General features: G+C 36.9%; 1 protein-coding gene across 3 annotated transcripts; it reads right to left on the reverse strand.

Annotated features, from left to right (window-relative positions):
• Positions 1-742: 742 nt before the first annotated feature.
• PAFAH1B1 (platelet activating factor acetylhydrolase 1b regulatory subunit 1) lies at positions 743-71,616 on the reverse strand. 3 transcript variants are annotated; one of them, XM_079130913.1, is made up of 12 exons: positions 71,233-71,616; positions 51,661-51,694; positions 41,240-41,459; positions 23,163-23,247; positions 22,843-22,917; positions 21,140-21,346; positions 15,482-15,650; positions 13,164-13,266; positions 11,554-11,782; positions 9,230-9,331; positions 5,561-5,717; positions 743-4,559 (listed from the first exon to the last, which is right to left on the reverse strand). In XM_079130913.1, the coding sequence occupies exons 3-12, from the start codon at positions 41,269-41,271 to the stop codon at positions 4,486-4,488; spliced, it is 1,233 nt and encodes a 410-aa protein (XP_078987039.1). In that variant the 5' UTR covers positions 41,272-41,459; positions 51,661-51,694; positions 71,233-71,616; the 3' UTR covers positions 743-4,485. The 3 variants fall into 3 exon arrangements, with proteins under 3 accessions (XP_078987039.1, XP_078987038.1, XP_078987040.1); XM_079130912.1 differs by lacking the exon at positions 51,661-51,694; XM_079130914.1 differs by lacking the exons at positions 51,661-51,694; positions 71,233-71,616 and adding an exon at positions 70,401-71,078.
• Positions 71,617-108,005: the final 36,389 nt, after the last annotated feature.

Raw genomic sequence — 108,005 nt, forward strand, 5'->3', positions numbered from 1 at the left:
CAGGACACTAAGGCAAATTATGTTGTTGCTTAGGACCCAGATTCCAGCAGGGGAGGCTACTTCCAATAGGAGGCAGGGAAACAGCTGGGTTACTGTAAGAAGAGCCACCACCTCATTTAACATCTGTTTTTGTATATGAAATAATGCTGCAGACTTCGTGGCCATCCTTGGAGACACTATGGGCAGCAGCCCAACAGCCTGGGGATAAGACAGGACACAGCCACGTCTCGTAAAGCACATAGAAAATAATGGGACTCCCAAGACTCATTTTGGTACATTTTAAGCAAACATGCACTGTTAAGTATCTTCATGAATCCAAGGGAAGAGAGGGCCACTGTAGAGGGGGCTGTAGAGCATCTCACTGGTTTCAGTTCTCTAGCCACAGCTGTAGTCAGAGAATGTAAAGCTGGAGGGGAAGATGGGGCTATAGCTACCCAACAGTCAGCTCTATGTGAACTCACCAGACAAGACCCTCTACTGTGGAGCTGCTTCCTCCAAATAAAGGGAAGGACAACAGCAAAGCCATGGCTGGATGGCCATAAAGAAAAGCCTTCTGTCAACCTCTTGCTACCCCTGTGACCAACTTAGATCTTGTTCTTTGTATGACTGGCCCCACTTCCTACATAAGAAGACCAAAAAAGAAAAAAAAAAAAGAAAAAAAATCAGATCTAGTTTTATAGGCATTTAATAGTTTACCAATTGGTACAATAAGATTTTTTAATATGCAGAAAACATGAATAAATTTTGTTTTACACAGTCTGAGAGCAACAAATCTTACTGTAAAACACAAGAGCAATATTATATACATTCCTTTACTGATTTTTTTTTTTTAATTGTGTCAATATCTTCAGTTAACTCTTACAATCTGGGGAACTGTTTTCTCCAATTACCACCTCTACAACGTTCATAATGAAATCAATGCTTGCCTTCATGTCAGTGTCAGGATCAGATTTTAACTCGAAGATTTTGTGTTTATTTCTAACATCTTCAGAGTGAACTTTAGGGATGCCTGAAGGATGGGCAGGACAAGAAAGCAGCTACTTACATGATATAGTGGAAAGATAAAAAGGCTAGTTCAGTCCAGTCGTGACTTGTAAATCCAGCTTGCCCTCCCCCCACCCCACTGGAGGAAAAAAAAAAAAGAAACCTTTTTCCACCAATTTTATACATGTCGCTTCTCTACCAGGAGATTCTTTGCATCATCTAGATTAATCAACACATTGGATTTATATACAGCTGGACAGAAAAAGTAACCATTTTAAGTGCCTTTTCCTTCAACTTTTTCAACTTCAGTTACTTAAGGATTATCAAGCCACCATCAACAAACAAAATGTCTTTTATTTTTAAATAGTTTTTCTTTAAATTAAAAAAAAAAACTATTTGATGAGTGATATTATCTGGAAGTTCACACAGAAACAGAAAGAGGCAAACAGGAAAGCAGGAAACAGGGCACTGACAGTAAGGAGACTGGGCTTGGTGAATCTAGAGCCAAAGCTTCCAAAGGATTACAGCGCGCTCCACAGCCCAGGACAACTTGCTAACACTAGTGATTTCGGATAGTGCTCTAGGTACACCATTGGTCACACCACACAGACAAACAGGACGGTCTTAGTCTCCTAAAGTGCAAGATGCCATGTCAAAAAGCAACTATTCTTCAAGTGATGTCTAAACCAGTTTCCATGGCTTGCATTTCAAGAGTGCAGCCAGAATTTCTTGGGCACATTATATTAGGGTGGCACTGGAATGTCTGTTTTCACACATACACACACGCGCACACACACACAGTCAATAATCATCTGAGGATGCAATTCTACCAGCTTTTTATTTCTTAAATAAGTGGCCAATCTGAGAAAGTGACAAAGCAGCAGTGAACCTCTAAACCAATTAATAGTCCTCTACTTACAATCCAAACCAGTAACCTCATCATTGTCCTTATCCCAGGCAAGGCACAGGGTTAGACAGCAGACAGAGAAAACAGAACACAGAGTAAGAAAGGGCATCAATAGGGCAGTGTCAAACAACAGTGCAGGAAACCTCTGCAAATCTGATTCCAGACTGTGGATGGATTGCTCTCCCCCACCCCCTTCATTATTTAACAGGGCTTGTTACATTTGGATCCAGTTGTGGACCATCCCTGAGATTCAATGTTCGCTGCTTCTTAAATGGACGATGTCTGGTAACTCAACTAAGCAGCAGGCTGTGGCAATCTCCCAAGTAAGGATAACTTTGTTTACAGAGTAATTGTTTCTCCTCCTTTGTCAATGACAGTCACTGTAGGCTGCAGGGGAAGAAACCCAGCGAACAGCAGCTTTGTTTCCTCTACATCGGTACCATTTTTTTCTTTTATTAATATCTGTGAGTGATTTCTATATGTTGTGGCTTACCCTTAAACAATTCATGTTGCTACATGCTAAAAATGAATTAAAATACAGGACATTTATACATGTACAAACAAATGTTAAGATGCACCATTTCTATGTATTTATATTTCTTGAAATAAGACAGGAAATAGCAGCAAATGAGAACAAAGATATTTTCCATAACTTCTGTAGAAAAATCTAGTCAGAACAGCCAGGGGAAAGAAAAGACATCTCAATATAAGCAGGGTTGTGAGGCAATATTGTCCTGAAAGTTAACCTACCACATTTAAGGAATTAGCTTAAGATGTAATTTTTGTCCTCAAAAAATAGTTATTAGTTCTCAAAACACTTTCCCTTCCAGAGACATTTCTCAGGAATTATTAAAAACAAGAAGTAAACAAACAAAAGACACAAGCTAGACATTGAGCTGCTTCTGGTTAATACATATGGCCTATTCTGTGTGTGTACCTACAGGACATTAACTCTCACCCTTTGTCTTTTTCAGGAACCAAATTTCCATTAACTATTAAAAGGGACATCTGAAAAAAATCATATATTACACGAATGCATAAAATGTAATTTAGAAAAAAAAACTTGGTTAAAACTGTCATTATTTCATTGCTTCTGCTAACTTTTCAAATGACTCTCTTTATAAAAAAAGAAAACTGTTATTTAGCTAAGCAATAGAATTCTTTATTAATGACTGACAATGGAGTGGTGTCCGAAAGTCATGGATAAAAATTCTCTTAAACCTACTTTGTAATTACTTTGGATCAAAATATACAATATATCAGGGATGTGTAAAATGCTTAATGGCCACATTAGAGGGGGAAATAAAGGAAGTGATTTTTCTTTTGCTGGGAAAAATCCCCATAGTCAGAAATAGTTTTCAGAAGCACTGGGATCAAAAAGAGTTTGTTCTAAAGCATGGTTGTGGTATTCCACAACAAGATTTATTCTGGTTCAAACTTTTAGCACTTCTAAAACGCGGAGGTTGTATGTGTGCCATATACATATACAGACTTACCCACTTATAGATAGGCCCATATACTTACAAAATATTTATATATAAACAAAAGGTCAAAAAACAGTACAATTTTATGCACACTCCATTAAACCCTGTCATTTTTTTTTAACTTGCAAATGAAACAATTCAAATTTTGTTAACTCATGTTGAAAAACAAACTGTTATTTCTCTCACTTCTTTAATATGGGCAAACATAACCTTTTCAATATTTCTGTCGTTATGTAATGCACATTGCACATCCCTAAAAACATCAAAAACAAAGTGATTTGTACCATGACACTCAATGGGAAGATTAAATTCTACTTGGAATCACATCACTTTACAGTCTAATAGTATGAAGAATACAACTAGAAGTATGTCTAGCATGGAAAACAGAAGCTTAGAATATGAGTGTTTTTTAACCTGTTTACAAAGAAGACCCAAATGAAAGATGATTTGCTATTAGCTGCTGAGATTTTTCTTATTCAAGATTTACAATCATTTTCTTACATAAATATACCACTAGCCTTTGCTTGATAGGTTGCCAAAACAAACATATCCTATTGATTTGGCAAATGGGTCATGACAAAAATTCCAATGTGTACTCCCATTAATTACATAGATGGTTCAGAAGATTTTGTTATCTAACATCCTTAAAGATTTATTAAGCACACTTAAGTGATGTTACATAGATACACATTTCAGAAAAAGCCCTAAAAACCACCACTTTTCCCCAAATGAGGCCATCAAGTCAGGCACTGACAGATAGCAGAAAGAAAAACAGGAATTTATAATCCAACATAAAACGACACTGTCAACTATTCAGTTTAGTGCCCTAGTTCAATTTATTAAACTTCTGCCCTCGTAGGCCTGGTGTGACCAATGCCAGCCCAGGTTTTTAAACCCTATGGTACTTCTAGACAACGTATGTAAATTTACAGTATACAATTTGGATTCACCATGCATGAATACTTTGTGTGTAACATTTAATAAGCTCAATCTACATCCAGAATAATTTACATGAAAGGACAATATTTATTTAAACAGAGCTCAATGGGGTAACCATGGTATCATCAGAGTGCATCCAGAGGAAAAAAGGGAGGAGGGGCCCAATGAGAATCAACGGCACTCCCACACCTTTACTGTTTGATCTACACTGCCAGTAACCACATAGGGTGCCGTCTTGTGGAAATCTGAAAGAAAAAAAAAAACAAAAAACAAAAAACAAAACCCTGCTTTCAAACCAGATCATGCCACAAATAAACAAATTCAAGCACCAAGAATATCAGTGTTTCTCTGTACATACACATCTACACTCCTAGAAGATACCAAGTGTATCAACTGAGTAAGGGAGTCTGAACTCAATGATTAAATTCTTTATTTTTTAAAATGTATTTTTAATTGTTGATGTACCTTAATTTTATAAATATGTTGTGCTGAGAATCGAACCCCATGTCACGCACATGCTATGCAAGTACTCTACCACTGAGCTACAACCCCAAGCCCTCAATGATTAAATTCTGTATTAACACTTCAGTGAAAACACATTATCCCAATCCAAAATGGGGTTTGAATTTTATTTACAAGGACAGTCCCAGCATATCCATTTATTGAACATGATGTTCCAAGCTTAGTACTAATGCTTTATGTTCATGTTTAATCCCTGAAATATTAATGTGAGTCTTTGGCTCTATTTTACTAAGGTACTGTGTTCATTATTAGGTCCACCACATCGCAGTGTATTATAATTTACTGACTGTATTCACTATTTTAAATTCCAGATTTGAGTTCAGATGATAGTAAGGATGTTTAATAAATTCAAATACAACTCCCTGAGTTCTTCATACACAAGAGTATGTACCTGCCACAGGGAAAAGTTGAATAAGCTTTCTTTTGAGTAGTTTACAACAAGTAGCAGAGAAAAATTACCAATAAGGAATGTGGTTAATTATTCTTTTCACAATTCTAGGTTCAAAAATCAATCCAGTATGATGGAGAAGGTAATTTATTACTAGGCTAATGATGAAGAGCAATTTAAAGCAACTGATAGGACTCCACAGTTTTAATCTGCCTATTCTATTCTGCCCTGAAAGCTCTGTGGTCATTTCTTACCTGGAAAAGTCCACAAAATTACATAAAACTTTGTTACACCTGGCACTCCAAAATTTAATAAAAACTTCATAACCGTACATACCCAAAGAGGTAACAAAGTGTTCATGCGCATTGAGGGTCTTCATGCATCTTTTGTTCTTGTAATCCCATACACGTAGGGTCTTGTCATCAGCACAACTCAAAATAAATTTCCCCCCAGAATGGAACAGAACTCCACGTACCCAGTTATCATGACCCACCTTAAAGACAAAAAGGTATTTGACTAGTAAAAGGATAAATTGTTTTAAGTAGCATCTATGACTAATACATTTATTACAGTGAAACTATGTATACTACTATTCACTAAAAATGAGACTGACAATTAAATGTTCTCCCCATGAAAACGCTATCTCCAACAGGGCAAGTCAATAAAAATCTTTGCACTGGAAATACTAGAGCAAATTATGACAAATCTTTTTTAAAAATGGTTATGAAGGTATCATGAGTGAACCAACATGAACAGCATTAAACTGCATTAAGAATGTAGAGGCTGCAGAAGGAGGATCATAAATTGAACATCAGCCTCAGCAACTTAGCAAGCCCCTGTCTCAAAAAAATTAAAAGCAAAACTGGGGATGTGGTATGTGGTTCAGAGGTTAAATGCCCCTGGTACCCCTCCCTTTCCCCCCAAAAAAGAATGTAGAGGATGAGTACAGCTCAGTGGTAGATCAAGTGCTTATTAACATGCACAGGGCCCTAAGTTTCAATTCTCAGCATGAAAAAAGCCAAGATAAATGTATTAAATATTCTACTTGTTGTTGTGCTAGGGATTAAACCCAGGGCCTCATGCATGCAAGGTAAGTACTGTGTCACTGAGTTATTCACCCCCCCACTGGAAACCCTATCTCTAAAAACAAACAAAAATATCAATACTTTTTAAGTTAAAAAAAAAAAAACAAAACAAAAAAACAATATTATATACACCAAAATGTGAACACTACAAAAGACCAAGAAGAAAAAAAAGTTTAGGAATTCTAGATTAAAGGAAAAGGAAATTAACAGGACAGGACCAGAAAGTGCAATGTGTGATCCTTGACTGGATCTCAGGGATTAAAAGAAGTTATAAGGGACCGAAGAAAATTTGACTATGCAGTGTTGCCAATGTTAAATTTCTTATGTGTGTGACTAATTTTATTGTTTTATATACCCCTTTTCTTAGAAAATACAAGCTAAAGTATCATAATATCTGTAGGAACTGTCAAACAGTTCAGTAAAAGGAACACATATACACAAATTACTAACTGGTGACTTTAGGTGAAGGATATATACGGCATTTATTACATATCTATCCATCTTGTTTATCTCTTGTCCCAACAGTTCTCTTCTTGTAATTTACCCTAAGAAATGATTAAGGGTATGCATGACATTTAGTTAACAAACATGTTTATCAAAAGACTATAAGACATGGGGGCTGGGGCTGCAGCTCAGTGGTAGAGCATATGCCACGCAAGGCACTGGGTTTGATCCTCCAGCACCACATAAAGATAAAGATATTGTGTCCATTTACAAAAAAAAAAAAAAGACTGTGAGCCAATCCCAGTGGCTCAGGAGGTCGAGGCAGGAGGATCACCACCAGTTCAAAGCCAGCCTCAGCAACTCAGCAAGACTCCGTCTCTAAATAAAATATTAAAAAATGGCTGGGGATGTGGCTCAGTGGTTAAGCGCCCCAGGGTTCAATCCCTGGTACCCTCTGCCAAAAAAAAAAAAGACTAAGTCAGGTGGCAGGAATACATGCCTATAATCCCAGCAACTTGAGAGACCAACGCAGGAGGATTGTTAAATTCAAGGCCAGCCTTGGGAATCTGGCAAAAACTCTGTCTCAAAGTAAAAAGGGCTGCAGATACAGCTCAGTGGTAATGAATCCCTGGTACTACCATTAAAAAAAAAAAAAAAAAAAAAAAAAAAAAAAAAAGGTGTGGGGGGGAGAGGGTGTAAAACTTTATAAATCAGTGTGACATAAGCAATGTCACATACTTTCTAAGTTTGCTACAAAGCAATATATATAGTATACCATTTTTATGTAAATACTACTTATCTATGTATTAATTTAAGAAAAAGATTATAGTACCTACCATATTAGACAATGCACATATAGAACTTCACTGTGGAAAGTTACATGGGACAGCTCTAAGTCTAGAAAAATACGCTTGGAAGGCATTATCAAGTATGGTAGAAGTGATCTGATGGTGATTTTTATTTACTTGCTTTAGCTTTTCTATTTCTAAAATTTTCCACAATGGCAATGACTACAGTGCTTTTATAAAAAGAATTAAAAACAACTTTTTTTTATTAAGGTAATGGTTATTAAGGTAATAGTTTTTTTGTCTTGGTTTACTCTTCCTTACTTGCCCTTATTTAAAATACTCTTATTACCCCAACCTATAAAAAAGTTATTAGTCACTAGAGGGAAAGGCCTCTACAAGGCCAGGCATGGCAGTTCACACTGGTAGTTCCACAGACTGAGAAGGCCAAGGCAGGAGGATCACAAGTTCAAAGATAGCCTCAGCAAATTAGTGAGACCTTATCTCAAAGTGAAAAATAAAAAGGGCTGGGGATGTAGCTTAGTGATAAAGCACCCCTGGGTCCAATCCCCAGTACTGAAAGAAAAAAAACCTGTACAAAAAGTCAAATCACATTTCTTGTGGCCACAGCAAAATAAAACAGGAAAAAAGTATTAGGACCTGAAAATGAGACAGAAGCTTCCTGGGGAAATTTATGCTGACCTGTGCTATTACAGATGGTACAGCACTCTTAGTAATTTTAAATGTAGGTATACTTTTCTAACAGCAACATGGTATAACTGAACAAAGCTCAGAATACTGAGTTTAATTTTGTGTGTGTATGTGTATGGAGGTATTGGGGACTGAACCCAGGGGTGATCTATCACTGAGTTACATTTCCAGTCCCTTTTAAAAATATTTATTTTGAGACAGGGTCTCACTACTTTGCTAAGGCTTGCCTTGAACTTTGCCATCTTTCTGTCTCAGCCTCCCGAGCTACTGGGATTATATGCATGCACTACCACACCAAGCTCACCAATTTTTTAAATCAACTCTTGAAAATACCATGTGTCTGTCATTCTACACAAGACAGTCACTTTGAAGGTATGGTTAGCAACTAAAGAATCTCTAAACAAACATGATGCCAAATTATAAAAACTGCTAATGAATTAAAAATATCCACAGAATCTTTCAGAATTCCCTTATGCAAACCAAAATGTCGACAATCACTTACTAGCATTTATATATCTCTTTGGAAATCTCAGTGTTCCTAAAATGAAGTATTTCCAAATCATAAAGCTAAAACAACTGATTTCAGAATGTTAAACCAAATAAATTACATCATATCAATAAAGAGAAAGTGTTAAAAGAATTCATATACATAAGAGTGAAACAGACATGAACAACATCAGGATTGATTAAGTCTTCAGGAAAATTTCTCTCCTCCATAGGAGATAATACACAATTTTTAAAGATACAGTGAACGAGGATGACCCCCCACATCAGCACTGACTGCCTTTGTAGATTTTTTAATATAACATGACATTCTATAAAAATAACTTTCATACCCATTATAACAGAATCTTTATAAAGAAATTATTTTTTAAAGCCCAGAAAATTTTGGGCTTATTTTAGATTATTTACTAAGATATCAAAAAGCATCTAATACACAGTGATGAGACCAAAGAAGCAATGAGATTATACAAACTTACAAGGGTCATAAGGCACATGCCAGTACTGACGTCCCACATCTTAATAGTTTTGTCTCTGGATCCAGACAGCAAGAATGGTCCAGGCTTGCCACTTTTTTTAGTCTATAGAAAATAAGTAAAAATTAATTTCTCATGAATGAAGCTAAATAAGAACTTTAAATGGCATCCAGAATGATTTTTATTTCCAATTGTGTAAAACAGCAATGTTCTTTTATCTTTTCTTTTTTATATTTTGCAGTACTGGGGATTAAACTCTGGGTTTCATACATGCTAGGAAAGTGTTCTATCACTGAGCTACATCCCCCTGCCACTTTCCTTTTGAGACAGGATGGTGCTAAGTTGCCCAGGGTGTCCCTGAACTTGCAATCCTCCTACCTCAACTTCCCAAGTTGCTGGCATTACAGGTGTGCAATATCACACCCAGCAGCAATTTGTTTTTATCTATTGAAATATACAAGTCTATAGACACTATAGCTAGGCTACATAGAAAGGACCCAGATAACACTAACAGATGATAAATTTACTGCTTAAGACTTCTGTTTGTAGTCAGGCTGGGCACGGTGGCCCACACCTGTAATCTCAGTGGCTCTGGAGGCTGAAGCAGGAGGATCACAAGTTCAAAGCCAGCCTCAGCAACTCAGCAAGACCCTGTTTCTAAATAAACACAAAAAGGGTTAGGGATGTGGCCCAGTGGTTAAGCACCCCCGGGTTCAAGCCCCGGTACCAAAAAAAATAATAATAAAAAATAAAAAAGACCTCTATAATCAGGCCAAAGGGTATGTGCAGGGCCTTAGAGGCTCAATCCCCAATACTGCTATGATTTTTAAACTATTTTATTCATTTTTTAAATGTTAAGCACAGCCACAATAAAATTCATGACATGTTTGATAAGTAATAACCACCAGAGGGCAGAATAAAGAATTTAAAATGCAATGGGCCAGCCAAAATAGAGATCACAGAATCTTCATTTAGAAAAATTCTTGGGATGTGAGGGGAGATTTCCTCCTTTATTAGGATATAGTTTTAAAAACTCATGAGAGGATTGCCACTATAAAAGAAATGTGAGCCAGTCATGGGGGTACACACCTGTAATCCCAGCTACTTGGGAGCCTGAAGGAGGAATGGCAAATATGAGGTCTGCCTTGGCAACTTAGTAAGACCCCTAGCTCAAGACAATAGAAAAATAAAATGGGGGCTGGAGAGATAGCTCAGTCAGTAGAGTGCTTGCCTTGTAAGCACAAGGCCCTGGGTTCGATCCCCAGCACCCAAAAAAAAAAAAGGGGGGGAGAGGGATGGGAATGTAGCACAACGAAGAGTACCCCTGGGTTCAACCATCAGTAAAAAAGAAAGGAAGGGAACAGATTTTAACCCATACAACCTAGTCACAGAAATAACATTCTGCAACTTTCCCCCCCTCCCCAGTGCTGGGCATTGAACCCAGGGCCTTGTGCTTGTGAGGCAAGCACTCTATCAACTGAGCTATATCCCCAGCCCTATAACTTATTTTTAAGGTATTAATCATAAAGACTGAAATAATTTAGAATAAAAATGAAGAAATATAACAAATTTCAGACTCAGTGAGAACTTTCAATGATCAAGAATATCACAGTCCTCCATATGAAGTCTTCATCTAAAATAAATACATAGGGCTGGGGAGGTAGCTTGGTGGTAGAGTACTTGCTTATTAGCACATGCAGGGTCTGGGTTTGATCCTCAGAACTGAAAAATATTTTTCTTTTTTTAAATTTTAAATAAAAAGTGTCATTAAAAATAAAAATACTTAAATACTGAACTGCTTTTCATTGTAAATTTGTAAATAATTATGTACTTTTAAAGAAGGTTATTCTTCTAAAAGATAACTCTATAATAACAAGCTTTCACTTACACAGGTTTTCTCTTACATTTCATATAAATTTAAATGATCACTTTTACTCTAGGAGAATCTATCCCCAGAACCCATCAAATCAAAGGTCAGTTGACAGCAATAATAATCACTGGCTAAAAATATAAACACAATTATATGTTAGAAAGAGTAGAGTTTCAAGATTCAGAATCTAAAGTGCAGATTCTTTTTTTTCTCTGTCCACATTTTTTAATTGGTGCATTATAGTGTACATACTGATGGGATTTGTTGTCACATGTCTGTACATGCACACAATAATATAATTTGGCTAATATCTCTCCTCAGCACTTCCCCTTTCCTTCCCTAAAGTGCAGATTCCTAAATGCATTAACAGACATGAAACTGAGAATCAGAAAAAGTTGTCTAAGGTTCTAAGATATCAGCAATAAAATCATGGAATGGTATGTTCATCACACAGTACCTCAGATCCCGTTGCTTCAGAGATGGAAGAATATGAGCTTTCTGGAGCCCAGGAAATGCATTCTACCACATGTTCATGTTCTCGGAGCTCAGCCTTGCATTCCTTTGTTGCTACGACCCATACACGCACGGTCTGGTCATTGGAACAGCTGGCTATCAGAGTGCCATCCTGATTTGGCCGCACCATACGTACCCATTCTCTGTGTCCTGTGAATGTCTTCACACAGTAGCTGTCAATATAAGTAGTAATTTACATTGTGAATGACAACCATCAGGATACTTTACAGAAGTGATACAAAAATAACTAAACATTGGAATGAAGAGAAAAGAACCAAGTTACAGAAATCACAAGCAAGTTAACTAAATAAATCTAAAATACTGGTTAATAAAAGATGGGCACAGGACAGAAAGTCAAATGCCAGTTAAAATAAGCTAACAGGAATATTGGTAAGGAACCAGCCCAATCAACAGGATTTAAAAGGTAAAGATATACAGAATAAAACCTTTCAAAAATAAAACAGGGCTGGGGAGATAGCTCAGTCGGTAGAGTGCTTGCCTTGCATGCACAAGGCCCTGGGTTCGATCCCCGGCACCGCAAAAAAATAAATAAAAATAAAATAAAATAAAACAAACAATAAACCCAGAAAAAAATAATTCTAGCCATGCTGTGAAATAGGTATGCTTTACTAATCTGGGCAAAACCAGTCAGTTAAGGTTTTGTTACAACAATCAAATGTAATTTTTTTTTTCTTTTTTTTTTTTTGCGGTGCTGGGGATAAAACCCAGGGCCTTCTGCGTGCACGGCAAGCACTCTACTGACTGAGCTATCTCCCCAGCCCAAGCAAGTGTAATTTTAAGCACAAATTTAGCCTAACAGGGATACTAACACAAATGTTATTTGCATTTTAGTTTAAACTCAGACAGATCAACTAAAAGAAGCCCACAGAGAAAATGAGCCATCACAAAAAATGGCTCTCAAGGACACTGAGTCTCGGATATATAATGTCTCTGTTTCTTTTAGGGAAGCATTTGGAGATCAGACTATACTGTTTGTTGTGCAGTGCTGGCGAACGAACCCAGAGTTCCCTGCATGACAGTCAAGTACTTTACTATTGAGCTACATCTCCAGCCTCTCACTTAAGTTTTAAAATACATTGATAGCTGGGCATGGTGGCACATGCCTATAATCTCAGTTACTCTGGTGGCTGAGAGAGGAGGATTGTACGTTTGAGGCCAACTTTAGCAATTTGGTAAGGCCATATCTCAAAAACACAAAAAATCGGGGCTAGGGAGATAGCTCAGTCAGTAGAGTGCTTGCCTTGTAAGCACAAGGCCCTGGGTTCAATCTCCAGCACCCAAAAAAAAAAAAAAAATTAAGTGTGCATGAGTCCCTGAGTTTAAAAAAAAAAAAAAACTAAAAGGGGGCTGGGTATGCAGCTCAGAGGTGGAGTGCCACTGGGTTTGATCCAGTACCATCAAAAATGAAAAAAAGTATGTGAATACATGGTCATTCTGGATTAAAGTCAAAATTACTGAGCACTCAGGAAAAGATAAATTTTTTTAAACCTCTTAAGCTGATTGATTGATGCCTTTTCAACTAAACCTACTTACCCAGTTTGCACTTCCCACATTTTTATAGTTTTATCCCTTGAGGCAGACACTATATGATCTCCATTGGGCATGATGGCTACTGAAGAGACATTGTGATCGTGGCCTAAAACATATAACACAGTAACATATTAAATAGTATAGCACCAAGAGCAACTAAACCTCAGTTTACCACTGGCTCATACTATGGTATTTTTATATCACAACAAGATCTCCCCAGAACCAAGGAGCAACCAAACTCAGGGCTTTGGGAGTACTAGGCAAGCACTCTGTCACTGAGCTAAATCCCCAACCCCTACATCACAGCAAGTTCTAAATATAATGAACATTACATAAATTTCATAAAATACATGGATTTACACGAAAAAGGAATCAGTAATTAAACTGTAACCTGTATAACTGTTTTAAAACACAGACATCAGTGTTTGAATACATTCACACACTTCAGAGAGTCTGAATATTTACATCATAATAAGCACTAGGAAAACAATGAAATTTCCTATAGTTGATACTCTACAAGAAAGAAATTAAGATTTAAAATGCCAACCAGGGCTGGGGATATAGCTCAGTTGGTAGAGTGCTAGCCTCACAAGCATAAGGCCCTGGGTTCAATCCCCAGCACCGCAAAAAATAAGAATAAAAATAAAATAAAATGCCAAACCAAATGGATTTTTAAAAATAGGGATCTGATTCTCTATTTAAACTAGTTGTTGAGAATTATCTTTATGTTGTTGATATTCATGAGGCAAAAAAAAATTACTTCATATATGTTGTTCACATTCTTAATCAGCTATGCTTTGTGGAAAAAGCCCCAGAGAATCCACATAAATATCTTATCACTTCGACAAATAAACAATGGTTAGTGCTGGGCATGGTGGCACATGCCTATAATCCCAGCAGCTCAGGAGGCTGAGGCAGGAGGATTAGGAGTCAAAGCCAGCCTCAGCAAAAGCAAGGCACTAAGCAACTTAGTGAGACGCTATCTCTAAATAAAATACAAAATAGGGCTGGGGATGTGACTCAGTGGCCAAGTGCCCCTGAGTTCAATTCCCAGTACCCCCAAAAAACAAAAACAAAAACAAAAAACAAAATACAAAAAAAAAAACACCAAAAAAAAAAACACAATGGTTAGAAAGAACACTCTTTTTTTTTTTTTTTTTTTTTGGGTGCTGGGGATCGAACCCAGGGCCTTGTGCTTACAAGGCAAGCACTCTACCGACTGAGCTATCTCCCCAGCCCCAAGAACATTCTTTTTAAAGTGAAAGTAACAAGATACAGGCAACATGAAGAAAGATAAATAGTAGACTTTACAAAATATCTTTCATGTAATCACGACTTACTCATGCACTAAGATCACTAGTTGGGGGGTGGGTGGGTACTGCTGATTAAACCCAGGGGCACTCTATCACAGAGCCACAACCCTGGGTATTTTTATTTTTTATTTTGAGACAGTGTCTAAGTTGCCCAGGCTGGCCTCAAACATGTGATCCTCCTGCCTCCCAAGTGGCTGGGATTGCAAATGTGGACCACCAAGTCAAGCTACATAATTTTTTTTTTTAATTATTCACATAATATGTGTTTCTCACATGAAATCTAAACATTTATTGTTTCACCATGTTTAAAGAAAAAAGAAAAATCCTTATATAGGGAGCACCTCCTATGTACCAAGATGATGAGTTTTTTACCTCATTCTATTCTCGCAACCTTTATTTGACTTAAAATATCACTACCTCTATTTTCCAGATGAAAGAAGTTAGAATTTCTGAACCCAAATACCTGACTTCAAAGCCCATGCTATTTCCACAAAACCACGCTGCATCAGGAAACAGTTTCCAAAACTGTTTGCATCTTACAATTTTCTCCTTGGCCCCTAGATGTCTGAGTTCTGCTAGTCTAACAATAAGAGTATATGTAGAACATTTAATAAAAATGAGCAAAAGAACCTGAGTTCCAGTTTTCATTATTCCCACTCATTTATACTGTCTCTAGACTGCTGTTTTCCAATTGAACAGTGAGAGGAAAATGAAAGAAAGGAGTGGGAGCACTCAATAACTTCATTTTCTAGGTTTCTCAAAGACAAGTTTTTCTTATACAAAAAAACTATTGAAAACAAATTAAATATTCTATGTAAACTACTAAGAGATACTTAAAACCTCAGAGCAAACAACTTTCAACCACTGTGGTATATCCATGCATGAGGTACATCATGTTTCTCCAGCCACATGGACAATTAAGAGCTGAATGTCAGCTCTGCAAACACCTGCAAACTCTGAAATGTCATGTTAGCAATTATTATTAAGGTATTATCCTCTGTCCCTTACCGTGCATGGTTCTAATGCATTCAAAGCCCTGAAAATCCCATAGTTTAATGGTCATATCTGCAGAACAGGAAGCCAGAAGCTTGCCACTGTGGTCAAAGGAAATGTCCTGTACAGAGTCTGTATGTCCCTTAAGAGTTCGTTCAAAATCTCCAGTCTCATAATCCCACACCTGTCAAGTGAAAAGAAAATAGGTTAACACCAACTCATCGCTCCTTTCTAGTTCACACTGGCATTCAGCAGGCCTGTATAGCACCTTACTAATTAACTGAATAAGTAACAAAGAACAAACAATATCACATCTTCTAGTTAAAATTGGTCTTGTTTCCTATAGAGAAAACTGATATTATAGTGATCAAAACAGACCTTTAATATCACACTTATTATCTACCATAGGCCTAATTATGCTACTGTCAGGGTATAAAAAGCCATGAGACACAGACCCTTCCTGGTGTGACAGCAAGCAATGCATCACACTTTTTGGGCAATGTTAGGGATTAAACCAAAGGTCTTGTATATGCTAGGCAAGTGATCTACTACTAAGCTACACCCTCAGTCCAACATTTCAATTGTGTGTGTATGTGTGTGACTGGAGGTTATTCCAGAGTTTTATGCAGGCTAGGCAAGTGCTCTACCATTCAGCTACATCCCTGGTTCATAAATAGAGAAATGTAAGTGTAAATTAATAAACAAAACAAAAAACTTTAAGGGGCTATGACAGGCATTTATATGTAGAATATTAGGTAATAATACTCAATTCTACTAGACTAGCCAAGCTCAGACAACTAAGGGGTCAAGGATTTTGTAAGATGCAAATCATTCATGAATAGCAAACTGTAACAAAAGCATATATAAATTTGATTTTTTAAAAGTGAATAGTCACTTTTTTTTTGGCTCCATACTAGGGACTGAACCCAGGGATGTGCATGTTAGGCAAGTGCTCTAACTGAGCTATCATGAGACTTTTAATTGTTTAATTTTGAAACAGGGTCTTGTTACATTGTCCAGGATGATCTTAAACCTCCTGAGCCTCCGGAGTAGCTCAGAATTCAAGCATGCACCATCATGCTGGACTTACAAGTATATTTTCAAATTTCAATTATTCGTTGCCAGTTTACAGAAATACAATTACATTTTGTATATTAACTTGATATCCTGTGATTCTGTTAAATTCAATCACAGTTCTAGTAGATTTTTGTGGTAGAGTTTTTGGGATTTTTCTATGTAGAAGATCATATTGTCTGCAAATAAAGACAGTTTGATTTCCTCCTTTCCAACTCGTAAGTAAAGCTAGCACTAAAAGCTCTTAGAAGAAAACAGGCATAATGTTTGTGACATTGAATTAGGCAATGGTTTCTTAGATATGACACCAAAAGCATAGCAAATAAAGAAAAATCAGATGCACAATTTTATGTTAGTATAGAAGATACATCATTTCTCCTTAAAGGGCACAAGGTCAGGTGTATATACCAAATGCCAAGCTTGGGGCTGTGGGACGATAACAGAAGCCTCAATTTCAGTTGGGAGGGAAAGGGACAGACTAAGTAGACGGGCTGAAGTCTGAGGGCCAGAGAATATCCCCACCCCATTGCCATCATGGGCTTTCAGGGAAACAGGACCATGGGTTCAAGGAGGCAGTGAATGTTCTGCTTGTCTGGCTCCTTTCCCCAACCCATGAGACTGACACCTCAGAAAACCACAGAAAGTGAAATCCTGGATAAAGGAACAGAGCTGGGGGACTCAGTACTAGAGCATGTGCCTAGCCAGGCACAGGCCCTGGGCTCAATTCCCAGCACCATAAAAATATTTTAAAAAAACACCACTGTTTTTACAGAATTCCTATTGATGGCTAAACATTTTCATTATTACGGAAAACTTTCTTTTTTTTTTTTTTTTTTGCAGTGCTGGGGATTGAACCCAGGGCCTTGTGCATGTGAGGCGAGCATTCTACCAACTGAGCCAGATCCCAGCCCGGTGAACATCTTTAAATACTGAAAAAAAAAAATCTGTGCTCAGGTGAAAAAGAGTTAATAGGTTAAAAAGTAAAACTTTTTAAGCCCTTTATATATTCTGTTAAGTTGCTCTTCCATAAGATTGTTTGAAATGTAATGAGAATGCCTGCTTCATCAAATTCTTATCATTACTGGACATTCTTGTTTAAAAGATATCTTGATATATATATATATATATATGTATGTATATGTATATAGTATATATACATACATGCATGTAAATATACACACACATATACATTAATTCTAATTTAAATTTTTTCTATTAGTAAGGTCAAAACTATTGTTATGCTTGATTAGTGATTGTTTCTTCTTTCATGAATTATCTGCTCCTGTTCAATATCCATTATTCTACTGAGATGTTAATACTTTTCATATTTGTGTGGATTCTTTATATAGACAGTCCCTGACTTAGGATTTTTCAATTTTATGACAGTGTGAAAGCACTCATATTACAATTCTGCTTTTCACATTCATGACACCATCCAATTAATTACACTTTATAAAATAGGCTTTGGGTAAGATGATTTTGCCCAACTATAGGCTAATGTGTTTGCCCAACTGCAGGCTACATGTTTCATGTAGGTTAGATTCTAGCGTAGGTGTGTTAAATGTATTTTTGACCTACAATATTTTCAATTTACAATGGTTTATCAAGATGTAACCCCACTGTAAAGTCAAGAAGCACCTGTATATTAAAGTGAATGATCTCTTGTCTGCTCATTAAAGTTGAACATATTTTTGCAGTTTTGTTTGCTGGTTATTTTTTTAACACTAAGAATTAGTCCTGGGGAGGGAGGGATAAACAGAGGGTAGTTAATGAGTACTGGTACAACTGGTTAGAAGGAATAACTTACTTTCCCCAAGTGAATGTAAAATTACTATGTGTTAATAAAATAAAAGTAATTTCTTAAGGAAAGCATTACTTTTAAGTGAAAACCAGACATAACATTTCAAAAATCTAAATGATGTAATTAAAAATACAGTAAGGAAGCTGGGGTATGGTTCAGTGGTAAGAGCATGTGCTTAGCAGTGCATGAAGCCCTGGGTTCAATCTTCAGCTCCCTCTACCCCACCTCCCCCCAAAAGACTGTCAGAAACTGTTCTGAATATATAATTCTCTCTTTTTTCCTCAATTATTATGGTTGAATGTAACTAAATGGCTTTAAAAGGAAAAAAAAAAAAAAAAAAAAAAGTTGTATTTCCCAAATGCACCCAAGAAATAATATAACACCAATTTTAATGTTGGTTATTAATAACTTTAAGAGTGGCTATAATTTATTTTGCCCTTAACATCTATCTGAGCATCCATCTGCCAGTCCTCATAGTGTTACATACACTATTTCATGCTAGACAATCTTATGACATAGATATTATTAACTCAATTCCCTAACAAATGAGAATACTAAATATATTCAACTGTGCTCAAAATAACAAATAATATCTTTATATTATGGTGGTTGATTTGTCTGTCTTTGGAACTTGGGACTGAATTCAGGACACTTTTAACACTGAGCTTCAACCCCAGACCCATTTATTTTTATTTTTTAATTTGAGACAGAGTCATGCTAAGTTGCTGAGGTTCCCATTAAGTTGCCCATTTTGGCCTCAAATTTGTAATCCTCCTGCCTCAGCCCCAAAAGTCACTGGGATTACAGGCAGGCACCACTGCACCTAGCAATGTTATGCTTACGAATTTGAGTTTCTCAGAAAGTTGTTCTCTTAGCCACCATTTAAAAATAACAGTTTTGGGACTGGGGATGTGGCTCAGTCTAGCACATTTGAGGCCCGTGGATTAATTCTCAGCACCACAAAATAAAATAAATAAATAAACCCAGCTTTACCACAACCTTTTTTTTTTTTGGTACCAGTGATTGAATCTAGAGACACTTAACCACGGAGCCACATCCCAGGCTCTTTTTCTTATTTACAGACAGGGTCTCACTGAGTTGCTTAGGCCCTTGCTAAACTGCTGAAGACTGACTCTAAATAAAAAATAAAAAGGGCAAGAGATGTAGCTAAGTGGTTAAGTACCCCTGGTATCTATCTATTTATCAATCAATCAATCAATCAATCAATCAATAGGAGAAGATACTTCAATCGATCAATAGGAGAAGATACTTTATTTTTGTTTTGCTTTGTTTTTTGGTACTGGGGATTGAAACCAGAGGCCCTTTACCACAGAGTTACATTTCTAGTCTTTTTATTTTTTGAGAAAGGGTCTCACTAAGTTGCTGATACTGGCATCAAACTTTCAATACACTTGACTCAGCCTCCTGAGTCACTGGGATTACAGGCATGCACTATCATGCCCAGGCTAAAATTAATAACTAAACAGATGCCTACCTAGGTTTGAGAAAAAAAAAAAAAAAAAATTTTATATATACACAATGGAATATTACTCAGCCATAAAGAATGACAAAATTATGGCATTTGCAGGCAAATGGATGAAATTGGAGAATATCATGCTAAGTGAGATAAGCCAATCTCAAAAAGGGACGAATGATATCGCTAATAAGTGGAGGATGACACATAATGGGGGGGAGGGAAGGGTTAGTGTTAGGGTTAGAGTTAGGGTTAGGGAGGGGGGCAAGTATGGAGGAAGAAAGTACTGTATAGAGGGTAAAGAGGGGTGGGAGGGGTGGGGGGAAGGGGAAAAATAACAGAATGAATCAAACAACATTACTGTATGTGGATTTATGATTACACAAATGGTATGCCTTTGCGCCATGTACAAACAGAGAGGCAACATGTATCCCATTTGTTTACAATTAAAAAAAAATAAATAAATAAATAAATAATTTTTTTTTTTTTTTTCAGCAATTTAGTGAGACTCTGACTCTAAATAAAAAATTTTAAAAAGGGCTAGGGCGTAGCGTGTGGCTCAGTGGTTAAGTGCTCTTGGTTTCAATACCCTGTACACCCCCCCCCAAAAAAAAAAAAAAAAAAAAGATTCCTTGACAATTACCCTGCCACCCATCCTCATGGCTCATCAGGTCTCAAGACAGAAGTCAACAATTTAGAAACCACATATGGAAAATGTAAAACAATATTTAATTTCAAGAACTAGTTAAATATAGTCACATTTATGCTGGACTGCTACTATGTGATATATACAACTGACTCATTTTTTCCTTAAAATTGGAACTTAATATGAAACAAGCCTTACAACAGAGAAACTTACCTAAACCTATCTATATTTTAACTATCTTACTTTTCCATGTTATTTACCAAACTATCCCTTTATTGTGTGTAGACTAAAGGCAACTATATAAAAATAGCTTTTGTTCTAAAATTCCTTTACAGAAGAGATTTGCCCCCTGAATTTCTAGTTTTGTAACCAATATTTTCATATATCATTTCTGCTTAAAACTAAGGGGCATACTTTTCATTCACCAAGGACAAAAACTATTCAATAAGCACAAGATGACCTACTGCCCAACATTAAATTTAACACATTGTATTTTCTCAAATTCACCAGTGAATTACTGGCAGAATGCCTCTCAGGAGTTACAATGAAATTTTATTCTAATTCAGTCTTCAAAGTTCACTAACACAGTTACAAAGAACTTTCCCTTTCTCTTGACCTAGGGCCTCATTTTCAGGGTTTTATCCCCCACTAACTTGAACTCTTTTCTAACAAGTTTACCTTAATTGTAGCATCCTCTGAAGCAGAGACCATAACACTGAACACAGGATGGAAAATGACACGAGTAACTGGACTCCTATGACCGCTCAGTGCATATTTTTCTGGTGGACGAGGAATCCATTCTTTTGGGTCTCGTTTCTGACCAAGAGGACCACCTGACGTAAATTCTTCTTTTGCTTCATTTAGCTTTGATTCTAATTCCATAACCTTGAAAAGGAACATGAAGTTAAGTAGATAGATTGTGATTAAAATGACATATCTGACATCTATTTTTTCTTTCTTTATCTAATGGTAGTGGGGACTGAGCTTGGTCGTGCTCTACCACTGACCTAAACCCCCAACTCCTTTTTATTTTCAGACAGAATTTTACTAAATTGCCCAGGTTCTCAAATTTGTGATCCTCCTGCCTTGGCCTCCCAATTACTGAGATTACAGGCATGCACCCCCATCCCCAGTTTTGGCTTGATATTTTTAAAAATTGCCTTTGTTTTGGACCTATATATATGTGAAATACATGAAAAAAATGTCAGCAATTTGCAAAGCATTTGACAGATTTACATGAAAATTATCTTCATAGCTGGGGATGTAGCTCAGTTGGTAGAGAGCTTGCCTTGAATGCACAGGCCCTGGGTTCAATCCCCAGCAACACACACACACACACAAAAAAAAAAAAAAAAAAAAAAAAGGAAAAAGAAGAAAAGAAATATCTTTATATATCACCAAAATCTTAGTAGTATAATAAAACTAAAAACTGGGGAAAATTCAATGTAATTGTTTTAACTATTTAACTCAAAGAAAAACTTCAATTTACATTTGACAACAATCTTCTTACTACTAATCACCCTAGCACAGTGAGCCTGTCTTGCTTGTTTTACAACTGCTAGTCTGAGTAAATTTTTCCAAACAAGTTTATGTTATATACCTTTTGTTTTTTCTGTGTGTGTTTGTGTGTGTGTGTGTTATGGAGATTAAACCCAGGGACAATCTATCACTAAACTATAACCCTAGTTCCCCAGTTTATTTTTTGAGACAAGCCTTGTTTAATTGCCAAGGCTGGCCTTGAACTCCTAATCCTCCTGCCTTAGTCTCCCAAGTAGCTGAAATTACAGGTATGTGCCACTGCATCCAACTCTGTATATTAATAATAGAGAGCTAATGTTATAATGTATACTAGATTAGTAACATAAGCTAATATTCAACAACCACTATGAAGTAGGTTTTTTTCCTAAAAGCTTTATATAGATGAACTCATATTAGAACAGGGCTATGCATTTATTCTAACTTTACCTATGAAGATTTATAATCATTTTAGGGCTTGAACATCATTTGTCGCTCTCACCTCACAGATAAAAATAAAAGTAAAGCTCAAGAGATGAAAATGTTGCCTAAGAGCATGCGATAGTGCTCTTTCCCTGTCACCACGCTGATACCACAAGTTCTCTTCTAAGGGTACAAATGAATTCTTGCAGCATTAGTTTCTCAAAGACAAGACTATACCAATTCAATATAGTCAATATCCCAGGTTGCTGAGTTAGCATGTATCAGCGAAGATCTAAGTTTTCTTAAAGCACAGGACATATATTTTCATCTGCCTTTTCAAGATTAGACAGATAATTAATGCAGAACAATTTGCTAATATTTTCAGAAAATTAATATATAACATACTAAGTACAGCTAACTTTAAAGAAAAAAGACTTAGTTACCTTCTTTTGTAATCTAATAACAGATGTCCATTTTTTTTCCAAAAGACCAGCATACTTCTTATCTAATTCTTCATTCTAGAGAAAAATAAATGGAAATCTTCAAACAATGTCTTAACTATAACAGTTCAAATAACAGAATAACCATCTCTAAGCCTAAATATTACTAAAAATCTGATTATACAAAAGTGTAAAAATCAAGTTTAATGCCAAAAAAGACCCACAATAACAAATGACAAGATTTGTAATAGCTGAGTTGACTTAACTGATACTACAGTAAAATCCACTTTATACTATGAATGATTGTAAAAAGTCAAACATACCATATCTAATTCAGCTTCTTTTTTAAAAACCGAATATGCCTCTTCATAGCCATTTGAACGAAGATAATCTGCTATAGCTCGATTTCTGAAAGAAAACAAATTCAAATGACTTCTAAATTTATCATTCATATTTAAGAAATATATTTTGTTTAAAATTCATAAACCTGAAGGCACTCCTTTAAGAGTGCTCCCTTCCCAAGAGTACATTTCTCATACATACACACACATACACCCTACAAAGCCTCAAGAACATTTAGCTCCTATTATACAGTGTATCTATAATATATCTTATTCTTAAGCTTTGATAATTTTCTAATTTGTTGCTTACCCTACGCTGTGGGCACTCTACAGATAAAGTATGGCTTACCTAGTTAGGTATTAATCTATGACAGTAAGCATTAATTTTACTAATGTTTACATACTACCCTTCTCTTACTATTTGGTATACATGTTCAATCAAGGGAAGGCAACTGAATTTGGTTTTGCAGAGAAATGGTTTTTTTGTACTGGGAAGCCAGAAGTACTTTACCACTGAGCAATTCATTTTTTATTTTGAGACAGGGTCTTGCTAAGTTGTTGAGGCTAGCCTTGAACTTGAGATCCTCCTGCCTCAGCCTTCAGAGTTGCTGGGATTACAGGTAAGCACCATCATGCCTGGTCAGAGAAATGTACTGATATAACTGTATTTTTCTCTTGGAAATAACTTTAAACCATTAGAATAGTTTAAAAAGGACAAGCTATAAGCATTGTAATAAGATTAGTACACTGTCATAGAGTGAGACATTCATTTTAAATTAGAACTTGAAAGGTAGAAAAGATCAATTTGCAGTTAACTTCATTATTTTCTTACTCCCTCCTCCTTTTTCTTGCTCCATAGGGAACCGACCCAGTCAGGGGCCCTCTACCATTAACTATATCTCTAGCTCTTTCTAAATTTCAAGACAAGAATCTCCCTAAGTTGCTAAGATGGCCTTGAACTAGTGATCCTCCTGCCTCAGTCTCCCAACTTGCTAGGATTACAAGTGTGCACCACTTCTCCTTTTATTCTTCTCCGAAAGAATATAGGCAACTCACCCTCCCTCCTCAGGCAACCTACTTCAAGACGTCTCAATTATTTTGAGCCTTAAATTCCAGCACGATAGAAAAGGTTTTGGGGGGATTTCCTTTAAAATATTTTAATTAATTTAAATGAAGGGTAATATATACCCAAGGTTAACCCAATTTTAAATACATATACAATAAAGTATCCTTTCAACCACTGATCCCCATATTCTATCCCTGATGCAAACACTTCTAGGGTCTTATGTGTTCTTTCAGAGATATTTTACCTAAAAACAAATACCTACAGTTTTCTAGAAAACCACTACTTGTTTTGAAAACACACTAAAAAAAAAAAAAAAAAAAAAAAAAAAAAAAAAAAAAAACCACCACACTAGATTGCAGATAGCACATAAATCCATTTCATCTTATCTATTTTTCCATATCAGATTTAAATACCTCTCGTATTCATATTCTATTATATTCCATTACATAGATAGATGCTTTCCTTACTACACACAATGCTAAGAATACTTTTGTATAAACATTAATGCCACTACCTAATGCTTTAGGAAATAAAAACTCTCTAGCAGTATGACAGAACTGGTGGGATTAAGTTTTAATTGAATGGTATGTTACAAAAAACAAACAATGAAAAGAGTAGAGAAAGATAATAGGGCATTACAGCAAATACCTTATGTTCCAGATAATTATGGGCATGCCAAAGATTAAAGTATAATAAATAATAATTACAGGTTTATTAGCACACTGCATTCCCAGACACAAAAGTGAAGGGACATAAATTCTTATTATGAGTCTGAGGCTATGTGCTGCTCATACCACTCCCTGTACCTTCTGGTCTATTCTACCAATGGATGCATTGGGAAGTATCTTCTTTGTATAGAGTGAAATCTACTTCCCACCAAGTAGTAGTTTTATTTGGGCCTTCCAAATCAATACAAAATAAGAAGGCAATGTCTCTCTCATAATCCCCTTTTATTAAATATGTGACAGCTGTGTTGTCATAGTATTACAAATTTCAATAAAAATAAATTTCAATAGGATATCCCAAAATAATAAGGAAAATGAAAAATTTTAAAATACCTATTTCTTAGCTTTATTTTCCTCTTTCAATCTAAAAAATAAATATCAAGTAAATAAAGAGGAAATGTCTAGGGCAAACAAATTACATATAGTACTTGAAAGTATTTAATGTTCCTAACTCATTCTACTTCTTTTGGTGGGTGGGGTACTGAGGATTGAACTCAGGTGCACCTGAGCACTGAGCCACATCCCCAACTCTATTTTGTATTTTATTTAGAGACAGGGTCTCACTGAGTTGCTTAGCACCTCGCTGTTGCTCAGGCTGGCTTTGACTCACGATGCTCCTGTCTCAGCCTCCTGAGCTTCTGGGATTACAGGCCTGTCATCCCACACAGCTTCATTCCACTTCTATCTCAGGGTCAAGTCCAAGCACCAGACACTTTTCTTATGCTAAAGCTCATATAACAGGTAACATGTTATGCATAACATACACAAAAATTATAACCACTATGACCTTAATGGACATTTTCTGGTAAGGGAAATATAAATAAATAAACAGTGATAATTTTCACATAAGGCTATCAAAATGAAGCTAAGAGTGATGGCGCACACCTATAATCCCAGTGACTTGGGAAGTTGAGCAAGGATTTTGAGTTCAAAGCCACCCTCAGCAACAGCGAGGTGCTAAGCAACTCAGTGAGACCCAGCCTCCAAATAAAATATAAAATAGGGTTGGGGATGTGCCTCAGTGGTTGAGTGCCCCTCAGTTCAATCCCCGGTACCAAAAGATAAAAAAAATAAATCTACAAGAAAAATAAATAAATAAATAAATAAATACATACATACATACATACATACATACATACATACATACATAAATAAATAAATAAATAAATGAAAAATAAAAGAGCCAGGGATATAGCTCAGTGATTTAGCACCCAAGCTCAAACCCCGGCACCTCAAAATAAATTATTAAATAAAACAAAAATAAAAAGTCCTGCACACAAATCTTTAAACAAATCTGACTCATAAATTCACTTTTTTTTTTCCCCTTGCTATACTGGTGACTGAACCCAGGAGTCCTTTACCACTGAGCTACATCCTCAGCCCCTTTTCATTTTTTATCTTGAGACAAAGTCTCACTAAATTGCTTAGGGCTTCACTAAATTACTAAGGCTGGCTTTGAACTTCCAATCCTCCTACCTCAGCCTCCCAGGTCCCTGGGAATACAGTTATGTGACACACTTTTAACCACTAGGCTTAATTTTTTTGTAACTAAATATGAGAGATGAAAGAAATAGTTGTCTGCAAGTTTCTGGTGGGTGATGGTTATGAAATAGAGAGTCCCCTTTAAGATTAAAAGCAACATCCTGTAACTGTCCTTCTGCATCCCAAATTTCTTTTTCTTGAGAATCAAAACTGAAAAAAACAAACAAACAAACAAAAAAACAAAAACAAAAAAACAAAAAAACTACTCCAAGTCAGGTAGAACCAAGTAAATTGAAACTGATATATTCTCTGGCTAGCATAACCCTAACTCAATCTGCATATGAATATCATCTGGGTTTTTTTTCTTGTTGTTGTTTTGTTTTTGTACTTGGGATTGAACCCAGAGGCCCTTTAGCACTGAATCACATACTCAGCCCTTTTAATTTTTCTTTTGAGACAAAGTCTCACTAAAGTTGCTGAGGTTGGCCTTTGTGATTCTCCTGTCTCAGTCTCTCCAGCCACTGGGATTACAAGTGTGCATCAACACACTCAGCTCACCTGGGTTTTGTTTATAATTTGTAACCACTTCTGTAGGACCATCAAAAAAAACAATCTAGCTGCTTCTCCCCAGTCTGATCAAACTGCATAATATTCATTTTTCCTTTTAATATCTTTTTTTCTTTTTTTTCTTAAAAGAGCAGCAGACCAAATGCCAGGTGGGATCCAGGCAGGTACCCTGACTTGGTTACAGGCAAGGTACTGCTAACTTACCAAGTGCAGTTTCAGAACTTAAAGCAGCCTCAATATTCCATTCCACAATAAAATTTCAAATGAGTATGTACAATATTGTCATTGAAGGCAGAACAGTATGGTTTGAGGAAAGTCTCAGTGCTTCTTTCACAGATTCTCTATCCAGTAAAAGTCACATGGTTAAAAGGTTATATAATACAATGACAAACTTTTACTTAGATACTTGTTCACTGAACTAAAAAGACCACTGAGATTAGAATTTAGAGGGAAATAAAGAGATCACATTCCCACATGCCGTTAATAATGTAATACTGAACCACTAACCAATAAAACAATCAGGGTGCATGCCTGTAATCCCAGAGACATAATAGGCTGAGGCAGGAAAACTGCAAATTTAAAGCAAGTCTCAGTAACTTTGCAAGATCGTTTTAAAATAAGAAAGAAAAAGGGCTGGAGATGTAGTAGCTCAGTGGTAGAGCGTTCCTGGGTTCAATTTCCAGTTTAAAAAAAAAAAAAGATACATGCAAAGATATATACAGTGACTCAATTACAAGTGAAAATTTAAGCCCAAAATCATTAGGAATGGTTAACTGTACAACACACTGTCCAAATATAAAATCCATACAGTCCCACATAAACTCAAGTCAATTCTCTTGTCAGATACAATTTAGTCACGGTTACACTTCTTGCTACATGTTAGATAAGTGACAGGGATGGGAAAAACAAATCCAGAACAATTTTAGCACCCATCACCTCTCTTGTCCCACCTCTTAATATCTAAAACAACTATCTGATCCAATAAATGAGGGATCCCCAACTCTAGGAAGGAATGAATACTACTATCACTTAGAGTAAGAAATAATTAAGACTAAAGCCTTAAAGGGTATTCCTAGAGTTTGCTACTAATTTCAGTTATTGAGCTTGAGTTGATTTTTTTTTTCTTTTTTCCCAATTGATTTTTATCAGTTTTATCAGATGGAACACCTGTCTCCTTTGAGACAAGTAAAATGAATTATAACAAGTAGATATCAAGGCAAAAGTTTATAATAATTTATCAGAAACTTTAAAGACATGAATTGACTCAATCTATTAAATCTCAGGAGATGAAGAAAATAAACTAATCACTTGGATTCAAGAAAAATTCATGTGGAAGAGCAGCAGATCATTCTCAGTAGGCCAAAACACCAATAACCCTATGCAGAATTAGCAAAAAATGGTTAAAATAAAAAAAGAAATTACATATATATAATATTATATATATTATATAAATGTATATGTTTATATAAATATATATATTATATTAAAAATTACATATATTTTTGTACTAGAGATTGAATCCAGGTATGCTCTGCTACTAATCTACATTTCTAGCCTTTTTCATTTCTTTTATTTTGAGACAGGGTCTTACTAAATTACTGAAGCTGGCTTGAATTTGAGATCTTTCTACCTCAGCCTCGTAAATCACTGGGATTACAGTGCCCAGCATGAAAGTAATTTTTTTTTTAAATGATTGAACCCAGGGGTATTTAACCCTGAGTCACATCCCCAGCCCTTTTTGTTTTATTTTGAGACAGGATCTCATTTAATTACCTAGGGCCTTGCTTAATTGCCGAGGCTGGCTTTGAACTTGCAATCCTCCTGCCTCAGCCTTCCAAGCAATGGGATTACAGGCATGCATCACTGTGCCTGAACACGAAATATTTTTTAAACCTATTTATCAGATGCTTCAGACAGATTAGATGGAATAGCAACTAAACAAAGGAATACTGTTGTATAGTAAATCAAGCCCTAAAAAATAAAAGTAAAGATCCTTTAAAAGATTCCTGAAGATCTCAGGTTATAGTCATAATAAACAACATCCAAATTCCTGGCTAAATATAGGTTCCACTTGTCAAGAGAGTGTAAGTTTTTACTCTGTACTGAACAGGATAGTCAACAATCTCCACTACAGTTAATACAAAAATGTATTTCTATTTTTAGAATTAGTATGTATCAATCCATAATATATGGCTGCCGTTCTAGGGCTACCTGACAATCATTTACTTGTTCATGGTTCCCTTTCCTCATTCTGAAACACTTAACTTCATCTCAGTCTCAGTTGACCTCCAGAATCACACAGAAAATAGCATCAACTCCAGATATAATGTTCTGAGCTTCCTTATTGTGTATCGGTTGTACTGGCTTCTTCTTCTACAATGTTTTTTTTTTTTCTTCCTTGTAATACAACCCTCTAGAATTGCATCAAATCTCAGTAAAATCAAATATGATCTGCAGAATGAAAAGGCTTTGCATAATTCTACAGAAAGTCAACAATTACAACCATAATCCCATGGTAATTACCTTAAAGATGCTGATGTTTCATTCTTTTTTTGGGGGGTGGGGGTACTGGTGATTGAATCCACTCTCAGCCCTTTTTAAAAATTTATTTTAAGACAAGGTCTCACACTAAGTTGCTGTGGTTGGAGAACTAGTGATCCTCCTGCCTCAGTTTTCCAAGAAGCTGAGGTTATAGGCATGTGCCACCATACCTAGCTGTTTCATTACTTTATCAATAAATGTTGAAATATACTTTTTGAAACAATCAACAATTTCATGATTTTCATTTGAATTCACAAATGAAATATGTGTTTTGTTTACTGGCTTATCTTTTTGTTAAGTCTAGACAGTATTCCTCTAATATAGGATGTTATTACTTGCTTTCTGTTATGATCAGCATATGATGCTTCTACTAAAATTTTCCAAGAATAAGACTAAATATAATACAAACTAAGAATACTTTAAGTCTTTCTTTGAAGGTTCAAAGACCCTTTGTAATCTTTTATCTCAAGGTAATAATAATTATTGTGTAGGAAGTGAGAATATAGGCAATGACTATAGGTTCCATCACTACCAAACTTTTAATCCCAGCAACTTGGGAGGCTAAGGCAGGAGGGTCACAAGTTCAAGTCCAGCCTGGGCAACTTAGCAAGACTGTCTCAAAATAAAAAACAAAAAGTACTAGGTGGTAAAGGGGTCCCTGGATTCAATTCCCAGTACAAAATATAAGGTTTATGTTCAAATGTATATTTTTTATACTCAATGAAAATACATAGTTGTTTTTAATAAACACGTGAAATTGAAAGGTTAAGAATTAAAATTGCAATCTTATTTCAACCCTAGTATTCAATTCATTCACATATTTTGCTTTCATTGATCAGTATTAATAACATTCTAATTCACCTAGGTACACTGTGCAAACAGTAACTAGATTTAAACAGCTCAACTAGTCTTAGAATATTCTTCAATTTAGCTAAGCCAGAAGGAAGCACCCAAATCTTAAACTAAGCCCTATTTGTCAGGCATCTATCTCAGCTCTATGAACACGTGCTACTGTAGTGTATTCTCATGTACAATCTTTAGTATGTAGGAAGGTGCAGATTTTCACTTTCTTTTGCAAAGGCTGGAAAGAAACACTATAATCAATGCTAAATATATACAACACTCAAATATATGCACAGTAGAAATCCATGTATTTCAACCATTGACATTAGTTTTTAAAAAGGAAAAAAAGCTTTAAAAATATATTATATTCATAAAACAACATGAAGGAACCTTAAATGTATATTCCCTAAGTGAAAGAAGCCATATGAAAAAGCTACAAACATCCTGTGTGATTCTAAATTTCTAGAAAAGACAAAAACTATAGAGACTAGTAAAAATATCACAAGCTGTTCAGAATTTGTGGAGAGGAAAAAGGGATAAATAGGTGGAATTCAGGGGATCTTCAAGGCAGCAGAAGTATTTTGAATAAAACTATAATGGTGGATATATAACATTATGCACTTGTCAAAACCCATAGCAGGGTTGAGGATATAGCTCAGTTGGAAGAGTGCTTCCTAGAATGCATAAGGGCTTGGGCTCGATCCTGAGTACTGGAGTGGGATAAAAATGACAACAAAAGACAGAGTATCCAACACAAAGAGTAAACTCTAATGTAAACTATGGATTTTTGTTAATAATAATGATTTAATATTAGCATGTCAATTATAAAAAATATACTACATTAATGCAAAATGGTAATAGTAAGTAAATTTGGGGGAAGAGGAAGGGTTAGGATATGGGGAGGAGTAATAGGATTCTCCTCCAAATTATTTTATCCCATTCTCCAAATTTAATTTTTTTGGTAAAATGATTTTAAAGTTCATCTAGAATACAAATTTTACAGAAGAAGCTTTTTAAAACAAAAAGGCAAACATCTGATATTGAAATTTATTATACAGCTATAATAATTTTTAAAATTTTGCTCTGGTTCCTGAAAGCACAAATCTAAATCCTAATGCAAGGCTTTATAATGAAGTGCTTTCAGATCAATACAGAAAGGACCACTCAGTAAATGTTTGGACACATGCTTCAGGGGAAAAGCAGTGGGATCCCTTCCTCATATAGTCTGCAAACATCAATTCCAGATGGCTTAGACATTATAAAAATAAATAAAACAATGTCTCAGAAAAATAAAAATTAATATTTATGTAACTATGATTACTGAGGGTCTTCCAAAGTCTGATTCTAATAATCAAGGAAAAGACATAGCTTTCACTACATGACACCTATTTGCAGCACAAAAGTCCTCCTAGAAAACAAGAAAAGTGTAAGCACTTCAAAGGTAAGAGAGATATACATAGCAATGCCAGAAACAAACAACTGACAAAGAAAACAAACAGCAATGTGTCCATACAAAAACTGGGGCTCATAATAATTTTAAAATATTTTTGATTAATTGTGGAATTACTTTTATACATTTTCTGCTTTTATTATGGAAAAAACATAAAAGCATCAAGAAAATAGTTAATATAACATTATATATAATAAAATCAGTTCAGATTATTAAACATTTGCTTCATACAAGGCTTCAAGCCAAGCATTTCACATATACTATACTTAATCCTCATTATTCTATAAAATATAATCTGTTAATCCATTTGCTTAAAAAGTGAGATGGGAAAATCTGCAGAGAAAATTTATACCACAAAAGTACTGCCTGCAGGTGGGATATGAAAATATATTTTTTCTTTTTCAAGAAAAGTGTTCCAATTTTTCTTATTTTGAAAAATATTCTATTTTTTCCTGATTAAGATTACATTTCAAATAGTTCTAGCTATTCTGCTTGTACGTTTAAGTTTTATAAAGAGGTGACATCTAAAACCAGAAATCAAAAAACTGAGTGCTATGCCAGTCTTTATCATTTGATTTTTAGTTCCAGTTTCTAGGATTATGTGCTTGTGTATCTTTGTAAGATATTCCAATAGGGAGAGTTATTTGGTCACAAATAATTTTACTTTAACAGTACTATCCTCCAAGATGATTACAATTTTACTTTCCTATCTTATAAACACTATACTTTCCTTCCTAGAAGTATATACTTTTCTACACTAGTATAAAAGACCTGAAATCAAAATAGCTTTTTTATAGTAACTTATTTCAAAGTATTGGCTTCATTACTATTTAAATTCCTAGGTGCACTGAATCATGTCTTGTACTCTAGATCTCAATATTTGTTTTTATTTAATTTTATCTGATTTACAGTCATCTTTCTAGCTATTTGTAATTTTGATTGTTACTCAATGTATAATTTCATATCATCTAAACAACTGAAAGTGTCCTATATATTTTAAATACTTAAGACAAAGTCCGGTGTTTCAAACTTCTCTTCAGTTGTAACTCTTGTAACTACTTTGTAGTACTGTCATTTAGTACATAATTATCCACCTTGTCCACAAGGATATGTTAACAAAAACTTCTCTGAAAATCAGCATACTGTGTGTCCAGCATTTGTTCAAATTAGTAACCTGTCCAAAAAGTTGCCTTGCCAAGGACTAGGGAGCCAAGAAGAGAGATTTTTTCTTCTCATATGTTTTTATACAGTTTGTCATTCCCATCAGCCTATGATAAAATACATTTAAGAAAAAATAAAAAATTTAAAGAAAATAGAATCTGTTCTACTTTATACTTTACAAATTCAGAATGGGTAAGTAGTAACTTAAAAATGAATGTCAAACTAGCAGATAGCCTCTTTTCCTCTTATGAAGCTCATTCTTTCAACTCAACCATAAAATTCATCAGACATAAGAGGTCCAACTCATTTAAAGCCACTAGATATTCTTCTAAAATTTTCTTTACTCAACTTATTAGGTTTTAATTCTCTTGTCAATGTTCATTCTGGCCTTCTAATAAATCTTGACAGAGAGAAATGAAAGGAAGTAATCGCCTAGCAGCTGCAATTTGAGGTATCCAACAGTAAAAACACTACTACTAAACTGGCATCAGACCCTTCTGATAACAATATACATCTAAATAACTAACCACCTTAAAAAGCAATCTGACCATAGAAACTTAAGAACATTCAAACTTCTGTGCTTCTATTTCTACCTTCCCCTTAGCCAATGATGCCCTTTCTCTCCATAGTCCCTCCTGCTTAAATCCTACCAGTTCCTCAAATACCAGAAGTAATGCACAGCCCTTCAAAACCTTCTGCATCCTACTCACTAAAATGAATCTTGCTTTTCTGGTTCTATGACTTTATATTTATAGTACCACACATCTCTCTTACAACAGATTTGAAACTGCTTGAGGAAAGATTTAATGTACAAAATGACAGCTCCCACATTTTAATGTTCATGAAATCTCTATGAGTCTAGAAACCACATAGCGATTTAATGCAGCTGAGTTTCTTCATCCCACCAAAGGTGATATTAAATCAATGTGTACCAATAGTACCTCAGAATAAAAGGGGGGGGGGGGACCCAAACCATAAATAAATGGAAAGATCAAGAATGTCATACACAGAAAACCTGTCTATAGGTCAAGCAAGATTTAAGAAAAAAAAAAACCAAGAAATTTAGCTTCACATATACTGTCCAGAACTAGCTAAACAGATATCAGATTATCCTAAAAAAAGGCTTGAAGATCATTTCAGGAAGGTCTATTTACCCAGGGAAGTACTTGGGAAGCCGAAAAGCAACATGACCCCAGGGAAAAAGATAGCATAAATGTGACAGAAAGGTGTTCTAAAGAGAGCACACAAAATTTCAAGCTATTTCAAGCTGATTCTTCTGAGACCAAACTGTCCTTCACAGATGATTATTAAGAAGGAATTATGCAACAACACTGGGTCCATGTAAACTTTATTAAGAAGGCGGGGGAAGATGAAAAAAGAGAGGAAAGCATGCTTTAGACAGGTAGAAAGCCCTCAGAAGCAAAAAAAATTACAGATGAATATATTTTCAAAGAGATCAAAGGTAACATTGAATTAATGATAAAAGAAATTCAAAAGGATATAATATAGCCCAATATAATAAAAGGAAATGTCCCCTAAAACAACCAATTCTTCAGCAGGAAAAGTTACTCCATACCCAAGAAACTGATTCAGAATGAGTTACACCCAAAATTTGGCTTGGTAAAGACGAACATAAGAAAAAGAATACTATGGATACCTAGGCAGAAGAGAACAAACACTGGGCTAAACTAAAACATCTCTAGTGCAACTTGTAATACCAAAGAATAATATTACCGATGGTTTCTTAGATTAAAAGAAAGTCCGTTAAAATGTGATTTACACAATATTATTTACACAATACATTTGCCATATAAAATACTGAAACAATACTATCACAAATCTCTTTCATTCTACCTTCATCCAGTCTCATTCTTCTGCTCAGAAGCAACCAATGTTAACATTTTAGTTTATGACCTTTTCTTAAAAAATATATTTTTAATTGTAGATGGACATAATACCTTTATTCATTTTTATGTGGTGCTGAGGATCGAACCCAGTGCCTCATGCATACCAGGCAGGTGCTCTATCACTAAGCCACAACCCCAGCCCAATTTATGTCCTTTTAGGTATTTATCTATATGTGTACAGAGATGTATCTACACAGATATAAGCAGAAAATAAGTAAGTGCGTACGTATGTGCGTTTGTGTTTGGGAGGGGCTTTGAATGTAAATGTTTCATACCATCTCTTTTTCATACCATCTTATTTAGCAACCTAATTATTTCACTGAACTATAGATCTTAGAGCTCGTTTTCTGTACATATATGTAAATATACCACGTTCATTTTAACTGCTTTACAATATTCCCACAGGATCTATGTAGTATATTTAACATACCCTTCTGAAGGATGAATATTTTAGACTGGTAACAGTTTCTCACTATTACAAACAGCTTCAACAAACATCTTTTCACATAGCTATCCCTAGAGAAATATTTGCACACTTGCTGAAAAAGTTCTTTACAAAAGTTGGATCAAAAAATGAAATGTGCATACTGGGCTGGGGTTGTGGTTCAGTGACAGAGCACTTGCCAAGCACGTGTGAGGCCCTGTGTTCGATCCTTGGCACCACATGTAAATAAGTAGATAGATAGATAGTTATCCATTGACAACTAAAAATTTTTTTTAAATGTGCATGTTAAAAGATACAGCCAAATTAATCTTTAAATAAAGGGATGTGGCTCAGTGGTTATGCACCCCTAGATTCAATCCCGGGGGGGGGGGGGGGAAGCCTGGGTATGTAAGGGATGTGGCTCAGTGGTTATGCACCCCTAGATTCAATCCCGGGGGGGGGGTGGGGGGGGGCTGGGTATGTAGCTCAGTATTAAGAGCCCCTGGGTAGGAAAAAAAGGACAAAACAAGAAAGGAAAGGACAAGACAGAACTATTTAAACTTTTATTACATTATGGTCAGCAAATAAAGTCTATGTGATTTCTGCTTTTTGAAACTGGAAATTTTCTTTGTAGTTTAACGAGTGGAATTTTTGTAAATACATGAAGATATCTGAAGAGATATGATACAGGAGTAATGCTGACTATATCTTGAATGTATGATTATATAGTTTTGAATAAGATAAGGGGATTGATGCTTATATTTTGATGTGTACTACTTTCTGTAATATCATTCTGTTTAATAAATAATGAACTAAAAACCAGAAAATTCTGCTTGTTACTAGTTATGAAACGATTAATTTTAATTTCTCCTCAATTTATCTATAAAGGTATTTGTCATATCCACAAAAATATTTTTGTATTATTCATACCTGTAAGGCCCCAAAGCAATAAGAGCATAGAGGGTAGGCAGCACTCACTGCTGAGTTGAATCACATTTAATAGTACTGCTCCAATGATCTCTTTCCTTCTTGGGGCCAGTTGTTCCTTCTCAGGCCAACAACTCAGGGAGGCCGAGACAGGAGGATCACAAGTTCAAGGCCAGCCTCAAAACTTAGTGAGACCCTGGCTCAAAATAAAAAGGACTGGGGATGTGGGCTCAGTGGTAGAGCACCCTGGGTTAAATCCCCAGTACCCCCCCCCCAAAATTCATTCTCATTTTGTAGACTGAAAGATAGCACAAAGGATTTTACACACCCATTACTATCCAACCTATTAAAAATGCTATAAACGTTACAAAAACCAATCAAGGTGTCGAAATATAACTTACTTTCAAGACATACATGTTAAACATTTGCTTCCTCTTACACAGTAACTATACTTTCACATTTTCAGAAATGGGAGGAAAAAAGATTCTTCTTGTATTTTCACTAAAAACTAGACAATCTATTTCCCAGATTTATAATGCAATCTTATAACTCAAATTTTTGTTGCTTGAGAAACACTGTTAAATAGTTTCTTATCTAAAATTCCCTACAAATTTAGTCACCTGAAATTGGGCTCTCCCCTATTATACTGTTACCAAATTAAAAGCTCTCTTTTTGGCCATGTTTAAATAATCCTGATTATGAAGATAAAAGCGTGACTTCCAGTGAGTATACACAAAGCATATGAAAGAAAAAAGGTCTGAACTGATTAAAAAACAAGAATGAGTCAGGCATGGTAGTGCACGCCTGTGATCCCAGTGGCTCGGTAGGCTGAGGCAAGAGGATCATCAGTTCGGAGCCAGCCTCAGTAACGGCAAGGCACTAACAACTCAGTGAGACCCTGTCTCTAAATAAAGTACACAACAGATCTGCAGATGTGGCTCAGTGATCGAGTGCCCATAAGTTCAATTCCTCATACTGAAGGGGGAAAAAAAAGGATGATTAAAAACCAGGACAGGGGCAGGCTGGGGTTGTGTCTCAGTGGTAGAGCACTAGCACATGTGAGGCACTGGGTTCGATCCTCAGCACCACATAAAAAATAAATAAAACAAAGATATTGTGTATACGAACTAGGGATACAGTTCATGGTAGAGAACATGCCTAGCATCCTTGAGGCCCTAGTTTCAATCCTCAGCACCCTAAAGAACAAAAAAAAGAGCAAAGCAAAGCAAAGCAAAGCAAACAAACAAACCAAAGAACCAAAACATGTATTTGCAATAATACAAAAGAACATACACACAGAGTTGTTCATTACGATATTATTTGTAACTATTAAAATACTGGAAACTGTCTAACTGTCCCAAACAAGGGAGATTGGTTGAAAAAACTATGGACTACATACAATGGGAGGAAACTGTGGTATATACACAGATGTTTAAAAAAAAAAAAATGTAGTCTGGGGATATAGCTCAGTTGGTAGAGTGCTTGCCTCAAAAGCACAAGGCCCTGTGTTCAATCCCCGGCACTGCAAAAAAAAAAAAAAAATAGGGCAGTTAAAAAAATTTTTTTTTAAATGAAGATCTCTATGAACTGATCTGGAGTACTTCTATGAGATACTGGTAAGTAAAAAGTGAGCAAACAAATAAAAAAATGTGGTGCAAAAGAGCACACATAGGAGCTCAGGTAAAAAGCTCAGTAGTAGAGTGCTTACCTATCATACCAAGACCTTGGGTTCCATCCTTACACCACATGCCCCAAAAAAGACAACACAGTATAAACCTCTTATTTAACAAAGAAGAGAGAAATAAGAAAATATAAGTTTCATATTTTTATTTTGAAAAATGAGGTTAATTGTTACAAGGGGTAGAAGTAATACTTTTAAGTATATACTTTTGCATATGTCCAACATATTCAAAAAACTGAATTAACAAGGATGGAATGCAGCCCAAAACACTCTAAACCATAAAACTAGAATAGAGGAATCCAACTATATTTAATAATATAGCCACAAAATGAGGGGGGGGGGGGTAAATGAATCAAAGTAACTTACCAACAGTATTTGATTATATACTCCCAAGTCTTAGGCAGGGTGGATGGGGAAAGAATTGCATATAAATTCTGAACCCTTTCCAGGTACTTTTTTTTTTTTAATACTTTGTATTATGAGAGGAACAATTCTGAAACTCACTAAAAGTATTACAGGATTGAGCAACCGAACTGATGTGTTGTGCTATCTGGAAATCAGGGTTCTCATTATAAAAGCAAGAAGATATGTCTGCGGTATGGGAGAAGACAAAAGAACTTTCTGGGCAAAGGCTTGTGTATAGCAGAGAGAGAGAGAGAGAGAGAGAGAGAGAGAGAGAGAGAGAGAGAGAGAGAGAAGAGAGAGAGAGAGTGAGAGAGGAGAATTAGAAATGATCACTATAGCCTGAGTTCTAAAATAAGTATGTATATATGTATGTACATATCAGTGATAGGACACTGCCCATAACTGGAGATATTTTTCACTGTAGTACTTGGTGGACAGAGGCCAGAAATGTTACTAAACAACCAACAGTGTACAAGACAATCCCTACAAAGAATTAATGGGCCCAAACACTGAATGACACAAGATGGAAAAAATCTTAGTTCATATCTGTATTAGGGTATCTGTATTTATTTATACATACATATATTTCCTGGCTCTGTCTACTTAAAGTACCCAGAAGCAAAGACACAACGTGGGCCCATATCTTGGTCTTTAGTACCATTCCCCACTAAGAGGAACTAAGAAATATCGAAGAAATGGCTGACTCTACAGTTAAGGCAAGAGAGGTACTTAAAAAACCTGGAACAAGCCAAGCATGGTAGTGCACACCTATAATCCCATCAACTAGGAAAGTTGAAAGACAGGAAGATTATAAGTTTGAGGGCAGCCTCAGCATCTTAGCAAGACCCTATCTCCAAATAAAAAGGGATGGGGATGTAGCTGAGAAGAAAGGATGGAAGTAGAGAAGGAAGGAAGGAAAATATAAGAACTCATAAATTCATACCAACAATAAAAAAAAACAACTAAATAAAAGGGAAAAAAGAAGGCCCCTTGCTTATAGTAAAATAAGTGCTAAATGGTAAATGTGGAATGAGTGGTGGTATTAGAAAATCATTACTTTGCAACCACTGTACTAAAGACTGGCTCAAGCAAAAATCATCAATGGATGTTAAATCTAGGGGGAAATATTGATGGAAACCCAGAAGTTCATAAGATATTGAAGTATCTTCTCACTTATGCAAAATACAAATCTAACCATGAGAAAACAAGAAACAAATCCAAAATGAGGAACATTCTGTTAATAAAGATTACTCTAAAAATATCAATGTCAGGGGCTAGGGTTATGGCTCAGTGGCAGAGCACTTGCCTCTGAACAGGTATGAGGCACTGGGTTAGATTCTCATCACCACATAAAAATAAACAAATAAAGGTTTAAAAAAATGCTTTTAAAAAAATCAATGTCATAAAAGACAAAGGCTGAGGAAATGTTTCAGATTAAATGAGACAAAAAAGACACAATAACAAAACATAATAATTGATCCTGGATTGGATGATGAACTAGAGAGGAAAAGAAATGCAATGAATGATATAATGGCCAGGCCTGATGGTGCACACTTGTAATCCCAGCCACTAGGAAGGGCTGAGGCAGGAGAATTAAAAGCAAAAATAAACAGAGTGGCGTGGGTATGTTATAGGATCAACTGACAAAACTGGAATAAGAAAAATAGATTACTAAAACTATTTGTCAACATTAAATTTACTGAAAATGCTAGGTGTACTATGGTTTTATAGAAGAACACCTTAATTTTAGGGACTGAACAATGAAGTGTCTGGGGGTCTTCACATATGTAACTTACTCTCCAATAGTTAAGGAAAAAAAACCACTGTGTGGCACACTACACACACCCTCATGAAGTGCACATGATGCAGTAAATGGTACAAAATGTTAACAGTACGAAATAGAGTAAACATAATAAACAGTCTTTGTAATAATTTTGTAGCTTTTTTATAAATTTGAAAATATTTCCAAATAAGGCTGGGGTTGTAGCTCAGTGGTAGAACATTTACCTAGCATGTGCGAGACACTGGGTTCAATCCTTGGTACCCCATAAAACTTTTTTAAAATCTAAATTTCCTCCTCCATATTCTTCACCTTGAAAGACAGAATGCTATATAAAATACTAAAAAATATGGAATGTCATAAAATAGCAGTTGTCAAACTATTTCATACCTCTCATTAATGCATTTGCATTTACTATCATTTGCTACCTCACAAAATCCAAATCCTAATAACCTTTGAATGATAAAAGACAAAAACACATCAAAGCAAAGGAAAGGCATTGTCAATAACAGGAAGACATGCTGCTAGGCTTGGTGGCATACATGTACGATCCCAGCAATTCCAGCAATTCAGGAGGATGAGACAGAAGGATTCCAAGTTCAAGGCCAGCTGGTCTCAGCAATTTGATGAGACATTGTCTCAAAATAAAAAATTAAAAAAAGACTAGGGGCATAATATATAAGACCCTGGACTAGGTGGGGGTAGGGTTATTTTTCTAAGACATGGATTCAAGGGGGAAAAAAATGAGCTATGAAACATTTATCTTCCTACTGAACATAATGTAATTAAATGACAAACTTATCCCTAGATTCAGTCCCTGGTACCAATTTTTTTAAAAAAGCAAGTTTAAGATAAGACTCATCAACTAACTTGCTTGTTTATTTTGCTTTAAACTTACACATGACAAAAATCACATGAGTAAATAATGCTGTGTTAAAGACCCAGTTTTTTAAGAGCAAACCAAACTGACAAACCAATAGGTACACACAGGTAAAAATAGTTTTAATCTTAAAATAAACCTCCCACACCCGTACTTTAATTTACTCTGTCTATTATGAAAGAGAACTTTTTTTTCTTAACATCACAAAACAGAAACTTACAGTTCATCTCGTTGTCTCTGGGACAGCACCATTTTGGCTGTTAATGTCAAGCTTATTTGATATAGTGGTATGTCCCTCCTTCAGAAAGCCTCCTTCAAAAGGCTGTGCAATCCCTGGGTTTATAACTATGCCACTAAGTGGCTTCCACACAGGAGAAAATGATTCTTTTATAAGTGAATCCGGTAGCCAGGAGTTATTCAACAAGTAAGGTTCATTCCACCTAAGGAGAAAAAGAGAAAGAAAAAATAACATTTTTTCACTTAAAATGTAAACTATTTCTAAATTATTAATTATAATACACATTTTCAAAGATGAGGTTGACTGTGTTTTTTTATTTTATTGGTTCTTTTTTGTTATACATAACAATGGAATTCATTTTGACTATTATAAAAGCACAGGATATATTCTAATTCAGTCCCTAGTACTTTCCTCTCCCTCCACTCCTCTCTCCCAGTTCCCTTCCTCTACTGATCTTTCTGCTATTCATATTTTTTAATTAGTGTCTTATAGATGGTTAATGAATATTAGATATTTCAGCATAAAGTAAAAATATATGCCAAAATATATAGTATTTTATATATTTTAAATTACCTTCAATAGTTGAGACAAAACTGCATTATTTATGTTAGAATGTAACCTACAATTGCCTATTCCAAACCTTGTTATCTGCCAAATACACTTAATTTCAAATATTAACATAAACAGTGGTAGAGAACTTGCCTAGAATGTGTGAGGACCAAGGTTTCATCCTCAGCACCACATACACACAAAAAAACCAAAGACCCAAAACAAAAAAATTTTTCAAACAAAACAGTAACAACAAAAAACCTACTCTAAAGGACTTAAAGACTATAATTTTCCCTTAAAGACAAAACCAGTAATTTATAATTTACAAAATTGGTAATATAAAAAGCAAAAGAGATGATTTCATAAACTGAACAGAAGTCATATAATGCCAGCAAGTCAAATAATGACCCAGAAGTCAAATAAATGAAGTGACCTTTAGGACTGACTATTAAATATCAATAACAGCTTTAGAATGGCTGGTATTTATAATGGAAATAAACTGCTTAGCAATCTCCTGCTCTCCTAACCAATGCAACTTACATCAAGAAACAAATTTAATTCATTTTGGTTTGTTTTGTGTCCCTCAGAAGCATGTTTTTTTTTTTAAAAAAAATGAATTAACTACCCTAGATTCTGCAAACTCACACAGTACTTCCCTCTAATCTAGCTTTTGGATAATATTACTTAACATTTCAGAGTCCTTATTGAATACATTTGTAATGCCATAAAATCAGTTTCCATACTGTAAAAAGTAGTAATCAACTAAATGAGAGTAAATGAAAGTAAATTTGTGGGAAAAAAAAAAAAAAAATCAAGGTTTTATAAATAATCATTGTTCAAGCCAGGGGTGATGCCATATGCTTCTAGTTTTGACTACTGAGGAGTGAGGCAGGTTTACCAGAGCCCAGGAATTCTAGACCAGTTTGGACAACATAGTAGCAAGTTCCTATCTTAATAAAAAGCTGGACCCACTAGTGCAAACCTGTAATCCCAAACACTCTGGAAGTTGAGGCAGGACCCCCCTCCGCCCCGCCCCTGCCAAGTTCAAGGCCCGATGCAACTTAGTGACACCTGTCTCAAAATAAAAAAATAAAATAAAAAGAGCTGGGGACTTATAGCTCAGCAGTAAAGTGTTCCTGGGTTCAATCCCCAGTTGCCAAAAAAAAAAAAAAAAGGCTGGCACAGTGGTATACAACTGTCAATCTCAGCTGACAAGTCTGAAGTCAGTATAGGTGGGCAACTTAGACACCCTCTCAAAATTAAACATAAAAAGGGGTGGGGTGTAGCTAAGTGGTAGAGTACTAGCCCAGCATATGCAAGGCCCTAGTTTCAATCCCCACTACTAGAGGTGGGTGGGGGATAGTATCTCCAAAAACAATAGACTGTCTTGGTATACAAAACAGAGAGTATTTCGACTGGATTTAGGAAATGTATCTGAGATCGTTTTATCTAAGGAGGCTTCTGGTATATATAAAATTCAGTCAAAAGGGGCACTTTAAACCAATAGGAGCTAGGTGTGGTGGAGCAAGCCTGTAATCCCAGTGACACTGGGAGGTTGAGGCAGGAGAATCTCAATTTCCAGGCCAGCCTCAGCAGCTAAGCAAGGTCCTGAGCAACTTAGTGAGACCCTATCTCTCAAAATAAAAAATAAAAAGGGTTGGGGATGTGGCTCAGTAGTAAAGTGCCTCTGGGTTCAATCTACAGCACCAAAAAAAAAAAAAAAAAAAAAACAACAACAACAACAACAAAAAAAAACATCCTCCAAGTGAAATAAAAGTGTAACAAATAGCTGATGGGACTACCCATCAAGAGACAGAGAAATAAGAATCATTCCTGGGTACAATTCTCATTCCATGCCCATGCCACGCACTGCGCTCCAGTTACTGGGAATATAGTGGTAATTTCCAACATTATATAAAAGAAGAAAGAAAGAAAAGAGAGAAAAAGCAAACTACAGTTTCAAATATGAGCCATGAGTCAAAGAGTGAGATGCTCCCAAGTGGCAGGTGCTGATTTAAAGAGATTTTTCTCCATTAAGCAATTCTAGTAAATATAAGCAGGAATTTATTTTATGATCTTCAGTGATTCTTTCAACAGGAAGCTTAGCTTGCTAAAAATGACAACTGACACAGCCATCACCAAAACTTCATCTAAATATAAAGAAATATGATTCATGTCAGTAATAGCGGAATTAGAACCAAACACAATGGATAATCTAAAAACACAACAGACAACTCTGGTATTTAACACCTACCAATTAAACCTCACTTTTCTAAGCACTAATTGTCATGAAGACAAAAGCATCTAGGGAAAAAAGACATGGTAGGGTAAGGATTATCTGATGGTATTAATGATCTAAACTATCTGTAGTTTTCTATTACCTGAGACAATAGTAATTCACTGATAAGAGAATTAATCATATGAAATTAATAGCAAAAAAGAAGGCATGACAAAAATCCCTGCTTGGATCAGGAAAATATTACTATATTATTACATTATAGAGTCCAACTTAATTATGGAGTTCTAGTCAAAGAAAGAAACACAAAAAACAACTGCATTGAAACAGCAGGATTATTGAAGACTAATAAAACCAAAAAATGTATACTGAACAACAAATTAATGTATTAATTCAACAAACATACAGAACACTTGCCAAGAACTGTATTAAACACCAAGTTTAATGGGAAAAAGACTTGGGTCTTTACAGTTAAAAAATAGGAAATTAAAACAGGGTGAACAGTAAGAAATTAACAAGTGATAAACTAATGAGTGTTGACTCAGGATGAAGCTAAGCAGGCAAGTAGGAGGTAGAACAAAAACAATTTATCCAAAGGTCAATGAGACCTTGGATAAATTTTTTTTTAAAAATCTCTTTAGGAAGGGACCATGCCCATAATTCCAGCTGAAGTTTCCACTAGGAAGATGTTACAAACAATTCAGTTGTGAAGAGAACTGATCTAAAATGAAATGGTTTAATACTTTTTACTTAGATGTGATAAGCAAAGTCATAGCAACAGATGAGACGACCCGGGGAGAATTTGCAGAGCAAGATGAGCAGAGGGACAAGCATAGAATCAGGGACAACACCACCAACACCTTGCACGCCAAGACCTGGGTCCAATCCCTAACGTAAAAAAACGAAAAAAGAAAAACAAAAATAAAAAACTTTTGGTCTTGAGTTGGGGTTTTAGCTCAGTGGTAGAGCGCTTGCCTAGCATGTGTGGGGCACTGGGTTTGATTCTCAGCACCACAAAAAAAAATAAATAAAATAAAGGTATTTTTTAAAATGGCAAGGAAATGATTTTAAATGGCAAAAACTATATTTAAATGGGGAAAGAGATGGGATATAGATTGTACCATAAACAAATTTTAGAAGTTGAGGAAATACTGAAAATTAGTTTGTTTTTTCTCAGTCAAATCAGATGGTTGACTGCTAATGGTAGAAAAAAAAGACACAGGACAAATGAAAAATGTGAATTTTAATATCAATATTTTCACTTGGGCTGGGGTTGTGGCTCAGTGGTAGAGTGTTTGCCTAGCAAGTGTGAGGCACTGGGTTCATTCTCAGCACCACATATAAATAAAAGAATAAACTAAAGGTCTATCAATATCTAAAAAATTTTAAAAAAATATTTTCACTAACCAACATTGTTAACAGAGACAAGTAGACATGATGTATACAGTTAAACTACATAACTATATTTATATAGTGAAAGAAAAACAGTACAGCACCTATGAAATATTTTTGCCACAAAAATCAAATCAATCTGATTAAGCATCTGGCTTCAACTAATAATCTGCAGGAAGTGTAGAGGACATATGAAAAAGACACCATGGGGATACAATCAGCAAAAGCCCTATAAAACAAATGACCCAGTTCAAATTTCAAAGAAAGAAAAAGGAATGGAAAGGCAAACCTATGTATTAAAAGAGACAAGTGACACATTTAACAATTGTGATATATAGACCATATTTACACTAAATCCAAACAAATTACAAAATAAACGAACCAATAAACATTTGGGGAAATCAGAATACTGATGGAATATCTCATGATATTAAAAAGAATTGTGAAAGTTCATTACATTATTCTCTAATTTTGCCTATGGGTGTGACATTTTTCATAATAAAGTTTTGTTTTGTTTTGCTTTTTTATAAATAAGTAGAAGGACTCAAAGGAACAAGTACCTAGGAAGAAAAAAAAAAAAAAAGGATAGAGGTAAAGGCCTTACACATAAAGATGGTTAACCCTACAAATAATCAATTGTTTAGAATACAGTTCCAAAACAATAAAAAATTTTAATCTGTAACTATATAATACAGATATACTCCTCTTGATATTTCTATCTATGCCATCTTATCTTCACAGAGATTTTATACACAATCCACTAAAGAAAAACAAAGTTAATCTTCTTTTTAAACTGGTAAAAAAAAAAGAATGAGCTGAGTGTGGTGGTGCATGCCAGTAATCCCAAATACTCTGCCTGCCTAGCATAGGAAAAACCATCGGTTTAATTTCGAACACCACACACACGCGCACACACAAAAGTTCACAGAAAAAGCCATCAAAGTCTTTCAACAGCCTCACCATTTCCCCACTTTTCTACTAGTTACACTAACTACCACATCTCTTTTGGCAAGATTTAAGTCACTCATCCAAAATTTCCATTTTTCAATTAGCCTTGGGTCAAAGATTATGATACCACTTTTTCTATCAATAATCATTCCTACCACTATTGTAACTAATATTAAAGGCAAATGTTGCAAACAGATGATCCACAGTTTTTGATTATGATTCTAAAGAAACAAGGTAGGAATAGTTTTGGGGCTTTGAAGTCAAACTGCTATAGATTTAAACACAACAATGTAAGTCATATCTAGATGTCCTTTTTTTCTTGTAAGACCAGTCTATAGCTTTGCCATCTGATTTCACTAGATGATTAGAATACTAGAAGATTAGATTATGAGATGGTTTCTATTATACTCCATATGATGGTTAATTTTGTATCACTTTGGTTAGGTCACAGTACACAAATATTCGATCAAACACTAGTGTAGATTTTTTTATAGACAGGATTAATATTTAAGTCAGTTAACTCTTGAGTAAACCCAATTACTTTCATAATGTACTCGGAGGTCTTAAGGGGAAAGGGAACCTTCCCAGGAAGAGGACATTCTAACAAGACCATCTTTTGATGTGAGCTACAATATCAAATATTCTCTGGATCTCCAGTCTCCAGCCTAACCTGCAGATTTTAGATTTGCCAGTCTCCATAATCAAGTAAGCCAATTCCTTAAAATCAACTAGTTTAATAAAACTCCCTATACACACACACACAAAAAAAATACATGCACACTCTATCGGTTCTGGACCTTTTATTTATATAGTTTTAGCCTGTCACTACAGCCTTGCAAAGAATACTCTCATACTACTAAAACTCTACTCTCTGGGTATTCTTCAAATTAATACCTTTAAGGGATATCAAAATGTAAAAAACTGCTTCCCACCCTGCAACAAATAATAGAGCTATGTTCATCTGTGGACAGATGCTCAAAACACTACTTTTTCATAGTATCAAAAAGGAGAAAAAATGTCCCCCTCTTCTTTGACTTCAGCAGTATGAAACCATTTTAAACACCTGAAGTTTCCAAAGAAACTGAATTCTGATTCTAAATTTTGTTGTGTACAGTTTTTTCTGATGTTTTTAAATCTCAAGCCAGTTGTTCTATATGTTGCAAATGTACATGGCCATAAACAAATAATGGAAGCAAAGGTGGATAAAAAGGCAAACAACTATTATTTTGTTATTTAAGTATGATTTTATAGACTGTAGATCACTTTCTTCTTTTAAATTTACTTTGGTGTTAGATGAAAACAAGAGGAAAAGATCTATAATTTCCATGGTTTATGTACATGACAGGCACCCTGACAAAATCAAATGATTCTGGAATATAAAGTATTCCTCCTAAAAAAGCTGGGTTTCCTCCTGGGCTCTGTGATGCACACCTATAATCCCAGCGGCTCAGGAGGCTGAGACAGGAGGATCAACAGTTCAAAGCCAGCCTCAGCAATTTAGCAAGGCCCTAAGCAATTCAGTGAAACCCTGTCTCTAAATAAAATACAAAGAAGGGTTGGGGATGTGGCTCAGTGGTTAAACACCCCGGGGTTAAAAGAAAAAAAAAAAGTTGGATTTCCTATAAACTATGTCTATTTTATGCACAATTTTCTGACTCACTGGGATTCGATGATGCCAAATAAATACTTCATAATAAAAACTAAATTATACTATTTACACTCAGATATAACTTCTAACTTGGATTCTATTAAACTATTAATTGAGTGATATCAAAAGAGAGCTTATTTATCAAACTGATATTGATGATCTCTGCCAGTTTACATCAAACTAGGCAATGATTCTTTAGACTGGAAAACACCTCTGGGAAACAACAGTAAAGGCCACATATGTAGTTTTTTCAAATTAGATTTTGGCTTAACCCTGTCTTTTAACTAGGAATGTTAATCAGAATCACCTAAGGAACTTTCTGAAAATAATTATGAATAGACTTCATTCTCAGAGTTTCTAAAGAGGCATATGAATTTTTAATATTTCTTCAGATGATTTTGATGCCTATCCTACTAGAGAACCATAAAGTCAGCATTATCACCTATAGCTAATACTAAAGAGTCAAAATCAAAATTATAGAGGAGGGAAATCAAGAAATCATCAATGTCAGAAAATGTTATCTGGGGACACAGTTCAGTGGTATTTCTATAGTTCACCTGCCTAGTAACTGCAAGACTCTGGCTATGATTCCCAGCACCACAAAAAAGAAGTTATCCAGGTAAAAATCAAATTAGAAAGTCAGGGTACTGACATTTCTATAGTAATTTTAACAAATGTCACTAAAATTCAAAGAAATGTATACAAAACCCATCAGATATACCATGAACAGATATTAAGAAAAAGGGGTTACCCCAGCTTCTGGAAATAACAAGCCATTTTTCATTAAAATTGACCTTCTTAAGATTTCAAAAAAATCCTTCAAAAAAGAAACTATAACTAGTTAGTTATATAACCATCTAGTCTTCCTGGTACATCCTAATGAAGACACATTCTTTTGCATCTATTTTAACTTTGCTGCTTTTTATCGTGGGTTCTCTCCCATTTGTATTTACAGCAGGGGTCAACAAAGTTCCCAAATATCTAGATAGTATCTTAGGTTTTGCAGGCTATTCAGTTTCTATTAGCAACTACTCAATTCTGCCTCTGCAGAAAGAAAACTATTATTTAACATGTATAAAGGCACAGGTTTGGCTCTGTTCCCATACAACTTTATGGACTGAAATTCAAATTTCAAGTATTTTTTAAATTATTAATTTACCAAAAGAATTTTACAAAATATTATTTCCCTTTTTACACCTCTTCAACCATTAAAAATTGCAAAAAAATCATTCTTAGCTTGCGAACCATAGAAACAGGTGGTTGGGCTGGGGATGTAGCACAGAGGTAGAGCACTTTCTAACACGGGAAAAGGCCTGGGTTAAATATCCAGAATTGAAATAACAGGTGGCAAGCAGGATTTGGCTTGCCAGTCACAGTTTGCAAACCCATAACCAATACAGCTACTTTAATAATAACTGTATCTATTTCACAGGATTATCAAGCAGATTAAATAAATACAAGAAAAATGCTTAGAATGAGGTCTACTACATAGTAAGTGGTACAGGATTATATATACATATGCATATCACTCGTCGTAGTTCTCTATCTCCTTTATTTATTTATGGTACCAGGGATTGAACCCAGGGGTACTTAGCTCTTCTTATTTTTTATTTTGTTACTTAGGGCCTCACTAAATTGCTGAGGCTGGCTTTGAACTTGTGATCCTCCTGCCTCAATCTCTTGAGCTGCTGGGGATTACAGGTATGCACCAACACACCCAGATTCCCTTCCATTTTATTTTTTCCCCCTTCCATTTTAATATCCATTTATTTTGTTAGCTTTTAACACTGAAATGTTTTGCCTAATAATCTATTAACAAGGAAAAATCTTTCATTCTTGAGGTAGAAAAAGTACCCAATTATGATTCCTCAGCTTTTCCTTTTTACTTCCTTCAAATCCAAACAAAACACATGTACCTGCAATTTATCTGAGCAGTAGTCCTATTAACTTGAATCTCAAAACCTAAGAGACTGGTTCTGGGAATCATACCCGGGGCCTCACACATGCCAGGCAAGTGCCCTACCACTGAGCCATATCCCTAACCTCAAGATTCCACTTTTATGTTTACACACTGGGCTTCTGCATAAGTGTTTTGGAGATACAGTTCCACTGTGAAGATACATTTTAAAAATCACTAGTTCTGCACTGTGCTTCCTCCCACATTTTTTTTGTAACTATATACATGCCATACTAAGGATTAGGGACATACACCACAATGGATTCAATTTTGCACCTGTAGTGCAAGATAACATTCAACAAATGTCTATAGGGAATCGAACTTCAAAAGCAAGATTCTTCAAATTAAAGAACTTATTTCCATAGTTATGCACAATTATAAAATAGATTATGGCTACATACGATTTTATAGTTAATTATTTTATACACATCATCTTAAAAACAGAAACCAAGCTGAACTTCAAAGAGCATTTTTCCAGCAGGCATTGTAACATAGGCCTATAGTCCCCACCTACTTAGGAGGCTGAATAAAGAAGGAGGGATCACGTAAGCTCAGTATTGGCCTGGGCAACACGATAAGACCTCATCTTAAAAAAAAAAAAGAGGCCAATTATCCAATATTCAAAGCATTAAATACTATTAGGGTTAAATCCTAGAAAACTGCCAATAATGACAATTACATACATTAAACATAATACTTATCAATGCTTTTTAAACAGTATGAGCTAAGTTCTCAGCCACTAGCATAAAGCAGAACCTAAAGGTTTTATTTACCATTTCAACATAGTTTTGACAGAAAAAAATTAAGCAAATAGAGTAACTCCCTCTTCCGTGATTTCATAGTAGTTTGTACATACACATATTTAACACTTCTCATACTGCACTGTAATTATCTGCTGAGATGTTGTCTCTACAAGAACTCTCCTCCAAAGCCACAACTTGGACATATTTTTGGTTGTATCTCTAAAATAAATTTGTGGTGATTAGCACACAGTAGGTACCTAGTATTTCTAAATGACTACAGCAGGCATCACAGTAAAATTGAGATCAAAATGTACTATTCTCAGAAAGTAAAGCTACTGTATCACTTTACTCTCATCCTTTTTTAAAAAAATCAAAAAAAGTCAAATTCTGAAATCTGGGCAATAAATCAAAGTCCAGCTACTTGGAGCTGGTTTTAATGTAATTTTTTTTCTTTTTTTAAAGAGTAACACTAATTAATATATGTCAGAGAAAATATACCGATTTTTAAATCTTACAGACAAATCAATAAGCTATCTCATCTTTACACTAAAACTTCAGAAATTTAAGACCTTTTTATACTCCAGTTTCCATTTACAAAGGCAACGTTTTTAGGGCTGGTGATGTAGCTCAGTGGCAGGTACAATACTCACCAAGCATGCATAAAGCCCTGGGTTCCATCCCCAGGGAGTGGGGAACAGCAAGTGGGGGGTGGGATACCTATGGCAAATGCTACATTTTCAAGTGACAATAGAATGGTACTGTAATAGTTTTGTTTTCATCAAAACTAAGTAACAACAACAAAAAAACACCAGAGGCTTGGGTGTGGCTCAGTGGTACAGTGCTTGCCTAGCACATGTGAGGCACTGTGTTTGATCCTCAGTACCACATAAAAATAAATGAATAAAACAAAGGCCAGACAGTGGCACATACCTGTAATCCCAGCAGCTCAGGAGGTTGTGTCCATCTACAATTAAAAAATAAAATTTAAAAAACCCACTGGTTTAAAACATAAGGAAAAAAGCTTACTAATACTTCCAAGCATCAAACAAACAATAGTAGACACAGCTGTTTCTGTGTGCCTTGTTTTATGTTTTTTTGTGGTACTGGGGATTAAACCCAGGGGAGCCCTTTTCATTTATTTATTCTGAGATAGAGTTTTGCTAAACTGCCAAGACTGGACTCAAACTTGCAATCCTCTTGGCCTGGCCTCCTGAGTACCTGAGATTATGGGTAGGAAAGGCTCTGGGATTTTCTGGGGTTTTTGTTTTGGGGTTTTGTTACTATAAAGTAATGGTGAATACTAAAGTGGTAGCCTAAAGGAATTGTAACTGCAGAAATCACTGCAATTCGTAACAAGGGATGAATGTTCTGAAATTGGTGTTTCACAGTGAATGTTCTGAAGTTAAGGTACAGGATATATTAAAGTAGAGGCTGATTCAGGAGGCTGAGGCAAGAGGATCACAAGTTTGAGGCCAGCGTCAGCAATTTAGCAAGGTCCTAAGCAACTTAGCAAGGTCCTAAACAACTTAGCAAGACCCTATCTCAAAATAAAATATAAAACAGACCAGAAGCTGGGCACAGTGGCCCACATCTGTAATCCAAGTGCCTTGGGCGGCTGAGGCAGGAAGATTTCGAGTTCAAAGCCACCCTCAACAAAAGCAAGCCACTAAGCAACACAGTGAGACCCTGTCTCTAAATAAAATACAAAACAGGGCTGGGGACATGGCTCAGTAGTTAAATGAGAGTTGATGGGTTTGATCCCCAGGACAAAAGAAAAAGAAAGAAAGAAATAGAGGAAGCTAGTGATAGTTGACAGAGGCCTAGACTAGTAATGATCTGAATAGATTCATCATCAAACTGCAATTATATAAACATTTTTTTTTCTTTTAACATTTCCACTATTTGCTCTTGGTGGTCTTCTTTCTTTCCCAGGGCCTGTACTCTTGCCCCTGAGCTACATCCCCAGTCCTTTTTATTTTTATTTGGAGATAGGATCTCCAAATAAACATAGTAAGCTATGTTGCCCAAGTTCTTTAATTTGCAACCTCCTGCCTCTGTCTCCCAAACACTTGGGATTATAGACATGTACATCATACCAACTTGCTCTTGGTCTTTTTAAGTATAGGGATTGAACTCAGAGCCCTTAACCACTGAGCCACATCCCCAGTCCCCCACCACCCCTTTTTTGGAGACAGGATCTCCCTAAGTTGCTGAAGCTGACTCTGAACTTGCAATCCTCCTGCCTCAGCCTCCTGAGCTGCTGGGATTACAGTTATGTGCCACCACGTCTGGCCTGCTCTTAGTCTTGAGATGGCTTTCTCTAGGTTATAATCTGGTTCCTAAAAGTAGATCTGTTTACATTCAAGCGTAAGTGCCAAGAAATTATGACAACCCAAATAGAAAACAGGCACTGTGGTCCCTCAACTGATTTCTAGTTTATTATTATCCACACCAGTTTGTCACCACTGAAGGAAGTAATTTAGGAATATACTATCAGTGTCAATTTTTTCAGTTTTTTTACTAAGGATATATGAAGTACTCAGCATTCAAACTAAACAAAAGATATGTGTCCCATGTAGTCTAGTACATAGTCAACAAACCTGGTTTATCTATAGAAAGTGACATGGGACCTAAAAGCAATGTTAAAGAGATCCTAGAGATAATATATGTACAATGTAAAGATACTGGCTAAATGTGTTCATTCACTGATTATCATTATCTGTCTTACTATCTCTGTGCTATGAAGTTGTAAGATAAGTGAAAATTAATAAAATGCAATGAACCAAAGGAACACACAATCTAGTTAGAGTGAGTTAGGAAAGGAGGTGATAAAGAAAATACAAGCTGAGGACTGACCAAGTCAGCACTATAAACGGAAAAAAAAAAAAAGATGGAAAAGATCTGCACTTTTTTCAAGCAGCTTTTGGAAGAGGAAAAAATAATGTTGAATATAACATAACAACAAAAAATTTAATGCAAAATTTTAAGCAGTTGTGAAAGAGAATATTGCTTAAAAGCTGAGGTTAAAGACAGCAAACAAATACAAAGTACAGTCATAAGAAACAAGCCTTTTTTTTTAAATTTGAATTCAAGGGATTCAGCAAAGAAAAGAAGATAAAGAATTGTAGTTCTAGTAGGTGAAAGAAAAAAAATCTTACTTCTTTGTATATAAAGGTGAATCCTAAGCACACCTGAAGAGAGAAGGGGCAAAGCCTAGCTACCACAGGTATAAAAATTGTACCTCCTTACATTTAATCTGTGCTGAAAACCAGTATGAGTTCAGATCCATGGAACAGTCTTCTGCCAAAGGAATTCATTTCCATCCGCATAAAATAAAGTTGCATCCTGATCCTCTTTTACTTTAAATCTTTTCCTTAATGACTACCACTTTTGGGTACTTCAGAGAATGTTTTGCCCTCCTTCAAATCAGAGGAGAAAGATAAGGATGTAGCTCAATGGTGGGGTGCTTGCCTAGCATGTGTGAGGCCCTGGATTCAAACCCAGTAAAGGGGGGGTGGGAATTCCACTAGGTTTTCACAAAAGAATTTAAATCCTACATATGAAGAGCCTGGAGAAAATATATGGAACATCCATACTTCATGTACATGCCAAAGTTAATCTCAATACATATCAAAACATGAGCTGGGCACAATAGCACATGGCTATAGTCCCACCTACTCAGGAGGCTGAAGCAAAGGAACCCTGGAGCACAAGAGCTGGAGGACAGCCTGGGCAACCAGGCTCAAAAGAAAAAAATAAACATACCAGGTAAGGGAAGCTGTTAAATACTAGTCATCTTATTTACTGTACATATGCTGAAAAAGAAATAATAAAAATAATAATTATAACATAATCCTCTTTATGAGCAACCCTAAGGAAAATTCTAGCATCAAGTGGCTAGTTATCTTTGTTGTTGTTTTCATCTTAAGGACACTGAAAAAAACCTTTTCCCCGCTTCCTGTTAGCTCCTGGAAAGCTCAGAATCAAATCAGTGATCTGCTTATAGAAAGAAAACCGTGAAATATCTTTTTGGTCTAGATCCTGATTCCATTTTTTCCTTATCCTTTGTTTTTTTAATGTCCCTTTTCTCTTCACTTTTAATCTGTAATAGTTTGCAATTTTACATATTCTTATAAAGTAAGGCATTATAAATCAAACAGAGAAACCAAGTAGGGTGACTGCTTTGGTGGCACATATAAATAGAAACTAAGAAGGTAAAATGGTGACTCAGGTAAAAGGGTGGAAAAGCCCTAGTTTGCAAAGTAAGTTCAATTAAAAAAAAAATTAATGGGGCTGAGGTACAAGTCAGTGACATAAGTGCTAGCTTAATATATGCAAGGCCCTGGGTTCACTATCCAGTATTCAAAAATTACTGGGTTGTCAGACAAAAACATGTTTACAATCTAAATCCTGGACAACCTATTTGTGGCCTCTGAGGTACTTAATGCATACAGTGCTGACAGGCTGGACAGTTGAGATAATACAAGTTTTAAATTTCTTTGCTAAAAGCCTTTCTAGAACAAGGGTAGACCTAACAGATAAAAGAACAGGTAAATATCTTGCATGTGCACAGAAATTCATGATTTACAAACTGTTTTCATATTATTATAAACCTCCAACTATGCTGTGGGGCAGCACCAATAGTCACGTGCAAAACAGATGACAAACTACTGTCTCTAGAACAATGCAAGTGATACAATTTAAGTGAAACAGGCAAGACTGTAATTTTTCCATACATGACTCATTTTGTTTACATACTAAAATATTTTTCGCTTTCAAAGAAACAGGTTCTCTTCTACTTTTCTTAAATACTACAGTTGTCCAGCTGTATATTTTTCATTTTTGATAGACATTATCAATAGAATATTATTTCTCACTGTAAACAGTATAAGAACTATAAGAAAAAGCATCAGGGAATGATAGGAGTTTGTTTCACTGGAAAGGTTATGCTCATCTAAAGGAGGGCAGCTGTGATTCAGTTTGGGACTATAATTACCATGGGAAAACATGGGCCCCACTGTTTCCATACTTTTCAGAATCCAAAAGTAGACCATGCAAAATAGCTAATTTTTAAATGTTGGTTCAAAAAAATTTTTTTTTTTTTTTTTTTTTTTTTATACTAGGGATTGTGCTTGCAAGGTAAGCACTCTATCAACTGAGCTATATGCCCAGCCCAAAAAAATTTTAACTATACAAGTCTAAGAGAAATACATTTACAAACTGAGTCTGGCCTACAGGTTGCCAATATGCAGTCTATAGCTAGTTACTAAAAAATAAAGGTTGTTTGAATGGTTAAGGAAACTGAGGACAAAGGAACTAAGTTTAGGAATTCAATCTATAAAAGTGGTGACACCAGTATTGTTCATTCTCTTTCCTCAATTCAAAACATAAAAATTATTAAAAAATCACATTTTATTTAATTAACCTCAGGATAAATTCTGCAATGCAAAAACAAATTCTATCATCTCATCTAAGAGTACCTTTCCTATGTTCATTACAGCATTGTAACGGTGAAAAGTTTTAATCTAAATGCCTATTTCTACAGTCTAAATATAAAGAAACTAGGGTATAACATATAATGAATAATACAACACAATAAACTAGATTCCATAAATAGCACAAATATATCTAAAAAATTTTTGTTGTGGCCAGGCATGATTGTGCAATTCTACCAACTCTGGAGGCCGAGGCGGAATAGAAAGTTTGAGGCCAGTCTCAGCAACTCAGCAAGGCCCTCAGCAACTTTGTGAGACCCTCTCTCAAAATAAAAAATAAAAAAAGGTCTGGGGAAATAGCTCAGAGGTACAGTGCCCCTAGTTTAATCCCCAGTACAAAAAATAAAATAAAATAAATTTTTTGTTGTGAAAAAAAACAAGTATGATAACAAATTCTAACAATCTACAAAGCATTACTACACATGGTTTATGGATATGTACATGTATAATAAAAACATGGAACAATCGGGAACGGTGTGCACATCTGTAATCCCTGTGGCTGAGGAGGCTGAGACAAAAGGATCACGAGTTCAAAGTCAGTCTTAGCAACTGGGGGGTGCTAAACAACTCAGTGAAACCCTGTCTCTAAATAAAATACAGAATAGGGCTGGGGGTGTGACTCAGTGGTCGAATGCCCCCGAGTTCAATACCCAGTACAAAAAAATAAAAAGGAATAATGGAATATATACGAACTTTAGGAGGAAAATTGTCACTGTAAAGAAGAAAGAGAACAGGATTGGAAAGAGGTATAAAAAGGACATCAATATTAACTCTAATAATGCTTCATTTCGTAAAAAAAAAAAGTTCTGAAGTATATGACAAATGTTAACATCCATCAATTCTAGTAGTGATATGCTAATATTTTGTTATATTATTGCAGGTACTTTTCCTGTACATTTGATATATTCCATCGTAAAAACAAATAAATTAACTTCAAATACATAAAATAATAAAAAGCACTTTTCTGATTGAGGACAGGTCCCACTATAGGCTCTGTGACAGGTAACAAATTGGATATGGAAATCATATGAAAGCAGAAAGCATTGATGGGTCCAGGCAGACCTGGCAGCACCTCTGTAATCCAGGTACTCTGGAGGATATAGCTCAGTAGTACAAATTTCATGGGTTCAATCCCCACCACAGAGAGAGAGAGAGAGAGAGAGAGAGAGAGAGAGAGAGAGAGAGAGCGTGCGCGCGAGAGCGAGCAGGTAGGCAGGATGTTGGCAAGTCAGTCGGTCTGGGGATGTGGCTCAATGGTTCAGACCCCAGGTTCAATCCTCAGCAAAGAGTGGGGGATAAGCACACATGAAATTAAGTCCTAGATTTTTGAGGCCCTGCTGTGTAGAATTTTGGAATTTAATACTCAAGATTCAAATATCCTGGGGGCTAGGAGTGTAGTACCTGAGTAGTAGAGCATTTTCCTCACGTGTGAGGACCTGGGTTCCATTCCCAGCATCAGCAACAACAAAAATCTTGGCCACTCACCAACTGGGTGACCCTGGGTATATCTTCAAACTTCCTAAAAAGTTTATCCACCCATTCATGAAAAGAAGCTAATAGTAACCTGCCTTAAATAATTGTAATGAGTCTTAGAAAAATAGTCAATGTTAAGGGGTTATCTACCCTGTATTCTCAGACATCCTTACAGGAACAGAAAAATGATACAAAGACAATAAAATTTTTTATATTTTATACACATAAGCAAGGTAAAAGAGACACTGCTTTCCTAGTGTCCAGGAACAGAGAATAAATCAGTTTCACTATCACAAGGTAAACTGCCTTATTAGTAGTATTATCTTCATTTCTTTCTCTCTCCCTCCCCAACCCCCAAATACTGGGGATTGAATATCTAGGGGTGCTACATCCCCAGACACATTTTTATTTATATTGAGACAGGGGTTCACAAGTTGCTGAGACTAACCTAGAACTCATAATTCTCCTGCCTCCACCTTTTAAGTAGCTGGGATTTCAGGTGTTTCTGTGCTTGGCTCAACATCTCATTCTAATCATCTTTATTCACATCATAATAATAACAAACAACATTTACTAAGTACCTATTATGTACTGGATGCTGTTCCTAGTCTCTTTAATGCATTAACTCATTTAATACATCAGATAAAACATTTTACATAGCTAAAACAGAGAAAAATAGGTACCATAACATGAATTCAAAGAAAAGAAAGTTTCTTCCAGGCAGAAAAAATTAGAAATAGCTGCCTGGAAAAGAAGTCTGTGGTGTGCAGATTTGAAGGATATACAAGGGAAAGGGAATACAAAGTGAAAGATGAATTACAGAAGATGCAGCAGGCAATAAGAAAAAGCTGAAAAGGTAAGCCAAGACATAAAAGTCTTAGCCTGTTTAGGATTAAACTAACATCTATTAAATATACCATGTTTTGCCACTGTGCCCTTAGCATTTTCATATACATATGTCATTAAAGACAGTAAAAAGTTGGTGATGAGTTTTCAGCCAAAAAAAAAGTGACTTGAGAACTGTAGTTCAGCAAAATTTTCGGGCTGCTTTATGTAATGTCCTACACAATTCCTCTTCTTACTCTCTTCTACAGCTAATACATCCAATTTCTCAATTCTACTTAAGTCACTCAAGCTACAAATCTGAATTATGTAAATTTCCCTCTATCCATTTCACAACTCATTCACAATTCAACCTCCTAAATCATTCTCAGTCAACATCAACAATCTTCACTTTCACTGCTTTATTTCAAGTATTCATCATTCCTTGGGGGGGGGGGGATTTTCAAATCACCTAGAATATATACAGAATATAATGTACAAATTTTACTTTTTTGGTTCATATACCTATCCAGTCTCATATCCTATAATTCCCTCTACTTACCAGCATATACGAAAGAGTTTTTCTGCCTGTATTGTTGTTCCTGCTACCTGAAATGACCTTCTCCTATGGCCACACCAATTGCATTCTTCAAGATTCAGTTTATATGTCATTTCTCCAATGTCTTTAGTGGGGAGATATGATGGGCCCTGCAATAGCTTAAATGACAGATTTTTTAAAAATATTTTTAATTGTCAATGGATCTTTTATTTTATTTATTTACATGCAGTGCTGAGAATCGAACCCAAGGCCTCACACATGGCAGGCAAGTGCTCTACCACTGAGCCACAACTCCGGCCCCCTAAGTGACAGATACTATATACAACATACCACAACAACTCAGGACACAAATTTAAAATACTAAAAGTCCACTGATTTCCTATCCACTTCATCATTTTACTAAGAATTTAAAGAGGGCTGGGATTTAGCTCAGTTGGTAGAGTGCTTGCCTTGCAAGCACAAGGCCCTGGGGGGTTCAATCCCCAGTACTACCAAAAAAAAAAAAAAAAAAGAAGAATTTAAAGAAAATTTGGGGCTGGGGTTGGGGCTCAAGAGTAGAGCACTTGCCTGGCACATGTGAGGTAATGGGTTTGATCCTCAGCACCACACAGAAATAAACAAACAAAATAAAGGTACTGGGTTCATGTACAAACTCACATTATTAAAAAAAAAAAAAAAAAAAAGAATTTAAAGAAAATTCAAATTCAAAAAAGCTCAAATTTGTCCAATTTCAATCAAGATTTTTCTCCTTTACATAAAATTGAATGACATGAGAAAATATTTTTTTTTAAGTTGGGAGCTAAGATTTATCCAAAAGTGAATACGTGATGAGGTTATTGAAATTTGGGTGCGGGGGCAGTAACCAGGAATTGAACTTAGGGGCACTCGACCACTGGGCCACATCCCCAGCCCTATTTTGTATTTTATTTAGAGACAGGGTCTCACTGAGTTGGTTAGCACCTCTCTGTTGCTGAGACTGGCTTTGAATTGGCAATCCTCCTGCCTCAGCCTCCCAAGTCGCTGGGATTATAGGCATACACCACCATGCTCAGCGAGGATATTGAAATTTAATGAAAAAATTTGGATATTATAGAAAATTTTCTTTTCTTTTTTTAAGCACAGAGAATCAAACCCAGGGCCTTTAGCATGCTAGGCAACCACTCTGCCACTGAGCTAAAACACCCAATCCTTTAATTTGCCTTTAATAGTTCAGCAGTTACTTCAAAATTTACAGTATTATCCTGGTGCTATTACCTTTGTAATCACACTTCTCAAAGTAAAGATGTAGCATAAACACAATACATTAGAACCATTATTCAAGCTTTTGGGCTCTTCTGACTTGAGCTAAGTTTTCATCATAATGCTATGTCCTTAAAGAGAAATTACTTCCACCTATTGAGAAAAGTAGCAAGGACCTATAAATTAGAGATTAAAAACTATCTCAGACCTTAGTTCTCATTTTTATGGAACTATCATAATACACCCCCAAAGAATCAATATCACTAGCAAAGATTACATTTAAGATCCAAAGTTCTTTAAATATTTCTTTAAAAATATTATAAATAATACCATATGTGGGAGTGAACCTTGCAACTCCTTTCATCCTCTATCCTTACTTCCTCAATATTTGTTGAATTACTTTTCTTGTGTCCATCTTTACCACACTACTACACCTCACATCATATCTTACATGGATTAATTTCTGCAGGACTCACTAATCCCAATTTTGGTCTATTAACATCTATCCACTACACAGACCCTATGATCATCTATCTAAAATACAACCTGATCATATCACATCTCTAGTTAAAACAACCCTTTACCGTCGTCCTACTTTTTATTTAACAAATATTTATATAACTCTTACTATACACTTCGAAATGTTTTACAACTCCTCACAACAAGCTAGGAGAATTTATATATAATATAATACAGTTATGTAAGCAGAAGTGAATCCAAGTTCCTAAGCCCCAAAGTCTGGGCTCTTAGTCACCCTATCACGCTTCCTCCTTATTTCCTAAAAGTCCACACTTTATAAGGTCTCCAATTAGCATCTGGTCAAGTTTAATTTCTTTTTCTTTGTTTATGTTTTTTAGTTGTAGATGAACACAATACCTTTATTTTCTTAACGTGGCACTGAGGATCAAACCAGTGCCTCACACATGGTAGGCAAGCATTCTACCACTGAGCCACAACCCTTAAGTTTCATTTTTCTTTCTTTCTTTTTTTTTTTTTTTTTTTTTTTGCGGTGCTGGGGATTGAACCCAGGGCCTTGTGCTTTCGAGGCCTTAAGTTTCATTTCTAATCAAGCCTCACCTAGCTCATACTCAAGTAACATTGAACCCCTTGTAATGTATGCCCTCCCCACTGTAATCTTTATGATTCTGTACCTTCGATGACCTCCACCTGCAGCACCTTTGAGTACTACAGCACAGTTCCCTTAACAGAGTACACTAAATACATTTTGATGAAATAATGCATTTTAATTGTTTTGTAAGGTTAGTGTTATCATGTTATCAGATATCCCCCAAAAGTTCCTATTAATGCAAGAATGTAAAGCAAATGGATTATAAAAACTATAATCTGATTAGTCCATCATACTTTGAATGGTGGTAACAACTACAGGCAGGTGGACCATGGCTGAAGAAGGAAGTGGGTCACTGCAGGCACATCTTGGAAGAATGCATCTTCCTTGCAGCCCCTTTCCCCTTCTCTTTCTCTGCTTCCTTGCTGCCATGAGGGGAGCAACTTTCTTCTGCTGGGCCCTTACCCCAGAATGCGCTGCCTCACTGTGAGCCCAGAGCAATGGAATTCACCATTTATGGCCTGAGACCTCTGAAACTGTGAACCCCAAATAAAAGTTTCCTCCTCTGACTTGTTCTTGTTAGATGTTATGGTTATAGCAATGAAAAAGCTAACTAAAAGTCACTAAGCAATAATAAAAATCGTAATTAATTATTTATTAAACATATAAAATACCAAATGTTTTAGACCTCATGTCTACAATAATGATTATTACATTAAAATGCACACAAACAGTTGGGCACGGTAGCGCACACCAGTAATCCCAGCGGCTCAGGAGGCTGAGGCAGGAGGATCAAGAGTTCAAAGCCAATCTCAGCAACTCAGTGAGACCCTGTCTCTAAATAAAAACACAAAAAAGGGCTGAGGATGTAGTTCAGTGGTTAAACACTTCTGGGTTCAATCCCTAGTACCACAAAAAAAAAAAAAAGTACACACACACACACACACACACACACACACACAGCAATAACAAAAAATCTCCACCTTTGCTCTACTTCCCTCCCACCCCAGTACTGGGGATTGAACCTAGGGGAGCTCCACCACTGCTCCCAGCCCTTTCTACTTTTTATTTTGAGATAGGGTCTCATTAAATTACTGAGGCTGACCTCTAATTTGAGATCCTCTTGTCTCAGCTGTTGGAGCAATTGGGATTACAGGTATGGGCCACCACGCACAGCCTCTCTCACTAATTCTTCTCTCTTAATAATACCCACATCCACTAATACCCAACTATCCACCAAAAAAAAACGAAAACAAAAAAAACTCATTACTTTCCTTATTTCTCACCTCCCTCATTGCCCACATCCAATTATATATATATATATGAGCCCTTCAAAAGTTTATTCCTTCAATCTGTACTCCACCATAAATAATATTAGTCTACTAAGTTCCACCACTGCATTTTCCACAATGCTGACAGTTACCTTTCTAAAAGGCAAATCTAATGATATCACTTATTACAACTTAAAATTCTACACTGATACTCTCAGGGCCAAAGCAGTGGTTCGCAAAAACAAGCAACTACATAATCTATTAAAAATGCAGATATCCCTGGTGCAACATCATGGAACTCTAAGATGGAGCTGGAAATCTACATTTTCATAAGATAATTCCAATGCAGAGACTATGTACTACCTTGTTCTTTAGGACAGATAAGAGTAGGTACTCACTCCTCCCCTTTACCCATCATTTCAGTCATTCTGAACTGTGAAATGTCTCTCATGCTCACCAATTTATTCTTTGACTATGTACAGATTACGATCACCATACTAATTAATATTCTCCCCACTAATCCCAAACAAAGTAATTGACTCTCTTCAAAAATGTTCAACCAACATCTTTGTGAAGACTTACTTGAAAACTCTAAGCACTCACACCACCAAGTACATATTTTGATTATATCACCTTTACATGTTATGTTTATAAACCTTAAGATCTTTGAGGGCAGAAACTAACATGTTTGTATCCCTAGTCCTTAGTATATCATATAGCAAAATAAATGTTTGCTAAAGAGAAAAATGATGAAAATTTAGAAGAGAAACAAAAATGTAATGGTATTGGATAATGTTTTAAAATGTAGAAACCAAATGAGGTTCTCCATACAATGGAGAGCAAAACAAAAATAACTACAAGGACTGGGGTTGTGGCTCAGTGGTATAGAGCACTTGCCTAGCATGTGAGGCACTGGGTTTGATGCTCAGCACCACATAAAAATGAATAAATAAAATAAAGGTATTGTGTCTATCTACAACTAAAAAACAAATTTTATTAAAAAAAAAAAACCTGCAAGAACTGTAATAACTTCAATTCTCAAAAACTGTCTTGCCTTCAAATTACAAATTCTCCTTAACGTAAAATAAATATCTCTTTCAAGACATGAATCTAATAGATGTTTTTTGTTTTCTTTTTTTTTTAACCAGTTGTTTTTATAAGACTCTAGCCAGGAGCAGAAGAGCACACCTGTAACACTAGCAACCAAGGTTGAGTAGGAGGATCCCAAGTTCAAGGCCAGCCTCAGCAATTTAGGGAGACCTTGTCTCAAAATAGAAAATAAAAGCTAGCTAGGGGTGTGCATGCCTATAATGCCAACTCTTGGGAAGTTGAAGCACAGGATTGCAAGCTCCAGGCCAGCCTGGGCAACTCAGCAAGACCCTGTCTCCCCGCTCAAAAAAATGCTCAGTGGTACAACTTCCCTGAGTTCAATCCCCATACCAGGCCAGGGTGGATGGGTTGTTTTAATAAGTAGAGAAGGAGAGAGAGAGAAAAAAAAAAAATCTGCCTTATTGTCATGTATAACCAATTAGAACAAATAAAAAATAAAAATTATAAAAAAATGTTTAAATTTGCCTTACTAAGTAATATATATAAATAAATACTCCCCCATCCAGAAGGTGGTACCCAACTGGCTTACTAAAGGATAAACTAGGGAAAGGAAAAGGAACACCTTTACAGTAGAGAAAACTTGGCAACTACCACATTAACTAAGTGATGAAGGTTAACATCATCAGTGATGTTTGTAGGTATCATATAACCTCTGATGTGAAGTGATGAGAAGTACAGTTCACCTCTATGCTATTTTCTTCCCGAAAACCCACAGACTCAATCTAAATCATAAAAAACATGAGACAGGGGGCTGGGGAGATAGCTCAGTCGGTAGAGTGCTTTCATTGCAAGCACAAGTCCCTGGGTTCGATCCCCAGCACGGCAGAAAACAAACAAACAAAACAACAACAACAAAAAAAAAAACATGAGACAAACCCAGTTTGGAGAATACTCTACAGGGCATCTGACCAGTACTACTCACAACTGCCAAGTTCACAAAAAACAAGATTGACTGTCACAGACCAGAAAGAGACTAGGGATACATGACAACCAAATGCAATGTGGTACCTTAAACTGGATCCAGAACACAAAGACTTTTAGCTAACAATAATATACCAAGGTTTTTTCCTGTTTTCAAGTACTAGGTAATTAGCCCAGGGCCTTGCACAAGCCATACTAGCTTGGCAAGTGCTCTACCACTCAGCTACCTCCCCAATCCTTTTATTTTAAGACAGGGTCTTGCTAGGTTGCCCAAGTTGACCTGGAACTTGTGATCCCCCTGCCTCAGGTTCCTGAGTAACTGGGATGAAAGGTGAGCGCCACAGTGCATACCTCCAAGGTTAGTTTCTTAATTTCTACAATTGTACCACAGAAACTGAAGGTGTTAACATTAAAGAAAATTGGGTGTAGAGTATATTGAAAAGCTCTCTGTGCTATGTCTACAGCTTTTCAGTATATCTAAAAATTTTTCCAAACTAAAATTTATATTTAAAAAAAGGGGGGAAAGCTGGGGATGTATATAGCTCAGCAGTAGAGCTACACTAGCATGCACAAGGCTCTGACTTTGATGCTCAGTAGCAAATATAAAAACACATTAAATGCATACATACATAAGGGGATATAGGAGCTTTTTACGTTAATAATTAAAATCTCAGACAAAAATAATTGTAGCCAGGCACAGTGGCATATGCCTATAGTCCCAGTTCCTGGGAGCTTGAGCCACTGGAATTACAGGCATGCACCACCTCACCCAGATTGTAGTCAACATATTTTTAATAAAATATGGAAAAATAGATATGCTGGTAAGGTGGCCCAGGCCTGTAATCCCAGGGGCTGCGGAGACTGAGGCAGGAGACAAAATTTGAAGCCAGATTCATCAATTTACCAAGGCCTGGGTAACTTGGCAAGACCCTGTCTCGAAAAATAAAAAATAAAAACAGGATAGGGATGTACCTCAGGGGTTAAGCCCAGTATTTTTTATCTTTTTTTTGGTACTGGGAATTGAATGTAGCTCAGTTATAGAACACTTTATGTGGGAGGCCCTGAATTCAACTGCCAGCAAGCACTGCCCCCCTAAAAAATATATATATATACTTTATACATACAAAATACTAGTATCATAAAACGTATCTTCTATCTTTGCCATAAGTTAAAACATCTACAATGTACAAATTCTTAATAAATAAAACTTTCTATAATGCTTTCAAAAATTAAAAATTATTGGAGTTGGAGGGCTCAGTAATAAAGCACATATATGAAGCACAGGCCTTGGATTCAATCCCAGCACCCTCACACACACACATGAGAATTCTCAAAATTTTCCCAGATTCTTAATTTCACTACTATCAAAAGATAGTATCTCAGAAAATTTCTGAACAGCCTCAATTATCAACTCTTGTCAACATAAAGAGCCCCTAGCACAGTTATCAAAACGCATATGTAATTTGTCCACCTGCATTAATTCACTTTTTATAGTTAAAAATTTGGAGGGTGGAGAGGCTGGGGAGATAGCTCAGTTGATAGAGTGCTTGCCTCGATAGCAGGAGGCCCTGTGTTCAATTCTCAGCCCACCAAAAAAAAAAAAAAATTTTTTTTTTTGAAGTGTGATCCTGTTCCCTGGGACAACATAAAAATCTCTATAGAGGAACTAAAAACACTTGCCCCTCCCCACCCCCATCACCTTAATTCTGGATGGATCACTATAGAACTTCCCAACACCTACTTCCACCCTAAAACTGCTGGGGATCTAACCCACAGACTAGGACAAGCTAAGCAAGTGATGTACCACTGAATGACACCTCTACCCCAGCACATTTCTTTTCCCATAGTACTGCATTCAGTCAAGTGCAACAAGTAGTTACCTCTAAAAGCAGTATTAGGCACTTTGACAGTTCCTACTCATACGCCTAAGGCCTTATATGTGCAGAATAGTTAATTATGCGAGATATGTTATTAAGCACCAATTTAAATGATGCATGAAACAAAGGCCAGACTGTCATCATTTCAGGAAATAAGTTTTAAAAGATAAAGAATCCAGTTAGAAAAGGTAATGTAAGCCAATACCCACGTGGTACAGTGACTGTATTATTTTTACCTCATTCTAGCCATTAACCTGTAATCTTACAAAAAGAAATTATCAGACTTTTAGTTCTCTCATACATAAAAATGCCAATCTAACTTAAAAAGTAGTTGAGAAAACAAATGAAAATGAGTACCAAGTTCAATACTTATGAAATTTCTGAGAAATATTTATAATGTTGAATAACAATACCTTTCCAGAAGTATCCTTAAGTGCAGATTAGTCCTAACTACTTATGTTTCAACCAAAAGTCACCATCTTTTAAAGAGAAAACAATAAATCAAAATAATAAGCATATATGATGAAGGTATTCAACAAGTATAAAGGACAATATCAATTAAAATCTGGAACTGCCACGCTGAGCATAAAAATTATACCCATAGCAGAAGTTAAACTAAGGTTCCATTTAAATGACTAGGCAGGGCTGTGGCTGTATCTCAGTGGCAGGCACTGGGTTCAATTCTTAGCACAACAGAAAAATAAACAAAGTACATCTACAATTATAAAAAAAATTTTTTTCTTAAAAAATGACTAGGCAAAGTATCATACCAAACCAGAAACAAAGCTAGAACAATCCAAAAAGCCTTCACTGCAGTTAACTACTGAGTTACATAATACAGCATCCTTCTTCATGAAATACAGATTTCTCAACATGCTTACACTTCAACAACTAAGGTTCACACTCTACAGTTAATAATCTTCAGGAGAACAGCAGATTTGTTATTTTTTTATTTTGCTTCAGTATTCATAATTGTATGCCTTTAGTTTTACTTTAAATAGAGCAACTTTTCAAGTAAAAAAACTGTAACAATTGTGGAAGACAACAGTGGCAAAGAATTTCCAATTCAAACATTCTTTACAAAGTACACAGAAACAGGTCACCTTCATAACAAATTATTTTCATAAGAGACTTAGAACTAAAGTAAAACATCTCAGTCTGTAGGGTATAACTAAATCTTAGAGCACTTGCCTAGCAGGCCCTTTATCCCTAGAACTTAAAAAACAAAAAACAAACAAACAAACAAAAAAACCCCGTATCTATAGTCGGGACCACAAACAGACATGACCACCATGGTTTAAAAACCAACTTGAGCCTCAATTTCCTTTGGCAAAATTGTGCATGACTCACTGCTTTAGAGCTTGGTAAAAATTGGACAAATTCATTCTGCCTAATATTTTGCTTTGGATTTATTTTTTAAGACATCTCTATCTTAATGTTGACAACTTCTACATTCTTTGTGGCTTATTTATCAAGATGGGGGATTGTGAATAATATGAGCCACATTCAGACACAGATATTTTGTATATAAACATACATATATATATATGCCTTAGTATATAACCAAAAAGGAGACATTTATTCCTTTTTTAAAATATATACAAAGCAACATGGATAGTCTAAGCTAGAACAACAAAAATTATGAGATACTGATTTCCTTCCCAGAATTATCTCCAAATCTTTTTACACTACAGATATTTTACCTGGAAACATCTATATATTAGAAAATTTAAAACAGATTCCAAATAAAGTCACTAAAAATAAAATTCATCCCAAGCTCATTAAAAGTTTTGTATTTATAGGTCTGCAAAAATTTTTAAAAATTGATCTCCAAATTAAGCAAAATATTCTGCCACATATATCAGAACATATACACACACACAGGCCTTGCTCTCTTACTTAAGTCAAATTATCTGAAGATCCTGATCACTGAAAAATCAACACCCTGTGCTTTTACAACTACAAATAGTAGAGATAGGGATAGGTTAGACACACAATAGAGTAAATGATCCTTCCCAACCTACTCACTCCTTACTATATTAACCCTTCTACTTTATAATCACATTAAAAAGAACCAAAATGTAAAAACAAAAGTTGACAATTGTAAGGCTCATCAAAATCATATTCATCTCATTAATCTGAAATTATTTTTAAAAATGTCTACATATGAATGCTCCATACCAGATATTAAAGTGACCTACCCTTTCTTATGGTAGTATCTCACAAAAAAGTCCCTTTTTCAAGGGGTAACACAAGAAAAAAAGATCCATGCAAAGAACCTATAATGTGAGTTATTTTATCCTTTTTTCCCTCATCTTTTATGTTCGTTATTTAAAAATCAAAGATAGATAACTGTTTCAGTGCAAGTTAAAGTAAAACAAAACATATGTACTATTCTTATTAGATTTGTTTGCAGAATACTTACTATTTCTTGCCAATTATTTCTACAATTCATTAATTTATACTTATTTGACTAGAACAATAAAAAACATTAACAAGAGTATATATGTGTGTATATGTGCTTTACATACACTAATAGACAATAAGTCTGCTTTAGAGCAGGAATATTGTATTTTATTCCAATTATTCAATGCCCATCTTGCAAAAAAGATGGAACACATGAGATTTTAAGATTTGCTACGGAGAAATGCCTTTGTTAAAGCAACAATTAGTATCAACCTTATAAAACATAGAAGAGAAAAATGCTATGAAAGGGCAATCTGGCATTTCACAGCTCCTGTTCCCTTACTCCACCCAGTCTTCCCGGCTCAATGGCTGTTCACAGCATCCACAAATATTAGTCCATTTTTTAAAAAGGAGGTGGAAGGAGGTACCAAAATATGGACTGCTCCATCAAAATCAACATATTCAGAATTTTTTTATGTGAAAAACTGGGTTCCTTTCTCTGATCTCAAAAAATATACTAGCTTAAATTTGTTTTAGGAGGTACCTTCTTAACAATCCAAACAATGATCATTTATAATAGAAAGAATAAATCATCCCATAAATTATTTTTGCTTTAATAAAAACCTCAATTTGCACCTGCCAATTATTTTGCAAAACTGTTCTGAAAGACCCTCATTAGAGATTAAAAGACACCTAATGCCTTAATACCAAACCAGAATTTTTTATGTAAAAGCTTTTAACATATCTTCAATGTTATATCACTATCCAACATATACAAGTAGGAAATATTCCCCATTAAGGGATTGAACCCTGGAGCAATCAAGCTCTACTGGGGGAATGAGGGGACGGGGGCGGGGAAGGGGGAATTAAGCAAATACTACTGTGGAAAAAGGGACGGGATGACAATATTACTGTATGAGCGGCCCAAGCACTGTCTCCTCCACCCTAGCCTCAAAAAGAAATTCACACAAAACAATCCACCCCCAACAAAAATAGAATTGCCAAAAATGGCACAAATATTTTGGTTAGCCTCTAAAATGTTATGAGTCTTAAGGACTGTGTGCTTAAAGTAAAGGCTGGAATAACATTATCTTTATTTTCTTCTGAGAGACTCTAAGGAAGGGGGGGGGGGGGCCTTGGCATGACATCGCCCATTGAGAACAAGACCACAAATCTGGTCCTTCTCTTCAAAAGCACAATTTCTTAACTGAAGATGGTATGAACTGGCCCCAAACCCCAACCTGAAAGGAAAATGTCCTACCCTCCTCCCAAGGAGTTTCTTGCTAAGTCACTGAAGAAAGGCAGAAAAACAAATAAAGCCGGCACCTTGTTCTCTCCTATCTCAGATACTGAAAATATCCTCCTCTCCAATGTGATGTTTTAGAGAGGAAGAGTCAAAATCTGCCCACCACCTCAAAGACATTTTCTCACCTGGAAGTCTAGAGGGTAAATAAATACAGGCACTGCATTTCCTAAAGCAATGGGGAGATCAGATGAGAGGAAGGGGAATGGCAAAGGCCCTCGAAGCTCAGTGTTAACATCGTCAAAAGGCAACTCCCGTCCGAGAAGCGGTGGCAGAAAAGAAACCCTGCCCGATTTGGTGGGTGGATGCTGCAGAGTGTTCGAACAGGGGGGCCGGGCCGCAGAGGCTGGACCACTGCATCGGGTTGTGGGGGAGGGGGGAGCCTGGGAGCGGCGGTCCATCCTCCTCAGGTCAACCCCATCCTAAGGACAGGTGGGGGACGGAACGCCTGGAAGGCCCTGTAGGTGCCTAAGCCCGGGCCCCGAGCCGACAGCCGCGGAGGGGTGGGGACTGCGGAGCTCGCCTCCGCGGTCGGGGAAAGAAGGAGGACCAGGCCCTCTCCCCAAGATCAGAGAGCGACCTGCTCCCCACGCCCTTCCTACCCAAGAATACTTTTCTTGCTAAGTCACCGCGGAGGAGGGCGATCCCTTGTCTGGGAAGGCCGCGGGTGGAGTCGTGGCGGTTCCGGGAGCCCCCGATCCCGGGCCGGGAGGACGCGAACCAGGGCAGCGCCCTCCCCGGCCAGGCCCCCCTCCTCCGTGCCTCTCACTCAACGGCCGTCGCGGCCGCCATTTTGAGAGCGAGGAGAGAAGAAGAAGGAGGAGGCGGCGGCGGCAGGGGGAGGGGAGAATGGGAGGGAGGGGACCGGCGCAGCCACATCGTCAGGCAGCCGGGCCCGGCCCGCAGCCACCCAAGCGCGGTGGAGGAAACAGGGGAGCATATAGACCCTTGCCGCCTTACCGGAGCGCTGCACCGCCGCCTCCGCAGGGCCTCTTCCGTCCTTCACTCCCATCCACCGGCGGGGGAGGGGGAGAGGGAGAGGGAAGGGAGGAAGGAGGGAGGGAGGGAAGGAGGGAGGGGGAGGATGGCGCGCTGGGCCCGGTCCCGGGGAGGGGGAGGGGAGGGGAGCGGGCGGGCTCCTCGGCCGTTCCGGGGCTCGAGCCCAAGCCCGGCGCTCGAGGTTTCTCTCGCTCGCGCCCGAGCGTTCCCCTCCTGTTCTTTCTCGCTCCCTAGACCCTCTGGTCGCTGCTCGTTCGCTCGCTCACTCGCTATCTCGGCCGCCGGACTCCGCCGCCGCCCCGCCGCTCCAGCTCCGTCTGTCACAGGAGCTGCCCCAACGCCCTGACGTCACCGCGCCGCCGCCGCCGCCGCCGCCCCAGACCCGCCAGGAAGCGGGAGGGGAGCGGAGGAGGGGCTGTGGCGCATGCGCCGGACTGGGCAAGACCGGGAGCCGTGCTGTCTTCCTGCTAGCGGCGGGGCGGCGGCTGCGGGTGCTCTTTGGCGGTGCGGTGGTTCGGACGATCGAGTTTGCGCACGAGGCACTCTTTTTCATTCTTCCTGTGCCTCTGTAACCTTGGGAAAATGTTCTTTTTTTCCTGGACCCTCATCTGCCGGCTGTGGCCCCTCACGAATTCGCTCTGCTCGCCTCACCACCCTGCTTCTATCCTCATACTGCGCCTTCCCGGCTTCCCTGACCGACAGCACGGACCGGTTGGCATCTGTGCCTCCTGGGCCCGGGTAGGCTTGGAGAGTCAGCAGAGCTGTGGCCAGTATGTTGCCCCTTTTGCCTCCGGCCTGCGGGATTATTTCACAAAAAAAGAGGAATAGTTTGGTTGACTTGGGAAGAAGCTGTTGAGTTTAAAAGGCAGATGGAATGCCTTCATTCTCTTCCTTTCTATTACAGATTTTTTTAGAGGATTCGCTTTTGGGTGTGATTCAGCTATTCTTTTAGTCACACACACATACATCAGAGACTCTTGAAGTCTCGGAACTGGCATCCAAAAAAAGACCTGAAACTTTATTCCTACTAGGGGTGTCTGTGTGTTTGCCAAATTACGAGTTGAAATATTGATGACAACTAAATCTTGGGAATGTGTACTGAGTTTAGAAAGGCCAGATTTGAGGTTATGAATAATTCAATACAGGATGCTCTTAATAAGAGGTGTTGAATGAAATTACTTCATCATTAATTTGTATTGTTCAAGGAAACTTCTTGAAACATAGGCTTAGGTTTACTAACATTTGATTTGATTTGATTTTTGTGCTGAGGACTGAACCCAGTGACACTCCAGTAACTCACTGCGTTACATCCTCAGTCCTTTTATTTTTGTTTTGAGACAGTCTCGCTAAATTGCTGAGGTCAGCTAGCCTCGAATTTGTGATCTTGCTTCCTCCTCTCCAGTCTCTGGGATTACAGGTGTGCTCCAGCCTTGCCAGTTTATGTGTACTTATTTTATTTCTTCCCTCTATGTAAGTAAATATATACACTGCGTTGGAAAGCCACACACTTAACGTTTCTGGTGTGAATCCTGGTCCACCTCTCGCCAGAAGTGTGACCTTGCGTAAATTATCAGACCTCTTTTTGGCTGCTTTTTCTTTCATTTTGTGTATGTTTGCACGTACCACATATTGAACCCTCGGGCTTTCTACCACTGAGCTACTTCCCCAGTCCTTTTTATTTTTTTACTTTGACTCAAGGTCTAGCAAAGTTGCAGGTCTAGCCTCAAATTTACGACCCTCTTGCCTTAACCTGAGTCTCTCAGATTACAGGCATTCACCATCAGGCCCAGTGTAGTCTCAATTTCTATTTATAAAATAGACATAACAACCTGGCCAGGTGGAGAACACTTGTTGTCCCAGCTGCTGGGGACACTGAGGCAAGAAGTGTGCTCAAGCCCAGGCTGCTCGGAAATATGGAGAGATCTTGTCTCTTAAAAAATAATAATCAGGGGCTGTGATGATTGTGGCTCAGTGGTAGAGTGCTTGCCTAGCATTCAGGCACTGGGTTTAATCCTCAGCACCACATAAAAATAAATAAAATAAAGGTAGTTGTGTCCATATACAACTAAAAAAAAAAATTTTTTTTTAAGTAATAATCAGGGCTGGGGTTGTGGCTTAATGGTAGGGTACTTGCCTAGTGTGTGTGGGGCACTGGGTACAATCCTCAGCACTGCCTATAAATAAATAAAAGTCCATTGACAACTAAAACATATTTTTTTAAAAAGTAATAATCAGCCCAATAAAATACACTTAATAAATAACTTGTAAGGTTTTAATGAGAAATAGAAGATCTGTCTCACCTTTGTGTTGACTCAGGTAACTCATGTAACAATTACTGTTGCTTAGTACCAAAACAAGTCTGTTTTTATCAGGAAAAGTTGTTTGTATTCCTGAAAGTGTTCAAAAGCAACATGGGCCAATAGTCCAGAGAGTTTGGATTTTTATTTTCATGAAGGAAGAGAACTAAATCAAATGGGTTTTGGAAGGTCTTTTCCTAGTTTTGGTTTGGGGTTCTCTAGTTGGAAATAAAGACAAGGTAAGGCACGGAGGTTTTGGCTTTGCTTTTACTTACATCCAGAAACAGTCAATAAATTGATCCAGGCACAGTGGTGCATGCCTGTAACCCCAGAAACTTAAGAGATTGAGGCAGGAGGATCACGAGTGAGAGGCCAGCCTAAGCTTAGCAACTTAGCAAGACCCTGTCACCATCAAAAAAATTAAAGGCACTAGAGATGTAGCTCAGTGGTATAGTATTCCTGAGTTAAATATCCATACCAAAAAAAAAAAAAAAAAAAAAGAAGAAAAAGAAAACCCACAGAATAAGTTAAACCATATTCCCTACCCCCCCACACACCTCTTTTTGGAGGGAGTATGAGAGATTGAACCCAGGGGCTCTTAACCACTGAGTCACATCCCAGCATCTCAGCCCTTTTTGATTTTTTATTTTGAGACAGGGTCTCACCACCACGCCCAGTCAAACTTTAATCTTAAATCTTGTTCTAAGAATCCACCCTCCTTGCATTTTTGCATTTTAAAATATTCAGTACTGCCTGGTATCATGCTGCTTAATATTTAATCAGCTGAGTAAATCCATTTTTTTATTTTTTAACAAATGCTCTAAAAGTCAACAAAATTGCTTCACAGGACATCAGAAGCTCATTGATAAATACTAATTTAATACAAATAGGTAGTACTAACTTATAAACTTTGAGCTCACAAACTCATGTATTTAGAAACCTTTAAAAACCTTTAAAATTTAAAGTTATGCCCTAAATTGAGGTCAGATTTTTTTTTTTTTTTTAATAGCAGTTCTTCAAAATACAATAAACCCCCTTTGGTGGAAGGTATGAAAACTTTCTCCCAGGCACACTCATACATTGCTAGTGGAGTTGCAAATTGGTGCAGACACTCTGGAAAGCAGTATAGAGATTCCTCAAAAAACTTAGAATGGACCCACTATTTGACCCAGCTATCCCACTCCTCGGTTTATACCCAAAGGACTTAAAATCAGCACACTACACTGATGTAGCCACATCAATGTTCATAGCAGCTCAATTCACAATAGCTAGATTGTGGAACCAACCGAGATGCCCTTCAATTGATTGGATAAAGAAACTGTGGTATATACACAATGGAATATTACTCAGCCATAAAGAAGAATAAAAGTATGGCATTTGCTGGTAAATGGATGGAGTTGGAGAATATCATGCTAAGTGAAATAGGTCAAGCCCAAAACACCAAAGGCCGAATGTTTTCTCTGATAAGTGGATGACAATACATAATGAGGGGGAGTAGTGGAGGTGGGGAGAGAAGAATGAAGGAACTTTGGATGGTGTAGAGGAAAATGAAGCGGGAGAGGGTGGGGGAAGGAAAGATAATAGAATGAGACAGATAGTATTACCCTATGTATATGTATGATTACATGAATGATGTTAATCTACATTGTGTACAATCATAGAAATGAAAAGTTGTACTCCATTTGTGTATAATGAATCAAAATGCAGTATGTAAAGATAAAAATTTAAATTAAAAAAAACTGTCTCCCTAGATTATGATTTTTCTGAACAGAAAACCATTACATGCTTAATCTGATGTGAAGCAATGTATTATGGTTCTGTGCACTTTTCTTTCAGTTAGTTGCTAACACTAGAGATCCATTTTAATAAACACTTATCTACTGAAAATAGAAAATCAGGACAGCTATGCTACGAATCATAATTTATAAGGACTTATATCTATCCAAAAAACATTTAATAATGGATATTTTGAATAACCTTTCTTGAAAAAAAAAGTGTAAACCAGACTCAGTGGCTCATGCCTGTAATCCCAGCAACTCGGGAGGCTGAAGCAGGAGGATCTGCAAATTCAAGACCAGCCTCAGCACTGTAGTGAGGCCCTGTCTCAAGTGAAATAAAAAGGGCTAGGGATGTTGCTTAGTGGTTAATGCCCCTGGATTCAGTCCCTAGTACCAAAAAATGTTAAAGTATAAACATCCATTTTACTTACCTCAATCTAACAATCTCTCCATTCATTTGAATTGCAAATCTTTATTTTTCCAGTAGAAATTTTCAAAATGGAAACATTTGTTTCAACTGCTGCAGTAAAATTAGTGTTTAAACAATTCTGCAAATAAGCTGACTGGAAGAAATGCTCCAAAAATATTGCTATTGGGGAAAGAACAAAATGTCTTCCAAGTATTTCTAGAGCAAAAATCTGTTTACAATGAGTACAAGTGTTAAAACATCATTTTGAGATTCAACAGCCTTCTATAGTTTATAGGCAATTGTGCACTGGTGTATGTACAAATTTTATGTAAAGCAATTAGGGAATGGTGAGAAGGAAGCTTTGGGGCATACAAGTTATATGAATTAAAGTTCAATTTAAAAGAGAACCATGATTCAACTGGCAAAGACTCACTCTAGGAGTTATCAGATTATTTGTGTACCTGTGTTTCCCCAGAGCATGGATATGTCAATGAGGACATATCCAACTAGACCAGTCATTCTTCATATTGGCATCATGACATCCTCATGTGTCAAGAACATTGGGAGACCATAGAAACAAAGCCATTAACTTTCAGCCTGGATATAGAAGAAATATTTCAATCTGAAACCTTTTTTTTTTTTCCATACTGGGGATTGAACTTCCAAGGATGTTCTAATATTGAGCTCATCTCCAGATTTTTTGTTTTTTATTTGGAGACAAGATCTTGCTAAGTTACCCAAACCAGTCTCCAAATTATGATTCTTCTGCCTCAGCCTCCTGAGTAATTGCTAGGACTACAGATGTGTGCCATGTGGCCAGGCAGATTTATTCCTTGATATGATGGTTATTACTGCTATTATAAATGCCTTTTTTGTTTGTTTTTCAATTATTTATTGCTAATATATGGAAATATTTTTTATTTATATTATAAGTATTTTGTGACCTTGCAAAATTTACTTATTAGTTATAATGGGCTTTTTATTTATTTTTTGGGTAGAGTTCAGTGTTTTCCACATGGACAGATATGTCATCTGCAAATACCAGCACTTGCTTTTTCTGTTCAATCATTATGCTTTTTCTTTTTCTTTTTTTCTTGCCTTATTACACTAGCTAGGATTTCCAGCACAATGTTGAAAAGAAGTAGGAATAGACATTTTAGTTTTGTGACCAATCTTTGGGGAAAATGGCTCATATTAGGTAAAATGTAAGTTTAAGTTTATTTTAGATGACCCATATTAAGTGAAAGAAGTCCCCTTTGGACTGGGGAGATAGCTCAGTTGGTAGAGTGCTTTTCTTGCAAACACAGGGCCATGGGTTTAATCCCCAGCACTGCAAAAGAAGTCCCTTTTACTTACTAGTTTACTGACTTTTGTTTAACTAATAGTTAAAATTACACATATTTATGGAGTATCTGTGACATTTTGACGCATGTATACATTGTATAATATTATGTTCAGATTAGGTTAAACTATCTCTTTGAACATTTATCATTTCTTCATTGTGAAAACATTCAAAATCCTTCTAGTTTTTTAAAAAATAAATACACTTTTTCAAAAAATGTTGGGTACAGTGACACCTTTCTATAATCCCAGCTACTCTAGAGGCGGAAGCAGGAGAATCCCAAGTTCAAAGACTACTTGGGTAATTTAGTGAGACCTTATCTCAAAATGAAAAATAAAAAGGGCTGGAGATGCAGCTCAGTGGTAAAGGGCCTCTAGGTTCAATCCCCAGTTTAAAAAAAAAAAAAAAATACACAGTACATTACTGTGATAAATCATAAATGGCTTTGAATCTTGCCAAAAACATTTTTCATCTATTGAGTTAATAATTCCAAGGATTTTTTCCTTTATTCTGCTAATGAGGTGATTGCAATGATTAATTTTTAAATGTTAAACCAAATTTGCATTATATAATCTCCACCTAGTACTTTAAACCCTTCTGTTTTGTTTGAACATTTTACCTTATGCATATGTACTTATTAAAAATTAATTAATTGAAAATGCTTAATGTATAAGTCTGTGAATAAGTAGGACCTTTTCTGGGTATTTATCCTATTAAATAATTGGACAAATGCACATGTTTTTTAATATCAAAAGGGAGCTGGGCAGAGTGTTGCAAGCCTGTAATCTTATCAATTTGAGAAACAGAGAAAGGATCAAAAGTTCAAGACCAACCTCAGCATCTAGTATGACCTTTAGAAACTTAGTGATACCCTGTCTCAAAATAAAAAATAAAATTTTAAATTTTAAAAAACAAAATATCAAAAGGGGACTGGTGGTTCAGTGGTAGAATGTGTACTTAGCATGCATAAAGTCCTGGGTTCAATAGCATCCAAAATAAAAAAGGAAATAATCCAAATATTTATTAAAGAAGTTGTAAATAAATTAATTTATATCCAGACAATGGAATGTCAGCCAGCCATTAAAACTTATAACTTAGGTTGGTGTGGTGGCTAATGCGTATAATTCCAGTAACTTGGGAGGCTGTATTCAAGATCAGTCTCAGCAACTTATGGAGACCCTGCCTCAAAAATAAAAAATAGGACTGGGCTGTGGCTCAGTGGTAGAGCGCTTGTCCCACATGTATGAGAAGTTGGATTTGATCCTCAGCACTACAGAAAAATAAATAAATAAAATAAAGGTACTTATACCTAAAAAATATTAAAATAAAAATTAAATAGGGCTGGGGATATATAGTTCAGTGGTAAAGCATCTAGTACCAAAATAAAACAAAAACTTATAACAGGTCCACATATAAGCATAGAAATATGTATAAGATGGTTTGTCAAAATTAAAAAGGAGGTATTGTATGATTTGGAATGGGGTGACTTTCTACACCCTGCTCCAAATCATACATATAGAGTTGCTCTATGCATTTACATAAAGTATATGCGTTGAGTTTATGAAGAAACTTGGAAGAATAAGCTACATTAAGATATATATGGATATGGAAAAATCTTCAAGAGAGAGTAAGTGAAAAAAAATCAAGTTGCAGAACAATATAGTATATTCTCAGTTACGGCAAGAGAAATATATATATATATATACAAGTGCTTTTCTGTGTCTGGGTTCTTTGGTGGTAAACAACAAATGTAAATGACTGAGAAAACAAAAAAACAGGGTAGGAGATGTAGCTGGATAGTCTTTGCATAGCACATGGGCTCAATTTCTGTCACTCGATAGAAAGGGAGAAAGGGAGGGAAGGGTAGGGAGGAGAGAAGAAGAAGGAAAGGAAGGAAGGAAGGAAAGAAGGAAGGAAGGAAGGAAGGAAGGGAGGGAGGGAGGGAGGGAGGGAGGGAGGAAGCAAACAAAAAAGCAAAGAATGAATTTAATAAGTGATCAGGAAAATATGTGGAATGGGATATCAGAAAGAACAGGTGCCATGCAGCCCTGGGGAACTGGAAAGAAGCAACCAATGGTGGTAAGGTCTCCCTGATACTCTGAAGAAATTTTTCGGCTCAATATTCAAATTACAAGGAGAGAGATTTTGATTGACCTAACTTAAGTCATATATGTGCCCAAGAGACAAGAGAGACGAGAGAGAGAGAGAGAGAGAGAGAGAGAGAGAGAGAGACAGAGAGAGAGAGACAGAGAGAGACAGAGAGAGAGAGAGAGAGGAGAGACACTGTTTCTAATATGGATGGTAAAATTTGGGAGTGGGAGTTATTTGAGCAGGCAAAACCAAGAGGTGACCTTGGCATATAAATATAGAGTTTTATTCAGGTGTGGTGAAACATTTCTGTAATACCAGCAACTCAAGAGACTGAAACAGGAGGATCACAAGTTTGAGGAGAGTCTCAGCAACTTAGCAAGACCCTAAGCTACCTAGTGAGACCCTGTCTCAAAATAAATAAAAAGGACTAGGGATGGGGCTGGGGTCGTAGCTAAGTGGTAGAGTGCTTGCCTAGCATATGTGAGGCACTGGGTTCAACTCTCAGTACCACGTATAAATAAGAAATAAATTAAATGTCCATTTACAACCAAAAATATATTTATTAAATATATTAAAATATATTAATATATTTTTAAAAGGACTGGGGATGTAGCTCAGTGTAAAGTTCCCCTGGGTTCAATCCCTAGTACCAAACTAAAGAAAGAAATTTAAATAAATAAATAAATTAATAAATTAAAAAGCACAATTTTCTCTGGAGAGCATACAGCCTTTCACAAAGATTATTGCTATGATTTTGGAGTGTCCCCCAAATGCCCATATGTTAAAGGTTTGATTGCCAGCCTGTGGCACTAGTGAGGAGTGGTAGAACCTTGAAGTGGAGCCTGCTGGAAAGAAGTTAGGTCATTGTGGACATGCCCTTGAAGGGAATCTTGGGACCTTGACCCCCTCCTGTCTGCCTTTTTGCTTTGCAGCAGTTATGAAAAAAACAATCTCCTCTGCCTTGCATTCCTGCTATCATGATGTATTGTGCTGCCATAGGCTCAAAATAACAGGGCCAAGTGACTGTGAACTGAAAATGTGAGCCAAAATAAACCTTTCCTCTTTTTAATATTTTAATCTCATGTATTTTGTCACAGCAATAGAAAGCTAATTAACATAACTGATGAAGTGATACCCCTGAATTTGTGCAACATTGATGCTGTGAAAGAGAAGTTTATACTATTTGCTTTGAACATCAGTGTAATCTAAATTTTGTTACAAGGAGAATGTATTCATGTACTGACTAGTTGAGGCAAAAGCTGCTTGTGGCTCCAGTCCATAACAACCATCAAAACCATCAATATTAGAAAATGGGGCCCACACAGGAAAAATAAAAAAAAAAAAAAAAAAAAAAAAAAAAGAGAGAGAGAAAAAAAAATTACCTCATGGGTTTTAAATCCTAAATGCAGTCATGCTTGAGACTATTTCCACACTTTCCCCTTTTAAGATTTAAAAATGTGAGCAACTAAATCCAACCCTACCACTACCGATTTTTCTTAAATTAGTTTGAATTTGACTTGCAATTGAATTTTGACCCATATTTGGGGAAAGAAGTAGAAAAAGATACCAGCAATGTTTGTATAACCACAGGAACAAATAAACTTGTCTAAAATAGCCTTTTTAAAAATGTAGACCAATATTATGTAGAAATATATTTTGAAAATACTAAATATGAAGTGAAAAAGCAGCCTACAGAATGGGAAGAAATATTTGCAAGCTATATATTCTATAAGAGAGTGATACGTAGAATATCTAAAGAACTCCTGCAACTCAACAACAAAAAACTGAATAACAATTTAAAAATGGGCAAGGAACTTCAATAGACATTTCTTTGAAGATGATATACAAATGACTAAGAAGCATATGAAAAGATAATGATAGTCATGTATGACTAAAAAGAATAAAAAATGTTTTAAAAAGAAAATATTATCATCGCTAATCAGCAGAGAAATGTAAATCAAACCACAGTGAGATGCTACTTCCACAACCACTGGAATGGCTATTATGGCAAGGAAAGAAAGAAGAAAGGAAAGAAGAAAAAAACTTACTTGATGAAAGTCTCCTATTGAATAAGAGGATACTTTCTTATCATCATAAAGAAAATCAGATGCCAACAGACAATGTTAATTGCAAAATACCAAAGGAATCACTGTTAAGGTCAGGAACAAGACAAGGATGCCATCTATTATTAATTTTAGTTTCAATTGTTCTCAAAATTCTAAGCTAATATAATAAGAAAAAATCATATAAAGCATAGAAATTAGAAAGGAAGAGACATTTCCCACTTTTTTTTTAGAAGAATAAACATTTATAAAAAATGAAAACAATGTATACCCTATCAATTTCATGTCTCAAAGCTAGTAACCTGGGCTGGGAATATAGCTCAGTTGGTAGAGTGCTTATCTCAAACACACAAGGCCCTGAGTTTAATCCCCAGCATCACACACAAAAAAAGGCAATAACCTACAACAGTTTGGTGAGTCAGTTTAAGGCCATTTTTTATGCAAATTCAGACATAAATATTTCTGAGTATATGTACTTCATATATGAACAAAAAAAACTAGGATCATAATATACTATTATCCCACAACATACTTTTCAACTTAACAAAATAGCATAGATTCATTTCCAAATTGGTACTCAAGATCTACTTTATTCTCTTAAATGGCTGCACAGCATTTTGTAACAAGAATGTACCATAATATATTTAACCATTTTCTACTGATGAATTTTAAATTGTTTTCCTTGTTTTCTACAAAAAAAAGTATTTCTATTTCATACTATTCCATCCATCTTTCTACTCTTGTGAAAAATAATGTTTTACAAATGAAATTGTTAGGTGAAAGGATATGAAATTTTAAAACTTTTATGGATATCCTCAAATTATCCTCCAGATATACATATCAATTTACACTCCTGGGGTTTGAAAATATCCATTTGCCTACATTCTTTTTTTTGGTGTGGGGGGGTGCGGGGGGATTGAACTCAGGAGCACTTGATCACTGAGCCACATCCCCAGTCCTATTTTGTATTTTATTTAGAGACAGGGTCTCACAGTTTAGTGCCTCACTTTTGTTGAAGCCGGCTTTGAACTCCCAATCTTGCCTCAGCTCCAAAGTCGTTGGGATTACAAGCATGCACCACTGTGCCTGGCTCTATGTTCTTATTAGTACAAAACATTAATTTTTGCAACTGTTGCTTCTCGAAAAGATAAGACAAACAAATAAGAAACTCAAAAAGCTTCATGCAGGTACACTCCTGTAATCCCAGCTACTTAGGAGGCTGAAGCAGGGGGATGGCAAATTCAAGGTCACCCTGGGCAATTAAGTCAGACCCTGTCTCAAAATAAAAAATTAAAAAAGAAAAGAAAAGAAAGGGCTGGGATATAGCTCATTGATAAAGAGTGCTTCGTAGGAGACATGTGCAAGCCTTGGGTTGGATGCCGAGTATCAAGAACAAAAATTTTAAAAGCCCACAAAAGTTATCATTTGTAGATTATATGATCATTTGCCTAGAAAACAGAAGAAAACTAACTAAAAAATAATTCAAGTTAAACTGGAGAGCTGGATATATGTAAAGGTAGCAATTTCATACTTGACACAAGTATAAATTGTACTCCAGAGGATAATTTTTTAGGATGAGGTAAAAACATTAAAAAGATGCATCTCTTTAACCCAATCATTAAAAATTCAGAATTTAGCCGGGCATGGTGGTGGGTATCTGTAATCCCAGCAGCTCTTGAGGCTAAGGCAGGAGGATGACAAGTTCAAAGCCAGCCTCAGCAATATAGTGAGGTACTAAGCAACTTGGCAAGATTCTGTCTCAAAGCAAACAATAAAAAGGGTTGGGGATGTGACTCAGCAGTTAAGTGTCCTTGGGTTAAATCTCTGGAAAAAAAAAAAAAAAAAAAAAAAATCAGAATTTGGCCAGCTAGTTGGGAGACTGAGGGAGGAGGATCACTTGAACACAAGAGTTCAGGGCTAACCTGGGCAACATGGAAAGAACCTGTTTTAAAAAAAAAAAAAATCAAAATTTTTTCCTAGGGAAATAAGAAAGTGTACAAGAATTTAGCTACAATATATTTTAGCAAAATTTGGTTTATCAGGCGTAGTGGCACTCTTGTAATCTCAGAGACTGAGGAGGCTGAGCAGGAGGATCACAAATTTGAAGCCAGCCTTAGTAATTTAGTGAGGCCCTTGGTCTCAAAATAAAAAGTAGAAAGGACTGGAGATGTAGCTCAATGGTAAAGTATCCCTGGGTTCAATGCCAAGTGCCAAAAACAGAAAAAAGAAAGACTGAAAAAAAAAATATTGAAACAAATTTGAAATTGTAGGTAAATTTTGTTTTCTTTCTAAATGGGGAAACAAATCAGTTGAATTTCTTTTTTTCTTTAATATTTTTTTTCTTTCTTTTTTTTTTTTTTGTGGTGCTGGGGATTAAACCCAGGGCCTTATGCTTGTGAGGCAAGCACTCTACCAACCGAGTTATATCCCCATCCCTCTTTAATATTTTTTAGTTGTCAATGGATCTTTTTAAAATTTTATTTATTTATATGCAATACTGAGGATCTAACTCAGGGCTTCACACATGCTAAATAAGGGCTCTGCCATTGAACCATGCCCCAGTCCAAATCAACTGAACTTCTAATAGATAGAATTTATTTGCATGTCTATGAACAAGAATAATTTTGCACTGCTATCAGTTATTTACAATTTGCAGAGTTGTAAAACATCTCAAAAGCAATAAAAGGCTAGAATCAGAAACCATGGGGGAAAAAATGTGGTTTATGACTATGAAAAATCAAAAACAATCTAATTGTCCAATAAGAAGAGACTATTTAAATAAATGATGGCTCATTCATACAAAAAAAAATCTATCAGAAGTTATATTATAGGGGCTGGGTTTGTGGCTCAGTGGTAGAGCACTTGCCTCACATGTATGAGGCACTGGGTTCAATCCTCAACCCCACAGAAAAATGAATAAATAAAAAATAAAGGTATTGTGTCCATCTACAACTAAATTTTTTTTAATAAAGAAGTTATATTATAGATTAAAATTTAACAAATTGATATTTTCATATTATGGCACACAAGGTAAAAGTTCACAAAACAGTTTGTATAATACATCAATAAAAATGTATTTAAATATTTCTAAATTGCTCATAACATGTAATTTGGTTGAATTTAGTCTATTCCAACTGGGTGCAGGGGTAAAGGTTTGTAATTCCTGCTATTCAGGAGGCTGAGGCAAGAGGATTGCAAGTTTCAGGCCAGCCTCAGCAATTTAAGGAGATCTATCTAAAAATAATAAATTGTGCTGGCAATATGGCCCATCACGTAGAGTGCCTGCCTTGCAAGCTTGAGAACCGGGTTCAAGTCCCCAGCACTGTTAGATTGCGGAAATAACAAACAAATAAACGAAACCAATAAAAATAATAAATTAAGCCGGGCATAGTGGATCACATCTGTAATCCTAGCAGCACAGGAGGCTGAGACAGGAGGATCACAGTTGGAGGCCAGCCTCAGCAATTTAGAGAAGTCCTATACAACTTAGTGAGACTATGTCTCTAAATAAGAAAAAAATTAAACAGACTGGGAATGTGACTCAGTACTTAAGAGTCCCTGGGTTCAATTTCTGGGGTCAAAAAAATTTTTTTAAATAATAAAAGAGGGATGGGAATGTAACAGCTCAGTAGTGAAGTGCCCCTGAGTTCAATCCCCTCCACCACTATAAATGAATGAATGAATGAATGAATGAATGAATGAATGAATGAATAAATAAATAAATAAAGTCTATTCTAAAGGCAATTTCTTATGGAAGCCCAAGCCTAAGCCCCAATCCAAGTATAAGCTTAACACTTGATATTCACGCTAAATTAGCAGGACTAGCTGCATTATAAACCTAAGAAATAATCCTGGTATAAAAAGAAATGCCTGTTCTGGGACTTTAAAATGAGGCTTCTTAATGAAATTAACAGCTGTTTGAATAACCTCCCTCTGCTCATTTACAAAGATCACAAGCTTTGCCAGGGTATCTCAGGGTTGTTTTAAATGCCCCCAGGGAACTTGGAAGCCCCATATTGCTTCTCTCATTTAGATGCTTAACCAGTGGCTGGAAGAATCCAAACAAGATGCTTTCAGCTAACAGTTGCAGTGTCCCCAGCAAAAAAAGGAGGGCCAGTGTTTGCTCTGACAATTCCCTGTTTTCCCAAACCATGAATCAGCTCCATTGTCCCACCGCCTCTGTTCATCATTCATTCTGTTCATCACAGCTAACAGCAGAGGCAGGAACATGGCAAAGAAACTGAAACTCTGGGCAAGGGGATAACATGAGGCCACAGTACTTAATTCTGCTTTAAAAAGAGAGTCAGGTTTTCTCACGGATGCTTCAGAAAAATGGTTGGAAATGTGTCAGAATGAAGCCAGAATTAAGGACGGGTAGTTAGTGTAGAAACAGGGGATCGGTCAAATCGAGGAAATGAAGCCATGAAGCCATCTGCCTCTGGAAGTTGGAGATTGTTCCTGGAAGAATGGAATGTCAAGGATCTCTGGAGCCCATTGATTACCAAATTTACCTGCCTTTTTCAAGGACTGCAAGCATGGAGCTGCTAATTAATGCCCCCTGGGCCCTTGCCTGGCTGAATCACCTTGGTGCTCTCCCTGCCCATCTCTTCTCACTTTATGCAAAACTGGGCCTAGTCACTCACAGGAAGGAGAGTTAAGGGGGGAGAGAACTGGAGAACAAAAGAGACTTTAACCCATGAAAGATGTAGGGTGCACTCACTTCTTGGGACTTTAGAACATCAGCCATGACCCCCTTCTTCCTGCTGGGAGAAGTCTGTTTTATTACCTTTAAATAAAACCTACTTTTTTTTTTTTTTTTTTTTTTTTTTTTTCGGTGTTGGGGGTTAGAACTCAGGGCCTTGTGCTTGCGAGGCAAGCACTCTACCAACTGAGCTATCTCCCCAGCCCAAAACCCACTTAATATGTTTGCCTTGGTGTGCTTCTCTAGTGTTCAATCTTCAACATTAGAAGGAGCAGAACTTGTCACCGGTAAACAGTGGTATCAAGAAGGCTAACTTTATGATTAATATCTAATTCATGAAATACTTGGCACTCGATCAGCATTTTTCATTTAAAGGTAAAGGAGTCTCAAATGTGAATGTATTAACATGGCAGCACACCATGTCAGTTTTTTCCTCCCTTCCTTTACGAGCTTTTCTTCCTCCCCATTTTTTCTCTCTACTCCTCCTACTACCTTGCTCCTTCCCAGCTGGAAGCAAATGATCATTTAACCTAACATGTAAGTGGATGTTCATACAGTTGGTCTAAACCTTCATGTATTTCATTTTATAAGGAATTTCAAAGAGCAGAGGGTGTGTAGTGGGGCTCTGTCTTCCAGTTACAGTGCCCATTGTCTAAAACGTCACCTGTTTTAAAATCCTTAGGGAGCCAGGTCCAAGCCATGTCTTCTACTCTGTGATAACTAAATTTATTTTTATTGCATCACTCTAGGTTTTTTTGTGTTGTGTTTTTGTGAACCCAGGGGTATACTGCCAATGAGGTACATCCCCAGTCCTTTGTACTTTTTATCTTTTTTTTAAATTTTTTTAGTTGGCAATAAACCTTGATTTTATTTATTTATTTGTGGTCCTGAGAATCTAACCCAGTGCCTTGCACATGCTAGGCAAGCGCTCTGCCACTGAACCACAACCCCAGCCCTATATTTTTTTTTTTATTTTTGAGACAGGTCTCTATAAGTTGCCCAGGCTGGCCTTAAACTTGTGATCCTCCTGCCTCAGCCTCCCAGTACAATGACAGTTGCCAGATGGACTCTTTGGTTTTAAAAAACAGAAACCCATTTGAGAAAGCTTAAGAAAAAGTAGGGCAGGCTGGGTGCAGTGGCTCATTCCTGTAATCTCAGCAACTCAGGAGGCTGAGACAAGAGAATCTCAAGTTTGAGGCCAACCTCAGCCACTTAATGAGACCCTCAGCAACTTAGGGAGACCCTATCTCAAAAATCAAAAATAGAAAGGGCTGGAGATGTAGCCCAGTGGCAAAGCACCCCTGCTTATATCCCTGGTACCAAAAAATGAAAAAGCAGGACAGGTTTGAGATAGAGAGGTATTTTCATAGCACTGAAAAACAGGTAAATGCTACAGAGTCACTGAAAAGATTTGGGACCAGGAACAGCAACATATTTCCCTGCTTCATTCCTTTGCTTTCTGCATATCTGCCTTTCTCTCAGTGTTTCTGCTTTTGTTTTTCTCTTCTGATACACTCTACAGGCAGAATATGACTTCTGTGTAGCTCCCAAACCACATGTTAAAATCTGAGCTGCCTTCAGACTATACTAGCTGTTTCTCAGCCCAATTCTAAATTCCCTAAAGAAACAATCTAATGATGATCTAGATGACGAGCCCACTTCTGGTGCAAACAACCATGGTGGGGGAGGCAGAGTTAGGTGGTAGCCAAATGGCTCTCGAGAGCCCAATCCAATGATGTGGACTGTGGATCTGCTTCCCAGAGAAAGGAGGTTGGCTAATGAGCTGGGTAAATGAACTAAAAAGTAAACCCAATCAGTTTATTGCTTTGATATTTGGATTATTTGGCAATAGATTCTTATTCTTGTCGAAGTTCCAGAATATTCTAAAGGAAAGATTTCCAATTATATTTTTATAAAGTGAACTTTGTGGGACTGGGATATAGCTCAGTGGTAGAGCCCTGGTCTAGTATGCACTGGGTCTTGGGTTCAATCCCCACCATTACAATAAATAAATTCATTTTAAAAAACGAACTTGGTCACAATAGCCAGACTGTGGAACCAACCTAGATGCCCTTCAATTGATGAGTGGATAAAGAAACTGTGGTATATATATACTATGGAATATTACTCAGCCATAAAGAATGATAAAATTATGACATTTGCAGGCAAATGGATGAAATTGGAGAATATCATGCTAAGTGAGATAAGCCAATCTCAAAAAAGCCAAAGGACGAATGATATCGCTAATAAGTGGAGGTTGACACATAATGGGGGGGAGGGAAGGGTTAGAGTTAGGGTTAGGGAGGGGGGCAAGTATGGAGGAAGGAACTACTGTATAGAGGGTAAAGAGGGGTGGGAGGGGTGGGGGGAAGGGAAAAAAATAACAGAATGAATCAAACAACAATGCTCTATGTAAATTTATGATTACACAAATGGTATGCCTTTACGCCATGTACAATCAGAGAAACAACATGTATCCCATTTGTTTACAATAAAAAAAAAAAAAAAAAAAAAAAACGAACTTGGGGCTGGGGTTGTGGCTTAGTGGTAGAGCACTTGCCAGGCATGTGTGAGGCACTGGGTTCGATTCTTAGCACCATGTATAAATAAAAGAATAAAATAAAGGTCTATCAACATCTAACGAATATTTTGTAAAAAATGAGCTTTGGAAGATCATGGACAGTTCACATAGCAAAGTAGAGCCACGTGACCACATCTCATGGGTAGACCAAATGCCCACCTCTTGGATCCCAACTGCACAAAATCTCAGGTCCTTACTAGTTTTCAAATTGCAGTAAATGTAAAATAATGTAGTGAGTATTGAGTTTTGCTTCTATTATTCTCAGTTACTGCCTACTTACAGGAATAACTTGGATCTTTGGAAAGATACCTCAGTGTTTATAGGTCAATAATGTATTGAAAATAGCACTAACTAGAAGAAGATCTAGGTTTTAATCTAAGTACTCTCTCTGAAGCTTTGTCATTTGGGTCAAAGCACCTAACTTCTCTTAGTCTCCTCATCCATAAAATGTGGGTAGTAGCATTTTATTCTTACCTCACAGGGATGATTGAGAGTCAAATGAGATTGTATAATCAAAAGCACTTAGTAGGGGTTAGGGGTGTGACTCAGTGGTAGAGTGCTTGCCTAGCATATGTGAGGCATGGAGTTTGATTCTCAGCACTGCACATAAATAAATGGATAAAATAAAGGTCCATCAACAACTGAAATATATATACATATATTTGTTATTTGTTAACTGGAAAAGATAGCACAAATGTGTTATTCAGATATTCCAAACTGCGATACATAAGAGGAAGAGAACTCTTACCTACAACATAATATGGCAGGTAAACCAGATTGCTTTCAATTAATGGTGCTGAAGCAATCAGTAATCAATAATCAAAAGACAACCTTAGCCAGGCACAGTGGTACACCTGTAATCCCAGAAATCTGGGAGTCTGAGGCAGGAGGACTGCAAGTTCCAGGCCAGCCTTAGCAATTTAGCAAGACCTTAAGCAACTAAATGAGACTCTGTCTCTAAATAAAATACATATATATATATATATATATATATATATATATATATATTTTTTTTTTTTTTTTTTTTTTTTTTTTTTTTTTTTTTGCTGTACTAGGGATTGAACCCAGGGCCTTGTGCTTGCAAGGCAAGCACTCTACCAACTGAACTATCTCCCCATCCCCTACATATATTTTTAAAAGGGCTGGGGATGTGCTCAGTGGTTAAACACCTGGGGTTCAATTGCTGGATACCAAGAAAAAAAAAATGCAGATGGATCTGAATTTGAATACTGGTTGTGCCCTGTACAAACTATGTCCCCTGGCAAGACCCAGACCCCCTTGTATTAGAGTAATCAGGTTTTACTGCTCTTAAAACAAATCAAACAAAACAGGCAAAACCCCAAACGTTGAAATCTTAGTAGTACAACAAATAAAGATTTATTCATTGGGGCTGGGAGTGTAGCTCAGTGGCAAAGCATGTGCTTAGCATGTGCAAGACCCTGGATTCAGTCACTAGAGACAACACAAGGAATCATTTCTTATTATAGTGTCTATTTGTATATTTGCTATTCACTGTGGGTCATGGGATAAGTGGGGGGTTCTGTTCCAAAAGACACTTCAAATACTAGTGGAGATTCCACAGTTTCATCTGGGCACTGCCCTTCTGTATACTGCAGCAGGGACAGAGAAGAGCTGGAGAATCACATAGAGGTCTTCTGGCCCCATTCAACTGGGAGGGGTTGGGAAATGTGGGGGAGCAAATGGAACACTGGGTGAGCAACACTGTCTCTGCCAAACTTCAAAGTACCTGGATTTAATCATCTATAAAACAGGCTTGAGAATTTTTAAATTTCAGGTTGTTGTGAGGATAAATAACATGCTGTGCTTAAATTGCTCAGTACTCATGATGAACATTTTAAAAATATTATGTTGTGTCTAGTCCCATGATTTCATCTTTTTTAAAAAATATGCTTTTTTATTTTTTATTTTTTTAGTTGTTGATGGACCTTTATCTTATCTTTCTTATTTATTTATTTATATGTGGTGCTGAGAGTTGAACTCAGTGCCTCACATACATGTTAGGCAAGACCACTGAGCCACAACCCCAGCCCCCATGATTTCATCTTGAGGATTAATAACAAGATATGGAAGAACAAACATCTTTACTCCATCTCACCAATGTCATGTTCCAGTCAGAGCTCTTTTTAGTTGTAAGAAAACTAAACCTACAAGAAACATCTCAAGTCAATGAAAGTTTAAGGTAAGGATAAAGAAATCTGAGAAAAGCAAAAATGAACCATGGCACTTCAGGGAAGGCAGGAGACAGTCATTCTGTCCTGGAGACAACCACTTTCTCTCTCTTCCTTTTTCTCTCTCTCTCTCTGATGGTTTGTCTGCTGCTACAGATGCGCCTGCTTAACTTTCTTTAGTTCCTCCCAACTGTCTTCCCCTGGCTCTTACTCCTTCAGGGACTCTGGTTTGTACATAGCCCATAAATCACTGCCTGTCCTTGGTTCTTCACGGTGTTTCAGTTCAAGCAGCTAGTCTGAATTGATAACTTCCCTCTGTGCTATTCCTCAGTAGAAACATTGTTAGGTCAAGCTCATCTTTTCCAACTTGGCTGCATAAACCGTAGAGAGCTTGACCTGTCTGCGTTTGGCTTCTTTTGGATAAGTCTTCATGCTTGTCCTGTCAGCCTGGATCCTGACATTTTCCTAGTCTGGTCCAGTGACTTGTTAATGAAAATCTGCTGATGAGAATGAATTATCTGAAAATAGGAGGTAGGTGGGTCAGCACTCAAAAATACAATTAGTTAAAAATAAAAATTGTTATAAAAATTATTGTGCTAATTTGATATATAGATAATGGAATCTTATTTTATAATTTTATGGTGCTAGGAGATTGAACCCATAGCCTCACATATACTAGACAAGCACTCATTCACCTATATCCCAGCCCAGGAATTTCATTTTAATTCACTTTTTTCTTTTTTTTTTTTTTTGTACCAGGGATTGAACTCAGGGGCACTTAACAATGGAGTCACATCCCCAGCCCTTTTTGTTATCTATTTTGTTGACAGGGCGTCTCTAAGTTGCTGAGGCTAGTCTTGAACTTGGAATCCTCCTGCCTTAGGCTCCTGAATCTCTCAGATTACATATGTGTGCCACCAAGCCCAGCTCTTGGTACATTTTTCTATTACCATATTCATCTTTTTATTTTCTTCTCTCACTCTCTCTCTCTCTCTCTCTTTTTTTTTTTTTTTTTGGTACCAGGGATTGAACCCAAGGACACTTAACCATTGAGCCGAATCCCCTGCCCTATTTATTTATGTATTTACTTATTTATTTAGAGACAGGATCTGGCTAAGTTGCTTAGAGTCTCACTAAATTGTTTAGGCTGGCTTTGAACTTGCAATCCACCTGTCTCAGCCTAAACCACTGGGATTACAGGCTATGGGTCACCATACTCAACCATCTTTTTCTTAATGATTAGTAAGACACTATTAATATTTGTTACAGAATTACAAATAGTTCCCCCAGTTCACCATTTATTTTTTACTTCATCCATTAGTAAGACACTATTAATATTTGTTACAGAATTACAAATAGTTCCCCCAGTTCACCATTTATTTTTTACTTCATCCATGGGGGATTTTGACATACAGAAGTTTTCGTTTTTTTGGCTTTGGGGCTTTTGTGGTAGTCAGAATTATTATATTTTCTTTCATGTTTTCTACTCTTACAGTATTAAAATATTATAATGTCCTCCTGCTCTCCAAGACCATAATACTGTTCATTAAATTTCCTTCTAGAACATTTATGGTTTTATTTTATACATTACTTTGCATATGGTACAGGATAGAAATAATAATAGCTAACTTTTATAAGGCACATTATACATGATAGGCACCTCATTTTTAATATTTTACACCCATTATTTCTTTTAATCCTCACAATCTTAAGAGGTAGTCACTTTTACTACCTTGCTTTACAATATGGGAGAAATAAGACTTAAGGAAGTCAAGTATCCTACCTGCTATTACACAACTGATCAGTGGCAAAACTGGCGTTCACACTCTCAGCCTGTCTACTTTCAAAGGTCTTAATTATTGTTCTATATGTTTCTTACTTTCCCCCAAAATCATTAGTCAGTTTTTCCAATATCATTTGATATCAAATCCAGCCTTTCCCCCCTCTGATAGAACTGTCACTCTTATCATTTAGTAGCTTTTGATAAATTCTTGAGTCTATTTCTGACCTTTCTTTTCTGTTCTATTGATTCTTCAGTCTATTCTGTGCCAGTAACATACTGTTCTGGTGACTGATGCATTATTTATACATTCTATTATCTGGTAGGCAAAGTCACTGTTAGATGCTCTTCTTTTTCATAGTTTTCAGATTTTTTTAAAATGATTATTGTTCCAGAAAATCTTTAGAAGTATACTGCAAGAGTCCTCAAGAAATTCCAGTGAAGCTTTTTGCTGAATATTGCCCTTAAAAATATTGGGGCTGGCAATGGTTCATGGTTCAAATAGTTCTGTTAAAAATCCTTCACTTACTTTAACCCCTTTTTACCTTCCCACCATTTTTGTTGGGGGTGGGGCTGGAATCCAGGGCTTCTTGCAGGCTAAGTATATAACTATCCTACTGAGCTACTCTCCAGCCCAATCTCTCCTTTTTTTTTTTTTTTTTTTGGTACTGGGAATTAAACCCAGGGACATTTTACCACTGAACTACACTCCCAGTCTTTTTTTATTTTTGTTGCTTCAGACAGGTTCTCACTAAGTTGCTGATGGGTTCCTTAAATTACTAAGGTTGGCCTGGAATTTGCAATCCTCCTGCTTCAGTCTCTCTAGGCCCTGTGATTTACAGGCATGCCACAGCCCTCAGGCCTCTCCTTTATTCTTGATGGACACTCCCTCTTCCTTCCCATGTAAACTCACTGTTCCAAGCTTGAAATTTGTCTTCGGAAAATAGATGTATTTTAAAATACTACTGCTATTTTGTATTTAGGTTTATATTACATAAACAAAATTAGCCTACAGATCTTTTTCTATTCCTTTTATTATTTTACTCAACACTCTGTCTTTATGACCTACTCATGTTGCTGAATATGCATCTAGTTCATAGGTCCTACTTCTCAGAAGCATAAGACTGGATGCGCCCCAAATATTCCACTCATGATGGATACCTACAATGACCCAACTTGTCATTTCCATAACAAAGCTTCAGTGAACATCCTTACACTTGGCCCCATAGAAATCTGAGCTCTCTCTGGTGTATATACCCCAGGTTGGGCTTCTTTGTTGTCAGTAGTTTGCATCCTTGACTATCCCAATGCTGCTAGATTGCCTTCCATAACATCTATAACATTTTGTGCTCCATAATGAACAAAAGAATGCTCATTTCTTTTATTCTTACCATCATTTGTTATCTAACTCTAATTTTTTGCCCCTGTAGTAGGTATAAAATTGTATCTCATTGATTAATTTGCATGTCATTCATTACTAGTGAATTTGAACTGGTGTGAACTTACACTTGTGAGTCACTTACATTTCCCTCTCTTGGGAAGTTGATGTCCCTACCATTTTTCTAGTGTGTTTTCTGTCCTTTTAAAATGTCCTTTACCTGTTTTATTTCCTTTACTCATTTTTCCAGTGTATTTCCTATCTTTTTTGTGCTCTTTTATCTTTCATATATAGATATTTAATTCTTCTGAAATACAGATAAGCATAGTGTCTTAGTTCATTCATGACAAATTGAACATAACAAAATACCTGAAGATGAGTAATTCATAAACAATAGAAATTTATTTCTCACAGTTCTGGAGGCTGGGAAGTCCAGGATCAAGGAGCTACTGGATTTGGTGTTTGATAAAAACTGTGTCTCTGATTCCTCTTGAATGTTGTATCCTCATATGGTAGAAGTTAGCATAAGGGCAAAAACCCCAAATCCTCTGTGAAGCTTGTTTTATAAATATGTTAATCCCATTCACAAGAGAAGAACCCTCATGACCCAATCACCTCTAAAATCTCCACTTGCACTATTGCATGGGGATAAAATTTCAATATGAGTCTTGGAGGGAACACGGATTTCAAAACACAGCAATAGGTGATAAGAGTCATACTTCACATGGTGAAATAATTTTCCTAACATTATCTACTGAATCATTCCTCCATTCCATATTAATTTGTGGCATCATCTTCATCTTACATCATATTCCCATAGATGTATTGGTCTGTTTCTGAGCTCTCTGTTTTGTTCCTCTAGTTATGGATCTGTTGTTATAGCATCACCATTCTGGTTTTATGACTATGGCTTCAGATATGCCATCAAATCTGATTGAGTTAGTCTCCTCTTCTGGTCCTTTTTTTGTTTTTCTTGTTTGTTTGTTTTTTTTTCTCCCCTGTGTGTGTGTGTGTGAATCTGTGTGTGTGTGTGTGTGTGCTGTGTGTGTGTGTGTGGTATTTGGTACCACTAAGCCACATTCCCAGTGCTTTTTATTTTTTATTTGAGACAGGGTCTTGCTCAGTTGCTGAGCCTGGCCTTGAACTTGTGATCCTCCTGCCTCCGCCTTCCAAATCACTGGAATTACAGGTGTGTGCCATTGTGCCTGACTTTTGGATGGTTTTTTATGTAACTAACATATGCTCAAAGCTGCAACCTAACTCTCTCTTAACAAAACTGCTCTCTTGGGCTCAGTAGCAGAGCACTTGCCTGGCATGTACAAGGTCCTGGGTTCCATTTCCGGGACTTCAAAAAATAATTAAAATAAGTAAATAACTCTTTTCTCAAAATAGACAAACATAGGCTGGGGGTGTGGCTCAGTGGTAGAGAGCTTGCCTTGCACATGTGAGTCACTGGGTTTGATCCTCAGCACCACATAAAAATAAGTAAATAAAATAAAGGTATTGTGTCCCTCTATAACTAAAAATATTTTTTTAAAAAAGACAAACACAATGTTAAATCTGACTTAGTGTTGTGACCCCTGAAGCTTTTCATCCTGTTACTCCAATATAGATCAGTTGTTCCCAAGACTTGCTTAAGAACTATTACCCTGGGTTCAATCCCCACACTGTAAAAACAAAACAAAATAAAAAAACAGAAACCATTACCCTGGAGTTCCTCACATGCCCCTCCTTGCTCTTGTATGCATGTTAGACCCCCTATTTCATAGACCCACGTTATTCTTATTGTCATAGAGATCATCCTTCAGGAGCTTACTGAGAAATATAATTGCACAAGAGGAGATTGATCCTGACTCTATGTGTGACCTGTTTTATTTCTCTTGACATTTTTATTGTCTCCAGTGTTCTGAATTTCATGAAGATTAGCTTGATAGAGGCTTGCCTCTATAATTGTGCTGGGCAATTGGTAGGTCTTTTTCTTTTTCTTTTTTTTCCCCCAGGGTGGGGTACCAGGGATTGAACTCAGGGGCACTCGACCACTGAGTCCCAGCCCCAGCCCTATTTTGTATTTTATTCAGAGAGAGAGAGAGAGAGAGAGAGAGAGAGAGAAAGGGTTCTCACTATGTTTCCCAGACTGGCTTTGATCTCCTGAACTCAAATGATGCTCCTGCTCAGCCTCCCAAGTAGCTGAAACAACAGGTGGGAATTACCACACCTGGCTAATTCTGGGAAATTATTGTTCAATACTTTCCTCCCAAATATCTTTTTCTATTCACTTTTTTTCCCCTGAAATTCTTTTTATTCATTTACAATCCTTTCTTTACTTTCCCTTTCTTATTGTGTATCTTAGAAAATGTCCTTATTTTTATCTTCCAACCTTTCCTACTGCTATAGATGGATGAATGGATAGATGGATGGAGGGATGGATGGATGGACAGATAGATAAGCAAATAGACAGATCTGCCCCTTCCAACGCCACCACAACTGGAGAGTAAACCCAGGACCTCATGCATGTCAAGCTAGTGCTCAATCACTGAACTACATTCCCAGCTGTTTTTATTTTATTTTGAGACGTCTTACTAAGTTGCCTAGGTTGGCTCAAACTTGTGCTCCTTCTGCCTTAGCCTCTGGAGTAGCTGGAATTACAGGTGTGCCTCATAGCACCGGGCTCTACCAGTATATTTTAAATTTCAAAGTGACACTTTTTACTTACTCAAATTTTCTTTTAAATATCAACCTGTTTGGGGCTGGGGCTGTAGCTCAGTGGCAGAGAGCACTTGCCTAGCATGTGTGAGGCACTGGGTTCAATCCTTAGCACCACATAAAAATAAACAAATAATAAGGCATGCTGTCCATCTACAACTACAAAAAAATTAAAACCAAAAAACATCCTGTTCTAACTGGGCACATTGGCGCATGCCTGTAATCCCAGTAGCTCGGGGTGTGTATGGGGGTGGTGCTGAGGCAGGAGGATCATGAGTTCAAAGTCAGCCTCAGCAAGGTAGCAATTCAGTGAGGCCCTGTCTCTAATATAAAAAGGGCTAGGGATGTGGCTCAGTGATTAAGTGCCCCTTTGTTTGAACCCTGGTATCAAAATTAAAAAAAAAAAAAAAAAAAAAAGTAAAAAGCATCCTGTTCTCTTTCTCTCTCTCTCTTTTTTTTCCCCTTTTTCAGTGCTGGGGATTGAACTCAGGGCCTTGTGCCACTCTACCAACTGAGCTACATCCCCAGGCCCCCTTTCTTTTTTTTTTTTTTTAAGTTGTAGATGGACACAATACCTTTATTTTGTTTATTTATTTTTTTATGTGCTGCTGGGGATTGAACCCACTGCTTCACACATGCTAGGTGAGTGCTCTACCACTGAGCCACAACCCCAATTCATGCCTCCTGTTCTTATTTCATAAATGCGATGCCTCTCTGAGTTCTCTATTAATATAATTATAGTTTAGAGGACTTTTTTTTTTTTAAGTTTTCTTATCTGCATTGTCTCAATTTCATTTTAGCTCTATCAAATCATCAAATGTATTATCCTTATACCTTATTATTATTATTATTGGTACCAGGATTGAACCCAGGGGTGCTTAACCAATGAACCACATCTCCAGCCCTTTTTTATGTTTTATTTAGAGACATATTCTCACTGAGTTGCTAAGTGCCTCGCTAATCTACTGAGGCTGACTTTGAACTCGTGATCCTCCTGCCTCAGCCTACCAAGTTGCTGGGATTACAGGTAAGAGCCACCCTGCTAGGCTATTATTATTTTGCAGTGCAGGTAATAGAACCCTGGATCTCATGTATGCTAGGCAAGCACTGTATCATTGAACTACAACAATAGGCCCCCATTTATGTGTTTTTGTTCATTTATTTATTCTTTGTGTGTAGGGGACACTGGGGATCAAACCTAGGGCATCACACTTGCTAGGTAAGCACTCTGCCACCAAGTTACACTCCCAGCCCCTTGTGATATTGTTCATTCTGTTGGGAGAATTATATACAGATGATTATATCATCTATCAATAATGATAATATTGTCTCTTTCTATATTAATTTCTTATTACTGCTGTAACAAATTTCTATAATTCAATGGCTTAAAACAATACAAACAAACTTATTATTCTACCCAACTAAAATTGGTTGCAAACAAAAATTGGGTGGAAGTCCAAATGAATCTCACTGTACTAAAATCAATGTTCTGACAGATCTGCATTTTTTCCTGGAGTTTCTAGGGAAGAATCTTATTTTCTTGCCTTTTCTACCTTAGTAGCTGTCCCACATTCCTTGTCCAATGGCCCCTTTCTTTTCTTTTCTTTTCTCTTCTCTTCCTTCCTTCTTCCTTCTCTTCCTTCCTTCTTCTTCCTTCTTCCTTCCTTCCTTCCTCCTTCCTTCCTTCCTTCCTTCCTCCTCTCTCTCTTTCTCATCTTTCTCTCTTTCTTCTTTCTTTCACCAGGCATTAAGCCCAGGGGTGCTTAACCACTGTGCTAAATCCCCAGCCTTTTCTTATTTTTTATTTTGAGACAGGGTCTTGCTAAATGGCTGAGGCTGGCTTTGAACTTGTAATCCTCCTGCCTCAGCCTCCCAAACCTCTGGTATTACAGGAGTATGCCACCATGCCTGACTGGCCCCTTTCTTCATTACAACCAGCAATGGCCACTTGAGTCTTTCTCATTCAGCATCACTCTGGCCCTAGCCCTCCATTTCCCCTCTTTAAATTATAATTATATTGGCCCACCCAGATGACCCAGAATAATTTTTTTATCTCAAAATCCTCAAATTAATCACATCTGCAAAGACTCTCTTGTAGTGAAAGCACAGTCTGGGGATTAGGACACAGACATCTTTGAGGGCTGTTGTTCTTCTTATCACATCTTCTAATCCTTTTACAATCATCCCTTGGTATCCTCTGAGGATTGGTTCCAGAATCCCGAATTTATTTTGTTGATGCTAGGGATTGAATCTAGGGACTTGTGCACACTAAACAACTGCTCTACCACTGATCTACACTCCCAGTATTTGCATATAACCTGTGCACATCTTCCTGCACACTTTAAATCATCTATAGACCAGTTGTAATACAACGTAATCACTGTGTAAACAGCTGTTAGACTGTTTTGTTTAAGGAATAATAACAAGAAAAGTCTAAACATGTTTAGTACAGATGCAGTTAAAATATTTTCCACCTGAGGTTGGTGGAAAATATCCTTGGAGGCAGAATCCACAGATATTGAGGGCAAACAAAGTACACTTTTAAATCTGCAACATTTTAGCCAAGCATGGTGGGACACACCTATAATCCCCAGCCTTTTGGAAGGTTGAGGCAGGAGGATCCCAAGATGGAGGCTAGCTTGGGTAACTCATTAAGACTCTGATTCAAAATAAAATTAAAAAAAAAAATACTTTTTAGCTGTTGGTGAACCTTTATTTTGTTAATTTCTTTATATGATGAGAATCTAATCCAGTGCCCCACACATGTGTCTACCAAATGAGTCACAACCTCAGCCCCCAAAAGAAAAATGTTTTTGGTATTAGGGATTGAACCCAGAGGCTCTTAACCACTGAATCACATCCCAAGCTCTTTTTTATATTTTATTTAGAAATAATCTCCCTGAATTGCTTAGGACCTCGCTAAGTTGCTAAAACTGACTTTGCAACTCTGATCTTCCTGCCTCAGCCTCCCAGGTTGCTGGGATTATAAGCGTACACCACCATGCCCAGCCTATTGTGTCTTCTTGATCTGTCACCCCATTCTGTATCTCTTTGTCCCTCAAGATTGTTTATTTTTTAGTCTATTTTGTTTACTTTGATGTTAGAATTGTTAACAGAGCTTTCTTTTTGTTAATATTTGTAGGTTAACTCACTCTATTCCTTTATTTTCAGTTCAATAGACACACCAGGAGCTTTCTTTCTGAATTCTGCACCTCTTTCCTTTCACATCAGGGTGGCTTCCACACAGTAACAAGATAGTGGGCCAGGGTCAAGTAGGACTATGGGCAGTCTCATCCAAACCTAGGGGATTTTCCACAGACAATTTAGAACTAGGGTGGTTCACACCTGGAACTATAGACGAGGCTACATCCTTCCAAAACCACTTGACTGACCCAGGAGATGGTAGACTGGAAAGATAATCACAATGTCAACTACTCTTTGATTCAGAATTTTTATTTCTATGAATTTTTTTCCTCCAGGTAATATTTATTTGCTGCTTATAAGAAATAGGTGAAATAAAATCTGAACAGGCAAATACAAAAGTTAAACACTAAAAGTAAGGTAGGAGGAGCTACTGCATGAAGGAACTATCGCTAATTGAATAACTTCTGTGTCAGTTGCCTATTGCTGCATTATCAACCAGCCCAAACTTTATGGCTTGTTCATAATTCTGTGGGTTAGTAATTTGGGTGCTATCACCTGAGTGACTCTATTGCTTGTCTTTTCTGGAGTCATTTATGTGTCTGGAGTCATGTAAAACCTTAAATGAGGCTGAATAGTTCTAAGATAGCTTCATCACATGTCCTGGCAATTGACCAGATGGACAAAGACAGGGTGCTGGCTGACCAGTCCTCCTATATTAGGTGCTCCTTTGGGCTAGCCCAGGCTTGTCCGCATCGTAGTCTTACAGTTTCAGTCACAGCTAAAAAGGGGTAATACCTTTTGCACAAGTACTTTTCAAGCCTTTGCTTGTGCCAAATTTACCAATGTCCCATTGGCCGAGATCAATGGGACATTTGAAGAGTCAAGGAAAAATCCCTACCTTATGATAGAAGATGCCACAAAGTCATATTTCAAAAAGGATTTGCATAAAGAGGTGGAAAAATATTGCAGTCATTTTGTAAAAAAAAAAAAAAAAATGACCATGCCTACCAATTTATTTCACATCTTTAATTTAATAAATATCATGTGCCATGTGCTAGGCAGTAGGTAAAAACACAGGCATGTTTTCTGCCCTTGCACTGTTTGATCTAGTGAAGAGCAAAGATAACTAAACTAGAATCACAAGGCAGTGAAATTGGAGCCACATCAAACTTTAGAGGATATTATGCAATTAAAAGGAAGGGCATGTGTTCACATTGGGTGAGAGAGATAGCATAAGCTACCTGGAGGAGGTGACCCCTGAGAAAGGTCTTGAGTTAGAGAAGGCAAAGCAGAGAGGCAAGAGAAAGAAGTAACAAACACTGAGAAACGAAGTCAAAGAACTAGTGGCTTCAATAAGCCTGCATCCTGCTGGGCGCAGTGACATACGCCTGTAATCCCAGCAGCTTGGGAGGCTAAGACAGGAGAATTTTGAGTTCAAAGTCAGCCTTAGCAAAAGCAAGACACTAAGCAACTCAGGGAGACCCCATCTCTAAATAAAATACAAAATAGGGCTAGGGATGTGGCTCAGTGGTTGAGTGTCCCTGAGTTCAATCCCCAGTACACAAAAGTAAATTAATTAATTAATTAGTTAATTAATTAAATAAGCCTTCATTTTTCAAGTATGGAATCACAAAATCAAGATGGAAGCCTGAAGTCATGCAGAGCAAAAGAAACATGCCAAGATCATTTTACATGAAGCTCCCCAGTCTCTCAATCAGATTACATTCATCAGATTACATTCTCTATAAAAGGTCCTTTGTAGAAGTGACTTACCTAGAGGAAGTTTTTGGACAGTTGCTTCGGTCTGGAGAACGGTCTTTTCCATTCATCTCGGTGGTTGCAAGCTGTCACAAGGTTCTGGAAAAAGGCAAAAATTGGCAGCACAGACAAAATATCACAAAAACAACAGAAGAATGAGGATGCAAATGTAACAGTGGTACAGAGTAAATGTTGATGTTCCATAAATAACTGTTGAAATTTTTTTTTACTGTGGGCTGGGGATGGGGCTCAGTAGTAGAGAACCTGCCTAGCACGTGTGAGACCCTAAATTCAATCCTCAGCACTGGAAAACAAAAGAAAAAAATTGTTAAATGTTTAGAATAGGGCTGGGGTTGTGTGGCTCAGTGTAGAGCATTGCCTAGCGCGCATGAGGCATGGGTCCGATCCTCAGCACCACGTAAAAATTCATAAGTAAAATAAAGGTATTGTGTTAATCTACAACTAAAAAAAAAAATTTTTTTTAAATGTTTAGACTAGCTGGGTGCAACAGCACATGCCTATAATCCCAGTGGCTCATGAGGGTGAGGCAGGAGGATCACAAGTTCAAAGCCAGACTTGGCAATTTAGCGGGGGCCCTAAGAAACTTAGAAAGACCCTGTCTTGAAAAAAAAAAAAAAAAAAAATAGGGCTGGGGAATGCGGTTAGTGGTTAAGTGTCCCTGGATTCAATCCCTAGTACCAAAAAAAAAGTTTAGAAGGTATATACCTAACAGCTATCTGTGTTTACCTCTAATCTGATCAATGGAATTTAGGAGAAAGAGAAACATTTGTGGTTTCTTATATTTACTTCTATATTTGAACATTTTACAATCAGTAGATGTCACTTTTGTAAGTTTTAAAAACTTTGGGGAAAAAAAACGAACTAAAGATCTGAAGCATTTCCAATCTGATGCTGCTATTACCAGCATTACTACAGCTAACTCTGTGAATGCTTGGTATGTGCTAAGCATTCTTACAAGTATTTTATTATACAATTATACCTTTTAACAACTCGTGAGTTAGCTACCATCATTTTCTCTACAGATTAGGAAACTGAGACCAGCTAGGTTACATAATTTGCCAGGGAGGACACAACAAAGAAACATCAAAGCAAGGGCTATTTGATTTGGGAGTCTATAGTCACTATATTATACCAAAATCCCACTATCTGCAAGAGAAAGGGACAAATATTCCTGTAAGTCTGAGAATAAGGTCCAAAGCAACAAGTACAATTTCTTCAAAATCTCAGATTTACCCTTAAATTTCTTACGTGTTGTTTTCTATCCCATAAAACACACTCATTTATTTTAAATAAAATAAGGCAAGTTACTACACATCAAGTCAAACAAATACTCAGGAAGATGCCCATGTTGATCCTGGGGTATAACTTGTCCTGAACACATCACTGCATATGTTCAGGGAACTGTTTGTCCCAATTTGAGAAACACAGACAAAACCAGTTCATCTTCTGGCATTCTCTGGAAGAAGAATGAAGTCACAATATTTTCCTAAGATCCCAGGAACAGTCACATGTCAGTTAACTCCAGTCTCTGCCCTGGTTCCAGTTTGAGGGATAATTCTTCCTCTTAAGTCAGCACACCAAATGGCCTATCTGGTAACAGCTGACAAATCCCCAGACCTGCTGGCCAGGGTAGGACATTCCTTAGGCTGATCCCAGCTGTCTCTGACTGGGTCAGCAGTTCCTCACGGCCCACTTTCTAGGAATACACACACGCTGACTGCTGCAAGGATGCATTGCAATCCAACACACAGCTGTAAATAATAAGTGCAAAAATTTATCTACACACAAAAATGGAAATAGTGGCGATGGTTGCACAACAATGTAAATGCATTGAAAGTCACTGATCTGTACATTTAGAAATAAAGTGTCAAATGTATATAATACAGATTTTAGCACAATAAAAACAGTTTGGGGGGCTGGGGTTGTGACTCAGTGGTAGAGTGCTCGCCTAGAATATGTGAGACATTGGGTTTGATCCTCAGCACTCAGCATCACATAAAAATAAAATAAAGGTATTGTGTTCACCTACAACTGAAAAAAAAAAAAAAAATATATATATATAAATATATATATATATATATATATATATATATATATATATATATATACTTAAAAATACCAGGGGCTGGGGAGATAGCTCAGCTGGTAGAATGCTTGCCTTGTAAGCACAAAGCCCTGAGTTCAATCCCCAGTACCAAAAAAAAAAAACAAAAAAAAAAAAACCATAGTTTTGACACTGGGTGTATAGTTCAGTGGTACAGTGCATTCTAAGCCTATGGGAAGCCCTAGGTTCAATCCCCAGGACCCTCCTGCATCAAAAACTTTAAAAAAAAGTTTGAAAAAGTTGATCCACAAACAATATTTGGTTCCTAGCTTCAAAGATATTCTGGGGCTGGGAGATGGTAATTTGCAATCAGGTGGTTGGAGTTTCTAGTCAAAGAGAAAGCAAGTCTAATTTGTAACACTCTCACAGAAACCCCTTCCGTGGCTCCCATTGATTACTGTTGGGATAAAGACCAAGGCATGAACAGGCTTATGAGGCCTGTGTGGTCACCTCTCCTATCTTACTTCATGCTACTTCCCTCCTTGTTTTTTCTGTGTCAGCCTCCATGGCCTTCTTTATCTTCCTTTGAATATGCCAAGTTTCCTTTCTACCTCAGGGCCTTCGAAAAGCATTTTCCCCCTTCACTTGAAATGTTTTCCACCTTACCCTATTTCTCACTAATTCAATCCAGGTGTTATTTCCTCTTCAAAGTTCACCCCCGCCAAGTTAGGGTCAGGTTCCATGTTATACATGCATATAGAGTTATATACCTGCTTATTATAACAAATCACAGACGTGCTCCCCCGCCCCAATAAAGGGCTTACATAAAATTAAAGTTTCTTCTCTCTCATGCTCAGAATTCTTGGGCTTTATACTGCTTACCTAGCATATGGGAGGCCATGGGTCAAACCCCATTTCTGCAAAAAAATTTTTTAAAAATATAATGTGGCGTGCCTACTACATACAGAACATTGTCACTAATCTTCAGAACAGCCCTAGAAGAGCCAGTTTCAGTGTTGTCACTATTTAATTCAGAGGAGGAATCTGTGATTCAGAACTTGAGCTAATAATGCCTTGCTCAGGGCTCTGGCTCTGAAATCCATGCCCTTAGCCATCACTCAAGTCTGTTTCAGGACTGGGCAGCAAGGTGGTAAATACCATCTCCCCTGGTCTTGCCTAATAGTCCCAGGCTAGATCAGCATCTCCCAGTGCAGCCTTGATGCCTCAGGCTAGCTTAGCCTAATTCAATTCAGAGTCCTCCATTATAACAAAACCTCTGCCATGTGGAGAAACACTAGAAAGGGGTGGGGGGGATCAGTGCTCACATCAATTAGGAAATTGGGATGGTTAATACTTTAAAAACAAACAAACAGAAAAAAAGTGTTGGGGAAGCTGTGGAGAAATTAAAAGCTTCATGCATTTCTGGAAGGAATAGAAAAAGTTGCAGCTGCTGTGGGAAACAGTGTGTGAGTCCTCCCCAGATCAAACACATTTACCATATGATCCAGCAATTCCACCTCAGGGTATGTACTTGAAAGACTCAAAGCAGGGACTTGAACAGGTATTTGTATACCCACATCCACTCTTTACAAGAGTCAGAAGGGGAAGTAACCCAAGTGTCCATCAAACAATGAATGGAAGCTGGGCAAGTTGGCTCATGCCTATACTCTCAGGTACCCAGGAACCTGAGGTAGGAGTATCACAAGTTTGAGGCTATCTGGGCAATTTAGTGAGATCCTGCCTCAAAATAAGAAATAAAAAGGACTGGAAACTTAGCTCAGTGGTACAGCACCCCTGGGTTCAATCTCCAGTACCCTCCCCCCGCAAAAAAAAGGAATGGATAAGCAAAATGTGGTATATACACACAATGGGTTATTATCCAGTCTTAAAAAGGAAGGAAATTTGGATATAATACGATGGTCCTTGAAGACATATGCTGAGTAAAATAAGCCCGTCACAAAAGGACAAATACTGTATGATTCCATTTATATGAGGTACCTAGAGTAGTTAAATTCATAAAGACAGAAGTGCCATGGTGGTTGGGAGGAGGGAGAAAGGGGAGGATAGTGTTTAATGGGTAAAAAGATTCAGGTGGGGAAAATGAAAAAATTCTGGAGGTGGATGGTGATTATGGCCATAAAACCATGTGAATACATTTAATGCCATCAAATTGTATGCTTAAAAATTACTACAATTTTAAGGTTTTTGTTATGTCTATTTTACCACAAACACGTACATATCAGTGTTTCCCAGTGGGACTCCTGGCTTGGGCTTCCAAGGGGCAAGAGAACAGATACACAGGAAGAATAGACCTGCCCAGACTCCTTGTCCTGGGCCTTAGGCCCTCTGATTCTAATGAGTTGAGTTGGGGAAAGGGTCTGGACCATCTGGGGTGGACACTGTGAATTTGTCCTGTTCCCCAGAAGGCATAGAAAAGAGTCTGCTGAATAGGAGGTCCTATCTGTCCCCTTCTACTCCTCTACCTTCCCTGTGGCTGTGGAAGGCCCCAGTGGGACACAGAGGGCCAGGGCCAGGGCCAGGCTAATTAACTGGTGGAACCACACCCTGTGCTCATTCCCTCTCTACACTCTGGGCTTGGGGTTTCTTCCCTGGGGACTGTCCTGCTGCTGCATCAGTTTCAGCATTGAAATCTTCCTGTGGGAAGGATTCACTAGTGCTGACTGTCTGAGGAAGAGGAGATAGTCAGAGCTGATGGGTAGCAGGGTTGGGATGGGGTCCTTTCCTGCCCTCTTAGTCATTAGCCTGTGTGGGGCAGGTGTCCTATCCTGGTCACTGTGCCTGACAAGATGTACCAGGAAGCAGGATCCACTTGACATGTCCAGGAAGAGAAAACCAAGGCAGTACACAACCTGTTTTCTGGTCATTGAGGGACACTTTATAAAGGACACTAAAATTTTTATCTTAACTAGATCTGATGGAACACACTCTAATAGTCCGGGCTATTCTGGAGGCTGAGGCAGAATGATCTCTTGAGCCCCGGAATATGGGGTCATCGTGGACAATATAGTGAAATCCTATTTTTAAATAAATAAACAAACAAATAAATAAATTCTATCTTTACTAAAATCACATAGGTACATTTTTTTTTTTTTAAACTAAAAAGTCAAATAGATGAGAAAGACTTGAAGGAAAACCAGCAGCCTTCTGCTCCCCAGCTCCCTCCCCAAGTCTGGCTCTTCAAATTCAACCACTTTTGACTCCTTTTTAGCTCTTTATTCTAGTATTACCACCACCATATCTCATCTCTAAAAACAAGTTTTGCTGGTATTTCTTAAAATTTTAGTTGCAAATATTGCACACAGTCTTCCTATCGTGGACTTGGAAGATTTAATTGATATCTTCTCTTTCTCTTCCTTCTCAATATCTTTCAACCCATTGGCTAAAGCCATACTTAATTTTTTTCATTATTATAACTATGCAGACATAAATGACAGCAGCATTAAATACATTCTTTGTTTTTCCTAGAATGAATTTTGCTTTTTGTCATGTACTCAGCTTTGTTTGAATCTACATGTCTTCCACAATCTCCAATGACTCTGTAAACCCCTTTTAGTCCAATTTTCCACAAATGTGTTGGGTAATCCCTAAGTTCCATTTTCTTGTCTTTTTTTTTTTTTTTTTTTTTTTTCTCTCAGATCACCCCCACAGGCCCTCACCAGGCTGGGCAGGTTGCCCTCTATCTTGCTGTTAGGCTCCCTTCTGGAGATTTTCTTTTGCTGACCTCTTGGGAAGCCTTAAGAGAATTGTTTTATAAATATTTTATATGATTTCGAGAAGCCTATCTTTTCATTGGAGAAAAAAATTTAAAGGCATAAGAAAGAAAATAAAGATGACATATAATTTTTCTACTCAAGCAGGCGTGATGATGCAGGTCTGTAATCCCAGCTACTCAGGAGGCTGAGGTAGGGGGATCACAAGTTCAAGGCAAGCCTTAGCAATTTAGTGAGACTCAGCAACTTAGGGAGACTCTGTCTCAAAATTTAAAAGATGAAAAGGACTGGGAGTGTAGCTCAGTGCATTCCTAAATTCAGTGCCCAGGAACAATAACCACAAGTGTTGGGGTTGTAGCTCAGTGGTAGAGCACTTGCCTAGCATGTGTGAGGCACTGGGTTCAATTCTCAGCACTGCATATAAGTAAATAAATAAAATAAAGACCTATCAACAACTAAAAATATATATGAAAGAATTTTTTTTAAAAAACAAAACAAACCAACAAAAAACTTGTACCCATCCAAACATAACCATTAACATTTTGGGATATATCTTTCTGATATTTCTTCTATATATCAATATATGTCATATAAGTCATAAAACATCATAAAAAGGAAAATGAGGAATGACAGCTATAACTCAATAGTAGAACATTTGCCTAACGTGAAAAACCCCAGGTTTGATCTCCAGCACAAAACACACACACACAAAAAAATTCAGTT

This window comes from Sciurus vulgaris (assembly GCF_902686455.1).
Source record: "Sciurus vulgaris genome assembly, chromosome: 3".
NCBI classification, from domain to species: Eukaryota; Metazoa; Chordata; class Mammalia; order Rodentia; family Sciuridae; genus Sciurus; species Sciurus vulgaris.

Coding starts and splice junctions, on each gene's coding strand:
- PAFAH1B1 (XM_079130912.1), bottom strand. CDS start 41,271: ATGGTGCTGTCCCAGAGACAACGAGATGAACT. Junction 23,248..41,239: donor CAGAGACAACGAGATGAACT/GTAAGTTTCTGT, acceptor GTTTTCTTTCAG/AAATCGAGCTATAGCAGATT. Junction 9,332..11,553: donor CTGAAGCAACGGGATCTGAG/GTACTGTGTGAT, acceptor TATTTTCTATAG/ACTAAAAAAAGTGGCAAGCC.